Consider the following 143,444-nt stretch of genomic DNA (forward strand, 5'->3'; position numbering starts at 1 on the left):
GAGTCGAACGTTTTGGCTGCAAACCCGGAAGTGAGTGTTCCGGTTTGCAAACCTTCTTTGGAACCCAAACGTCCGGCGGGGCTTCTGATTGGCTGCAGGAGCTTCCTGCAGCCAATCGGAAGCCGCGCCTTGGTTCCCGAATGTTTTGGAAGTCGAACGGACTTCCGGAACGGATTCCGTTCGACTTCCGAGGTACTGTTGTATGTGGGGGTTGTGTTCAATGTTAGTCCTACTCAAAAGTATCTTACTTCGATACCACTGAAATTAAGAAACATGGATAGCTTTCGGTCCATTCATTTCAATGAGTCTACTCTGAGCAGGAGCTAGCTGGCGACAAAGCAGGGTGCCCTGGGGGGAAATGAATGCAAGCTTCCCTGTCCAGGTTTTGCCGAAACTTCATCTGCCACCATGGGACTGGCGGGAATTGGGATTCTTGCAAGCCGGTTTTGGTTTCCAAAGCAGGCTTCTCAGTTGCAAACATTTTGGCAGGAGGACAATCACCGGTTTGGAACGACAACCATTTCCTGGGTGTCAGGCCAGGGTCAAAAGTTGGGTCTCCACAAAAGAAGCCGGCGAGCTGCGTCTATTATCCATCGGACAAGATCCAATGGTTGCGCCACTGGCTCTCGGGGCTGTATCGAACATTAGCCCTCCTCAGAGGAAACACACTGGAATTTATGGACGTGACTATCTCGAGTCCATTCATTTCAATGGGCTTACTCTGAGCAATACATATGCAAGCCGAACCCCCAAGTTCCAAGGTTATTGAAAAAAGTACTGAGGATTAGCCATTCAAAGAAAACTATCCAGACAAGGTGAGCCCTACTGGGAATGGCCAGCTGCTCTCTGTAAGCAGCAAACTGGCTTCTCATCGCTCTTTGCATCTTCGGTTCAGAACCGCTTTAAACTCCCAGAGCTTAAAAAAATAACGACAGAAGGAAAAAATATATATATATACTTAATCAACATTGGGGTTATTATTACACGCTTCCAAGGTGGGTTGTGTTTTTTAAAAAATATATATATACAAGAACAGAAGGGGGGGGAAAACAGTCGCGTTGTTCTAATTATATATTTATTTTTAAGCCCCCTCCCCACAAAAAAGTGCATTTTATATATGTTATATATATTTTTATATATTTATATCTATCTATCTATATATCTATATATATAGATATTTTTTTCTGTACTCATTTTCCGACTCCCCAACCCCCACCCCCTTCTAGCAAACCCCCTTTATCAAACATACAATCTCTGGAATGTCTTTTTTTTCTGTGCTTAGCTTTGCCTCGTTCGACAACAGTAAATTAGTCATTTAAGGGTTCGTGGCGGTGTTTTTAAAATATGGATTTTATATATATATATAGAGAGAGAGAGAGAGTGCTCTGGCGAGATCGTTCTCTGTATAGCTAACGGCGACGGCAACAACAGCAGGAAGAAATTATTAAGCAAGGTGGGGGCCCAACACACCTGACGTTAAGCTCTGCTTTTACCTTTTGCATATCACAAGAGATGGAGAACCTTGCAGCCCTTCTTGGAGGATGTTGGACGACACAGCTCCCCATCTCTTCCCTGAACATTTGCTGTAGCTGCTGGGTCCCCCAGACACCTGAAAAATTGGGTGTCTAGAAGAACAAACAAAAAACTTAGGAACCCGCTCCCAGAATGATGTTTGAACTGTCCCTTCGTTGGGTCACTCTTAAGTCATTCCACAAGCGGAACAGCTTCCGCTTCTGCAATTCAAGGTCCCCCTCTCTCTCCTTCCCGCCACCCGGTATACCCCCAAATTTGTTGTGGGGGTTCCTCCAGTTATCTGGTGGTGGGATTTTGGGGGGGCACCCAGGGGGAGGAGAGAGAGAGGGGAAGTTCTGCGTAGCGAGCGGAAGCCGTTCCCACTTGCGGAATGACTTCAGTTGCCGTCGTTTCTGAGAAGCTTTTCTCTCCAAAGGATGAGAAAGGGGAGCTTTCAAGGGGGTACAGAACTAAATGCAAACAAGCTAGCAAAATGCTCTCTTGCAAAGAACATATTTTTTTAAAAAGAACAGCATCTCTCCCCCCACCCCCCCTGAAAAAAACACCCAGCGTCAACAAGAACATTCCGGGGCGCTCTTCTTAACTTAAAAATTTATAGACATTAAATGTTGAAAATATAAATAAGATATATAGATTTCATTTTTAAATAGCAGAGTCGGGCTGCCTGACCTGGAGAGAAGGAGGGAAAGCAGCACGATTATAGGGTAGCACTTAGAATTTGCGGGGGCGCCAAGAGGCTTTTGATATATAGCCTCGCATCACCGACGCGGAAGAATCGCGACGGGCCTTTCCTGACGACTTCGACCGAAGCCACGGGAGAAGAAGAAGAAGAGATGAATTAAGGCCAAATCAATTTTTGGAAGCATGGAAGATTCTCCAACCCACCTCCCCAAACTTAGCCACTGACGGCGAGGGGAAAAAACCCCACCCTCCATTTCCTCAGTAAACCTAAGCAGCTATTCCATACAGCTCTTTATGAAATGTCTCGGGTGGAAAGCAAAAACTGGTCTAAAGTGAATAAAGAAGTAAGCCCCCCCCCCTTTAAAGCAGAGGATAATCCCTTTCCGTACATCACCTCTCACACACACCCCAATTAAAAAAACCACACATATCTGAAGTCCCTGCCCTTTTCTTTTTTTTGCAAACAGTCTCCAACATATCCTCTTTTTTTAAAGTGCAACAGAACAATATTCCCCCATTGGATCCAACGGGCTAGTGCAAAAGAAGGAAAATCCTTAAGACATTTTTCAAGACGCTGTATCCTTCTTTTCTGCTTAAGGCTTCTTATTTTTTTTTGTGGGTTTGAGCTGAGGCGAGCGGGGAGCGGGGTGGGCACAGCTTAGCCAAACCAATGTCCTCTCCTAAAATTCAGGCAGATCCGTCTCTGCCGCAATTTGAGAACCCGATTTCCTTCCACACGGGAGAAAATCAGCAAGCGAAGAGGCAAAATGTCAACTGGGCCCAGGTCCTTCTCTCCATCTATCTCCTCCACCTGGACCAGGAAGTTCTCAAAAGGTCTCGCCAACTGAGGGTCTCCTTTTTGGAGACGAGGAACACTTAAGAACCAACGGGGTTTGCTAGATGGTGGACCTAACTCATGGGCAACTCAAGCGTTGGCGAGGAAGAGTTCGTGGTCAAGAGTGTAACACCCAGGGAACAACAACCTCCAACTTCACGATGGTAGGTTCCCACCAACTCCTGACTCTGGGGTGCAATAAATTTTAGTAGGCCAACCTGGTTGCAGAGGTTCCTCTCCGGGTGTGTCCTTGTACGAAGAACCTCACAGCCTGAGCCAAAGAGGGCATGAATTTATTTCGGAAATTAGATCAGAACGCCCTAGAGATCTGCCCCTTCTGATCTTAGCTGGGGGGTTGCAATCTTGACAACGCAGCTGCGCCTTCCCCACGTCCACAAACTCACCCCTTTACATTCACGCAAATGACATGGTTTTGCCAGGAACAGCCAATGCCAGCTCACCAGTGGAAGAATTGTCAAGGAAGCAGCTTATACAGCAGGGCGGGAAGGTGCAAACAGGAAGATTGACGGCTGTCACAGGATCAATGGCAACAGGAGGGTCTGTGTGTCCCCTTCCAGGTCAGCAGGAAAACTGTGGCCCCCAAGCCCTGCACACATTGCACCCCGCAGAGAGTTGCAAAAAGCTCTCGCTTCTCAGACTGAAACCCCTTCGGTCATTATCAGGCCAAATAGACTTTCAATAGAACTATTCCCCCCCCCCTTATTATTATTATTTGCAATGGAATCCAATCATTTACAGAGATGTCTCTGCATGCAGACTCCCACACAGACATTTTGCAAGCAACTCGACTTTTCCTAAAACTCCAATGGCTGGAAGTCAAAAGCACAGCAATGGAGATGGGGGAAAACAGATCGGAAGGTGCCGACGTAGAAGACACACACATACCCTGAAAAAATACAGCTTCAACCACTTGAAATTAACATTTGATAAATTAAGTTGTTGGGTTTTTTTGGGATCGTGAAATTCAAGAAAGAAAAAACACGAAAACAGGCCAGCCAAGTAGGGAAACATTGTCTGTTATGTGTATTATCGTTATTATTATTTTTGTCGCTGATGTCATTTTAGAAGCATTTTTTCCTTCTTTTTTTTCCTGAAATACGGTAATATAACCAATAGTTTCTTTGGCAACACTTTACCACAACCTGGATCTTATTTTTAAAAAATAAAATAATAATAATAAAAAATAATAATATTTTCTTTCTTTTAAAAAAAAATCGAACACCTTATATACAGTATGTGATTCGAGGAATAGGAACCTTGCATGCGAAGAGATGTCCTTTTTGTGTGTGTGTGTGTTTGTGATCACTTGTACAAAGAAGGAATAAGAAGGTTAAGGCAAAATGTATTCAGAGGTTCAGGCCTCCCTACACGGAGAAGGTACATAATTTTCTCTCTCGTTTTTTTCTTCTCTCTCTCTTTTTATTTTTAGTGCAAACGCTTTAAAGGCTTGTGTTAAAGTGTTGCCAGCACTCCTGCTCGAAGCTTAGACCCCACACCAAGCAACGAACATCGGACCCCCGTTCCGCGCCCCTTACCCTTTCGAGGGCCGCGCGGCGCGGAAGTTCATCTAACAAACAAGGTGCGGTATCTCTGCTCAGGAAAACGAAAAATAAAAATAAAATAAATGGGATCAGGACACAGGTATATACGCGGCGGAACCAGCCGGCGGGTTCCGCCACGACGGCCACGCTCTTTCCAAAGCGTCCTGGGAACTGTAGTTTGGGCGAGGGCGCCGGGAACTCTCCCTCGAGAGATACCCCAACCCTCCCCCTTCTTAGCCCTTCCCCTAACGCAGAACTACGTACAGTTCGCAGGACTCCTTGGGAAAGAGGGGGTGGCGGCCGCTGGTCAAGCATCAAGGACGTGGCCTTAGGTGGTGGTGGCCCCCTCCTGGCCAAAGTTCTGCAGAGACCGAAAAGGAAGAGGGGAGGGTACTCCTGAGATGGAGGAGGTGAGAGGGATACGAAGAGGGTCATGCACAGGAAGGATTTGCACAGGGATGCTGGCCAAGCAAAAATAAAATATTGTGGCGTCTCCTCTGGCCCAAGCTTGCAATAGCGGCTTGTGCAAAGGCTAACTTGGGGGGAGCGCACAGCAAAGGGGTCCCCGGTTCTGCATGGAGACTCAGCCTCAAATGATCACGGGGACTGGACACAGATTTTGGAATTCCACCTGGTCTTCTGCCATTTTCTGGGCAGGACAGGGTCCCGTTGGGATTAAAAAACAAGGCAGTGGGAGGGGGGGGGAGAGAGAGGGATTTGGCTGCTATTTCTTAGGTGTCCCAAAATAATAAAAAAAAATTAAACCCCAAAGAACAAAACCCACCCTGTTCCTACGGTTTGAAAACACCCTGACTTTGAAGAGAGAGAGAGAAAAAAATTAAGAAACTGACTGATGGAGCTCTGGAATATTGGATATTGATTGGTTGTTAAGTGGCTTGGTTGAAGTGGGGGGAGAGATTTTGGACGGGGAGGGGGAGATAGATGGGTGGGGGGGGGAAATACACACAAAACATAAACAGTCATGGAAACAAGGAGGTGTAAAACAAACTGGTAGAGATACCACAACTTTTGATTACAATAAAGAATCTCATGTATCTATCTATTTACAAAGTCCACGCTAATTTTTGCATATGCAATCGTTTTTTAAGTCAGTGCTAAGCCGAGGTTCTCTATGGAAGAGAAATATTTTTTGGGGGGTGTCGGTGATGGGGGCCACAACCATCCAAGCGCCAGGACCTCCTCCAATTTGCTTCGAATGGGCCGGATCCATAAAAACGATGGAAAGATCCCAAACCGGCGTTTGTCCACCAAATTTGCCGATTTATTTTAAAGCCATTCGATTTGCAGGGTTTTGTTTTTTGTTTTAAAATAGAAACAGACCCTTGGAAAGTTTTTTCCGCTCCCCATTTGCAAGAGTTGTTATGGAAGGCAAATCTGCTCCCAATTCAGTTTTTTATTTTTTGGAGACTTTGCAAAAATAAAATAAAAATCCAGTCCCAAACTATGAAACCAAGATGGAAGCTGTTCTGCACAGATTGCCTTCCGATAACCAGCTTTTGGGTATCTTTCGCCACTGTTTCCCAACCAGACTTTTCCTGCCGGCTCCTAAATTGGCTTTTTCACCCCTGGACTGGGGAAGTGGAGATCTGTTCTCTGGGTCCTGAAAACCAGGCTCACCTCCACACATATTCCATGGAAAAATGGACTTTTCCTCCCCATTCTGCATTAACCTCAATTCGCTTGGGTCTTGCTCAGCTTTGAAGCGTTAAACTCAGGTCTGAACCCTGTTTTCCCAAGGAGGGATGAGCGACGCTGACCCAAAGCACTTGGGGGGCGAGAGTTGAGGAACGGCAAATGAAACCGGACATCAAATTTGGAATCCAAACCGCCCTTAAAAGCTCGTTGTTTTAAAAATAATAAAAATTATTATTTATACTCTGCCCATCTGGCTGGGTTTCCCCAGCCACTCTAGGCGGCTCCCAATCGAGTGTTAAAAAGAATACAGAATATTTTCAATTTGGAGGGTTTTTTGGGGGGGTGTTTGTGCAAGAGATGGGGGCGAAGCATTTGGAAGGAAAGCCGGCACAAATACGAGCCAAGCTGCAATTTCCCCCATCGAATGGAGCCCTCAAAACCCAATTGAAAACAGATTTTGGGGCAGGAGGTCGGTGGGAACCAAGGTCTCGAAATCTCCTTTCTCGAGGACGGTGGTCCTGGGAATGATGGTTGTGGCCGGATGAGGGGAAAACCAATTAGAAAACGGACAGGCCAGCACTGGCAATAAGACATAAAAAGGAAAAAAAATAAAAATAAAAGAGGGCTGGGGTGGAGAAACCATACACAAAATAACCCAATGATTCCTGCCTAAAAATTCAAGCTTCCATTTTTGTATTTTGTGTTTTTTCCCGAAGTGCAAATCACTTCCGAGGGCTACTTTATTCCTCTAAATTTTGCTGTGTCACAGAATCTAATTAACTCCAGTCCTCCCGATTTTATTTTATTTTTCTACGTTTCGCTTTGCTCCTGGTCTCAATCCACGAACCAAAACGGTGGATTTCATTTTAACTCTCTTTCTCTCTCTCTCTTTCTTTCTCTCAAATATATAGATAAGATAGATAGATATATACATTTGTTTTGTTTTTTTTTCTCTTACAAAAATAAATTCAATTTTAGGAATTATTTTAATAAAAACAACAAACAACAATAAATTTCTTTCTGTAGAAGATGGTTTCGACGTGTAAACATATTCGTTTCTTTCTTTTATATATATATATATATAGATATATATATTTCTTTTAAATTAAGATAAAGTGATTTCAAAGTACCCGTTCCATTTCAAAGTGCTAAGACTTCTTAAGTTTCTAATCTTTTTTTTTTCTGTGTGTGGGGTTTTTTTATTGCTTTTTTTTTCTATATTAAATAAAACATCCGCGTCTTCCCACCCAACCCATTTTATTTTTCTTTGTTCCTCCCCCTCACACTTTCCGGTCACAAACAAACACACACACACTCCCCTGTTCGGTTACATTCGGCAAAACGGTTCACCTTTTCTCTCATATTTAAATTAAACGAAAAATCTTTAAAAGTGCTTGCAAAAAAAAAAAAGACGACTTAAATCTCTCTTTCTCTCTTTTAGAATCTTTTTTTTTTTTTTTTTTTAAACTGTGCATTTAGAAAATTCTGAAATGGATAAAAAGGTGTCCTTGGTTTCTTAGCTGAAGAGGGTCCTAACGCTTTTTCTGATAAACCTGATAGAACAGCCACTGCGTTATCAAAAATGCTATTTTCTTCTACATCAGATGGTTGGTCTGGGAAACAGGATTCGGTGGGTCACCACAGAAAGCAGCTTGGACCACAAACCTTGCCTTGGTCCAAACCAATGCCCCCTTTTTCATTTTTTTTTTTTTTAAATGAGGCTCCGTAAAATCTCAGTAACTCAGGGGGCGTAAACTGGAAGATGGGACCCGACTTGAATAACCCACAATTTCATTTCAGTGCGTTGGCTGGTCCTGGCTTGGTTTTTTGTGCTAGGCATATATATTTCTATAGTACCAAAAGGCGTAGGAGGACTGGGGAGTGAAAGGTGGGAGGCGGCCCAGGGAACTGCACCCCACTGGACACAGAGGCCGCCCGGGTCTATAGCATCGCCGCCAACTCAGTTTCATGGCTGCTCCTTGCAAATCCCAGCCCCCAATGCCTATTTTGCCCTTCTGCCAGCAAGCCCCCCCATGAGAACTCTTAGCGAGAGCCCCGTGGGGTGGGAAGGGAGGGCTCCCCTCAACCTGAGGTGCTCAAGGAGGTCGAAAATGCAACCCCTGAAGAGGCTAAAGGCATCGCAAGCTCCCGCAACCCTTTAAAAAAAAGTCCTGTTCTTTTTATCCAGGAAGCTTTTAAGTCAAGGTGCAATAGCTCCAGGTTTTCTGCACTCAAAACAGAGCATTTCCCACGACCACCTGGCCGAAATCCTTGCGCTACTGGAACTCAGGTTTCCCATAAAGGGTGATTTATGATCAAGGCTGAACCTGATCAGCACAAAGGGGAGGGGGCATTTTTAGAAAGTCGGACCATGCGAGGCAACTTCCTGCCTGCAAAGCGTAAGGTCTAGTTACAATATGCCCTTAAATTTGCAATATGCAATGCGGAAGAGGCACAGTGCTGTGTTTAAGGACTGCAGCAGCGAATTGCTGAACCCCAAAGGGTTGTTTCCAGCCAAATTCTACTCACGAGTAGAAATTAATGAGCCCGAGTTAAGACATGACCCTCAATTTAGATGGGTTCAGCCCTGAGTAGAGGAAGCGTAACGCTTCTCTGTGCGGCAACTTACTTTATCCGTGAACAAAATTTGGTTTTATTCCGCAGGGCACACAAGACGCCGCCGGAGCAATGCTAAGTAGCAAACATTTAATCGACAAAAGTTGTTCACAGGTGGATAAGACCCTCCGGCACAGTCCGGCCAATTGACGACTCAAATGCTGGGGGGGAGATCTTTAACGGAAGCCAAATCGAACGTGGACCAGATGAACAATTCGAAATCTGCGAGCCGATAAGGGCTGGGGATAGCCTCAAACCAGCAGATATTGGAGAAATTCCCTTCCGCTGGTTTGAGAACTGCGGTTTGCAAGCTAAGCGCCGGGACCGCACGATTCTATGCTGCCGGCAAGATAATTTCGACACCTACCAACGTAGGTGAATTTTAGACTTGACGCCCTTGGGGGGGGGGCTGCCGGCGCAGCCTCCTGACCCCACCCCTTTTACGACCAGGGGGTTGCCGTCTGCGGCCGCCCAGCAGGAACGGCGAACGGATTATTTTAAAATCCGTGAGCCTTTTTGAAAAATAAAATTCGAATCGGCCTACATTTGCAGCACAGGAAATCCACCTCCGTCGATTTGCAACGAGAGATTTACGTGACTCCTCAAGATCTTGTGATGGAAAAATCAGGAGCGTGACCCCCCCCCAAAAAGTCTTCTAAGACTCATGCAGGGAGAGTCTAAACGGTTTAGAGATTTGGATTTAGAAGAGCGCCAGGAACCCAGAGGTCTTCCTCCAGAATTTGCCACCCTACTAGAAAACAAAACCCTTGGGAAAACTTAAAACCTCCATGGACATTATCTGAAATGAGCACCTTCAGGATGCGGGTGGGAAGGGTGGGGGGAGGGGAGGGGAAGAAGAAGGAAGTTCCCCCCCCCCCAAAATTCATTGATTCCTCAAGCCACCAACACAATTAATCTCCCTGCTTTTTGTTCCTTTGGAACATTACGCTTGCTAAAATAGATAAAATCTCCAATATAATATATATTTATATATACACATATATATATGTATAAGTTTTAAAACCTTTAACAAACTAAAAACTCTGGAAGCTTCGTCTCGTATTTAATAGACCCCCTCTCTTTCCCCCTTCAACCTGGTTTCCAAAACTTTCCTCTAAACACCTCTTTTCCCCCACCCCCAAGGGCAGGAAAAAAACAAAAAAAACCTTAAAAATTAATCTGCGGCTAACGAGAGGGGTACAACAAACTGCCTATTATTATGGGGAAGATCACAAACAAGATATATATATATATATATATTATAGACTTATAAGGCTATTCTTTTCCTCGCCCCCCCCCCCAAAAAAAGAGCGAGGAAACCCATATTTTAAAAGAGGAACTGGAGGAAAAGTTATAACTAGATTTTGTGACACCTTTTGTTTTTTTTTTCTCGTTACGGGTTGTTTGTTTTTTTGGTTGGTTTTTTTTTTGTTTTTAGGAGAGTTGTTCCGTTTCGCCCTCGGACTTCACCCCCCCTACATTCAACCCCCCCGACGCCGCTTTGGCGCTGGAACTTCCGTCAAAGTGCTGTTCTAAGCCGTCCTGCGGCGCAGTCGCATCCTGCGTTTCGTGGGCCTCCTCGCCGCCCGCCAGGCTCCCGTCGTCGGGGTTGGAAGCCGGGGCGGGGGGCGCGGAAGCATCTCTCACGCGGGGCTTGCGGCCCCTTCGCGAAGGGATGCCGTTGCAGCCATCTTTCTTAAGGTGCCGGTGCAAGTGATCGGAGCGGACGAAAGTCTTGAAGCAGCTCTCGCACTGGTAGGGGCGCAGGCCCGTGTGGACGCGCATGTGGTTCTTCAGGTCGTAGTTGTGGGCAAACGCCGCCCCACACTGCTGGCAAAGGTAGGGCTTCTCGCCGGTGTGTTTCCTCATGTGAACCTTCAGCTTGTCCTGCCTGCGTCGGAAAGAGGAGGAAGGAAAAGTTACGGAGGGAAGATTTAAGACAGAAGTACTGTTGTTCTCTTATGGGACGCGGGTGGCACTGTGGGTTAAACCACTGAGCCTAGGGCTTGCCGATTAGAAGGTCGGCGGTTTGAATCCCCGCGACGGGGTGAGCTCCCGTTGCTTGGTCCCTGCTCCTGCCAACCTAGCAGTTCGAAAGCACGCCAAAGTGCAAGTAGATAAATAGGTACCACTCCGGTGGGAAGGTAAATGGCGTTTCCGTGCGCTGCTCTAGTTTGCCAGAAGCGGCTTAGTCCTGCTGGCCACATGACCCGGAAGCTGTACGCCGGCTCCCTCGGCCAATAAAGCGAGATGAGCGCCGCAACCCCAGAGTCGGCCACGACTGGAGCTAATGGTCAGGGGTCCCTTTACCTTACTGTGGTGGACTCCCTCGTCCTGAGTGGGGCAACTGTGGGCCTGAAGGACCAGGTGCGCAGCCTGGGGGTCATTTTGGATTAATAATAATAATAATAATAATAATAATAATAATAATAATAATTTATTGTTTGTACCCCACCCATCTTACTGGGTTTCCTCAGCCACTCTGGGAGGCTTCCAACAAAGATTAAAAATACATTAAAATGTCAACACGTTCAAAACTTCCCTGAACAGGGCTGCCTTCAGATGTCTTCTGAATGTCAGGTAGTTGTTCTTCTCTTTGACATCTGGTGGGAGGGCGTTCCACAGGGTGGGGGCCACCACCAAGAAGGCCCTCTACCTGGTTCTCTGTAACTTGGCTTCTCGCAGTGAGGGAACCGCCAGAAGGCCCTTGGTGCTGGACCTCGGAGACTCATAGCTGTCCATGGAAGTGCAGGTCAATTCTGTATCCAGGGCAGCTGTCTACCAGCTCCATCTGGTACGCAGGATGAGACCCTCTCTGCCCGCAGACTGTCTCGCCAGAGTGGTGCATGCTCTGGTTATCTCCCACTTGGACTACTGCAATGCGCTCTACGTGGGGCTACCTTTGAAGGTGACCCGGAAACTGCAACTAATCCAGAATGCGGCAGCTAGACTGGTGACAGAGTGGCCGCCAAGACCATATAACACCGGTTCTGAGAGATCTGCATTGGCTCCCAGTACGTTTCCGAGCACAATTCAAAGTGTTGGTGCTGACCTTGAAATCCCTAAACAGCCTTGGCCCAGTATATCTGAAGGAGCGTCTCCATCCCCATCGTTCAGTCCGGACACTGAGGTCCAGCTCCAAGGGCCTTCTGGCAGTTCCCTCCCTGCGAGAAGTGAGGTTACGGGGAACCAGGCAGAGGACCTTCTCGGTGGTGGCTCCCTCCCATCAGATGTCAAGGAAATAGACATCTATCTGACTTTTAGAAGACATCTAAAGGCAGCCCTGTTTAGGGAAGTTTTTAAAGTTTGATGTTTTATTGTGCTTTCAATATTCCGTTGAGAGCCGCCCAGAGTGGCTGGGGAAACCCAGCCAGATGGGCAACATTAAGATAAATTCAACAGTGTAAGTTTTGATGGATGTAATAATGGAATACTGAATGTTTTCGCTTATGCAAAATACGCAGGGATTTATGATACGCAAAATGAACCATGGAAAGAGAAGAAGGGAAGTCACTGACATTTTAAGGTTGTTTAAATTAATATTCTAAATGTGTAAAACAGAAAATCTTATAAATATTATGGGGGGGGGAAGGAAATGAGGTACATTTTGTGACTGGCGCGGTTCCCAACTGAAACCACATGGGGACCTCTGGGTGCTAGGCTGGCGCCTTATACCAAGACCAGGAGGGTCCGCTCTGGACGGCAACAGCTCTCTGTGCTTCCAGACGGGACTTTCCATTCCCAGTCCGAACCTGAGATGCCACTGCGTGCAAAATAAGGTGCTCTACTATGTCCAAGTGGCAATGGTGTTTTTTTTGGTTGTGTGTGTTTCGTGTGTGTGTGTTTTGTGACAGCAGTCACAAAATTAAAAGACACCTGCTTCTTGGGAGAAAAGCAACGACAAACCTAGACAGCATCTTAAAAAGCAGAGACATCACCTTGCCAACAAAGGTCCGTATAGTAAAAGCTATGGTTTTCCCAGTAGTGATGTATGGAAGTGAGAGCTGGACAATAAGGAAGGCTGACTGCAGAAGAATGGATGCTTTTGAATTCTGGTGCTGGAGGAGACTCTTGAGAGTCCCATGGACTGCAAGAAGATCAAACCTCTCCATTCTGAAGGAAATCAGCCCTGAGTGCTCACTGGAAGGACAGATCCTGAAGCTGAGGCTCCAATACTTTGGCCACCTCATGAGAAGAGAAGACTCCCTGGAAAAGACCCTGATATTGGGAAAGATGGAGGGCACAAGGAGAAGGGGATGACAGAGGACGAGATGGTGGGACAGTGTTCTCGAAGCTATCAACATGAGTTTGACCAAACTGCGGGAGGCAGTGGAAGACAGGAGTGCCTGGCGTGCTCTGGTCCAGGGGGTGACCAAGAGGCAGCCATGACTAAGCGACTAAACAAAAAGTGTGTTTTTGTGCATCTCACAGCTTCGAAGGTTGTTAGGGGCATCTATCTGCATGTCATGGGATTCAGGGTGGGAAGGAGAGCGTGGGCAATAACATCCTCCGTGCTTCTCCCCGGTGTTATTTTCATGCCATCTTCCCCCGAGTGCAGCAGGCCGCCCCCCCCCCCGCTTCACCCATCAATCTTCCTAATGCACCACAGTTTATGAACTAGGCTGCAACAGAGCTGCTTTTAATGCATAAGGGACTCTCCCTTCCAGAGGGAAGGGGAGGCGGAAAATAAGAGCAGAGGACATTACGGGGGGTGCAGGGTGGGGAGAAACAAGAAAGGGCATTCAGCATCAGGAGGGGCTGATTTAGACTCTGAGGCTTGCTTCCTCCACCCCAAAGACGGTATTGCACCCCCTCCAAAACTGGAACAGCCAGTGCCGGATTTACGTATAAGCTAAACAAGGGCCCCACTCTCTTGGGGGCCCCCAAAAAATTTTAAGGGAAAAAAACCTGGATGTACATTTCCAAAATATAATATAAAAACCCCCAAATAAAATAAAACCTACATACAGCGACGGTGTTGTGTAGGCTCCTATTTTGTTATGTGCAAATGGCTTTAGATACCTATTAGGTCCGTAAATGACCACATAGGCATATATTCAACACAAAAAACAGCAACAATTTGTTGTTGGCAAAGGACAGCTGGACATATAAAGGGCCCCCATTACCTCCAGTAGCTTAGGGCCTCGTCAAACCTAAATCCAGCCGTGTGCACAGACCCAGGATCAGGGCCACCTCTTTTCATAGCTGTCAACTTACAGATTTGAAAATAAGGGACAACAGCCTCGAAAATAAGGGATCAGCAGCCAAAATAAGGGAACAACAATTACTTTGATAAAATACATATTTTGTTGCGTGCAAATGGCTTTAGATACCTAATAGGTCCTATAAATTACCATATAGCATATATTCAACACACAAAAAAGCAACAATTTGTTGTTGACAAAGCATAGCTGGATATATAAAGGGCCCCATTACCTTCAGCAGCTTATTTAAGGGACATCATCAATAAGGGACAGCAGCGGGACGTGGCCCTGGGATAAGGGACTGTCCCGCCAAATAAGGGACGCTTGACAGCTATGCCTCTTTTTTTCAAGGTTAAATCAGCCACAACAGTGTTAGAAGCTGTGGTTGCCACAATAGGATGTCTAGGTACCCATTTCCCCCCTATGAAATTTGTTGTTATTATGATTCCTCATTTCATTTCTATATTGCTTTATTTTTTAAAGAAAACAATCTCAAAGTGGTCGACAACGCATTGAAATATCAAATCTTAAAGGTAAAGGGACCCCTGACCATTAGGTCCAGTCGTGACCGACTCTGGGGTTGCGGTGCTCATCTCGCTTTATAGGCCGAGGGAGTCAGCGTTTATCCGCAGGCAGCTTCCGGGTCATGTGGCCTGCAGGACTAAGTCGCTTCTGGCAAACCAGAGCAGCGCACGGAAACGCCGTTTCCCTTCCCGCCGAAGCGGTACCTATTTATCTACTTGCACTCTGACGTGCTTTTGAACTGCTAGGTTGGCAGGAGCAGGGACTGAGCAACGGGAGCTCACCCCGTCGTGGGGATTCGAACCGCCGACCTTCTGATCGGCAACAGTGCCACCCGCGTCCCCTATCAAATCTTAACAATCCAGAATAAAATAAATGCCAGCTTCAAGGAAAATATTTCAGATCCTCCTCGAAGGGACATTTGGCTTTCCCCTTATTTATTTACCAGATTAATTTATAGGGCTACCCTATCACGGATACGAGATGAGTGGAAGTGTTTTGAAGAGTACCTTAGAGGGTATAATAGTCAATTTAACCTACAAGTAAGAATGAACATATGGGCAGCAGATAGTGTTAAAGGAAGGAAGATTTGAGACGAAAATGGGTGGAATAAAAGATTATGCAGCCGGCGAAAGACAACCTAGAATGCCATGCAGAGATGGACTGTGAAGTCCAAAGATAAGAGACAGTGACCAATATTGTATGATGCATACCGTCTTTTTTGCTCTATAAGACTCACTTTTTCCCTCCTAAAAAGTAAGGGGGAATGTGTGTGTGTCTTATGGAGCGAATGCAGGCTGTGCAGCTATCACAGAAGCCAGAACAGCAAGAGGGATTGCTGCTTTCACTGCGCACCGATCCCTCTTGCTGTTCTGGCCACATCTGTGCTTAAAATTTCGTACGGCTGACCTGCAGAAAACTTGGCAAGTTCATTTTTTTAAAAGTCCCAACACGTTCAAAGAGAAGCGAACTAATTCAGTTCGCAGTTCAGTTCCAAATGATCTCTGGCAATTCCACCCCACCTGCAGCGTTTAGATCAGGGGTCAGCAAACCTTTTCAGCAGGGGGCCGGTCCACCGTCCTTCAGACCTTGTGGGGGGCGGGGCGGACTATATTTTGAAAAAAAAAAAATTGAACAAATTCCTATGCCCCACAAATAAACCAGAGATGCATTTTAAATAAAAGTGAGGTAGGAGAACTGGGGGGTGGGGGTGGAATCACACATGACAAGCTTTGCGCCGCTTTGGTTTCAGCTAGTACGTGGTTAGAAGACTCTGAATAGCCCGGGACACAAATTTTCACGGCCCTCTAGCAGCTATGGTGGCTCACTGACCAGAGGTTGTGTATTTTGTGTTAACTCTGGAAGTGTATACAGTTGAACCTTGGTTTTGGAACGCCTTGGTACTTGTACGTTTTGCCTCCCGAACGCCGAAAACCCAGAAGTAAATGCTCTGGTTTTTGAACGTTTTTCGGAACCCAAACATCTGACGCGGCTTGAGTGCAAGAAGCTCTTGCAACCAATCGGAAGCCGCACCTCGGTTGTCAAATGTTTCGGCAGTTGAACGGTCTTCCGGAACAGATTACGTTTGACAACCGAGGTTAGACCGTACTTGATTCTTACCCAACTGAGCCTCCTAGAGCAGAATATGCATATAAAGACATTGACATCTAGCTGGGAGGCAGGAAAAGCGGTCGAAACGCAGCACCACTCACCTCAAGAAACATAATTCAGGCCTATCTGAAATTCACTTCCAAGCATTTCGTGTGGCGTCTCCCCTTCGGAACTCCCTACCGATTTTTTGAGAGCAAGCCTTCACTCTCCTGCTTAGACAAGCCTAACCAGATGCTTAGAAAAGTTGTGGTGGTTGCAAACTATTTTAGTACAGCGGTACCTCGGTTTTCGAACGTTGACGAATGTTTTGGAACTCCGACTCCGTAAACCCGGAAGTAAACGCTTCCGTTTTCGAACGCGCCTCGGAAGTCAAAATGGCTTCCGCTGAGCGTATGTGTTATTTTCCTCCATTAAATCTGCAGGCCGCATTTTGCGCCTCCGTTTCCGAAACTCGAACGGTCTTCCGGAACAGGTTACGTTCGGAAACCGAGGTACCACTGTATTTGAACCTTCGCATGTCTCAAAGCACAGCTGCAAAACACCCCCCCTCGATCTTACTGTTTCATCTTTTGCAAATCGCCTTGTATAAGCAGTGTATAAATTTACGAAAATTTAGAATGAACGATAAATAATATTCTCACAGTAGTAAGGACTGGGATCTTCGGGAGGGGGGGAACCCTGCAGACCCGCCCCCAGCCCCCTCCCCGTGCTCACCTCGTAAACCGAACTTTGCAAATGTTACATTCATACGGCTTCTCTCCCGTGTGGGTCCGGATGTGGCGAGGGAGTTTGCCCGCCCCTTGGATCACCTTCTCGCAGATGGGGCACTTCTGGAATGCTTTCGCCCGGATCTTCTTCTCCGACTTGTGGGACCAGGACGGGTACTCGCCCCCCTCTTGGGAAGTGCTAAAGTATTTCAAGTAATAATCCATGACTCCGTCGTCGTCTTTGCGGTCGTCCTCGGCCAGCTGCTGCCGCTCCACGGAATTGATCATCCGCTGCAGGAGGGTGCTGGCGGCCAGGCCGTCCACTTCCCGGGGGTCCGCCTCCTCGCCCTCCCCGGGGACGAAGGCGGGGGAGCCCCCCGCCTCCTGCTGGTCCAGTTGAGCCGCCGCCTCGTCCTCCCCGGGCACCGTGGCCAGGCCGTGCCCGCCGTACTGTCCGTTCTGCGAGGCGGGGAACAAGGGTCCCTGGGCGGCGGCGGCCGCTTTCGCCTCCTCGGCATCCAGCCACATCTTGCCGTCGGGGTCGCCGTCGTTCGCCTTTGGTCTGTCGCTGAGGGCGGCCTGAGTGTAGAAGTCCAGGCCGTTGCAGTCCGGCTCCTCCTTGACCTCCGAGCCCCGGAAGCCGAGCCGCTGAAGGTCCCTCAAGTCCGGGTTGGTCCACGGGTACGTGCCCTGCTGCCCATTGATGGGGTTGCTCTGAAAAAACTCCAGGTATTCTTTCGCTCTGAGATGGTTCCTTTGATCAATTTGATCTACTGTGTCCATCTGGTCGTGCTTGGCCAGAATCTTCCTGTCCAGCAGATCCGTGCAAACGTCCCTGACCGCCTGGATCTCTAGCAGCGTGGCGGCGTTGAGGATCTCGCCCACGTTCGAAGTGCTGACGGTGAGGGTGGCCGTGTAGGCAAACTCCAGCAGGGACGAGAGGGCCTCGGCGCTCACAAAGTCTATCTCGTACACGTTCTGCTGGTCGACCACCAGCCCTGAGGTGAAGAGCTTTTTGAAGTACTGGCTGCAGGCCGCCAGGACCGAGCGGTGCGTGGGGAACTCCTGCCCGTCCACCAGGATCACCACGTCGCACAGCAGGCCGTGGTTCCTCTGCTCGTTCAGGCTGCTCAAGATGTCGCTGCTGTGGTCGGGGAAGGGGATTCCGATGGGGCCGTCCACACCGCCCTCCATGCTGACACCAGGGGGCTGTGGAGAGGAAAGAGAAACCGTCAAGCAGTGCTGGAAACCGTCAAGCGGTGCTAGAAACTGTCAAGCAGTGCTAGAAACCGTCAAACGGTGCTGGAAACCGTCAAACGGTGCTGGAAACCGTCAAGCGGTGTTGGAAACCGTCAAGCGGTGCTAGAAACCGTCAAACGGTGTTAGAAACTGTCAAACAGTGCTAGAACCTGCCCCCCCCCCGCAGGTGGCTTCTGGGAAATGATATAAAAAGCCAGAGAAAATGTTTAAGATAACTTTTGTTTAAAAAAAAAACAGAGGCCTTTTTGTTAGGTATTATAGGTGAGGAACTACCAAAATAAATTTGGGAATTTCATCAGTAAGAGTGTGGCAAATCAAACTATGTGAACATATAGACTTCGCAAGGTCTACGGAAGTCTCAAGGGGACAATCAGACCAAAAATTAATAAAAGAATGGGACTGTGTTAAAGAGTATATGGGGGGGGGGACATTGTTCTGGAATAAATATATTGATATGTGACGAATGAAGTTTGCAGGCTTAAGGAAAAGAAAAAATAGGAAAGGTATAAAATTGGAAGTAATAAATGTACATATACATGTAACACAACGAAAAAAAAATGGAAAATTTGAAGTCGCTAAAGGATGGAAGAAAGTCAAAAGTTTAAAAGGAGCAAGGAGATAGGATAATAATATATCAAAGATGGAATAACAAATAAAGTGAATAACGCAACAATAACAAAAATAATAGTAGGTAAAGAACGGGTGTAAGGAAGTAGTGGGCTGGGGGGAAGGCGAAGGGATTAATTGAAATTGTTAAAGACTGGTATAGTATTTAAGAGATTTAAATTTTCATAAAGCTTCTATCAGGAAAGCAGAAAGCAGCAAGAAATATCAAGTAAAGTTATCAGAGAGGAGATCAGTGTAAATGAAAACACGAGACTTATGGCTTTGTTATGTATGATTTTATTTTGGAGTTGTCTACTTATTTTGGAGTTGTTCGTTGCAAAGAATGTATATTATGTGAATTTAAAAAAATGTATGTATGTATGTTTGGCTATGTTCTGTAAGAGTTGCTGTTTCTCTTCTTTTCTCTGTTTTCGTTTTTTGATTACTGTTTTATTTTATTTGTATCTTACGTTGTAACTTGGCATGGGAGAAAAAAGAAAGAAAGAAAGAGAAAATAAAAGACTGTTGATGTATGCAAGGATGCAAGGATGCTCTTAGCCCAGAGACGGAAAGAAGAAAAAGTATCGACCAGAGAAAAATGACAGACCAAGCTGATGGAATACGCAGAAATGGCGAGGCTGGCGGGAAAGTTCAGAAACAAGGAAGACCAAGTATTCTTAAAAGACTAGAATAACTTTTTAATATATCTGAAAGACCACTGTAGACAGCTGAAGTCATTGGCAGGAATACAATAACGCTTGTAAAGTAACACGGACTTTGGCTACTATGGTTATATAATTAGATGGACTGAGGTAAAAGATGCAGGAAAAATAAAAATAAAAACATTTCAGTAATGGAACCCGCGGAGGGAGGGAAGGAGGTCTGAAGGTTCGAAAGCACCTCCTTTTATTTCTTTATTTAGGAATGGTCATGCTTATTGTGTACAACTTTATGTAAAACCGATAAAAATTGATTAAAAAGGAAGAAAAAAGAACACACACACACCCCGGTGCATTTTTAGCTACCGGCGAAGGGTTCAATTGGCGGCAGACATCTCAAATGTGGGTCTCTGGCTGCTGTTGGACATAGAGTGGTACCCTCTGGGTGTGAACGGGATCTGTTCCGGAGCCCCATTCTGTCAGGGAACTGCCATCGGAGAGTCAGGTGGTGGAAGGGCTCCAGGAGGCTAGGAGACCCTCGGATGCTGAGGAAGGAACCAGCAGGGGGAGAGGGAGAGTTCCTGCAGAAACTCAGTCGGAGGGATGGCTCCAAGATACTTCCAGTGAGCACAGCGGAGAGGTCTCAGGACCTCCGTTGGGGACGCCTACTCCGCGCAGGAAACTGCCACGTAGAGAATCCAGAAGGAGAGTTTCCGTTAAGGAACTCTTAAAGGTAAAGGTAAAGGTACCCCTGCCCGTACGGGCCAGTCTTGACAGACTCTGGGGTTGTGCGCCCATCTCACTTAAGAGGCCAGGGGCCAGCGCTGTCCGGAGACACTTCTGGGTCACGTGGCCAGCGTGACAAAGCTGCATCTGGCGAGCCAGAGCCGCACACCGAAACACCGTTTACCTTCCCGCCAGTAAGCGGCCCCTATTTATCTACTTGCACCCGGAGGTGCTTTTGAACTGCTAGGTTGGCAGGCGCTGGGACCGAGCAGCGGGAGCGCACCCCGCCGCAGGGATTCGAACCGCCGACCTTTCGATCGGCAAGTCCTAGGCGCTGAGGCTTTAACCCACAGCGCCACCTGCATCCCTGCAAGGAACTCTTATGTTGGCGTAAATTCCGGAAGCGCCCACTGACGGATTCTGCCAGCGATTGAGGTAGCCATGCACCCATGGCTCCGTGGTCTGGGAGAGTCTTAGAAACTGATTGCAGGAGTTGAGAACTCAACCATTTACACACAAGCAGCCCCCTTAACCCATAACACATTCGCATCGTCATTTTGAGCGTCTGCGCATGTGGCGAAACCCAGAAGTTACGCACTCCGTTACTTCCAGGTCACCGCGGAGCGCCACCCGAAAATGCTCAACCCGAAGCTACTTCGACCCAAGGTATGACTGCATTGCGAAATACACACATGCACAACCTCCCGTTGTCGTTTCAAACGTACAGTCATAGCTCATGTTACGTTCTTTCAGGTTACGTCCAGCGGCGACCCGGAAGTACCGGAAAGGGTTACTTCCGGGTTTCGCCGCTCGCGCAGAGGCGCAAAATGACGTCACGTTCATGCGCAGAAGCGGCGAATCACAACCCGTGCGTGCGCAGACGGGCCGCTGCGGGTTGCGCTCTTTTCATGTTGCAAACGGGCCTCCGGAACGGTTCCCGTTTGCAACCAGAGGTACCACTGTAGTTGAAATGGCAACCTGGTAAGAAACTGCATACATCTAGGGGGGCCAGCAGTCAAAAAAAAAAGGAGTAACAGCTCACAAAAAGCCCCCCAAAGTCGCTAGTCCTCAGACACATTGAATCTAGCTTCCTGTCCCAAGCCCCCACCCCTTATCTGACAGTGAATTTTGGCTTACAAGAGCCAACTTTTAAGCACATTATTCCTTCCAAAGCTTGGAATGTTGCTTCTTTGGAAAATATCTAGGGTGTCCTATAATGATAACCAGATTGGGAGACCTGGGAGAACAGGGTTCGAAGACCCGCTCAGCTCAGTGGGTGGGTACAAATGAAATGAAATATTATGATAATAATAATAACAACTACTAAAGCGACAAGTTGGAAACAAAACACACTTTTGCAAAAGTTTCCTACCTTGTATGTGGTTCCAGACCCCCGGGCTCTGCTAGCCCTCAGCAGTCCCACCGAAAAGCAAAAGTTAATTTCAGTGGGTCTACTTAGAGTTGGGGACATGGGTGGCGCTGTGGGTTAAACCACTGAGCCCTAGAACTTGCTGATCAGAAGGTCGGCGGTTCGAATCCCCGCAATGACGGAGTGAGCTCCCGTTGCTCGGTCCCTGCTCCTACCCACCTAGCAGTTCGAAAGCACGTCAAAGTGCAAGTAGATAAATAGGTACCGCTCTGGCGGGAAGGTAAATGGCATTTCCGTGCGCTGCTCTGGTTCACCAGAAGCAGCTTAGTCATGCAGGCCACATGACCTGGAAGCTGCACGCCGGCTCCCTCGGCCAATAAAGCGAGATGAGCGCTGCAACCCCAGAGTCGGCCACGACTGGACCTAATGGTCAGGGGTCCCTTTACCTTTACTTACGAGTTTTTTGTAGGGGAGAAGAGGGAAGTCTGTGGAGGTGCTATTTGAGAGAACGATCAGTTGAGGAATAAGCTACAGGGCAGTACCAAATTAAGAGAAATGAACTATATCTTTCCTGGTGCTTTATTTATAACCAGACCTAATACTGCTCTGTACGTTAACAAAAAAACCCCACAAAAATGGTGCATCTGGAAGACAACACATTTGGTATATTTGGTGTAACTAATATGCAATTACAGTGGTACCTCGGGTCTTCGGGTAACGTAATTTTGAGTTACGAACGCGGCAAACCCGGAAGTGTATACCTCCAGAAACGCTTTGCGCATGCGCAGAAACACTCTATCAGCCGCGTGTGCGCGCAGAAGCGGCGCCTCTGGATACAGACTTTTCGGAGTAAGTACGGACCCCCGAGACGAATTAAGTTCTGTGCATGCACAATTTAGCACTTCTGCGCATGCACGACCTCCGAAACCCAGAAGTAACCCATTCTGGTAATTCTGGGTTTTGGCGGTCCGTAACCCAGGTGGCGCTGTGGGTTAAACCACAGAGCCTAGGACTTGCCGATCAGAAGGTTGGCGGTTCGAATCCCTGCGACGCGGTGAGCTCCCGTTGCTCGGTCCCTGCTCCTGCCAACCTAGCAGTTCGAAAGCACGTCAAAGTGCAAGTAAATAAATAGGTACCACTCCGGCGGGAAAGTAAACAGCGTTTCCGTGCGCTGCTCTGGTTCGCCAGAAGCGGCTTAGTCCTGCTGGCCACATGACCCGGAAGCTGTACCAATAAAGCGAGATGAGCGCTGCAACCCCAGAATCGGCCATGACTGGATCTAATGGTCAGGGGTCCCTTTACCTTTAACCCCAAAAACACAAACTGAAGTGTCTGTAGACCCACTTTGGAGCACCCACGATTCAGAAGGGAAGATACCCACTTCTGGAAGAGCTCAGTGGGGTAGAGCATGAGATTCTGAAAGGCCGAGGTCGTGGGTTCGAGTCCCGTGTTGGGCCAAGGGATTCCTGCACGGCGGAGGGTTGGGCGAGATCACCCCCTTACTCCACAATTCTATGATCTGCGCTGACACGCATCTCATTGTACAAGAGTCATCCGGGTGCTTGTTTGCACATCGCCCTCCCATGCCATAGTCATGATGACCAAGCAAGGCTGAGACAGGAAAGACTGGCTCCCCACCCACCATGCGCCAACACGAAACAGAAGGAAATTCTGGTTTGCCCAACCACGCAGGGTTTCCGCGGTGCAACGAGAGAGGGTGCCAGCAACACCCACCCAAAACAGGCACGTTCCTGGCTCCAGAGAAACCAGGGTGGATAAAAACCAATGATTAAAAAACACACACCAAAAAACGGAATTTTTATTTACTTAAATTGGATTTAAAAAATATATATATTAAATTGGATTTTTAAAATGCTTTTGGAGGAAAAATCTTTCCGAAGATTTTCTCTTTAAGTTACATTCTAGTCTGAAGGCTATTCATTAGGAAATAAGGATTTAAGTTTTTCATGTGTGCTAAAATCAGCCTAAGTTTTTTTTTTAAAAATTGTTTAACCACATCAGTTAACAAACATGGACACATATGCTATAATGTTATTGTTTCAGCCAAACGAATTGTTTAGATTGTTACGATTATTTTTCTCCTTCCAATTAAGTACAGCAGAAAAGTTGTCCAAATATAAACAGTCAACTTATTAAACCTCGCAACAATTTCACAATTGCCTGTCTGTGTATTTCGAATAGTATAACCAAATCAGTCATTTTTGATATAACTGTAAAAAAAAATGACTCTGAAAATTTATTATTCCAAAAATGAAACGGGTTGTAAATATTAAGATTATACCAGCAAGAACGACTCTTTCTGTACAAAATAATAAATATTTAAATCAAGTGTTACTGACTAGTCATTTAAATCGATTTGATTTAAACCAAACCCCACCCTGAGAGAAACCCCCCATTCCACACCCCGCCGGACCTCCTTTTGAGCAACCCAGCAAACGTTGCATGATTCTGGTCCTCAAGTTCCTATTCTGCGAGCACTAAGAAAAGCTGGATGCTGGATAGAGAGATTGCGCCAAGTTAGCACGTCGACACAAATTCCCTTTATTCTGTGCATTCAGGTATTTGGCAAAAGAACGGTTCTAATAGTCATGGGGGAAAGCCAGTAAGGCGCCACTGACGCCCAGGCTTCTGTGATATCAGCAGGCTTGTCCTCTTGGCACTGAGGACTAGCGCCTTGGTTTCAATTTAATAAAAACCAAGATTCTCAGGGAGCAGGATCCCGTGTCCCAGGGGTCGGCAACCTAAGGCCCATGGGCCACAAGGATCATTTAACCGGCCCATGGACCCCCGCTTGGTTCCTATGCGGTGCACTAAACCGACGCAGAGCACAGCAGAGCAGGGGCCGCCCTCCACGACGCTGGCTGGCTTCCCATTGGCTGCCGGAAGCTCTGCATGCCTCCTCCGCGCCGGAAATAGAGTTTGCGCATGTGTGCGCACGCGCACTCCAGCCCACCGCGGTGTCTGCAGGACCATAAACCGGCCCAAGCCACAAAAACTTTGCCAACATCTGCGGTCCAGTAACTAAGTTTTGTGCTGCTGGTGCAACTGTGGCGTTCGAATAGCTGCCTACCAAACTCCTCACGCCGCTAATCCTCAATCATGTTCCTGTTTTGTTGTTTTCGTTTCAACTGTTTACTCGCTTTTACCGCCTTGCGTTTCATCCTGTGAAGCACCCTGAGATCTTGTGATAAGGGTGGTAAAGTAAAAGGTAAAGGTACCCCTGCCCGTACGGGCCAGTCTTGACAGACTCTGGGGTTGTGCGCCCATCTCACTTAAGAGGCCAGGGGCCAGCGCTGTCCGGAGACACTTCCGGGTCACGTGGCCAGCGTGACAAAGCTGCATCTGGCGAGCCAGCGCAGCACACGGAAACGCCGTTTACCTTCCCACCAGTAAGCGGTCCCTATTTATCTACTTGCACCCGGAGGTGCTTTCGAACTGCTAGTTTGGCAGGCGCTGGGACCGAGCAGCGGGAGCGCACCCCGCCGCGGGGATTCGAACCGCCGACCTTTCGATCGGCAAGCCCTAGGCGCTGAGGCTTTTACCCACAGCGCCACCCGCGTCCCTCCGCCACCCGCGTCCCTCGCGGGTGGTACATAAATCTAAACTACAACAACTACTCGTGCAAAAACATGCTGATTCCCGGACCGTCTGTGGGCCGGATTGAGAAGGTGATTGGGCCGGATCCGGCCCCCGGGACATAGTTTGCCTACCCATGTTTTAGAGCCTTAAGGTCCTAATATTCTCATCCCATCTCCCCAATCCAGGGTCTTTGTGTGGACACCCAATGGCAGAGATTTTTGGTGGATGCAGCAATTCCCTTTTGTGCCTGAAGAGAGCTCTGTAGGCTGGGCACAAGCAGCTCCAGCGAGCCCGAGGTTCCGCGTTCAAATCCTGACATGCCTCCTCTTGTGACAATGCGAAGGCTCGCGTTGCAATTAAATTCATTAACGCTGAATTGCATTATTTGCTCTCTATTTTTTTAAAAAGGGAAACTAAACTATGCAAATCAAAACAACAACAATACTTCTTGCCCTCTCGAGAGCTTGGGAGTGGCTCAAATGCTTCGCCACCGCGTCCCTGACTATAATCCCTACAAACAACCGGGCGAGGTAGGCTAGGCTGAGAAACTGGTAGATGGGAAAAGAATCGTGGAATCAAGAGTTAAAGGACATGATCCGCAATGGGGGGAAAGCAAGGAAGATGCAAAGGTAGGCTAGCAAAGTGGTGTGGCCTGAGAAGAGAGCCGTGAGGGCCAGAGGGGGTCATTTCACCCCTTGGCCTAAATGCATAGATCAGGGCTAGGCAACCTTGGGACGCGGGTGGCGCTGTGGGTTAAACCACAGAGCCTGGGACTTGCCGATCAGAAGGTCAACAGTTCGAATCCCCGTGATGGGGTGAGCTCCCGCTGCTCGCTCCCTGCTCCTGCCAACCTAGCAGTTCGAAAGCACCTCAAAGTGCAAGTAGATGAGTAGGTACCACTCCAGCAGGAAGGTAAACGGCGTTTCCATGTGCTGCTCTCGTTCGCCAGAAGCGGCTTAGTCCTGCTGGCCACGTGACCTGGAAGCTGTACGCCAGCTCCCTTGGCCAGTAAAGCGAGATGAGCGCCACAACCCCAGAGTCGGCCACGACTGGACCTAATGGTCAGGGGTCCCTTTACCTTTACCTTTGGCAAACTAAGGCCCGGGGCCCGGATGCGGCCCAATCGCCTTCTAAATTCGGCCCACAGAGGGTCCAGGAATCAGCGTGTTTTTACATGAATAGAATGAGCCCTTTTATTTAAAATGCATTTCTGGGTTATTTGTAGAGCCTGCCTGGTGTTTTTACATGAGTAGAATGTGTGTTTTTATTTAAAATGCATCTCTGGGTTATTTGTGGGACACAGAAATTTGTTCATTTTCCCCTTCAAAATATAGTCCACCCCACCACATGGTCTGAGGGACGGTGGACCGGCCCACGGCTGAAAAAGGTTGCTGACCCCTGGCACAGATCAACGGTAGGAAGGCCAACCAAATCAGATGCGATTATTGTATCACATGGGCTTGGACTAGGTACAAAAAAGATAAAGGACCCTGGACGGTTGAGTCCAGTCAAAGGCGACTCTGGGGTTGCAGCGCTCATCTCGCTTTCAGGCTGAGGGAGCCGGAGTACAGCTTCCGGGTCATGTGGCCAGCAGGACTAAGCCGCTTCTGGTGCAATGGGACACCGTGACGGAAGCCAGAGCGCACAGAAACGCCGTTTACCTTCCTGCCGCAGCGGTACCTATTTATCTACTTGCACTGGTGTGCTTTCGAAGTGCTAGGTTGGCAGGAGCTGGGACAGAGCAAAGGGAGCTCACCCCACCGTGGGGATTCGAACCACCAACCATTCGGTCGGCAAGCCCAAGAAGCTCAATGGTTTACCTATAGAGGCCCGTCTTACCTATAGAGGCTAACAGCGCAGGGCGCCAAGTTCTCGAGAGTCCAGGGAAGACTGAACAAGTGCGCTGAGTAAGCAAGGGTGTGTGTCCTACTCCCACCGAGTGTCAGCTCGATTTTTCCCCCTTTTAGCTTGCAGGCGCCAAATTCTGCAGGGCGCCCGGAAGCTAAAAGGGAAAAAACCGAGCTGACGCTAGGCGGGAACGGTGACACGCCCTTGCGTGCTAGGGACAGGCCTGCTCACCATGCTGCTTGCCATGGCCACCACGCCACGAAGCGGCCAGCTGAGCTGGTTGGCGCCATGTTCAGCCTCCGCCTCTTCACCGCCGGAGGAGCTGCCCTCCAGCCGCTGCCTGCTTCCTCCAGCCGGCGTACAGCTTGCGGGTCATGTGGCCAGCATGACTAAGCCGCTTCTGGTGAACCAGAGCAGCACACGGAAACACCGTTTACCTTCCCGCCGGAGCGGTACCTATTTATCTACTTGCACTTTGACGTGCTTTCGAACTGCTACGTTGGCAGGAGCAGGGACCGAGCAACGGGAGCTCACCCTGTTGCAGGGATTCGAACCGCCGACCTTCTGATCGGCAAGCCCTAGGCTGTGTGGTTTAACCCACAGCGCCACCCGCATCCCTCTGTGGACCTTACTTAGGCTCATAGCAAGCACAGAGTCCATCCAAGACATGCCGGCAAAGCAGGAGATGCAGAACCGAAGGGAAGCAACGAAGATTTCCCAATGTTTGCCACCATCCCCAGAGAGATTCTAGCTGACTCTACGATTCTAGGATGAAATTATCAGTAAGAAAAGTTAAACGACAATGGACGAACAGTGGATTAAATCTTGCGGAAAGCTTTCTGAACACCTGGGCAGGCTTGTCTTCAAACAAAAACGCTTTTCGTCGGCACCAAAATGAGCACAGCAAAGGCTGCCTGCCTGAGATTCAGAGTGAGGCCAGAAAGAGCCATGTCAAAATCAAGCCGGTTGTCTGTCTCAAGGCCTGCAATCCCAAATTTTGCAGCACACAGCTGCGGAGGCTGCCCAAGTCTACCTGACCTGCACTCTGAAAAGTCTTGCGTTCTCCCCCCTCACCTATTCTTACAGCTCACCACCTGCTCGCCCCACCAAGAGATACTGCAGTCCATTTACAAACGCTGCAATCATCGCAAAGACAGGCCTGAGAAGGCTCTTCGTCTCCTTGGGGTCCATTCCCTGCAGGCTTTGTGGAGACCTCTGCAAGCTTGGCGGCCCCGAGAGAGGGAGGAAAACGGGAAGAACTAGAAGGCAAGAGAAGCAGCGCCGAATGGATGGTTTCCCCGCACCATGATGAAGCTACCCGGAATTACACAGGCCCACGTCAAAATCCTGTCCCAGTATTTGGAGCCAGGTGCTCTGAAAGGGGGTTGCCCAGGTTTGGAAACAGCAGCAAATACCAACAGTAGAAGAACGGCGGCAGAAGGTAATGGAATATGCAGAAACAGCTAGATTAACGGGGGAAATTTGACAACGGGGCGATGAAACATTTCAAAAAGAATGGGGAAAATTTATGTCATACGTAGGAAGGATAAGGTGAAATCGTGAAGCCAGTAGAATTGAAACAAACCTCATAATGTGAAATACAAAGAAAATTTATGGATAAAGAAAATAATAAAAAGTAAAATGTACAATGTGATTAATGTAACCAATGGTAAGTAAAGGTAAAGGGACCCCTGACCATTAGGTCCAGTCCTGGCCAACTCTGGGGTTGCGGTGCTCATCTCGCTTTATTGGCCGAGGGAGCCGGCGTACAGCTTGCGGGTCATGTGGACAGCATGACTAAGCCGTTTCTGGCGAACCAGAGCAGCACATGGAAACGCCATTTACCTTCCCACCGGAGTGCTACCTAGTTATCTACTTGCACTCTGACGTGCTTTCGAACTGCTAGGTTGGCAGGAGCAGGGACCGAGCAACAGGAGCTCACCCCATCGCGGGGATTCGAACCGCCGACCTTCTGATTGGCAAGTCCTAAGCTCTGTGGTTTAACCCACATCGCCACCCGCGTCCCTTCCTTAATAGTAAGAGAATGATACTGAAGATGAACTTAGAAAGGCTTCACAAAGTTCTGGCCCCCCGCCCCCAAATGAACTTGGTTTCATGTTCATTTCACTCAGCCGTTCTGGGAACTGCTTTCAGAGATCTGGAGGAGAAGAGGAGACCGAGAGGATATAGGATAGCCGTCTTCCAATGGAGTTTGTTTTCTCCTGCTCCAGAGGGTGGGACTCGAACCCAGGGCTTTCGGACTGTGTTAGGCACTGCTTCGTCGGAGGTGTTTAAGCAGAGGCTGGATGGCCACCTGTCGTGGGTTCTTTAGTTGAGCTTTCCTGCACTGCAGGGGGTTAGACTAGATAACTCTCAGGGTCCCTTCCAAGTCTACAATTCTGCGGTTCTAGTTCGGCAAGCATCGTTCGACCCAACTGGGTCGTTCGAAGCCCTGGGTGTAAACATGCACAGGATTAAGACCTTGGAGCAGGAACAGGGGTTTGTTTGTTTGTTTTTGCTCAGCCGAAATCCTTGGTTTTCCACCCAAAGTAAGGGGTCCCTTTACCTTTTACTGTTAAGAAAGATATTGACAATGCCTTTTTCCTGGGCATGGTCGGCCAATTGGTGCCAAAGAAGGACAGAACTTTCTTTATGTTTGCAACAACAGCAGCAAGAAAACTCTTCGCGAAACATTGGAAGACACAAGATTTACCCACCCGGGAAGAATGGCAGATGAAGTTGATGGACTATATGGAACTGGCGGAAATGACTGGCAGAATCCGAGACCAGGGAGAAGAGTCAGTGGAAGAAGATTGGAAAAAATTTAAAGATTATTTACAGAAATATTGTAAAATTAATGAGTTTTAGAAAAATGGTGGAATGAAGTTATATGGCTTTGGCAGAGATGTTATAAGGAACTAGTTACAGATAGATTGTTAATGTATTAAAGGGAAAAAAACAAGGTTAGAATATGTTAAGATTAATTACAGGACAGAAAACAGAGGAAGATGGAAAGGAATGGCTGAAACAGTTAATTGAAGCGGAATACAAAAAGGGAGGCGTGAGGAAGTCGATGAAACAAGTGAATGAAAGATAAGATTGAAAATATTGGATGTGTTTTTAATTGTTCTTGTTTTGATTTGTTAATTTAATGTTTTATGTAGTGTTTCTGTTTTTGTATTTTATTATATTGTTTTGTCTAATTTTCTTTCTTTCTTTTTGTAATCTTTAAACTCTTAATAAATATTATTTTTTTAAAAAAAATAAGAAGACAAAGAGTGTCTATTTGACACTGGATGTCCAGTCCCTCTCAATACTGCTGATATCTGTACAATCATACTTCGGGTTACTGACGCTTGGGTTGCGCGATTTCGGGTTGCGCACCGCGCCGTACCTGGAAGTACCAGAACGGGTAATTTCTGGGTTTTGGTGCTTGCGCATAAATGCTAAATCACGCTTTGCACATGCACAGAAGCACGACCCGCGCGTGCGCAGACGCGGCGCTGCAGATTGCGAATGTGCCTCCTGCACGGAACACATTCGCAACCCGAGCGTCCACTGTGTTGGTTTGAACTGTGTTTATTGCGTTCTGTACATTGCCTTCAAATGTGTGTGGAAATCAATTAACAAATAAATAAATACAGTGGTACCTCGGGTTACAGACGCTTCAGGTTACAGACTCCGCTAACCCAGAAATAGTACCTCGGGTTAAGAACTTTGCTTCAGAATGAGAACAGAAATCGCATGGCAGCAGCAGGAGGCCCCATTTAGCTAAAGTGGTACCTCAGGTTAAAAACAGTTTCGGGTTAAGAAAGGACCTCCAGAATGAATTACTGTATTTTTCGCCCCATAGGACGCACTGGCCCATAAAGGTAAAGGTAAAGGTACCCCTGCCCGTACGGGCCAGTCTTGACAGACTCTGGGGTTGTGTGCCCATCTCACTTAAGAGGCCAGGGGCCAGCGCTGTCCGGAGACACTTCCGGGTCACGTGGCCAGCGTGACATCGCTGCTCTGGCGAGCCAGAGCCAGAGCCGCACACGGAAACGCCGTTTACCTTCCCGCTGGTAAGCGGTCCCTATTTATCTACTTGCACCCGGAGGTGCTTTCGAACTGCTAGGTTGGCAGGCGCTGGGACCGAGCAGCGGGAGCGCACCCCGCCGCAGGGATTCGAACCGCCGACCTTTCGATCGGCAAGTCCTAGGCGCTGAGGCTTTAACCCACAGCGCCACCTGCGTCCCATGCACTGGCCCATAGGACGCACCAAGTTTTTTGGGGGGGAAATAAAGAAAAAAAAAATATTTCCCCCCCAGGCGCTTGTGGGGCCGGCAGCGGGGAGAAGCGCTCTTCTCCCCACCGCCCGCCTGCAGACCAGGTCCGGGGACAGCAGGAGGACGCGCTGCGCCTCCCAGCTGTCCCTGGAGCTTGCGGGGCTGGCGGCGGGGAGAAGCACGCGTCTCCCCGCCGTCAGCCTCCAAACCACATCGGGGGACAGCGGGATGGCGGTGTTCCGCCTCCCCGCTGTCCCCCAACCTTGTGGGGCTGGCGCTGCGGCTCTCCTGAAGCCTGGTGAGCGAGAGGGGTCAGTGCGCACCGACCCCTCTCGCTCTCCAGGCTTCAGCGAAAGCCTGCATTCGCCCCATAGGACGCACACGCATTTCCCCTTCATTTTTGGAGGGGAAAAAGTGCGTCCTATAGGGCGAAAAATACGGTAAGTTCTTAACCCAAGGTACCACCGATGGCCTCTGCCTCTATTTCCCTTTTAACGCCATCCAGACTGGTGCTGTTCACTACCTTTTGTGGCCGTGTGAAAACGTCTCTCTCTTTCTCTGTCTCTTGCGCATTGCGAGACTCTAAGCCGGCTTCCCTTTTAAAAGAGCAGGTGGACCTGACAGCTAAAAGGGAGGGAAGGAGACACCTGCCGGCTTCAGCTTCCAAATTTTTACCTTTCCACATCTGTTTGCAAATTGGTTTTTTTTGCTCTTTTTTTTTTTTAAAGACCCCGTGAAAGAAACCAGAGGCCTTTCTTCTTGGAATAACAGGTTTTGGAATTGCCCGAGAAAGATGTTAAATTATTTTTGTACGCCACAACTGCTGCTCAAATTTTATTAGCTAAGAATTGGAAAACACAAGAAATACCAACAGTGGAAGACTGGCAGGTGAAGGTGATGGATTTTTTGGAGCTGTCCGACCTGACCGGAAGAGTCCGTGACCAAAAGGAGGAGGAGTACCAGGAAGAATGGACGAAATTTAAAGATTATTTAGTTAAATATGTTAAATTAATCTACTTGGAAAAGCTTGCAAATACCAGATAGGCCTAGGATTTAGATATGTAATGAGATGAATTAACATGTTTAATGCTGAATTGGAAAGAAAGAAAGATGTTAAGTGTTTAAGTTAACTTTATAAGAATTTAGGTTTTGGAAAACCGTTAAAATGATATAGACTGAAATTCAACCAGGGGGATACGAGGAAGTCACTTAACAAGGTTACTAAGTTTGGTTTAAATACGGTTGAGATTTATGTCTGTTTGTGTATTTGTTTGTTCGTCTTAAAAAAAAAATTCTATAAAAATTAATAAAACTTTTTGAAAAATAAAAGACCTTGTGAAAATCCACCCACATTTCTGCGCAAATTTCTCCTGTACACACACATCGCCACTATGCATTTCTGCAACGTCCCCTGATAAAATGTGCTTGTGGTTTGCGCTAATGTGAACATTACTCTGCGCCCAGAGCGTCGCCTCTCCCCCCCCCCCCCAGTTCGAGAATTGCACCTTGCAAAATTCCGGTGAATTTCGGAGGGCGGTTGCATTTCGGCTTGCGAATTGCTCCAGAAAGGTTTGCCTAGAATCATAGAATCATAGAGTTGGAAGAGACCACAAGGGCCATCGAGTCCAACCCCCTGCCAAGCAGGAAACACCATCAGAGCACTCCTGACATATGGTTGTCAAGCCTCTGCTTCAAGACCTCCAAAGAAGGAGACTCCACCACACTCCTTGGCAGCAAATTCCACTGTCAAACAGCTCTTACTGTCAGGAAGTTCTTCCTAATGTTTAGGTGGAATCTTCTTTCTTGTAGTTTGGAGCCATTGCTCCGTGTCCGCTTCTCTGGAGCAGCAGAAAACAACCTTTCTCCCTCCTCTATGTGACATCCTTTTATATATTTGAACATGGCTATCATATCCCCCCTTAACCTCCTCTTCTCCAGGCTAAACATGCCCAGCTCCCTTAGCCGTTCCTCATAAGGCATCGTTTCCAGGCCTTTGACCATTTTGGTTGCCCTCCTCTGGACACGTTCCAGTTTGTCAGTGTCCTTCTTTTGAAACGCAAGCCGAATCCGGTTTCTCCCCCATTCCCAGCTATACGTGGCAAAAGATCCCAAAGAGTCAAGGGGCCTAGCTGACAAGCAGGCGTCGCAGTCCGCCCCCCCCCCCCATTTCCCGGCAGAGACCACGTGCCTCATTCTTCCACACCCAGCGCAGAAATGCAGTGGGATGGCTAGAACGCTAATCCGTTGAAATTGGAAGAAATCCCAAAAACCACCTTCTATATAGACGCACGGCTTTCTAAGGTGTAGGGAACAGTTTGCAGGATTCAGTAGACCACAGGCGTATTGGCAAGGTGGATGTGGAGGAAAAATTTGCGGAGAAACAAGAGCTTGTCTACTCTTGTTACCGGAATGACAATGTGCAAGAAAAAAACCGATCCTTATGTATTACAGTCATACCTCGTGTTACGTTTGCTTCATGTTATGTTTTGTTCAGGCTGCGTCCCGCGGCGACCTGGAAGTACTGGAAAGGGTTACTTCCGGGTTTCGCAGCTCGCGCATGCGCACAAGTGCTAAATTGTGCTTTGCGCATGCGCACAAGCGCCAAAACACGCCGCGCACCTGCGCAGATACGGCACTTCAGCTTGTGGGCTTTTCGTGTCGCGAACGGGGCCCCGGAACGGATCCTGTTCGCAACCAGAGGTACCATTGTATTAGGGATCTATAGGATAGGAAAATGCCCCCTTCAGATTTGTTCACCTAGCTCAGGACTGTCACGACTGAAATCCCGGTGAGTCAATGCCAGTTAGATGGGTGTCTCCTAGCCCTAGATGGAGGTAACCCTAATCCTAAAAGGTAAAGGTAAAGGTACCCCTGCCCGTACGGGCCAGTCTTGACAGACTCTGGGGTTGTGCGCCCAACTCACTTAAGAGGCCAGGGGCCAGCGCTGTCCGGAGACACTTCCGGGTCACGTGGCCAGCGTGACATCGCTGCTCTGGCCAGAGCCAGAGCCAGAGCCAGAGCCGCACACGGAAACGCCGTTTACCTTCCCGCTGGTAAGCGGTCCCTATTTATCTACTTGCACCCGGAGGTGCTTTCGAACTGCTAGGTTGGCAGGCGCTGGGACCGAGCAGCGGGAGCGCACCCCGCCGCAGGGATTCGAACCGCCGACCTTTCGATCGGCAAGCCCTAGGCTCTGTGGTTTAACCCACAGCGCCACCTGCGTCCCTAGCTAGGAACAAAAACTTTCATTTCTGATATTACACACACACACACGCTTGTGCGTGCATATTTTACGTGACACATGTAAAGATATATCTTTAAATACATATATATTATTAATTCTAATTAACTGAAAGTAGGGGAAAGGAATAAGGCTTCCATTTGCGCAACTTGTTCCCCTGTTTAGACACTCCCAACCCATAAAGAAGGCTGATCGCCGAAGAATGGATGCTTTTGAATTCTGGTGCCAGAGGAGACTCTGGAGAGTCCCATGGACTGCAGGAAGATCAAACCGCTCCATTCTGAAGGAAATCAGCCCTGAGTGCTCACTGGAAGGACAGATCCTGAAGCTGAGGCTGCAAGACTTTGGCCACCTCATGAGAAGAGAAGACTCCCTGGAAAAGACCCTGATGTTGGGAAAGCATGGCAACAGCAAAAATGGCACAAAATCCCACAGGCCTTTGCAAGTGCAATCCCATGAGCCTTTGCACAGAGTTTTGGAGAGCTGGAGTCTGCGCAAAGTCTGGAGGGAGCAGCTGTGGTGGCGTTTGGTGGGCGTTGGGTTCTCTAAAGGGGTTTACATTAGTTTTTAGAGGGTGTTTGCAAGCTTTTTCAAAGGTGTTTCTGGTATAAGTAATTTCACTTACACGCGTGGTGCCTGTAATAATATTAATAATAATAATAATAATTTATTTATATCCCCCCATCTGGTTGGGTTTCCCCAGCCACTCTGGGCGGCTTCCAACAAAACACTAAAATACAATAACCTATTAAACATTAAAAGCTTCCCTGAACAGGGCTGCCTTCGGGTGTCTTCTAAAAGTTATTTTTCTCTTTGACATCTGGTGGGAGGGCGTTCCACAGGGCGGGCGCCACCACCGAGAAGGCCCTCTGCCTGGTTCCCTGTAACTTGGCTTCTCGTAGCGAGGGAACCGCCAGAAGGCCCTTGGAGCTGGACCTCAGTGTCCGGGCAGAACGATAGAGGTTAAGGCTATAGAATATGACAAATTCTTCCAATTATCTCAAGTGTCGTTTCACACACGGAAGATGGGAGGGGAACAGATTTCAGCTAAACGCCAGGAGAAACTTGCCACGGCTGTTCAGGCTGCCTCAAGGAGGTGCTGGTCTCCTTTTTTGCTGGAGGTACTTAAGCCACCTGCCATGGATGCTGTAGACCATGCGCCCAGCCGGGGGCCATATTGGAGGACAACAGAGATCCCTGTCCAGCCACATGGTCCCAAGAGCTCCAGAACGGGAGCCAAGTGGGCTCTCTGCCCAAACGCTCGCCAAGCCCAGACCGGCTGGGCTCTACCTAGCCGAGCAAATGCAGGTGTTCCCCGAACCGGTGGGGCAAGTCCTCAGTGCAGAAGGCAGCATTGGAGGAGCATCAGCCAACGCAGAAGGCAGGCAGGGCAGAGCCCCGAAGGAAATCCGGCAGAGCAAGCTCTTCCAGTTACAGAGGGCAATCGGAACGAGGCGGCACGTCCCCCGAGCCAGAAACGCAAGCAGCCTTTCTCGGCCGACGTTTCAGAAGTAGGGCAAGTCGCAATGGGATGTTGCAACGGGAGGCTGACTTAGAACTGGTTGCTCCACCCAAGGGATTCCTTGCCAGGTCTCTCCTCTGTGACACCAGGAGACTGCACTCAAAGCCCATCAGGAACACAACTTCCAGGTACCCAAGCTTGGGCTTCCTTCCTGAACTCAGGTCCCCCTGTCCCAACTTGATTTGGTGCCCAGTCCTGGGCGTGGAATGAACAAAGTTCACTGGTAAAGGTAAAGGGACCCCTGACCATTAGGCCCAGTCGTGGCCGACTCTGGGGTTGCGGCGCTTATCTCGCTTTATTGGCCAAGGGAGCCGGCATACAGCTTCTGGGTCATGTGGGCAGCAGGACTAAGCTGCTTCTGGCGAACCAGAGCAGCGCACGGAAACGCCGTTTACCTTCCCACCGGAGCGGTACCTATTTATCTACTTGCACTTTGACGTGCTTTCGAACTGCTAGGTTGGCAGGAGCAGGGACCGAGCAACGGGAGCTCACCCCGTCATTGCGGGGATTCGAACCGCCGACCTTCTGATCGGCAAGCCCTAGGCTCTGTGGTTTAACCCACAGCGCCACCTTGTTCAAAGTTCACTGAGCTAGACACGACTGTGCCTGATTTCTCCATCTGGAAATCCTTGTATCTGGACCAGGGGTCAGCAAACTTTTTCAGCAGGGGGCCAGTTCACTGTCCCTCAGACCTTGTGGGGGGCCAGACTATATTTTGGGAAGGGAAAAAAAGGAACGAATTTCTGTGCCCCACAAATACCCCAGAGATGCATTTTAAATAAAAAGGACATCTGAACCCTGAACCCAGGACCTTCTGCATGCAAAGCAGAGATGCTCTACCTCTGTGCTATGGCCCTTGCCTTCAACTCACTTTTTTACTTCCTCTACCCCATTCCCATTTCATCATGTGAAAGGCTGGACTGGATGAATCCCAAGCTGGAATTAAGATTGCCAGAAGAAATATCAACAACCTCAGATATGCAGATGACACAACTTGGATGGCAGAAAGTGAGGAGGAATTAAAGAACCTTTTAATGAGGGTGAAAGAGAAGAGTGCAAAACATGGTCTGAAGCTCAGCATCAAAAAAACGAAGATCATGGCCACTGGTCCCATCACCTCCTGGCAAATAGAAGGGGAAGAAATGGAGGCAGTGACAGATTTTACTTTCTTGGGCTCCATGATCACTGCAGATGAGGACAGCAGCCACGAAATTAAAAGACTCCTGCTTCTTGGGAGAAAAGCAATGACAAACCTGGACAGCATCTTAAAAAGCAGAGACATCACCTTGCCAACAAAGGTCCGTATAGTAAAAGCTCTGGTTTTCCCAGTAGTGATGTATGGAAGTGAGAGCTGGACCATAAAGAAGGCTGATTGCCGAAGAATGGATGCTTTTGAATTCTGGTGCTGGAGGAGACTCTTGAGAGTCCCATGGACTGCAAGAAGATCAAACCTCTCCATTTTGAAGGAGATCAGCCCTGAGTGCTCACAGGAAGGACAGATCCTGAAGCTGAGGCTCCAAGACTTTGGCCACCTCAGGAGAAGAGAAGACTCCCTGGAAAAGACCCTGATGTTGGGAAAGATGGAGGGCACAAGGAGAAGGGGACGACGGAGGACGAGATGGTGGGACAGTGTTCTTGAAGCTACCAGCATGAGTTTGACCAAACTTTGGGAGGCAGTGGAAGACAGGAGGGCCTGGCGTGCTCTGGTCCAGGGGGTCACAAAGAGTCGGACACGACTAAACAACAAAACAACAAACGCAATCTTAAGTTCGTGTTATTCAATATCCCTGGTACAACTTATATGTCCTTTTGCACACAGGTATAAATCACTTGAGCCATTGTAAACGACCTGCACAATATTGTCGAGTGAAGGCAAAAGGTAAAGTAGAAGGACCTCTGAACGGTTGAGTCCCGTCAAAGGCGACTACGGGGTTGCGGCGCTCATCTCGCTTTCAGGCCGAGGGAGCCGGAAGACAGGAGTGCCTGGCGTGCTCTGGTCCAGGGGGTCACGAAGAGTCGGACACGACTAAACAACAACAAAGTCATTTCTTGGGACTGTGGCCGCTGTCGCCTGCTGACAGCTTCAAGAAGCCACAGGTGACAGCTGAGTGCAGGATGGGGACCAAAGGTGGATAAAAGACCCCAAAAGGAGCACTACCCAGAGGTACTACCCCCTCCCTTAACACCCCATAGTAGTAATTATATAAACCAGGTATGTGCAAAGTCTGTTTGGGGGCCTAATCCGGTCTTATCCAGCCCTTGTGGCAGTCTATTTATTGGGGTCAAATTCTAAAAAAAGCTCAACAACTTCAATCCAAACAAACTTTGATTCACTTCATTAAATCTGGCCCTCTGTGAAAAAATCTTGGGCACCCCTGATATAGATGTAAATATCTAACACACTACGGAACTCCCCGCTTATTGACATCAAGAAGGCTCCTTCGTTGTATCCTTCTTGTTGCCTGCTAAAAGCATACTTGTTTAGACAGGCCTCCCCAAATATTCAGAAAGCTGATGCAAGTTTCAACCTGCTTTGAAGTCCATTGTTACATTAACTTTTAAATTACTGTTAGTTTTCCCCGTATCGGCAACTTTGTTGTTATATTATCCCTTTTCGTAAACTGCTTTGAGGGTTGTCGGTCGGTTTTTTGTTGCGGCGGTTGCTTACAATCAAGTGGTACATACATTTTAAGGAACAAATAAATGAGATATATGCACACTCAAAGCGCAGGTGGCGACTCTTGCAAAATAGTTGCTGGCTCAGAGCCTACGCAAGTCAAAATCTGGCCCAACTGCAGAACCGCCATTGCTCCATTGGTGATGAATCATTTGCACCGACAGTCTTGCAGCCAAGACTTATTCAGTGCAGGCCCAGTGAAATCCAGAGACTCCATTATGTTCAATGGGTCGACTGAGGGTGGCCAATGTACAGATAATAAATGTAAATTTAATGTTTCTATTTAATTTTTCTTTCCTTTTTATTTTTTATTTATCAAAACATTTATATGAAAATAATTTCATAATATAACAAATGTAATTTAGTGTTGAATGAGTCTTGCAATGGACAGGTAATATACATAAATTTAATGTTTCTATTTAATTTTTCTTTCCTTTTTATTTGTCAAAAAGTTTCTATGAAACTAATATAATAATATGACACTGTGTAAAATATAACAAGTGTAATTTAGTGTTGAATGAGTCTTGCAATGGACAGGTAATATACGTAAATTTAATGTTTCTATTTAAATTTTCTTTCCTTTTTATTTTTTATTTGTCAAAACGTTTCAATGAAAATAATATAATAATATGACACTGAGTAAAATATAACAAGTGTAATTTAGTGTGTGTGTTTTTTGAACATTCAGAAGTCTACTTTAGGTCTTTTAAAAAATATCTTGTATTCTTTTTTTTAAAAAAAAAGGTTCTATGGGACAAGATATAAATTGTAATATGGTATTGTTGTCAGGGACATGGGTGGCATTGTGGGTTAAACCATAGAGCCTAGGACTTGCCGATCAGAAGGTTGGAGGTTCGAATCCCCGCGACGGGGTGAGCTCCCGTTGCTCTGTCCCTGCTCCTGCCAACCTAGCAGTTCAAAAGCACACCCAAAAAGTGCAAGTAGATAAATAGGAACCGCTCCGGCGGGAAGGTAAACGGCGTTTCTGTGCGCTGCTCTGGTTCGCCAAAAGCGGTTTAGTCCTGCTGGCCACATGACCCAGAAGCTGTACGCCGGCTCCCTCGGCCAATAAAGCGAGATGAGCGCCCCAACCCCAGAGTCGGCCATGACTGGACCTAATGGTCAGGGGTCCCTTTACCTTTACCTTATGTTGTTGTATAATTTTGTGAAATACAGTGGTACCTCTGGTTGTGAGTGGGACCTGTTCCAGAGGCCTGTTCGCAATATGAAAGGAACTTAACCCGCAGCGGTGTGTCTGGTTGCAATTCGCCGCTTCTGCGCATGACGTCATTTTGCACGTCTGCGCATGCACAAGCGGCGAAACCCGAAAGTAACTCTTTCCGGTACTTCCAAGTTGCCGTGGGACACAACCTGAAAAAACGTAACATGAAGCAAACGTAACATGAGGTATGACTGTATGTTTTTTTTATATATATATAAATTTATTATTATTATTATTAGGGACGTGGGTGGCGCTTTGGGTTAAACCACAGAGCCTAGGGCTTGCCGATCGGAAGGTCGGCGGTTTGAATCCCCGCAATGACGGGGTGAGCTCCCGTTGCTCGGTCCCTGCTCCTGCCCACCTAGCAGTTTGAAAGCACGTCAAAGTGCAAGTAGATAAATAGGTACCACTCCGGCGGGAAGGTAAACGGTGTTTCCGTGCGCTGCTCTGGTTTGCCAGAAGCGGCTTAGTCCTGCTGCCCACATGACCCAGAAGCTGTACGCTGGCTCCCTCGGCCAATAAAGCGAGATGAGCGCCGCAACCCCAGAGTCGGCCACGACTGGACCTAATGGGCAGGGGTCCCTTTACCTTTATTATTATTATTATTATTATTATTATTATTATTATTATTATTAGTGGTGCAGATGCGAACTTAATCCTGCAGGAAACCGCCAGGGGTCCGCATACAGGGATCAGGGTGCGAGACAGGACACAGCGGGTGACAGTTCTGCAGCTCAAGGCATCTCCCCGCTGCCAGCGTTGCTTTGTACAAATATCTGCATGGTACTTTTACACCAAGGGATTAACAGAAGCTCTACAGATAGCAGAGACAAAATGTGCATCTATCTGGCCTGGTCCGGAAGCTGCCGCAGGAAGCAGCGGACAGACAGCCAACAGCAGGAAAACCCCTCGGCTAAAACATCTTCACTGGTACTGCTATTTATTATTTACTTTTCCATAATATTCTTTATTGGTTTTCATTTACACATATTGTGTTACATTTACACCTGCTCCCCAGAGCTGACTTCCCTCCTTCCCTCTTTCTGGCCTCTGATATCACATCTAACTTTTTCGCATGGTCTTCATCCGTTTTGTATATTATTGTTCTTCTTTCGTATTTGTCCAAAGAGTGTCTATAGTCAAATAAATCCTCCTGTACGTACAATTCTCATTATGTGTCTATATTCATTTACAACTACCATTGAGCACATTGTACATTTTACTTTTTGTTATTTTCTTTATCCAGAAATTTCCTTTGTATTTCACATTGTGAGGTTTATTTCAGTTCTACTGGTTTCACGATTTCACCTTATCCTTCCTACGTATGACATACATTTTCCCCATTCTTTTTGAAATGTTTCATCGCCCTGTTGTCGAATTTCCCGCGTTAATCTAGCTATTTCTGCATATAGTGGTACCTCGAAGGACGAAATTAATTCATTCTGCGAGTTTTTTCGTCTTGCGAATTTTTCGTCTTGTGAAGCACGGATTTTGGAAAAGCTTCAAAAATCACCAAAGTCTTCAAAAACCTCAAAAAAGGCTACCACACCGAGTGCTATGAGTTGCTCCTCGAAGTCAAGTCGCAACTGCACCCCCTGAATGCACGGTTTTAAGAAAAAGGAAACAAACTTGCAAGACAAAGGAAACAAACTTGCAAGACGTTTTCGTCTTGCGAAGCAAGCCCATAGGGAAATTCGTCTTGTGAAGCAACTCAAAAAACGAAAAACTCTTTCGTCTTGCGAGTTTTTCGTCTTACGAGGCATTCGTCTTGCGAGGTACCACTGTATTCCATTACCTTCTGTTGCCATTCTTCTGCTGTTGGTACTTGCCATTTTTATTATTATTATATCATAGAATCATAGAGCTGGAAGGGAACCCTGAGGGTCATCCAGACAATGCAGGAACCTCAGCTACAAAGCGCCCGTACTTTTATTCATATCCTGCCTTTATCCCCCGACAGGGACTCAGCGGGGATTACAGACCAAATAAGAGCAGCTAAAAACCAAAGTAAAAATCCACAACAACAACAACAACAACAACAACAATTAAACATTAAAAGAATTAAAACTCTCCCCACACACATCTCACTATTGTTTTAAAATGTTTTAATTTGGGGTCTTCTGAACAGAAAAAGCATTTTGGCTCCTGAAATTCATTCCGATCACGTAGATAAAAACAGACCAAGATAGAATTCTACTGGATGTGTTGCTAGCGTGAGAAGGCAGTCCAGATCATGGGTAGGGAAACTTAGGCCCGGGGGCCAGATCCGGCCCAATCGCCTTCTAAACCTGGCCTGAGGATCAGCGTGTTTTTTGTGGGGGCTTTTTGTGTGTGCTTTTATTTAAAATGCATCTCTGGGTGATTTGCGGAGCATAGGAATTCGTTTGTCCCCCTCCCCCCAAGAAATATAGTCCGGCCCCCCACAAGGTCTAAGGGACAGTGGACCAGCCCCCTGCTGAAAAAGTTTGCTGGTCCCTGGTCCAGATACAAGGATTTCCAGATGAAGACATCAGGCACAGTCATGACACCCAGGCATCTTCACTTAGTTGCAAGTGGCCGATAAAGGTAAAGGTAAAGGGACCCCTGACCATTTGGTCCAGTCGTGACCGACTCTGGGGTTGCGGCGCTCATCTCGCTTTATTGGCCGAGGGAGCCGGCGTACAGCTTCCGGGTCATGTGGCCAGCATGACTAAGCCGCCTCTGGCGAACCAGAGCAGCGCACAGAAACGCCGTTTACCTTCCCGCCGGAGTGGTACCTATTTATCTACTTGCACTTTGACGTGCTTTCGAACTGCTAGGTTGGCAGGAGCTGGGACCGAGCAACGGGAGCTCACCCCATGGCGGGGATTTGAACCGCTGACCTTCTGATCGGCAAGTCCTAGGCTCTGTGGTTTATCCCACAGCCAGGTGCAAAATGCTCTTTGCGCCTGGCTAATTTCAAACACTGCCCCAAACTTGCAACAGGGAGCTGGGGAGTGCTTGACCCTGAACAGATTTAGGGAACACCAAGAAGTGGTGGGAGGTTGCGCTTATGGAACGACGCTGTTTAGTGCTGCCTTGGATACACCCATAACGGCCAGAGCTCTGACCGCAAATGTATAAATAGTCCCATGAAGAAAGAACCAGCACTCTGCTTGTGCTCAGAGAAATTCCTTGAGCTGTAACATGGCGCAAGACTAAGCAAGCCCTGACGTAAAGGTCGCAGGACTGATTCATAGCTCATCTTATCATCATCAATTTTATTTATACCCCGCCTTCCCTGGCCAGAGCCGGGCTCAGAGCAGCTAATAATAAAATCAAAGTAAAAACATAATAGCGGAAGAAGAAAATAAAAAGCAATTTAAAATACAGGTTAAAATGCAATTTAAAATGCAGCCTCATTTTAAAAGTAGCCCATAGATCAAAACCATAAGGGGAGGGAAGCAGAAGGGTCAGACTGAGTCCAAACCAAAGCACAGGCGGCACAGCTCTGTCTCGCAGGCCCTATGGAAAGATGCCAAGTCCTGCAGGGCCCTGGTCTCTTGTGACAGAGTTCCACCAAGTCGGGGCCAGTACTGAAAAGGCCCTGGCCCTAGTTGAGAGCAATCTAACCACCTTGAGACCTGGAACCTCCAAAATATTGTCATTCGTGGACCTTAAGGTCCTCCGCGGGGCATATCATCACCATCAACTTTACTGCACTAGCCAAAGGCCACAGCATCATTCACAAAGGGAACAAAGAGAAAAGCAACAATAACCACAAAAACCACAAAAACATCAGGCGCTGCAGATACAGTGAGCCACGATCACTTCTCCTAAAAATTATTTGTGCGTATGATAGAATAGCAAGGGGTTCTCAGGTAGAATGTGCTGACTTAAATGTCCGAATCACCTTTGCAATTGACCACAATTTTATCTAGTTCTTTTCGTGTGATCTTCTTAGCTGCCAATGCATATAAAGGTAAAGGGACCCCTGACCGTTAGGTCCAGTCGTGGCCGACTCTGGGGTTGCGGTGCTCATCTCGCTTTATTGGCCGAGGGAGCCGGCGTACAGCTTCCGGGTCATGTGGGCAGCAGGACTAAGCTGCTTCTGGCGAACCAGAACATCGCATGGAAACGCCGTTTACCTTCCCGCCGGAGTGGTACCTATTTATGTACTTGCACTTTGACGTGCTTTCAAACTGCTAGGTGGGCAGGAGCAGGGACCGAGCAACGGGAGCTCACCCCGTCATTGCGGGGATTCAAACCGCCGACCTGATCGGCAAGCCCTAGGCTCTGTGGTTTAACCGAAAGCGCCACCTGCGTCCCTAATAATAATTATATATATATATATATATATATATATATATTAAACATACAGTCATACCTCATGTTACGTTTGCTTCATGTTACGTTTTTTCAGGTTGTGTCCCATGGCAACTTGGAAGTACCGGAAAGAGTTACTTTCGGGTTTCGCCGCTTGCGCATGCGCAGACGTGCAAAATGACGTCATGCGCAGAAGCGGCGAATTGCAACCAGACACACCGCTGCGGGTTAAGTTCCTTTCATATTGCGAACGGGCCTCTGGAACAGGTCCTGCTCACAACCAGAGGTACCACTGTATTTCACAAAATTATACAACAACATAAGGTAAAGGTAAAGGGACCCCTGACCATTAGGTCCAGTCGTGACCGACTCTGGGGTTGCGGCGCTCATCTAGCTTTATTGGCCGAGGGAGCCAGCGTACAGCTTCCGGGTCACGTGGCCAGCAGGACTAAGCCACTTCTGGCGAACCAGAGCAGCACACGGAAACGCCGTTTACCTTCCCGGAGCGGGACCTATTTATCTACTTGCACTGGTGTACTTTCGAGCTGCTAGGTGGGCAGGAGCAGGGACCGAGCAACGGGAGCACACCCTGTTGCAGGGATTCGAACCGTTGACCTTCTGATCGGCAAGTCCTGGACTCTGTGGTTTAACCCACAGCACCAGCCACGTCCCCTAGAGACTACCTTACACTGCGTTTAAAACCAAAATTGCATTGGGTAGAAACTGTTTCTCAGGCAGCTAATCCTGGTCTTTATAATCCTGTACAGTGGTGCCTCGCAAGACGAAATTAATCCGTTCCGTGAGGCTCTTCGTATAGTGGTTTTTTCGTCTTGCGAAGCAAGCCCATTGACAGCTTAGCGGATTAGCGCTATTAGCGGTTTAGTGGCTTTTAGCGATCAGCTGATAAGCGGCTTAGCGGCTTAGGAAAAGGGGGGGGAAGGGGAAAAAACCCGCAGGAACTCGCAAGACATTTCCGTCTTGCGAAGCAAGCCCATAGGGAAATTCGTTTTGCGAAGCGCCTCCAAAACGGAAAACCCTTTCGTCTAGCGGGTTTTCCGTCTTGCGAGGCGTTCGTCTTGCGGGGCATCACTGTACCTTCTTCCAGAAGGCAGAAGCTGAAAGAGATCATTTCCGGGGGGCACACTATCCTGCGCTATCTCTGCAGCTTTCTTATGACACCTGGAAGCATAGATTTGATCCAAGGTGGGAAGAGTGCGTCCAATTATTCTCTCCGCAGTCTTTACAACCCTGGACAGAATTGTTTTTTCCCCTGACCATGCAGCTCCCAAACCACACAGACCATATATTTACTGAGTTTTAGCACACATGAAAAACTTAAAACTAATCCTCATCGCCTGATGAATAGCCTTTGGACTATAATGTAACTTTAATAGAAAACCATCTTTAGGAAGAGTTTTCCTCCAAAAGCATTTTGTTTTAAAAACCCAATTTAAATAGTAATTAAAAAATCAGATTTAATTATTTTTTTTAAAAGGAAGGGAGGGGTTAAAGTTTGCCGATGGAAAGAGAGGATTTTGCAATGATTCCCGGCGTCTGTCTTGCGCGTGTGTGGATGTGCAGAAGGGATTTCTTAGCTTCCCTGCGAAGTGTAAAATATGCAACCGAGGAGGAAGTGAGGACGCAAGAAATTCCTAGGAGCTCTGCCCTATTATTAGGAGCCTGTCTCCCCTCCTCCCCGTCTTCCTGCAAGACGAGATCCCGGGAAGTACAGCTGTCGAAAGGACGGAGGGGAGAGGGAATACGCAGCCTCCTGCTTGTTGAGGCAGGAGGTGACAGCCAGGGGGTGGAAGGGGAAAAGGGGGAGAATTATCTGTCCCTGCAAGCCCAAAGTGAGCGCCCACATCTTCGGGGTGGAACCGAACAAGCCTCTCCCTTGCAACCCTCTGGATTCCAAAGCGTCTCTGACCATTGGGCCTGCTGACCTGCCCTGGAGGGCAACAGGTTTTCCCCCCAGACAGGATGTAAGAAGATGCACCCCCTGACTCTTCCAAAGTGTGACAAGAATAGGTTTTCCAACTCTGCAATTCTACGAAATGCAATAAATACATAATAATCAATAATCTCGCCTCTTTTAGGCCCCATTTAGGGCAAATCTCTTGTCACCCGAAGTGACAATTCAGATGCTTTCTGGGGGAAACCACAACAATAATAATTCTACTGAGAATCCGCGACCAGAAAGAAGAGGAACACCAAGAAGAGTGGAAGAAATTTAAAGACTATTTGAATAAGTATTGTAATATTAAAGATATGTAACCACTTGAAAGAAACAGTTAGGCCTCGGATTAAAATGGAATTGAATTTATAAATAAGAAAATGTACGATAAGGAAAGCTATGTAATACGATTAGGACTGTGATATGGTCTTTTGAAACTCTGACACTGAAAACTGCTACATATAATTACTAAGAAATTCAGATGGAAGAGATTCGAGGAAGTCAAATACTATGTTTATGAAGATGGATGGTACTTAATTTTAATTAATTAAGTGGTAATATGTTGTATGTATCTTTTTTCTCTTTTTCTCCTATTTTTTGTTTGTTTTTATTATTGTTCATTTTTTCTTTTTTTACTGTGTTTATCTACTGAAAATAATAAATATTATTGGGGGGGGGGGAATAATTCTATTATTTATACCCTGCCCATATGGCCAGGTTTGCCCCAGCCACAAGTCTTCTGCCTTATACCAAGTCGCCAGCACTCTATCCTTTTGCAATGCCTCCAATTAATTCCTTGCACGCTCTCGTCCGACGATCCCAGGGGTTTCGAATCCGATTCAGTTTCTCAGACACGGCACTTAGCAAATACCCACCCGAAGGTGCAGGGATTACTTCAACTTCCAAGAAAATGCAAGAGTGATCTATTTCCGCTGGGCCTGCTCGCTTTCGCAAAAACATCGCGAAAGAAACATTTTGCGCTTTGGATCTCAAGCGGCAAGAAATCAAGTCTTCTGACAGACAACAGCAAGAAGCCCAGGAGATCCCTTTTCGACGGGCTATACGATGCAGGTTTTTATTATGTGTGAGGCATTCCGAGCACCTGGTAGCAAACCGTTGTTAAGAACAGAATTAATATACAGTGGTGCCCCGCAAGACGAACGCCTCGCAAGACGGAAAACCCGCTAGACAAAAGGGTTTTCCATTTTGGAGGCGCTTCGCAAAACGAATTTCCCTATGGGCTTCCTTCGCAAGACGAAAGCCCATAGGGAAATCTCCGGGACAGCGGGGAAGCGCAGCGCGTCTTCCCCACTGTCCTCGGACCTCCTCCGAAGGCTGGCGGTGGGGCGGAGAGACCTGCTCCGGCCACCAGCCTTAGGATGGCTGCTCCGAAGGCTGGCGGTGGGGCGGAGAGACCTGCTCCGGCCACCAGCCTTAGGATGGCTGCTCCGAAGGCTGGCGGTGGGGCGGAGAGACCTTCTCCCCGCGCCAGCCTTCGGATGGCTGCTCCGAAGGCTGGCGGTGGGGCAGAGAGACCTGCTCCGGCCACCAGCCTTAGGATGGCTGCTCCGAAGGCTGGCGGTGGGGCGGAGAGACCTTCTCCCCGCGCCAGCCTTCGGATGGCTGTCCTGAAGACTTGCGGTGGGAGGAGGGTTTTCCTTCCCACCGCCAACTTTCAGAATGCTGTTCTGAATGTTGGCATGGGGAGGAAAAACCCTCCTCCCACCGCAAGCCCTGGGAACAGAGGAGAAGCGCTGCGCGCCTTCCCCTCTGTTCCCGTACCTGTCCTGAAGGCTTGCGGTGGGGAGAAAAGCCCTTCTCCGCACCGCCAGCCTGGCAAGCGGTCGCCATAGGAACGCATTAATTGATTTTGAATGCATTCCTATGGGAAACCGTGCTTCGCAAGACGAAAAACTCGCAAGAAGAAAAAACTTGCGGAACGAATTAATTTCGTCTTGCGAGGCACCACTGTACGTACAGTGGTGCCTCGCAAGACGAAAATAATCCGTTCCGCGAGTCTCTTCGTCTAGTGGTTTTTTCATCTTGCGAAGCAAGCCCATTGACGGCTTAGCGGATTAGCGCTATTAGCGGTTTAGCGGCTTTTAGCGGTTTAGAAAAGGGGGGGGGAAGGGGAAAAAAACCGCAGGAACTCGCAAGACATTTTTGTCTTGCGAAGCAAGCCCATAGGAAATTTGTTTTGCGAAGCACCTCCAAAACGGAAAACTCTTTCGTCTAGTGAGTTTTCCGTCTTGCGAGGCATTCGTCTTGCGGGGCACCACTGTACAGAAGATAACAAGCAACAGCTGGCTTCGCTTTTTTTGCCTGCTCCGACATCGCAATGGGGCAGTTCCAAGTTTAGGGGGCCGATTCAGGGACAGACGGAAGCCAGGGACATCCTTCTGAATGCATGCCCAAACACAAGAACTGCATTGCAAGACTGCGCCGTAGGAATCGCCCGGTTCCCAACAGAAGGAGGACTGGAACTCAAGACCCAAACCCTTTCTACCCAAACCCTTAATGCTAATAATAATAACAACAATAACAACAATATTTATTATTTATACCCTGCCCATCTGGCTGGGTTTCCCCAGCCACTCTGGGCGGCTTCCAAAAAGATTAAAAATATATCAAAATGTCACACATTAAAAACTTCCCTAAACAGGGCTGCCTTCAGATATTTTCTAAATGTCAGGTAGTTGTTTATCTCTCTGACATCTGATGGGGGGGTGTTCCACAGGGCGGGTGCCACCACCGAGAAGGCCCTCTGCCTGGTTCCCTGTAGCTTTGCTTCTCGCAGTGAGGGAACCACCAGAAGGCCCTCGGAGCTGGATCTCAGTGTCCGGGCTGAACGGTGGGGGTGGAGATGCTCCTTCAGGTATACTGGACTGAGGCCATTTAGGGCTTTCAAGGTCAACACCAATACTTTGAATTGTGCTTGAAACGTACTGGGAGCCAATGTAGGTCTTTCAGGACTGGTGTTATGTGGTCCCGCTGGCCGCTCCAAGTCCCCAGTCTAGCTGCCGCATTCAGGATTAGTTGTAGTTTCCAGGTCACCTTCAAAGGTAGCCCCATGTAGAGCGCATTGCAGTAGTCCAAGCGCAGATCAGTACGTGAGCAGAATACAGTGGTGCCTCGCAAGACGAAATTAATCCGTTCCGTGAAGCTCTTCATATAGCGGTTTTTTCATCTTGCGAAGCAAGCCCATTGACAGCTTAGCGGATTAGCGCTATTCGCGGTTTAGCGGCTTTTAGCGATCAGCTGTTAAGCGGCTTATCAGCGGATCAGCTGATAAGTGGCTTAGCGGCTTAGGAAAAGGGAGGAAAAAGGGGGAAAAACCCGCAGGAACTCGCAAGACATTTTCATCTTGCGAAGCAAGCCCATAGGGAAATTCGTTTTGCGAAGCGCCTCCAAAACGGAAAACCCTTTCGTCTAGCGGGTTTTACGTCTTGCGAGGCGTTCGTCTTGCGGGGCACCACTGTAGTGTTCAAAAGCAAAACTGGTGCTCAGGCACTGATGGAAATTCATGATATATAAGCTAATCGCCAAAGAGCATCATAAACCTAGGCTGTGGCCGTCACAAAGGACTGTATAAGCACTTTTTCTTTCCCTGCCTGGTGATATTATCATTACTATTACTATTATTATTATCAGTCGTACCTCCGTTTATGTAACCCTCTGCTTACGTAAACTTCGGGATGCACGCACGGCAAACCTGGAAGTATTTTACCAGGTTTCATGCCACGCGCATGCGCAGAAGCGGTCCTTAGGTTGCAGAAACCTCGGGATCCAAATGGATCCTACCTGCAACCGGTGGTACCACTGTATTATTATTATTATTATTATTATTATTATTATTATTATTATTATTATTACTACTAAAGTGGTACCTCGGTTCTCAAACGTAATCCGTTCCAAAGACCGTCCGACTTCCGAAACGTTCGAAAACCGAGGTGCAAAGGGCTGGTTGCAAGTTCAGTTGGAAAAATTGAAAAAAGAAAAAAACAGCGGAAGCCATTTGACTTCCGAGGCGCATTCGAAAATGGAAGCAATTACTTCCGAGTTTTCGGCGTTCGAAAAACAAAATGTTCAGCTTCTGAGATGCTTGAAAACAGAGCTACCACTGTATTTGTTGTTGTTGTTGTTCATTTTTTTTATGCCACTTTATATTATGAAGAAAAAGAATCTCAAAGCGGTTTGCGACACGCGGAAACATCCGACGAAATGATCCGGAACTTGTTTTGTTCTTAAGTGTTTCATTTGATGTTTTCACGTGTTGTGAAGGCTTTTGAGATATTTTCTTTATACAGTGGCACCTCGTGTTACATACGTTTCAGGTTACAGACTCCACTAACCCAGAAATATTACCTCGGGTTAAGAACTTTGCTTCAGGATGAGAACAGAAATTGTGCTCTGGCGGCGCGGCGGCAGCAGGAGGCCCCATTAGCTAAAGTGGTGCTTCAGGTTAAGAACAGTTTCAGGTTAAGTATGGACCTCTGGAACGAATTAAGTACTTAACCTGAGGTACCACTGTATTTAGAAAGAAATGAAATGTACCGTATTTTTCGCTCTATAACACGCACCCAACCATAACACGCATGTAGTTTTTAGAGGAGGAAAATCCGTAGGCATGCCACCCGTAGGCATTCCCTCCATAACACGCGCAGACATTTCCCCTTACTTTTTAGGAGGAAAAAAGTGAGTGTTATGGTGCAAAAAATACGGTAATTTCCTTCCTCCTCGGGGGGGGGGGGGGAAACAGCGCTATTGTGCCGACCCTAAGCTCCAGTCGGTTTAAGGTGCCACATGGCGATTAGCTGCCCCTAACCCTGGTCGTAATACTAATTTAAGAAGGGGAGGGGAAGGCTGAAGAACGGCCGGCCCCACATTCAAACACTTGCAGGAGATACAGGGAAACTGAAAGCTCGAAAGCAGGTTAAACTACTACAAGGAACATCTGTGGGAAACCCAAGGAAATGACCTGGAAGCACTGCCAACATTGCATAAAACTCAGAAAACACGGCTGCCCCGGAAGAATGCTTTCCTGTTCGTACGGAGAAAGAGAAAGTAAAGTATACAGAGATACCTAGGTGAGATTTAGGCACAGATACTGAAATCCATAATGCCAAAAGGGCTAAAACGACCGGGAGAATCAGAAATCAGGAAAACCAAAATTTTAACAAGGAATGGGGGTAAATAATTATCTTAAAGACCATTGCAAACAGCTAAAATCGTTAGCAGGATTGGACAAAATGGGAGATGTTAAAGATCAGGATCATCATAAAAGATGCAGGAGGAAATGATTTAATAATAGGACCCAGAAAGAGGAGGGGAATCCAGGAGATTCTTTGGAATCTTGTCTTTTATGTTGTACGTCGGATATGCGATTGAAAAATATGAAAAATCGAGTAAGTAATTTATTTGTTTGTTTTCTTAAAGATACTGAAATCCATCACCATTTTAATTTATTTCCCACCCTTCAAGGTCCCAGGGTGGGTTAAAACTGTTTAAAACGGGCAACATTAAAAACGATTTCTAAAAACTTCCGATTACCACGAAAAAAAACGGCATTTGAATAAGAACAACAACTTCTAATACAAAGCAAGCTAAGGTTAAAACCATTGCAATTATTTATTTTTATCTGTACTCCGCCCATCTGACTGCGTTGCCACTTTGGGCAGGATTCAGATCTCCAATCTTTCTGCATTACAAATCTTCAAGGCTCTTTTCTATTTTGAAAGAGAGAGATTTCTTTCCCCAGGTCATGGGGTTGCATCCAGCAGCACAACCTCTCGTACCGTTTTGAAGGTCCAAACGATGGACCGAAAGTGGGCTTTTCAAAATGGCGGGAGGATCCCTTTGCTGGGATTGAGCCGAGCGGCAGGCAAGCATTTTCCCCTGGTGTGAAAGGGGAGAGGGGAAAAGTTGCGTCTCACCTGGGCGTGAGCACATTGCCGATTACGCTGGAGCAGCGACAGATAATGACAGGGGAGGCAAATTTGCGTATCATGGTAATCCCATGTTCCTGCCTGGTGGCTCCTTGCAAATGAGCAGCCTGCTCTTCCACACAGCCCAACTGCTCCTTGCTTTCGTCCTCCCCTGACCTGAGCCGAACAGACATGCGCTTCCTGTTGCATCTGAACGAGGCAGCAACTAACCACAACAAGCCCACGGTGACTGAAGCTTTGGTTTATCAAGACGGGTCTGCAAAGGCGGGAGTCAGGAGTCGATCGGCAACAACTCACAAGGCGCCAGCGCAGTTAACTCTCCATTCAAAGAAACCAAAAGAGCTCAGGCCTAATGCGCACAGCAAGTCTTCCCAGTAGGTCTTACCCCCACAATGGGGCAGTTGCGAGGACCGAAGGTCCCCAGCGTCCCACTGCTAAGTCTCGGCCTTCCCAAGCACCCTGAGACATCTCCGCCTTGTCTGTCCCTGCTCTAATAATAATAATAATTTATTTATACCCTGCCCACCTGGCTGGGCTTCCCCAGCCACTCTGGGTGGCTTTCAAAAAACAAACAAACATTAAAATACTGTAATACATCAAACATTAAAAGCTTCCCTAAACAGGGCTGCCTTAAGATGTCTTCTGAAAGTCTGGTAGTTGTTGTTCTCTTTGACATCTGGTGGGAGGGCGTTCCACTGGGAGGGCGCCACCACCGAGAAGGCCCTCTGCCTGGTTCCCTGTAACTTGGCCTCTTGCAGTGAGGAAACCGCCAGAAGGCCCTCGGCGCTGGACCTCAGTGTCCGGGCAGAACGATGGGGGTGGAGACGCTCCTTTGGGGATACTCGACCGAGGCCGTTTAGGGCTTTAAAGGTCAGCACCAACACTTTGAATTGTGCTCAGAAACGTCCTGAGAGCCAGTGTAGGTCTTTCAGGACCGGTGTTATATGGTCTCGGCGGCCGCTCCCAGTCATCAGTCTGGCTGCCGCATTCTGGATTAGTTGTAGTTTCCGGGTCACCTTCAAAGGTAGCCCCACGTAGAGCGCATTGCAGTAGTCCAAGCGGGAGATAACCAGAGCATGCACCACTCTGGCGAGGCAGTCCACGGGGAGGAAGGGTCTCATCCTGCGTACCAGGTGGAGCTGGTAAACAGCTGCCCTGGACACAGATTTGACCTGTGCCTCCATGGACAGCTGTAAGTCCAAAATGACTCTGCCCTCTTCATGGTTCTGTGGGCTCTGGGAGAACAGGGAGAGGGGATTTGGTCGCAGCAGGATGGGGAGACACCCTGGCTTCTTTGGCAGCCTGCCTCCCCTCTGTCTCTTGGCCCACCCCTGCTTCTGCCTCCGATTCTGGACTGCTCTCTGCCACAGACTCTTCCTGCTCACCAAAGCCTGTTACCTCTTCAGTTTCCAACACCTCCTCTTCCCAGGCGTCTCCCTCTGACCACTCATCGTTGTGCCGCCAACTACTCCCCAGGCTCTGAGCTGACTTCCCCTGGGGGTTCCCTAGCTGGTGCCTCCCACCACTCCTCCCGAGTTCAACCCGTCCGCGACAAAATCTATGGTGTGCAACTGCATATGGAACGCTGCCTTTAAGAGGGGTTACCGGGCTCTCGTTGGGCCAGGATAGCCTTGCTGCTCTTTTGGAAGCCTTAGCAATAGTGCCGGCAGAGTTGTGTTGCCGCGCGCTTGCGCCAATTCCACTCCTCCCCCTGGTGTGAATGGGACAAGCAAACCTTCCCATGGCGTCTGAAGCAGGCACCATGCTTTGTTTGCTCCCTAAGAAGCCAAGATCGACAAGAATGAGAGAACTCTAAGAACAGCCTGCTAGAACAGAGCTACCCTCCTTTTCCACCAATCTGTCTAATCCCCCGTAAGCCCACCCAAGTCGACGGCCTTCTAAAACATAGAACACAGAATTACAGAGCTGGAAGGGGTTCCATGGGTCATCTAGTCCAACCCCCTCAATGCAGGGATAATGTGTGGGGACTGAATCTGTGCCATTGGTGTCATCAGCACCGTGCTCAGAGCTACAGCTTCCTTCGTAGCTTAACTGCAGGCTGTATGAAGTCCCAATTTCTCCAACCTTCAGCTTCCTTGGATGACCAAGTTTTTTTAGAATCAAGAGAGGGGGAGGGGAAAGGGCTTTATCCGGTCTTTTCTGTGCCATGCACCATTTTACATACCTCTTATACAGTGGTGCCTCGCAAGACGAAATTAATTCGTTCCGCGAGTCTCTTCGTCTTGCTTTTTTTTCGTCTTGCGAAGCACCCCTATTAGCGGCTTAGCGGCTTAGCGCTATTAGCGGCTTAGCGGCTATTAGTGGCTTAGCGGCTAAGTGGCTATTAGCAGCTTAGAAAAAGGGGGGGGAGGGAAAAAACTCGCAAGACGTTGTCGTCTTGCGAAGCAAGCCCATAGGGAAATTCGTCTTGCGAAGTTTCTTTCGTCTAGCGAGTTTTTCGTCTTGCGAGGCATTCGTAGTGCCCCCTTTCCCTTACACGTTTTTCTCAAATTGGAAATTCCCAAGTGCTGCATCCTTTCCTGGTAGGGGAGTCGCTGCACCCCCTTGATCAGGTTGGGTGCCCCTTTTCTGAACCTTTTCCCAGCTCCACACTATGGATGCCAACAGATGTATCATGGCACATGTCAGGTCATGGAATCATAGAACTCTGGAGCTGGAAGGAAAGCTTCAACGGTCATCTATTCCAGCCCCCTTGCAATGCGGGAATCTCAGCTAAAGCACCCTTGACCGATGGCCACCCAACCTCTCCTTGAAAACCTCCAAGGAAGCAGAGTCCTCCATCTTCCCAAGGAGACCGCTCTTCCTGATGTTTCGTCAGAAACTCCTTCTTGATGTAACTTGAAGCCATTGGTTCGGGTCCTACCCCCCTGGAGCAAGCAGAAGCATGCTTGTTCCAGCTTCCATGTGGGCAGCACTTCAGGTATCTGAACACAGCTGTCACGTCCTCTTCTCCAGGCGAAACACCCCCAGCTCCTTCAACCGTTCCTCATAAGGCTCAGCTTCCAGACCCTTGAGATCATATTGATCTCCCTCCTATGAGAGCCAGTGTGGGGTAGTGGTTAAGAGCGGTGGACTCGTAATCTGGTGAACCGGGTTCGCGTCTCCGCTCCTCCACCTGCAGCTGCTGGGTGAGCTTGGGCCAGTCACACTTCTCTGAAGTCTCTCAGCCCCACTCACCTCACAGAGTGTTTGTTGTGGGGGAGGAAGGGAAAGGAGAATATTAGCCGCTTTGAGACTCCTTCGGGTAGTGATAAAGCGGGATATCAAATCCAAACAACTCCTCCTCCTCCTCTTCTTCTTTGCATACCTTCCAGCTTGTCAATACCCTTCTTGGTACTGGGGCCCAGAACCAGAAGCTACCGTTAATAATTTTTAAAGGATGAATAGATTTAACAACTACAGTGGTACCTCGGTTTAAGAAAGCCCTGTTCACAAACTATTTGGCTTATGAACTCCACTAAACCCGAAATACTGTCCTGGTTTGCGAACTTTACCTTCGTCTAAGAACGGAATCCGAACGGTGGAAGGGCACCAGCGGCGGGAGGCCTCGTTAGGGAAAGCGCGCCTCGGTTTATGAATGGTTTTGGTTTAAGAACGAACTTCTGGAATGGATTAAGTTCGTAAACCGAGGTACCACTGTACAATCTAAAACGACCCTCCAGCTGAAAGGTCCTATGACCCTTTTAAAAATTGTTTTGAATTTGTAACGTCTTTGCTGTTTTAATTCATCAACTCTCCTGCAGCACACCTTCCTTCCATCCATCCATCCATCCATCCATCCATCCATCCATCCCTCTTTCTTTCTTTCTTTCTTTCTTTCTCATGGGTATGATAACAGAGAAACCAGAAGACCTGCACCACTTCCTTAAATCAGTTACAGACGAATCTCCTTATCAGGTCACAGACTATCACGACTTCTTGGAAGTTCATCTGAAATGTAAAGAAACTGAAGGTACATTCTTTCATCTTTGGTGGACGTGCCCAAGGATTAAGGCTTTCTGGGAGATGATTTATAATGAAATGAAAAAGGTATTTAAATATACCTTCTTGAAGAAACCAGAGGCCTTTCTCCTGGGCATGGTCGGCCAATTGGTGCCAAAGAAAGATAGGACTTTTTTTATGTATGCTACAGCAGCAGCAAGAATACTTATCGCAAAGCACTGGAAGACACAAGATCTACCCACCTTGGAAGAATGGCAGATGCAAGTAATGGACTAGATGGAAATGGCAGAAATGACCGGTAGAATGCGAGATCAAGGAGAAGAGCGGGTGGAAGAAGATTGGAAGAAGTTTAAAATCTACTTACAAAAACACTGTAAAATTTTTGAATGTTGATGACATTGAAATGAAATGAAGGGGTTCTAATAAATAAGGTAAATAAGAGTATGAAAGAAGGGATAGATATCGGATGAAAATGTGAATAGTACAACATGTGAAGGAATTTTGAATGGATAAAACTAATAAGAATGAATTTCCTAAATCAATTTTAAAGTGGAATACAAGAAAGGAAGGCGGGTGGAAGTCAGGAAAATAAGTTTATGAAGGATAAGAATTTGAAAAGAGGTCTCTTTTTTCTTTTTTATGTTAATTTTTAAAGCTTTTTATGTCTGTTATAATTTCTCTTTTTTTTGCTGTGTTTTAATTGTTTGTATTTGTTGTTTCATTGTTTGTATTTGTTGGTGTTTTGATGTCTGTTGTATTTTTGATATGTATCGTTTTTCTCTTGTATTGTTTCCTTTTGTAAAACCTAATAAAATATTATTATTATTATTTTAAAAAAAGGAAGTTCATCTGAAAAGTGGCAGCGTCCAAGTACAACCTGCGTCTTGCAGAGGGGCGGCAATTCTCAACCCACTCAGTAAGTTTCTGAGGAAACGGACACCACGAGGCCAAGGTCTGGTTTCCTTTAAGGACTCAAATTGCTTTCCAGACCCAGATCAAGCGAGCGAACCTGCATCCTCCTCGCCCAGCAAAATCCACTCGGAGTTAAGTGCAGCCCTCGGCCGAAAAGAGCAAAAACAAAACACCACATCCCACCATCTTAAGATCATTTGGGTGGTGCCTCTCCACTCCCACTTTTCCCAGAACAGGCTTGAGCAGCAGCCAAAACAATTATTAAAACGGGAATCCTCCGCTCCATAGGGGCTTTGGTTTTTATTTTTTTAAGCCAATTCCACGCAGAAACTGATCAAAATTGATGGTAAGCTCTCAAGATCAGCGTTGGCTCTTCTCTTGCAGTTCTTCCCCACTTTAACTGTGTATAGATGATGCTTCGGGACGTGGGTGGCGCTGTGGGTTAAACCACAGAGCCCAGGACTTGCTGATCAGGTCGGCGGTTCGAATCCCCGCAATGGGGTGAGCTCCCGTTGCTCGGTCCCTTCTCCTGCCAACCTAGCAGTTCGAAAGCACGTCAAGTGCAAGTAGATAAATAGGTACCGCTCCGGCGGGAAGGTAAACGGCGTTTCCGTGCGCTGCTCTGGTTCGCCAGAAGCGGTTTAGGCATGCTGGCCACATGACCCGGAAGCTGTACGCCGGCTCCTTCGGCCAATAAAGCGAGAGGAGCGCCACAACCCCAGAGTCTGCCACAACTGGACCTAATGGTCAGGGGTCCCTTTACCTTTTTATAGATGATGCTTCAGGAAAAATACATCAAGGAGGCAGCAACCTGTCACCCTCTTGCAATGAACTGTTTTGCTTTTATATCGTGCTGAGGAATCCTTTGCTTTAATCTCAACGACCCTGAGATTGAGTCTCACGAGGTTCTTCTTTGGCGATCCCTCGTAGCCGAGTAAGATTGTCTTCCATAAACACGATTTTAACAGTGAGTTCATAAGTGACTGTGGAGGCCAATTCTGGATCCACACGTCCTTCCACAGTGGGGACTTTAGTTACCGGGCGGGAGTTGATCACGGTGAGGGTTTGGCAAGCATGCCTTCCTCTTGGCACATTTCTCCCTTGCGTCCTGAGTTCGAGTGTCTTCGAAGCCCATGACACCTTTGGCAAAGGCTGTTCTCCAACTGGAGCGCTCTCAGGCCAGTGTTTCCCAGTTGTCGGTGTTTATACTACATTTTTCAAGATTTGCCTTGAGACAGTCTTTAAACCTCTTTCGTTTACCACCAGCATTACGCTTCCCATTTTAAGGTTCGGAATAAAGCCCGGTCCCAACCCCGGAAAGCTTGCCCTAGCCTAAAAGTTTCACGGAAATTTCACAAGCATCGTTTCTCGGCTTTCTCGGTTCTGCTAGAAAGCTCTTCAAAAACCCCACGACCAACTAATGCTGAAGACAGATCTGTGCAAGTAAAAGTAATACTTTTAATCTCCGAGTATCATACAAGCAACTTTCAATTTACAGCAGGGTTACGTCAAAACACAATGCAGTGGTACCTTGGTTTTTGAACAGAATGTGTTCCGGGAATCCGTTCAAAAACCAAAGTGCGGCTTCCGGCTTCTGAAAATTGTTCGAAAACTGGAGCATTCACTTCTGGGGTTCAGGAGCCAAGGCGCTCAGCTTCCAAGGTATGACTGTAGGTTCAAAGGCGAGCAGGAATGCCAAAGACTTTTTCCTGGATGCCATAGAATTTTAGAGTTTCTGCAATGCAGGAATCTCAGCTGCAGCACCCATGACGCCCATCTCCTTTTCATTTTTTAAACATTTTCCACCCACCCCCTAATCGCGTAAAGCTGAATGTGCACAAGTTAAATGTGCCTAATTTGCAAGCTACCTGAGATCCTTTTCGGGGGGGGGGGGGACAAACAAACGCTTCCTTTTGCCACCAGCTTGTATATTTGGGTGAATGCTGACTCCTTCGGCCGGACAACTGCGTTTGTGGAGAAGACCCAAGCCAAAAGTTGTTCCGTCTCCCAACGGATCTGCAGCACAACATTCTGCAAATATCATCACACCTATTTACTCGAGTTGTCCGTCTCAGGCATATCAAGGTTTTGCACGCTTCAGAATTTCTGCACAAAGCAAGAGAGGTCGTTTGAGAAAAGGAAAGGCGCTGGTGGTTACGGCGAAGTTAGGGAAAACCACCATCACACTATCAGCAAGTGTGTTTCTTTACAACGCTAGTTTCTCGGGACTTTAGATTTCATGGTGGAGAAGCAGGTTCTACATGCTTTCCCCAGACACAAAACAAATCACACTTTCCTAATATATGTACCAGCTTTAGAGAGAGCTATTTAGGCAAAGCCAAGTGAACGTTATGGTTTGAAACCAGTTAATAGGGTAACCAGGGACGCAGGTGGCGCTGTGGGTTAAAGCCTCAGCGCCTAGGACTTGCCGATCGAAAGGTCGGCGGTTCGAATCCCTGCGGCGGGGTGCGCTCCCGCTGCTCGGTCCCAGCGCCTGCCAACCTAGCAGTTCGAAAGCACCTCCGGGTGCAAGTAGATAAATAGGGACCGCTTACCAGCGGGAAGGTAAACGGCGTTTCCGTGTGCGGCTCTGGCTCTGGCCAGAGCAGCGATGTCACGCTGGCCACGTGACCCGGAAGTGTCTCCGGACAGCGCTGGCCCCTGGCCTCTTAAGTGAGATGGGCGCACAACCCCAGAGTCTGTCAAGACTGGCCCGTACGGGCAGGGGTACCTTTACCTTTTAATAGGGTAACACCCCTCAGGTTCACTGTCTCCACTAGAGGTTCCATAACTTGATCTACATGCTCCCTATGCAGGTGGTCCAAGAAAGGCAGGGTGGTGTAGTAGTTAGCGCAACCCGCCACTCAACAAGAGAAAAGTTGCGGAAGAGTCAAGGCCACCTCTGGATAGTTCAGTTAGTTAGAGCGTAGGGCTGAGGACGCCAAGGTTGCAGGTTCAATCCCTGTATGAGACAGCTGCAGATTCCTGCATTGCAAGGGGTTGGGTCTAGATCAGTGTTTCCCAGCCTTGTGCCTCCAGCTGTTTTTGGACTACAATTCCCATCATCCCTTGCCACTGGTCTTGCTAGTCAGGGATGATGGGAGTTGTAGTTCAAAAAACAGCTGGAGGCACAAGGTTGGGAAACACTGGTCTAGATGATTGCCGGGGTCCCTTCCAACTCTATGATTTTCTATTTGGCCCTGCATGTGATTTGTGGGGAAATCAAGGCTGATTGAAGCAGGGTCTGATTTGTTGCACAGCCCTAAGAGGACTTTGACTTACGGCCCACAATTTTGCAGAATACGAAATCGCTTGCCCATTGCAAGGACCCTTCTCACCAAATGTTTAATTTGCAAGGAGACAAAAACAGAGAAGCCGGTTTCTTACACATATTCTGGACTTGAATTAAGGTGACAAACTGCAGAGGGCTATAAATGAAATCTTTAGTAGAAATAGAAACACCAAAGTATGTTTTACTGGGATATATCCGAACACAGGAAGCTACCGTATTTTTTGCTCGCTTTTTCCCTCCTAAAAAGTAAGGGGAAATGTGTGTGCGTCTTAAGGAACGAATGCAGGCTGCGCAGCTATCCCAGAAGCCAGAACAGCAAGAGGGATTGCTGCTTTCACTGCACAGTGATCCCTCTTGCTGTTCTGGCTTCTGAGATTCAGAATTTTTTTTTTCTTGTTTTCCTCCTCCAAAAACTAGGTGCGTCTTGTGGTCTGGTGCGTCTTATAGAGCAAAAAATACAGTATATTATACAGACACAGGCCACTGGTCTATCTAAGCTCATTTACAGTGAGTGGCAGAGACTTTCCAAGGTTTGAAGCAAGGCGCCCAGCTCTTCCACCAGCTACTGAACGAGGAACGAGCGATGATCACTGCTGCCAGACTAGTCATAGCAAGAAACTGGATAAACCAGACGACACCTTGCAGCGATATACAAACATATGGGATACAGCACTGTTGACAAAACTCACACATTATAAGATATACCGAAGGCCACGCACCAAACAAATTCATTTAAAAACCGAGCTTGTTAAAGTCACGGGAATGTAAAATTCCAAACACCCGTTTCCACTCCTATAATTTAACACCTAAAAAGTTATGCGAACACTTCTTTAAACCACAAGACAGAGAAACCAGTAGGAGAACACTTCAATCTCCCAGGACATTCTATACAAGATCTCAAAGTAGCTGTTCTATTACAAAGGAATTTCAGAAATAGACTGGAAAGAGAAGCTGCTGAATTGCAACTTATTACCAAACTTAAAACCATGGAGAAACCTGGTCTGAACAAAGACATTGGATTCTTATCTCATTATACATGACAAAGCCAATTTTCACCTTCTCACCCCTTGCTTTTTCCTGTAAGACCTATTGCAGTCGTTAAGAGTCGTCAACAGGCTCATCACAGCTATCTGCCAATCACCCATTCCCACCACCCTTCTGAGTAATACCCCTCCCCACCTTCTCACTATATAGAAGGGTCTGGTGACTTCTGTTTCAGTGTATCTGAAGAAGTGTGCATGCACACGAAAGCTCATACCAAGAACTGACTTAGTTGGTCTTTAAGGTGCTACTGGAAGGAATTTTTTTATTTTGTTTTGACTTCTTTAAAGGATAATTCATTTTATTTTTTTGCTGGGCGTAGTAGCATGCTTCTGAATACCAGTTGGTGAAAACGGCAGGAGGGGAGCGGACGGCTGTTGCGCCCAGTTCCTGCTTGCGCCTTTCGCACTGTGAGAGCAGGACGCCTGGATGAAATGGGCCAATGGTTTCGTCTTCCAAGCTGCTCTTACGTTCTTTCGCCCTGCCGGGCGGAAAAAAGTTCGCTAAGTGGTCCAGCGAGAGGTCCCAACAATGTTCAAGCGGTCCACACACCCAAAAAAGTTTTAGTTACAGGTAGGTAGCCGTGTTGGTCTGCCGTAGTCAAAACAAGATAAAAAAAAAATTCCTTCCAGTAGCACGTTAGAGACCAACTAAGTTTGTTCTTGGGATGAGCTTTCGTGTGCATGCACACTTCTTCAGGTACACTGAAGATACCTCTTCAGATACACTGTGGATCCGAAGAAGTGTGCATGCACACGAAAGCTCATCCCAAGAACAAACTTATTTGGTCTCCAAGGTGCTACTGGAAGGAATTTTTTAAAAAAATTTGTTTCGACAAAGTTTGAGAAGCACTGTGGCCTCCTCTTAGGGCTTCAGACAAGGGTCTTTTCCAGCCCAACTTGGGAGACAGCAGGGACTGTTTCTGCATGCAAGGCATTTATCTGTTCCACCTAAGAACCAACCCCCGCCCCCTTGCAAGTTTTCCACAGGAGTTGTTCGCCTACTGCGGAGCAGCACTCAGAGAGGGAAAAAGCAGTGGTGACCTTCAGAGCCATCACCTGACCTTCGTGGGGGAAAACGCCGTGTACAGACAGGCCAGGAGCAAAAAAAGACAAAACACCAAAAACCCACAGGACACAAAACGCACACAGAAGCAGTGGAATCCTCAAGTTTGCTTGCTCCGGAAAGTAGGCGAGGAGAAGGGGATCCGGGGGCCCTGGCCATCCAGATTTCCAAGCGCTGCTGCATTAAGCCGAACGGAAAGGGGGGGGTGTCCATTTGAGAACCCTGCATTTCCTCCAGCATGCTATCGAGGGGGGCACAGCAGCAACCACTGTGTGATCAGCCCTAGGGGTTAAGTACAGGCAGTGGAGAGACATGGGCATGGGGGGGGGGAGAGAGATGGAAGGGTGGGGATTGGGGGAGAGTAATAACAATCATAGTCTTTGAGCAAGCCTCCTCCACTCTTGGCCTGGATGCCAGAAGGGGGGAAAAAAAATCAGGGAGGGGAGACTGGAGCCAGGACAAATTTGCATACACCCCACCCTCCTTCCCTGCCACAGCCGCTGTTTTGTTAAATCTACCAAGTGGGCAACTTCATACCTACTTTCTCAATCTGCCAGTTCTTCAGGGCTTAAGTGGGAAGAAGAAGAAGAAAACAGGACCCCGCCCAACTCCCCCCCCCACCCTCTCCGAGCACTGGAAGGCATGCAAGACCAAGCACATCTCATCCTCTCACCTGCCCCTTCCCAAATTAGCTTCCACCTCCCAGGATTCCCATTTTCCTACGCTCAGGTTCCCTGCAGACCCACCTTGCTCTCTGTGTGCCCCATTCCCCGCCCTCTGCGTCTTTAAACATCTCCCAACAGCATGGAGGTTAAGGCATGGGGATAAGCTGAATCGGTAGAACGTAAGAATCTTAATCTCAGGGTTCCAGCCCCACGGGTTCCAGCCCCATTGCAGGGGGTTGGGCTGGATGACCCCACGGGGTCTCTTCCAACTCTATGATTCTGTCATTCATCTTTGTTCTGCTCTGTCGAAAATCCCATGTGGACTGATCATTACCGTCACCATAATCATTGATTAAATTTACTGGGTCGCTTGTGACCCAAAGGTATCCAAGCAACTTACAGCAATATGTATTTTATACAGTGGTACCTCGGGTTACATATGCTTCAGGTTACAGACTACGCTAACCCAGAAATATTACCTCGGGTTAAGAACTTTGCTTCAGGATGAGAACATAAATCATGTTCTGGCGGCGCGGCAGCAGCGGGAGGCCTCATTAGCTAAAGTGGTGCTTCAGGTTAAGAACTGTTCCAGGTTAAGAACGGACCTCCAGAACGAATTAGGTACGTAACCAGAGGTACCACTGTACTGATTTGGATTAAAGGTGACGGCCAGTTAGGGTGCGGACACTCTTCAAGGGCAACCCACATGGTTCAAGGAGACCAGCCTGTTGACCGTGTAGGACTCAGTAGGGAAGAGGATGGAGACAATGCTTGAATTCTGGCTCCCTGTCTTCCGCGCCAACAGATGCCGCTGGGATGGTCCCAGAAACACACCTGTTTTAATTCACATTTATCAATTTATATCCCACCTTTTCTGCAAGGAGCTCAAGGTAGAATATTCACTTTGCCGCCTCTCCGGAAGTTGGGCCGAGAGATATCGCTACTGACCCACGGCCACCAAGTGGGCCTTTGAACCCAGAGCCCAGTTGAACGCTCTAATCGCTGCATCATGCCATAACAAGGGTATATGCATCGCCGAAGAATTGATGTTTTTGAATTCTGGTGCTGGAGGAGACTCTTGAGAGTCCCATGGACTGCAAGAAGATCAAACCTCTCCATTCGGAAGGAAATCAGCCCTGAGTGCTCACTGGAAGGACAGATCCTGAAGCTGAGGCTCCAAGACTTTGGCCACCTCATGAGAAGACTCCCTGGAAAAGACCCTGATGTTGGGAAAGATGGAGGGTGCAAGGAGAAGGGGACGACGGAGGACAAGATGGTTGGGCAGTGTTCTCGAAGCTACCAGCATGAGTTTGACCAAACTGCGGGAGGCAGTGGAAGACAGGAGTGCCTGGCGTGCTCTGGTCCAGGGGGTCACAAAGAGTCGGACACAACTAAACAACAAAATTGGACACTTGCGACCAAGTGAAAATGCCTAAAATCTGCTCCACCTGGCGGGGATCGCTGGCTCTTGACTGTTTTCGCACACTAATGCCATATCCTCTAGGAATAGGCCGATATATATGCGGACTGTCTCTGAATCAAGCGACTTTTCTTCTTTTAAGTTCTCAGAAGTTCTTCACCAGGCTCAAGGCTGTCATCTGAACTAGCCAGACATTTTAACTTGAGAATCAAGCACAGTCCATCCATCAACTGAAAAAATAAAGACTTCACAGCCATCTTTCCCAAATATGGCAAACTAGACGACTGCATGGGACGCAGGTGGCGCTGTGGGTTAAAGCCTCAGCGCCTAGGGCTTGCCGATCGAAAGGTCGGCGGTTCGAATCCCTGCGGCGGGGTGCGCTCCCGCTGCTCGGTCCCAGCGCCTGTCAACCTAGCAGTTCGAAAGCACCCTCGGGTGCAAGTAGATAAATAGGGACCGCTTACCAGCGGGAAGGTAAACGGCGTTTCCGTGTGCGGCTCTGGCTCTGGCTCTGGCCAGAGCAGCGATGTCACGCTGGCCACGTGACCCGGAAGTGTCTCCGGACAGCGCTGGCCCCTGGCCTCTTGAGTGAGATGGGCGCACAACCCCAGAGTCTGTCAAGACTGGCCCGTACGGGCAGGGGTACCTTTACCTTTACCTAGACGACTGCAACCTTGGTTTAAGGAGCCATTTGGCACCTAGCTTCTACGTCCGAGTCTTCTAACCCTGAGTCTTCTAACCCTGAGTCACTGCCCTCCGCTCAAGCCCTGCAAGCTGCCATCAAAACTGCCACGTGGGAAGATTTCCAAGCTTCCGCCAAACAGTCAAACAGCCCCTTACACCTACTCAAAAGGCCAGAGGCCCTCCACATTCCCAGCTAGCAGGAATTTGGGACTTGTGTAGGTGTTGCATCTGACGCTGCAAAAGGGAGCCAGGGAGAATCTAGGCCGGCTTTGGAAATAAAAGTGACCAGGGATATACTTTCTAACGCCGTTAGAAAGAACTAGCTACTTTTCCAGTTTACGGATCTCCCCTGCTAACAGAAGACTCTTTCTCCATCGCAAAGGAACGGTGCGTGGCTGTTTGCAAGTCCCCCCCAAAACCCAGGCTTGCGGTCTGCGTCTTCCGTCTCATCAGCCAACATAGGCTAAGCCTTTGGGGCTACTGCAGTCCGCTACGCCAGCCAGCCCCACGGTTTCCTCAGCAAGCGAGGGTGAGGAACTTGTTGGGAGCTCATCAAAGCCAGGGGTGATGGCACATTTTAGATGACACGTTGTCCACTTCTACCTTAATGCACGTTTCTCGAAGAAAGAGAGACCAAAAACGCCCAGTGCACATTTCTAAAATAAAAACCAAAAGCCAAGTCCACGGCTAGGGAAGTCTTCCCAAACATCAGGTCCAGGCTGCTTCTTACAGCCTGATCAACCTGCTCCCTTGGACCCCTTATAACCACAGACTGAATCCCTGGGAGAAACAGATGCATGTCGGAAGGCCTGGAGAGGCGCTTTCCATCAGCGCAGACAAAGCAGAGCAGGGTGAACTCAGTGCAAGGCTCTTTTTCATGCATCTCTTTCGAAGACAGGCCCCTATGGAGAATGGTTTAGGGCAGGGATCTCACTTTTGTTTCTAGGGAAGATTTCTAGGTAAGAGAGCCTTTGAAGCCCTGGAGAGTGACAACAGACACATTACCAAAGGTCTACAACTGTGCATAATGCAATCTCCTGCGTTCTTTTCTGCACCTCTCAAGTACCATTTCCCATCTCATAATGATAAACATTGCTCTGGAGGCATTAAAATCCCTCCCCTCTTCTCATTCATCCTTACGAACGACCCTTTTAGGCCAGCCAGCAATATTCACCTCAAGTGAATATCGTGAAGAGAGCCGAGAGCCAATGGGTGACCTTGGAGTCAGTCACCATCTCTTAGCCTGACCTACCTCACAGGGTCATTGTGATGATGAGATGGGGAGGACGACGACCATGTCCACCACCTTGAAACCCTCTGAAGATAAAGGCGGTATATAAATGTAATAGTAGTAATAATAACAATAATAATAATAATAATAATAATAATAATAATAATAATAAAGCAGGTGTGAGTTGAACAACGCCGAAGAATTGATGCTTTTGAATTCTGGTGCTGGAGGAGACTCTTGAGAGTCCCATGGACTGCAAGAAGATCAAACCTCTCCATTCTGAAGGAAATCAGCCCTGAGTGCTCACTGGAAGGACAGATCCTGAAGCTGAGGCTCCAAGACTTTGGCCACCTCATGAAAAGAGAAGACTCCCTGGAAAAGACCCTGATGTTGGGAAAGATGGAGGGAACAAGGAGAAGGGGACGACAGAGGACGAGATGGTTGGACAGTGTTCTCGAAGCTAACAGCATGAGTTTGACCCAACTGCGGGAGGCAGTGGAAGACAGGAGTGCCTGGCGTGCTCTGGTCCAGGGGGTCACGAAGAGGCGGACACGACTAAACAACAACAACAACGAGTTAAACAAGGGTTTTTCACATCCACCCTTCTATAAAGCACCTTTTAAGCAATCAAAGGTTTCTGTACACGTCCTTTCAGCTACCTTGACAACAGCCAGTGGCCACACTGGGATCTCTTTGTAGCTTCTGCCCTCCAAGTTCAAACTCAGGACATTGGTGATTCCTCCAAATATTCATCGAGAGATCTGTAGCCTGCCTCGGTAGGCTAATTTTTAAAAGGAAATTTTAAAAGGCCAATACAATACTAACATCCCAATGCAAGCAAACATGCTGTTTCCTCACCTGCTGCCCAAAGAAATCCCTTTCTTTCAGGGATTCACATGGCAGCCTTACTATTACTTCCCAGCCTAATCAATGAAATTGGGCCTCGTGTTCCCCTGCGCTACAGAAGAGCGCCAAACACCCTCAAGCAGAAACCTGCTATTTAGCTTTGACAGACCCATGCTGTGTGGAGCACTCTTCCAACAGAGATGCGGCACGCACCCCCGCTTTTGACTGAAGACCTTTCTCATTGACAACTGCGCAGCCGTTTCCAAATTTTCTCAGGTAGCATCTTACTTGTAACATCTGCATGTGCAGCTTTCAATGTGTCTTTTAATGCTTTTATACGACCGTAAAAACAGCCCCACTTATGGGAGAACGGCATATCGGATCATAGAATCATAGAGTTGGAAGAGACCACCAGGGCCATCGAGTCCAACCCCCTGCCAAGCAGGAAACACCATCAGAGCACTCCTGACATATGGTTGTCAAGCCTCTGCTTAAAGACCTCCAAAGAAGGAGACTCCACCACACTCCTTGGCAGCAAATTCCACTGTCAAACAGCTCTTACTGTCAGGAAGTTCTTCCTAATGTCTAGGTGGAATCTTCTTTCTTGTAGTTTGGAGCCATTGCTCCGTGTCCGCTTCTCTGGAGCAGCAGAAAACAACCTTTCTCCCTCCTCTATGTGACATCCTTTTATATATTTGAACATGGCTATCATATCACCCCTTGGGACGCAGGTGGCGCTGTGGGTTAAAGCCTCAGCGCCTAGGGCTTGCTGATCGAAAGGTTGGCGGTTCGAATCCCTGCGGCGGGGTGCGCTCCCGCTGCTCGGTCCCAGCGCCTGCCAACCTAGCAGTTCGAAAGCACCTCCGGGTGCAAGTAGATAAATAGGGACCGCTTACCAGCGGGAAGGTAAACGGCGTTTCCGTGTGCGGCTCTGGCTCGCCAGAGCAGCGATGTCACGCTGGCCACGTGACCCAGAAGTGTCTCCGGACAGCGCTGGCCCCTGGCCTCTTAAGTGAGATGGGCGCACAACCCCAGAGTCTGTCAAGACTGGCCCGTACGGGCAGGGGTACCTTTACCTTTATCATATCACCCCTTAACCTCTTCTCCAGGCTAAACATGCCCAGCTCCCTTAGCCGTTCCTCATAAGGCATCGTTTCATTAAACCGCACAGTTGGAAGGGACCCCGGGAGGCATCTAGTTCAACCCCCTGCAAAGGCAGGAATCTTTTGCCCCATGCGGTTGCCCCTGAGATTAAGAGTCTCTTGCTCTACCAACTGAGCCAAATAATAATAATGAACCTATTTAATTGATAAAGCCTCCCCCATCAGTAGTTTTGTTGTGGTTGTTCTGGAAACCTTTACAGACAAATCCCACCATTTAAAATACTGCATTGGAACAATTTAAACTCCTATAACACAGGACCGCCCCCCCCGCCCCCCCATGCACTTAAGCAAGTCCATAGGCCAAAAGTAGAAATTCGAACTCGAGGCTGCATTGGCTCGCAAGTTCCATAGGAGCCAAAGCTTCCTGAGGCTGTTGTTGTGTATATGCATATATAGGAGATAGATAGACAGACAGATAAATAGATATAGATAGATAGATAGAATGGTAGATAGATAGATAGATAGATAGAATGGTAGATAGATAGATAGATAGATAGATAGAATGGTAGGTAGGTAGGTAGGTAGATAGATAGATAGATAGATAGACAGATAGACAGATAGATAGATAGATAGGATGGTAGATAGATAGATAGATAGATAGATAGATAGATAGATAGATAGATAGAATGGTAGATAGATAGATAGAATGGTAGATAGATAGATAGATAGATAGATAGAATGGTAGATAGATAGATAGATAGATAGACAGACAGATAGATAGGATGGTAGATAGATAGATAGAATGGTAGACAGACAGACAGACAGATAGGATGGTAGATAGGTAGGTAGGTAGGTAGGTAGGTAGGTAGGTGGTTTGGGCAGGTGGTCTGCATGACTTTCTTTAATTTTAAGTTATGATGTGTCTTATTTTGAACAGGTTGTGAGTCACCTGAAGGCCTTTGAGCAGCAAGCGACTAGCAAGTCTAAATAAAATAAAAAAAATAAAATAAAAAATAAAATATTAACAAATATGCTACAACTATTTGGAACTATTTTCATGCTCCCACCCCCAGTTTTTGAACCTTAAAATCATTCAAAACCCTGAAACCCATCACCACATTCACCCCTCTAAGTATCAGAAGCTCCCCCCAAAACATTTGCCCCCAGTTCCCATACACCCCCGCTTTAAACAGCAGCCCCCTCCTCAAATTCCCCCTCAGAAGAGTGAGGAGGGGACCAGCGCCTCAGCTGCCCCCTCTGTACCCTTCCCAGCCCCCATTGGGGAAGCTGGGAAGGCAGGCGAGCCCCGCCCGGGGCCTTGTACTAGGCCTCAAATCCCCGGCCTTTCCTGGTCGCCGCGCCCGCGGACCCCACCTCTCCCCCCCGGGGGCAGGGCTGGCTCGAGCCCTTAGCCGCTTTCCCTTCCCTTCCCTTCCCCCTCCTTCCCTCCCTCCCTCGGTCCGCCATTGGCCGCGGCGGAGGCTGGTGGGGAGAGGAAGCGGCAGGCGGGCCGGCCATTGGCCGCCGCGGCCGCCCGTCAGCCAGCCTCACGCGGAAGGCCGAGGCAAGGCCCCGGCGCTGAGCACCTCGGGAGACGTAGTCCCCGCCTCCATTGCACCTGCAGGCCGGAGCGCGGGGGAAAGACTACAATTCCCAGGGAGCCGAGGCCCTTGCCCTCCCTGGGGCTTGCAAAAGCCCCCTCCCTTAAAAAAACACACACACATATATATCCTGCCTTAGGAGTACAACGTATGCAACGCAGCACAGAATAGGGTCTTTGGCAGGAAGGAGGAGGAGGAGGAGGAAAGGAGGGGGAAAGTTATTTCCAGCTTCCCCTTTGCACTTAATTGCAACCTCCCCCCCCCCATCAAGAAACCAGCCCCTGCAGTTTCCCCAATGCAAAGGGGCCAGCCAGCTCCATTAATCTATATCACACAGAAAATGCAAATATTTCCAGATTGCAACGTGCCCTATACAGCTTGCATCTCGTGCAATTCCACTTGCGCCCCCCCAATGCAAAACAAACACAGCCCCCCCCCCCACCAGCACTTCAGGCTCTCCTTTCACCTTCAAGGCTGCTTTCCCTCCCTCCCCCCCCACGCACTTCAAACACCCCCCCTCTCCTCCCACCCCCCTGAACATCTCTCCCCTCCCAGAAAAAAAGCACCCCCACCCCCAAACAAAACACCCCCACCCCCCAAAAAACCCTCCCCTCCCCCAGCAACCTCCTCTCACTTAAAGGCAAAGTTGTTGACCCCCCCCCCCTTTCCAAGATCCCAGGGGTGAAAGTTGCAAAGGCAAGAGGAAGCAGGAAAAAGAATGACAGCGGGGGAGATCTCTCTTTTTAAGGGGATCAGATCCCTTGACCAGCCCCCCCAAAATAAGGGAAGGATCCAGAGGTCTTACCTTGTTGGTCCTGAAGGTGTGGGGGGGGCCAGGAAGAGGAGGAGGAAAGGGGGGGGGCGCCTGGAGTTTATTCCTGAGCAGCTTCTACCCGTCCGGCCTGCCTGCCTCTCCTCCTTTTTTCTCTCTTTTCCTCTCCCTCTCTCTCTCTCCTCTCTGCTGTTCCTGCCCCTACTGTAACAGTAGATGCAAAACCCCGTATGATGCCGTGAACTCCCTTCCTGGTTTGCTCTCAGGGTAGGAAAAAAAAAAAGAGAGAGAGAGAGAGAGAGAGAGAGAGAAGCTGAAAAGGGACAGGGGTCCCTCCCTTTTCTTAAAGGTGCAGCAACTGCGCTGGGGGGGGGGGGGGCGGGGGACTTGCTTTCTCTTTAGCAAGCTTTCCCCTTTTTGCAAACTGACATGAGGCTTTTTTGCAAACTGGCTGGGCGAGTCTCGGTTGCTTTTTGCAAGGGAGACTTGATTATTATTATTCTTATTTTTTGCAAAGGAGGAGGAGGAAGGAGAAGGGAGATTGCAACTGGCAAAGGCACAGGGGGGGGTGGGAGGGAGGAGAAAAAAAAAAAGAAAGAGAGAGGGAGCATTCAAGGCAACCCCCCCCCAGCCTTGCTTGCTTGCTTGCTTGCTCGCTTGCCAAAGAGAAAGCAAGTCCCCTTTTTGCAAACTGACATGAGGCTTGCTGCCTTTTTGCAAGGGAGACTTTATTATTATTATTATTATTATTATTATTATTATTATTATTATTATTATTTGCAAAGGAGGAGGAAGGAGAAGGGAGCTTGCAACTGGCAAAGGCACAGGGGGGGGGTTTGGAGGAAGGAGGAAAAAAAAGAGAGAGGGAGAGCATTCAAGGCAACCCCCCCCCAGCCTTGCTTGCTTGCTTGCTCGCTTGCCAAAGAGAAAGCAAGTCCCCTTTTTGCAAACTGACATGAGGCTTTTTTGCAAACCGGCTGGGCGAGTCTTGGGTTGCTTTTTGCAAGGGAGACTTGATTATTATTATTCTTATTTTTTGCAAAGGAGGAGGAGGAAGGAGAAGGGAGATTGCAACTGGCAAAGGTACAGGGGGGTGGGAGGGAGGAGAAAAAAAAAGAAAGAGAGAGGGAGCATTCAAGGCAACCCCCCCCCCCAAGCCTTGCTTGCTTGCTTGCTCGCTTGCTGCCACGTCTCACCCTTGGCTTGCTTTTGCATCTTGCCAAGCGCACGCTCCGGCTGCAAGCGGGCAATGGCCGTGTGGTTTTCCCTCTGTTTTTATTTTGATTTCTTGCAGTCTGCAATTGCTGCCTTCTCCGACCCCACCCAGGCGACGGAGCGACCCTTCTCCTCCCAGCTAAGCCCATGTTATCTAACCCAACACGCGGCGGGGGAAGCGTTTGCAAAGCGGGGAGGTGCAAAGGGGACCCTGCAATGAAATGCAAAGCAAAGCAGCCAGCCTGGAGAAGACAGGTGCGTTTCCTTATTTAAAAAGGGAGGGAAAAAATAAAATCTTTTTGGAAAGAGTTGGTGGGGAGAGTCGGGGACTTTTTATTTTATTTTTATTTTATTGCTTTGCAAATGATGTTGATGATAATGATGCAAGCTTTAGGACCGCACAGCACGCTGGAGATGCAAGCTGGAATCCCTAGTCAGCTGCAAGATGAAATGCAAAGCAAAGCAGCCAGCCTGGAGAAGACAGGTGCATTTCCTTATTTAAAAAGGGAGGGAAAAAATAAAATCTTTTTGGAAAGAGTTGGTGGGGAGAGTCGGGGACTTTTTATTTTATTTTTATTTTATTGCTTTGCAAATGATGTTGATGATAATGATGCAAGCTTTAGGACCGCACAGCACGCTGCGAGGAAAGCGTTTGCAAGCTGGGGAGGTGCAAAGGGGACCCTGCAATGAAATGCAAAGCAAAGCAAAGCAGCCAGCCTGGAGAAGACAGGTGCGTTTCCTTATTTAAAAAGGGAGGGGAAAAAATAAAATCTTTTTGGAAAGAGTTGGTGGGGAGAGTCAGGACTTTTTATTTTATTTTTATTTTATTGCTTTGCAAATGATGTTGATGATAATGATGCAAGCTTTAGGACCGCACAGCACGCCGGAGATGCAAGCTGGAATCTCTAGTAAGCTGCGAGGAAAGCATTTGCAAGCCGGGGAGGTGCAAAGGGGACCCTGCAATGAAATGCAAAGCAAAGCAGCCAGTCTGGAGAAGACAGGTACGTTTCCTTATTTAAAAAGGGAGGGGGAAAATAAAATCTTTTTGGAAAGAGTTGGTTGGGGAGAGTCGGGACTTTTTAATTTTTTGCTTTGCGAATGATGTTGATGATAATGATGCAAGCTTTAGGACCTCACTGCACTCCGGGTCCTCGGCAGAGGGATTCCCTCCTGTTTGACTAGTGTCCAATTTGATTTCTTTTAATTTTTTTTAAATTAACATATAAAACACATACAGTGGTACCTCAGGTTAAGTACTTAATTCGTTCCGGAGGTCCGTACTTAACCTGAAACTGTTCTTAGCCTGAAGCACCACTTTAGCTAATGGGGCCTCATGCTGCCGCTGCGCCTCCAGAGCACGATTTCTGTTCTCTCTTTTTTTTTTTTTATAAATGTTTATTAAAATTTTTTGAATACAAATGCAAAAATAATCAACAATATAGCATATATCATGACATATTTTCAAAACCACTTTGGACTCCCTCACATCTCCCGCTCCCACTTACATCTTCTTAAATTTTAACCAGCAAATAATCATTTTATTTATATTTCTAGGTCCCATTCTTTTAAACATAATCTAATCGTTCTCCAAATGGTTTATATTTTCCTCGATCTACTTATCATCCTAATTCCATCTAATTTAGTGGTGGTCAATTATTTATGATCTAGCATCCTTCTTAATATTCAACCAAATTACAATGCTTTTTAAAATAAATCTTAAATTTCTTCCAGTCTTCTTCAACCTTCTCTTCTCCCAGGTACGATTTCTGTTCTCATCCTGAAGCAAAGTTCTTAACCTGAAGCACTATTTCTGGCTTAGTGGAGTCTGTAACCTGAAGCGTAAGTAACCCGAGGTACCACTGTACATATACATTTACACAATACACGTACACAACACACTACCTTATTTTCATAACATAAAACATACCTACATCACAATATATAATACCTACCCATTCTATACATATCAACACACCTATCCCACACGAACACCCACCAACTTGACTTCCAGCCGTTCTTGTTACGCTATTTTATTTTTCCAACTAGCTTCATTATTTCTTTAATCTCTTCTTCTGTCTTGACTTTACTCTCCTTTCACTCTAATCATTTTCTGGATTCACTCAATATCTATCAGAAATTCTACTTTTCCCACATAAATCTTGATGTATTCCTTAAAGATAGACCACTCCTTATTCACTTTTTGTACCTCCCTGTTAGTTCGGCAATATGGAAGTATTCCATCGTTTTATTTTTTAAATTTTTATTTTTATTTTTTTTTGTATTCCATCATTTTAGATAACCAGTCTGTTTTAGCTGGGACGCTGCTGCTTTTCCAATTTTTGGCAATCAATAACCTTGCCGCCGTAGTTGCATACATAAATATTGGTCTGACCGTTCTAGTGTGCAATTTGATTTCATCAACAAGACGCCCATTGCTGAGCTCAGCCTTGGGTTCATGCTGCTGGTGGGCCAAGGAGCCAGGGACATTTTGCTTTATTTATGATGGTAGGTGCAAGCTTTAGCGCGGGTGGCACTGTGGGTTAAACCACAGAGCCTAGGACTTGCCGATCAGAAGGTTGGTGGTTCGAATCCCCGCAATGACGGGGTGAGCTCCCGTTGCTTGGTCCCTGCTCCTGCCAACCTAGCAGTTCAAAAGCACACTGGTGCAAGTAGATAAATAGGTACCACTCTGGCGGGAAGGTAAACGGCATTTCCGTGCGCTGCTCTGGTTCTCCAGAAGCGGCTTAGTCCTGCTGGCCCCATGACCCGGAAGCTGTACGCCGGCTCCCTCGGCCAATAAAGCGAGATGAGCGGCGCAACCCCAGAGTCGGTCACGACTGGACCTAATGGTCAGGGGTCCCTTTACCTTTACCTATGATGGTAGTGGTGCAAGCTTTAGGACCTCACAGCACGCCGGAGATGCAAGCTTAAATCCCTAGTCAGCTGTGGGATTCCCTCCTCCTGCTCCAGTGCTTTTTAATGTCATCTTGGGCAACATCGGCCACTGGGCTGGGTATTAAGTTTAGACTAATCAGTCTAGGTTGTGTGTTTTTTATAATAATAATAATAATAATAATAATAATAATAATAATAATAATAATGTTTTGTGTTATCTATATCATCCAAAGGCCTGTGTTGGTAGGCAGCCAGCATAAATACTGTTACTGCTAAATAAATGGTTATAACAAAATAAACTATTATTATTACTGTTGCCGGAGGGTGACCAATGCATTTTTCCCAACAGTTTTTTTTTAGTTTCGTGTTAAGTGCATTTTCATGTTCGGCGTATTTTTTGGTATTGAACTATAATAAATTAATGATCGGTGAATAACAAAGGAACCGTTCATATGATTTATTTATTGCATTTGTGTAGTGAGATGTTTTAAGGCTGAGCTATGATAGTATGAATAAAATATAGTAAAACAGCAATAAATAGGGAAGTTTTTTTAATGTTTGATGTTTATGATTATTATTATTATTATTTATATGTTGGAAGCCACCCAGAGTGTCTGGGGCAACAAGATATGTGCGGTACAAATAATAATAATAATAATAATAATAATAATAATAATAATAATAAATGATTATATTATTATTTAAAAGCTCATAAAAACAGAGCAGATAAAATCTCATTAAGAAAAAAAACAGTTTAGACCTACTGCAACTTGAGCCTGCAATCCTATATCAGCAATCCTATATCCAATCCTTAGGAATATGCTCTAATGATCGGGATTTCCTTCTGAATAGGATTGTGCTGTTAACAAACATTGGGCTTTCCAGACACAGATTCCTGTAACCCTTTGCAGCCACGAGGTGGGTCTGTATTTTCCTACGAAACACCTTCTGCATACATGTCTCATATGGCGTACAGAATTAAACCAAAAGAACTTAAAAACGCTTAACACCACCACCACTGCACAAACATACAAATTAACATTGGATAAGTTTAAAAGCAGTATAAAATAGACACCAGTGGATGGCAGAGAGCCATTTATACAGCTGGGAAACCCTGTCAGGAAGAAAAATACAGTGGTACCTTGGTAGTTGAACAGCTTGGCTCCCAAACAAATCGGCTCCTGAATGCTGCAAACCCAGAGGTGAGTGTTCCGGTTTGCGAACGCTTTTTGGAAGCCGAACGTCTGACTCAGTTTCTGATTGGCAGCAGGAACCTCCTGCAGCCAATTGAAAGCCGTGTCTTGGTTTTCGAACCGTCTCAGGAGTTGAACGGACTCCCGGAATGGATTAAATTAGAGTACCAAGGTACCACTAAAAGGGACCCCTGACCGTTAGGTCCAGTCGCGGACGACTCTGGGGTTGCAGCGCTCATCTCGCTTTACTGGCCGAGGGAGCCGGCGTACAGCTTCCGGGTCATGTGGCCAGCAGGACTAAGCCGCTTCTGGCGAACCAGAGCAGCGCACAAAAATGCTGTTTACCTTCCCGCTGGAGCGGTACCTATTTATCTACTTGCACTTTGACATGCTTTTGAACTGCTAGGTTGGCAGGAGCAGGGACCGAGCAACGGGAGCTCACCCCATCGCGGGGATTCGAACCGCTGACCTTCTAATCGGCAAGTTCTAGGCTCTGTGGCTTAACCCACAGCGCCACCCGCGTCCCACTGTAATATTCTTCTATTCCGAACTTAAGAATGGAAAGCGTAATGCTGGTGGTCAACAAAAGAGGTTTGAAGTCTGTCTCAAGGCAAATCTAAAAAATGTAGCATAAACACTAACAACTGGGAAACACTGGCCTGCGAGCGCTCCAGTTGGAGAACAGCCTTTACCAATGGTGTCGTGGGCTTTAAAGACACTCCAACTCAGGACAAAAGGGAGAAACGTGCCAAGAGGAAGGCACACTTGGCAAATTCACACCGGGATCAACTCCCACCCGGAAACCAATGTCCCCACTGTGGAAGGATGTGTGGATCCAGAATTGGCCTCCACAGTCACTTACGGAATCACTGTTAAAACCGTGTTTAAGTACCTAAATACCTAAATATTTAGGTATTTAGGTATACCTTTACTAAGAAACCAGAGGCCTTCCTTCTGGGTATTGTCGGCCAGAAGGTGTCAAAGAAGGACCGAACATTTTTTATGTATGCAACAACGGCAGCAAGGATACTCATCGCTAAGAATTGGAAAACTCAAGATCTACCCACACTGGAAGAGTGGCAGATGCAGCTGATGGACTATATGCAACTGGCCGAGATGACTGGCAGGATCCGAGACCTGGGAGAAGAGAGGGTTGAGGAGGACTGGGGGAAATTTAAGACTTATTTGCAGAAATACTGTAATTTGGTTGAATGCTAAGAAGGATGCTAGATCATAAATAATTGCCTACCATTGAATTAGATTTGATTTTGATGATAAGTGAGAAATAAGGAAAATATAAATTTATTTTGGAGAATTGTTAGATTTTATCTAAATGAGCGGTGACAAATATTGCAAACAAGTGGGTAATTTGCTTGGAAAAAACCTTTTGCATCGATGTAAGTGGGAGCGGGAGATGTGAGGGAGTCCAAAGAAGAGACAAAATTATGTTATGATATAAGTAATTTTTATTTATGCACTTGTATTCAAAAATCTTAATAAATATGAAATTAAAAAAATAAATAAATAAAACCGTGTTTAAGGAACACAATCTTACTCGGCTACGAGGCATCGCCAAAGATGTCAACAGAGCACGAGACTCTCAATCTCAGAGTCGTGGTTTCAAGCCCCACATTAGGCAAAAGATTCCTGCATTGCAAGGGGTTGGGCTAGATGACCGCCATGGTCCCTTCCAACTCCATGAATCTGTGGGATGTGATACATAAGTAGCAGTCAAGGACAACATTCCTTGTTTTCCTAGAGTGGCCATGCAGGGGGATGTTTGGTCCAGCCAGTCTAGAACTTCCTGTTTCCTCCTGGCTGGGACATACAGTGGTGCCTCGCAAGACGAAAAGAATCCGTTCCGCGATTCTCTTCGTCTAGCGGTTTTTTCATTTTGCGAAGCAAGCCCATTGACGGCTTAGCGGATTAGCGCTATTAGCGGATCAGCTGATAAGCGGCTTAGCGGCTTAGAAAAGGGGGGGGGAGGAAAAAAACCCGCAGGAACTCGCAAGACATTTTCATCTTGCGAAGCAAGCCCATAGGGAAATTCGTTTTGCGAAGCGCCTCCAAAACGGAAAACCCTTTCGTCTAGTGGGTTTTCCGTCTTGCGAGGCGTTCGTCTTGCAGGGCACCACTGTACATCCTTTTGCATGTGACTAGAGGTGGGCGTGACCTTACCTGCCCAGGTAGCAAAATGGACAGGGCACGCAGCCCCCCTTTTTAAATTTTTTCATTATTTTCAATGCAAAATTACAACAATAATTACAAACATTGAATCCAAAATAAAGCAGTACAAACAAGCAAAACACTAGAAAAAAAGAAAAACGAACAAAACAAAAACACATTTACAAATAAATCTATATCATCATTCTGATCGTTACGTACGTATACACATATTGACTTCCTTTGTTCTAAGACCTCGAAATTTTTACTCTTTCTAAATTGTTGTGTCCAATGTAATTACCTCTTATCTTTATTACTTTTGCACCATTTTTCTCTTTCTTTAACCCTGCAAAGCTTCATTCATTACATACCGATATACATAATGACAAAAGACATCCCCATTGATAAGAAAAAAATAATTCCTATATGCGATGGCTGCTGCTAGGATCTTAGTGGCGAAAAACTGGAAGGGAGATACAGACCCTACAGTGGCGGATTGGCAAATTAACTTTTGTGAATTTATCGAATTGGCCAAGATGACGGCAGCAATCAGATTACAATCTAATCAAAAACTAAGAAAAGAATGGGAATGTGTAGAGGAGTATATGGCAAAACATTGTTCCAAAATAAACTTACTGATATGCTTAGACTGATGTTTGCAAAGTTAGGATGATGATAATGATGATATTATTATTTTATTTTATTATTTTTATTTATACCTTGCCCATCTGGCTGGATTTCCCCAGCCACTCTGGGTGGCTTCCAACAAAATACTAAAATACAATAGTCCGTCAAACATTAAAAGCATCCCTGAACAGGGCTGATTTCAGATGTCTTATAAAAGTCTGGTAGTTGTTTTTCTCTTTGACATCTGACGGGAGGGTGTTCCACAGGGCGGGCGCCACCACCGAGAAGGATAAAAGTTGGAAAAGATTTTACGGGTTTTGATGTACAGTGGTGCCCCACAAGACGAACGCCTCGCAAGACGAAAAACCCGCTAGATGAAAGGGTTTTCCATTTTTCGAGGCGCTTCGCAAGACGAATTTCCCTATGGGCTTGCGATTTTTTTCGCTCCCCCCCTTTTTCTTAGCCGCTAATAGCTGCTTTGCCGCTAATAGCCACTAAGCCGCTAATAGCGCTAATCTGCTAAGCCGCTAATAGGGTTGCTTCGCAAGACGAAAAAACAGCAAGACGAAGAGACTCGCGGAACGGATTCTTTTCATCTTGCGAGACACCACTGTAAACTATATTGCTTTAACACAATATTAAAAGAATATTAAATTAATTAAATAATGCCAGGCACGGGTGGAGGGAAGTCACAGGGTTGTAAAGGGGGGGCGGGGGCGGGGATGGTACAGTGATTTATGGATATATAATTACAGAATGAAAGTAAGAAATGTTAAAAGATGTTCTTTTCTTTTTCTGAATGTAATTGTGTGAGAAACAAATAAAAATTAACAAAATGCAAAAAACAACAACAAACAACCATAGTTTGAAGGGACCCCGAGGGCCATAATAATAATAATAATAATAATAATAATAATAATAATAATAATAAATTTTTATTTATACCCCGCCCTTCCCGGTTCAAAAACCGGGCTCAGGGCGGCTAACAACAAATTTAAAACATTTTAAAACAGTTAATTATAAAAAGCAGCATAAAATACAGTATAAAAACATGAATAACAATAAAATTCAAAAATCCATTAGATAATCCCCAGGGCTAGCTGGCTGAATTGGTCCTACTTGGGCCAGCGAGGAGGCCAGGGGAGAATTAGCTGTGGGGTCTCAGAGCGGGTGATCTTCATAAAAAGGGGAGGGGGAGGGAAGAGAAGGGAAATAGAAGATCAGGCTGAATTCAAATTAAAGGCTAGGCGGAATAGCTCTGTCTTACAGGCCCGACGGAAGGAGGTTAAATCCTGCAGGGCCCTGGTCTCATGGGACAGAGCATTCCACCAGGTCGGAGCCATCACTGAAAAGGCCCTGGTCTTGGTGGAGGATAGTCTGACTTCCTTAGGGCCCGGGACCTCTAAACTATGGTTATTTATGGACATTAAGGTCCTCTGCGGGGCAGACCAGGAGAGGCGGTCCCGTAAATTGTTGTTGTTTAGTTGTTTAGTCGTGTCCACCTCTTCGTGACCCCCTGGACCAGAGCACGCCAGGCCCTCCTGTCTCCCCCTGCCTCCCCAGTTTGGTCAAACTCATGTTAGTAGCTTCAAGAACACTGTCCCACCATCTCATCCTCTGTCGTCCCCTTCTCCTTGTGCCCTCCATCTTTCCCAACATCAGGGTCTTTTCCAGGGAGTCTTCTCTTCTCACGAGGTGGCCAAAGTATTGGAGCCTCAGCTTCAGGATCTGTCCTTCCAGTGAGCACTCAGGGCTGATTTCCTTCAGAATGGAGAGGTTTTATCTTCTTGCAGTCCATGGGACTCTCAAGAGTCTCCTCCAGCACCAGAATTCAAAAGCATCCATTCTTCGGCAGTCAGCCGCCTTTATGGTCCAGCTCTCACTTCCATACATCACTACTTGGAAAACAAGAGCTTTAACTATATGGACCTTTGTCGGCAACTGAGCGACCTTTCGGCTTTGGCCCAGCTGCTTCATCAGCTCTGAATCTACTTGTACTTGTCCTCCGCTCTTCCTCAGTAGCATGTTGGACGCCTTCTGACCTGAGGGGCTCATCTTCCAGCGTCATAACTTTTATATGTCTGTTGTCTTTGTCCATGGAGTTTTCTTGGCAGGGATACTGGAGTGTGTGATGGCCTGGGAATCCGATTCAGAGGCTGAACCGGAGGAATCCCAGCCTGCACAGGAGTCCCCACCTCCAGGGCCGGCTGAACTGGGGCAGGGCCTTGATTCTGAAGCGCCTGCACCTGTGCCGGATCCTCAGGAGCAGGCACCAGGTGAATCCACTCTGGCTCCGGAGGTGGTTGAGGACTCAGTGCCTACAGGTGAGTCTCCCCCTGGGTCCAGTAACCCTTCAGCCTCTCCTGAACTGCAGAGGCTCAGGGCAGAGAGGCGAAGGGAACTGGTTTTTCCCAGGAGGAGTGCTTGCCTTAAGGCCAGGAGAAGCAGGTCTCCTGGGGGCCGGGACCACCCCTGGCCTCAGAGAAGATAAAGGCCAGTCAGCCCGGTCCCAGGTTGCGGGAGCAATGTCGATGAAGAGCTGTTTTGGCCAGCACCCAGTCCTGTTTCTCCAGAGTTCCTGTCCTTGCCCGGCTCCTCGCTTTGGACCCCGCTTCGCCCGTGGAGGACTGTCTGCCGACCCTCGACTCGGGTCCTGGAACTCGCCCCACTGTAACCTCCCCCCGGGACCAGCACAGAGTGGTTTGCCGGTTCCTGCTCCAGGTGGATCACGTTTGGTCAAAATTCTCCACTATGACCTGTCCATCAGCTTCTCTGAGTTATTCAAGCCCAGCAGCGTAGCGTGGGTTGTCAGCACCCGGGGCAAGGCAAGTAATTTGTGCCCCCTAACCCGGGGCAAGGCAAGTAATTTGCGCCCCTAACCCCTAACCTGCCGCCACTGCCAGCTTCTTGCTGCTGCCTGGGCTGGGGTATTTACGGTAAGGTAAGCCGCGGCGGCGGGTCCGTGTCAGGTGATCTGAGGCGAATTGCCGCTGGCGCTGCCGCCCAAACAACGCCACTTGCCCAGAGGGCAGAGAGGCGAGGAAAATGCAACATGGCCCAGCAGCTACAGCGGCGGGGCTGTGAGGAGGGGCTGCCTGGCGCGCCCTCCGTGGCCCTGACGCGCGGGGACCGCGGCGAGTGCTGAGAGCCGCTGCCTGCTGGACGCCTTCAGCCCGGACGCGCGCACAGCTCGTCGGTTCTGCGAGACATGAGGCTCTGCTACAGCCTGCGCCCGAGGCTCTTCGGCGACTCCGGAGGCGGCGAGCGCGCCCCCCCCCCCGATGTTGCACCCGGTGCGGTCGGCCCCCCCTGCACCCCCCACGCTACACCACTGTTCAAGCCCCTTCGCCACGGCAAGGCAGTGATCAATGAAGGGGGGTCCTGTAAATACGAGGGCCCTAAGCCACAAAGGGCTTTAAAGGTCAAGACCAGCACCTTGAACCTGAACCCTGCAGTGCAGAAATCCTGCCTACTGTGGGGCTCAAACCCACGACCGCGAGATTAAGGGTTCTCAAGATGCGCTTTGTCTGGGATTGAACAGCCCAGTTATTTGCAGAATCTTACATATTATTAACGATGACACTTGTGTACTGCCCCTTCATCGCAAGGTCTCTGCGTGGTTTCACAAGGTCAAAGCACAAATGAAATAGCGAAAATGCAAACAAGAAGACAGTGACCCACCCAAACACATTTAAAAGGCTGTAAAGGTGATGAAGGTTGGCTTTAAGGTCACACAAGGGCAAATGGTACAAGTGTTTCCCCCCCCCCACTTCCTGCAAATTTAGATAGTTGAACACCAGGACAGGAATGAGTTCTGCAGTCGACCAAGAGAAAAATGGGAACTTCTCTGGGCTAGCTAAGGGATGGGGGTGGACTCTTTTAAAAATAAATAAATTAAAATATAAATTTAAAACAATACCAAATGCACATTCGTATATAGAGATTTCTCTGAATTTCGAGACGTCCCACCATCCCTTTCCATGAGTCTTATTGTCAACAGTTTCAACTGCATATTATTTCTTAAATCTACATTTTGTATCTGTCCGTGTCAGGGACGCGGGTGGCGCTGTGGGTTAAACCACAGAGCCTAGGACTTGCCGATCAGAAGGTTGGCGGTTCGAATTCCCGCAATGACGGGGTGAAATCCCATCGCTCGGTCCCTGCTCCTGCCCACCTAGCAGTTCAAAAGCACGTCAAAGTGCAAGTAGATAAATAGGTACCGCTCCGGCGGGAAGGTAAACGGTGTTTCCGTGCGCTGCTGTGGTTCGCCAGAAGCGGCTTAGACTGAAGGTACATTCATCTTTGGTGGACGTGCCCAAGGATTAAGGCTTTCTGGGAGATGATTTATAACGAAATGAAAAAGGTACTTAAATATAGTCGGCCAATTGGTGCCAAAGAAGGATAGAACTTTCTTTATGTACGCAACAACAGCAGCAAGAATACTCATCGCGAAGTATTGGAAGACACAAGATCTACCCACCCAGGAAGAATGGCAGGTGAAGGTGATGGACTATATGGAACTGGCAGAAATGACTGGCAGAATCCGAGATCAGGGAGAAGAGTCGGTAGAAGAAGATTGGAAGAAATTTAAAATCTATTTACAGAAACACTGTAAAATTAAGGAATGCTAGAGGGAGGTTGGAATGAAGCTAAGTGGTTTTAGCAATAAGGTGGTTAAGGGGTACGTAAAAATGGATTGTTAACATGTAAAAATGTAAAGTTATAATGTATTACGATAAAGTATTAAGATAAATGCAAAAAGGGTAAGGATTTGCTGAAACAACTATTGAACTAGAATACAAAAGAGGGAGGTGTGAGGAGGTCAGGGAAATAAGTAAATGAAAGACAAGATATGGAAAGATCGAAATGTTTTTAATTGTTTTTTTACTTTTTCTGTATTTTGTATTTTTTGTTTTTCTTCTTTTTTCATTTTTGTAATTCCTTTGAAACTTTAATAAATATTATTAAAAAAAAAAAAAAAACAGAAGCGGCTTAGTCCTGCTGGCCACATGACCTGGAAGCTGTACGCCGGTTCCCTTGGCCAATAAAACAAGATGAGCACCGCAACCCCCGAGTCGGTCACGACTGGATCTAATGGTCAGGGGTCCCTTTACCTTTACTATCTGTCCGTGTTATCCAAAGTGTTTTCATCCACTTACACTGGTCTCCTAAATAAATTATAATTCCCCCCTCCATTCTTTATTGAAGTGAGGAATTTTCCATTTGTCAAAAGAAAGGTGAATATATAATCATCTGTGCTCATGGCTAGTCCAGGGGTCAGCAAAGTTTTTCAGCAGGGGGCTGGTCCACTGCCCCTCAGGCCTTGTGGGGGGACTGACTATATTTTGAATAAGGGGGAAAAAAAACACGAATGGGTGGGCTGCCCTAAAACATTGGCTCAGGATTTCAGTGTTTGATCTAGGGAAGGGTTCGAGGGAAACTGCAGAAATGGAACACTATTTTGTCTACAGAGGTCTACGCACTAAAGGAGACAATAGATTTATCTATTGAAGAATGAAAAGGACTTGACGTAATGTTTTGTTCTTGAATAACAAGCCTCTGCAGAGGAATTAGAAGCTTTTGGAATTGGAACATTTGTGCAGGAGAGCAGGGAAAAAGGAAAAAAAAAAGGAGGAGTGAGATCAACAAGAACAAAAATAATAAGAACTGGACAAAGTTGGAAGTGGGAACATTTGGGACATCCAGATTTGACAGGTTTAAAGGAATAAAGTTGGAGCTTTCACCCCTAGATATAAAAATCTGGATGGGAGAAATGGGCCTTTTTTGAGACAGACTCCTTCCAAGATTGGACATTCGAAACTAAAGATGACTGGGAAAGGACTATGGTTTAGAGAGATGTGGGAACTCCAGGAAGATATCAGACGTCGAGGAACATTGGGAACGCAACCGGGAAAGGGGGGGAGGGAAATTTGGAATCCAAAGGGCGTAAAATTATTTTTTTTATTTTTCTTATATTGTAATCTGTATTGCATATTAAAGGGGGGAACTCGCGGAAGGGAATAGGTCGATTTTAGGGGACGGGAAAATATTTTTAAAATTGAGTCAATGATAATAAGTTTAAATTTGGGATAAGAACTTGTTGAAAATTTTTTTGTTTATTTGTAAGAATTGGAATACAGGAGGGGGAGGGGAGGGGAAGTCCTGAAAAGATGTTATTGGGACAAAGATTTTATGGAAAATTTTAATAAATATCATTAAAAAAAAAAAAAAAGATCTAGGGAAGGGTTTGTACCAACACCTGACCAATGAGGAATTTGTCAGCAAATGGCTGAAAACCATGGCTAAAAAAGCCACCTCTATTGGTCTGTCTCTCCCCCCCCCAAGTGTATTACCTGGGTTATGAAGGCGCCCAAAAGATGTTAAAGCAAAGATTATGGGATAATGCACACAGTGACTTGCGATCTCGATCACACGCAGTCTGTAGTCCGCTGGCAGTAGGAGTACAATATGGGCACGTCTTTAAGTTAACATCTTACATTAAAAACCTGACAGTGCCAAACTATCAAAGGCTTTTCACCAAAGCCAGACTAAACGTCTTTCCTTCTGCAGTGCTGGATGGCAGGATGAGAGGAGTTCCCTGCCAGGACAGACTTTGCTCGTGTGCTCAAGACATCAATTCCATAAAACATATTTTGTTGCATTGTGCAAAATATGAGCAGGCCAGGGCTGAACTGATATTACCCTTGCTGGTACCTTTCCCGGGAAAATCAGAGGCTCACTATGTCAGGTTCCTATTGGAAGACCAGACAAATGCTAGAACATTAGCAGTGGCAAAGTTTTTATCAGTGGTTGCAAGAACAAATGATCCCTATATTCTGAACAAAATGCTTGTTTAACCTAGAGGTAGGCTGTATGGATTGTGTATTGCTTTGTAATGATTTGTTGGGTCTCTGGACCGTAATAAAGATTGATTGATTGATTGATTGAACGAATTCCTATGCCCCACAAATAACCCAGAGATGCATTTTAAATAAAAGCACACATTTTACTCATCTGATTCCCAGACCGTCTGCAGGCTGGATTGAGGCGGCGATTGAGCCAAATCCGGCTTCCGGGCCTTAGTTTGCCTACCCATGGGTCTAGGTCAGCAGTTCTCAACCTGTGGGTCCCCAGATGTTGTTGGACTACAACTCCCATCATCCCTGAGCTCTGGCCTTGCTAGCTAGGGGTGATGGGAGTTGTAGTTCAACATCTGGAGACCCACAGGTTGAGAAAGGCTGATGTAGGCTTACTGGACCTCATCCAGTCCATTGCCATACCTAAGCAGTGGTTCAGAACACACCATGATGAAGAGGAGAGGGACACTTGAGTCCACATCTTTGCATTACCTCCCCCTGGCAAGGGTCAGGTAGATATTGAGTACCACGGGAGGTAAAATATAGTATAATCCCTTAGCATCACTGGCAAAGGGCAGGGAAGTAATCCCTTGTGGGGCATCGTTTAAGCAGAGCTTAAGAAGCCCATCTCAAAGAGGAACTGCGGTGTTAATGAATGTTAGAAAAATGTTGGAATGAAGTTATTCGGCTTTAGCAGAAATGTTATAAGGAATTAGGTACAGATAGATTGTTAATGTATTAAAGGGGAAAAAAGGAAAAAAGGTTAGAATATGTTAAGAATTACAGGACAGAAAACAGGAAGATGGAAAGGATTTGCTGAAACAGTTAAATTGAAACAAAATAAAATTTTTTTCCTTCCAGTAGCACCTTAAAGACCAACTAAGTTAGTTCTTGGTATGAGCTTTTGTGTGCATGCACACTTCTTCGGATACTAAAGAAGTGTGCATGCACACGAAAGCTCACACCAAGAACTAACTTAGTTGGTCTTTAAGGTGCTACTGGAAGGAAATTTTTTTTATTTTGTTTTGACTATGGCAGACCAACACGGCTACCTATCTGTAGTTAAATTGAAGTGGAATACAAAAAGGGAGGTGTGAAGTCGATGAAATGTGAATGAAAGACAAGATATGGAAATTACTGGATGTGTTTTTAATTGTTTTTGTTTTGTTTTGTTAATTCAATGTTTTATGTAGTGTTTTTGTTTTTGTATTGTACTGTATTGTTTTGTTCAATTCTTTTTCTTTTTTGTAATTTTTAAACAGTTAATAAATATTATTTAAAAAAAACAAAAACAAAGAGGAACTGCGGTGATTCCAGTCAATCTTTGTCGCTAGTTTGGTTTGTGTTTGGTTCAAGTCATCCAAATGATTGGGATGTGGAAATACAAATTCGGAATGTGAAGGAGAACTACATGAAAATGATTTGCAGGTGTTATCTAACTCCGGCTTCAGATCAGGAATCCGGAATCAGATACCGTATTTTTACATGTACAGTGGTGCCCCGCAAGACGAACGCCTCGCAAGACAAAAAACCCGCTAGACGAAAGGGTTTTCCGTTTTGGAGGTGCTTCGCAAAACGAATTTCCTATGGGCTTGCTTCGCAAGACGAAAATGTCTTGCGAGTTTTTCCGACTCCCCCCCCCTTTTTCTAAGCCGCTAAGCCGCTTATCTGCTTATCCGCTAATAGCGCTAATCCGTCAATGGGCTTGCTTTGCAAGACGAAAAAACCGCTAGACGAAGAGAATCGCGGAACGGATTATTTTTGTCTTGCGAGGCACCACTGCATAAGACTAGGTTTCCCCCCTAAAAAAAAATGTCCAAAATTAGGGGACGTCTTATACACGGAGTGTCCCCCCCCCCATTTTCTTAAATCTTGAGCCCCACAAAATAGGGGGTATCTTATACATGGGGGTGTCTTATGGACAGAAAAATACGGCAAGTGCTGGAGATGCAAAGAGTTGGAGGGAATGTTCTTTCATGTGTGGTGGACTTGCAAAAGGAGCTTTCTGCAGCCAACCGGAAGCCGCACTTTGGTTTCCGAACGTTTTGGAAGTCGAACAGACGGACTTCTGGAATGGATTCCGTTCGACTTCCAAGGAACGATTGTGCTGAGCTAGTTTGACTTATTACAGGGAAGCTTCCTTATGATCCACTCTGCCTAACTGTTCCATGCTGATTTTTGTATGCTGGTGTTACGGCCTTAATGTTCGTTGCTATCCAAGGAAGTCAGACTATCCTCCACCAGGGCCAGGGCCTTCTCAGTGATGGCTCCGACCTGGTGGAATGCTCTGTCCCAGGGGCCTGCAGGATTTAACTTCTTTCCGCAGGGACCGTAAGACAGAACTATTTCGCCTGGTTTCAATTTGAACTTAGCCTGATCTTTTGTTCCCCTTCCTTCCCTCCCCCTCCCCTTTTTTGTAACGATTACTCGCTGGCCCAAGTGGGACTAATTTAGCCAGCTAGTCCTAGTGATGATCTACTGTTTATTGGATGGATTTCCCCCCTAAATTGATTTTTGATTTTATTGTTATTTACGCTTTATATCGTATTTTATTTTATTTGTAGCATCAATTAAGTGTTTTAAATTTGTTGTTAGCCACCCTGAGTCCGGTTTCCTGAACTGGGAAAGGCGGGGTATAAATAAAAAAATATTATTATTATTATTAACAACGGTGGGTTGTGCTTACCCATTTTTTGCTGTACTAATAGGCGATAAACTAAGAAAAACTTTGCAAAACAAAGCATAACTGAGGCCTTTGGAGGGCCCTTCCTTGGCCTCTCAGCTCACACACTGCGAACAAAAATCCACAGGAAACCAGGCTTCTTAATGTAAAGTGCCATTTATTTCATCTCCCCATGGTGAAAATAGTTTCTTAAAAAAAAAAAAAGCACCGTCAAAATGCTCAGCACATTCTTAATCCCCTTCCCCAAGAAACCAAAGCCGTAAAAGGAAACATAACCAAAAAAATCTTTTTTGAACCGTAAAATGCACCCCCCCACACACACCCAGCAAAAGCCTCACTGTTCAGATATATATAAGCATTATGAAAAAAAAAAAAAGTACAGTAATTAGATCACATGATCCCACTAAGTTCATTGACAACTCAAACACTGAATATTATACATTCAGATCCTCAGGAGTTACCCCATTTGATAAAACTAACATTTGCACTTGGAGTGAGGGGAGGGGGGGAATTAAATCAGCTGTCTGACAGTGTCAAAGTGGAAGAGATCTGGCTGCGGTAATGAATTTCAAATTATAGTTTGAGGAAAAAGGACTTGGGTCACAAAATCCCTCCCCCTCGCTGACCATCCCACCCAAGAAATGTCGCCTATAGATCTGCTAAGGGGGTCTCTTCCCATTTCCTTCGGTCCGCTTAAAGAGGATTGGAAATTTGCAAGTTCCCCCCAGCTGCTCTAGGGGGAGAAAACATGCGTAGTAAATCTCCACCCCACAGGATAATCCACCCATCTTCCTCCCTTGCTGCTTCATGAAGACGGAGACGACATGGTCAGTCTCGCTTAGAAAGCACACCAAATAAGAGCAACTGCGAGGTTAAAAGGGGTGGGGTGGAACGCCTCCCAAACGCTGTGTTTCTTTTCAAATCCACGATCGAATCGCTTACACTATTTAGAAGGGGAAATAAAATGCAGAGTCCGTTTTTATTTTGCTTTCGTTCCATACCCAGTATATTCCGTATCCACAATCAGCAGCAAAACATGGATCAGTGGGGAGTGGGTAAAAACACAGGGTCTCTCCCCTGGCCTGGGTTATCTTCCCAGCAGACTTCGTCGGCTTGCGGGGGTCCTGTTCGCCGCCCCTTTTAGATCATATCAGATGCTAGCAGTCCGGGGGGGGGGGGGGTTGCGGGAGAGAAGAAAAACTCAACGCAGCCACGAGACACACACGGGCTCAGTCTCTCTCTCTCAAAGTTTCGTGCAAAGATTACATCTTTGCCCTGCAAACCGGGTGAGAATCAATGGAAAGCACTGATAGTCAAATATCCTTCACAGACAAGCCACCGAGAAACAGAAGGAAGTTTGCAGACTCTTGAAAGCAAAAATGAGTATATGAGGAGAGGATTCGGTGAGAGAAGAGTGCATTATTATTATTTTTTTGAGTGGGGTAGGGGATTTCTGAGAAGGGCTTGGGAGAGATGAAAAAACACCTTGCCCCACTAAGTCCTGAATGCAAGAAACCAGCCCAGTTCACCAAAATCAAGAATTGCGCCTCCGACTTGTGGCTAAATGTTAGAACCTATCTCTGCAAAGTCCCAGGGATTTCAGGTCACAGTGCCGACAGAGGGAGAGCCTTTTGCTCTTGGCAACCCAATAACCTCTGGAAATTTTGTGAAGGCATTCCAAAATCCCACCCCCAAGGGACTCCACAAAGTTCCCCTACCCACATGGAGACGCTCTGGGAAACATGTTGGGAGACATCATGGTGCAGACTCCCGGAGGCAGGCATTCGGTCGCCGAACTGGCTGAGTTTGCCTATGCCTGGGTTACCCTTTTAAAGCAGAGAAGCCTTTCTCTCCCCCCAAAGCACTTGGCAACCATGCCAGCCAGTCGTGCCGTGCACGGATGCCAAGATACCCACCGGCTCTGCCACCTTTCGAGAGGCATGTGCCAAAACAGGCTGGGGAAAACTTATTAATCCCTTGCGTCGGGGAGCTCAAGGCAGCCGTGTCTTTTAAAAGCAGCTTCACCTTAAATGTTGTGGCTTTTTTTTGCAGGGTTCCTAGCAAGGTGAGCTAACAGGAAAGCGGTGGTACCACTGCAAGCTGCTGGCTTCCGTTGTGGCCGAGTGACTCGTCCGTCAGCCCACCCGCCGGTTGCTTCGGCCTGCACCAAGTCCTGCATCCCAAGTCGCACAAACCCAAGCAAAGACAGAACATGGCCAGCGCCTCTTCAACATCCCCCTCAGCAAGCCCCGATTTGGGGACTCCACCTGGTTCAACCACCCAGCTGTGGCTTCCTTACCTGCTAGGATTGAAGGGGTGGGGGTTGGGCACGATGGCCGGCTGGACGCCCATTCCCACACTTCCCAGAATGGCAGAGGGGCCCGGTATTCAAGGAGAACAAAACCTTATCGACCGCGAGGTGCTGGAGAACTTTGAAGCACCTGACCCTCCTTTTTCATGCTTTTTTTTTTTAAAGAAAGAAAGAAAATGGGCTGTAGGGCAAGTGTGTATTGGGTCTCGCTCATACACTCCCCTTCAGTTACCTGGAGAGCGAAAAGCCAATAATGGTAAAGGAATTAACTGGAAATGAAAGAAGGAGGGGGGGGGAGTTTGAGAGAGAGAGAGATGGAAGTTTAAAGAAGGATCTGTTAAGATTGGGGATGAGGTGCAGCCGAAGGACTGGGGGGGGGGGCAGGAGGGGAGAGAGGCAGCCTAACCACCGCCAACAGCTTTGCTTCCAAGTTCACCTGCTCCAGAGGTGAGGGCTCCTCTGAGCTAGGGAGGGCAGCAGCATCAACAAGACACTGAGAAGCATCCAATTGCAGCACAGGGCTCTTTCACCATTAAATCACACACACTCGGAAACAGAGACGTAACAACGCCAGTACCAAGGAGGCAGAAACCGACGGCATCTTTATCGGGAGAGCGATGCCTCCGCGACAAGGCCCGAGGAATAACACACACGGAGCGTGCGCTGGAGAGGACGAGGCGGCCTTTGCGTCCGCTCCGCCGTCAAGAATTAGCAGCTGTGATTCTTCTCCAATAAATACCCGCAGAGGACTACTGACCTCCACCCTCCACTTCGGCGAGTTAGTGCACATTGATTTCAGAAATAAAGCATTCTGTTAAGACTGGGAGGAGATGGCTTTAAAACCGTCACGTCTTTGGAGAAGCAGCGTGTGGACTGCTGCCCCCCCCTCCCCCCAATTCTACATGATTTATGACGACACAATTTCCACAGGTGGGGCTGCATCCAGCGAGGCCCAACCCAGAACAGACCCACCGAAACGCAGGCACACAAAATGGGCACGTCCGCAAATTTCAGCGGGTCTACGCCAAGCACGACTAGCGCCGGGTAAAACCCCTCGGTGCGCGTGTTGCATTTGCACGTAAAAATTACACACGCATACACACGTGAAGACGGTTCCACGTTCGCCTTGAAGACGTGGACGTTCCCTCTCCCACAAACACAAAGAGGGCAAGCGGAACTAAAAACTTCTCTTGTAAAGAAACTGAATGCAGAAACCGTGGGGAGGGGAAGAGGAGGAGAGAATGGGAAGGAATTGACTGCTAGCTTCTCAACCACCAAACACAAACTTCCTTAAAATCGCACGGTCCTCTTGCAGGAGCTAGGAAGGACCCAGGCCGGTGAAGCTGCCACGCTGCTCCGTTGGCCAATCGGCCCGCTTCCGCCCAGCTGCTCCACATGTCTCCACCTAACTGCAGCACCCGTCCGGCAAGCCTACCTTGCGCCTCTCAGGCCCCCCGCCCAGGAAGCAGGTGCACAGAAAGAAAGAAGGCGCAGCCTGTCCCTTTCCCCCAAAACTGGTGACACAAAACGTAAAAAGAAAAAGCAGCTCGCCGCTGCTGTACACAACCCGCCCCCTCCCCAATCCCTTGCCCAGAGTCACAAGCTCTGAAGAGATCCACACGCAGCTGTGGGGAGAGGGATGGAGCCGAACAATGAAACAGGAAGAGGGTGAAGCAAGCCCGCTTTCTGCTCTTGATGTCTGGGCAGCTTCCGAACTGCGGCGCCTTTGCTGTTCCGGAGCCAAAAATAAAGAATAAAAGGTCGCGGAGGAGACGCTGGCCGAGAGGCGGGTTCTTTTCTTCTGCTGAAGGGTGGCAGACGACAGCAGACAAGCAAGATGCACGAGAGGAGGAGGAGGAGGAGGAGTAGAGGGGAAGAAGGCGGCTTGCTTGGCGGTCACATGGCGGTGCGGGTGGGAGTGCTGGGCTGGTTCAACCGCAGCGTCTTACACAGCCAGCCGGCGAAATCCACCTCTTCCACTTCGGAGCGCTTGATAAAGGCGTGATTCTGGAAAAGGAGGGGGGAAAAGGAGGTGTAAACATCAAAACATACACTTAGAAACCTTCCCGCAAAGCTCTGCCTACAAGGCATAGTATGTTTTCAGATTTATTTTTTTATTATTATTCCCTCCAGGGTGGCAACATGAGAACAGGCCTTTTCAGTGGTGGCCCCCTGCTTGTGGAATGCCCTCCCTGCGGAGGCTTGTCCGGCACCATAATTACACAGCCGCCCGGCAAAAGAACATTTCCTTTCCGCCAGGCCTTGGGCTCCTAGCTACCTGCAGTTTCCTTGGGTAGGTGGGTGGGACGTTTCGATCACGCCTAAACAGGATCATCTTTTTAGACGTTTCTTTTGTTCCGGTTTCGGTGTTCACCTATTGTTAAGTTGCTTTGTGTTACCCCATGGTTTAAAAAGAAAGAGAAAAAAGGGGCAACCAGTGAATTTAAGTAATCCTATCGTAATGGAAGTTTATTTACTTATTTAATACGGCACTGTTTTAACATTCTGACGTTTGCCACCCTGGGCTCCTTTGGGAGGAAAGGCCAGGGTAGAGATTTCATGAACAAATAAATAACGGCCTAGGACCCTTGTACCTATGGGACCGCCTCTCCCGATATGCCCCACGGAGGATCCTAAAGTCTATAAATAGCAACAACCTAGAGGTCGTGGGCCCTAAGGAAGTCAGATTAGCCTCAACCAGAGGCAGGGCCTTTTCAACACTGGCTCCATGAGACCAGGGCCCTGCGGGATCTGATTTCTTTCCGCAGGGCCTGTAAGACAGAGTTGTTCTGCCTGGCCTTTGGCTTGGAATCAGTTTGATTCCCTCCCCCTCTTTCTTTTTTCCTTTCTCCTCCTGTGAAGAGGCTGCATCTTAATGTTTCAATGTTGTATTTTAATCTTGTTTTTTAAATTGTATTTTAATCAACTTGTTTTTTATTATTGGTTGTTAGCCGCCCTGAGCCCGGTCTTGGCTGGGGAGGGCGGGGTATAAATAAAATTTATTATTATTTAGTATTATTATAGAAATGGGCAGAAGCTTATGCATATCCAGATCTTCGCCAAATCAGCTAGCGGAGTAGGGAAGCCTCTAGCCCTCAAGGTCTTTCTGGCGGCCCTCAGCAACATCTGACACCCTGCTTCCTTGGGCAAACAAGGTCCTGGGCTTTAGGAATGAGGCATGAGGGCGCCAACAGGTCCTAGTTCTTCCCAAAGCCCTGCACCCTGCTTAGCCAACTATGGGAAGCCACTGGGGGTGGCAGTCAAATTTTGACCTTGCTCCCCACACGACAAGGCATTGTGTGAACTACAGACTCTAGTGTCAAGGTACTCTTGCAGCTCACTTGGTGTGGAAAGTTGGGCTAGACTCACGTCACTTAGAAGCGAAATGCATGGCTTGCAGTCCCAGCAAGCTTGCACAAACACAGCCACCGAAACACTCCTGCCGTGGCCTGCGGAGGGAGCCAAGCAGCCAGGGACCCGACTCCGTAAGAGAGAGGAAGAACCTGCAGCTCTCAGATGCTGTTGGGACGCCCAGCTCTTTCCAGCATGGCCGGGATGAATAGGAGCTGCTTCCCATCAATATCTGGAGGGCCACAGGTGTCAAGAGATACACAGCTTGGCCCCTGTGTTCCCCGCAGGAAATTTAAGAGAATCATAGAACAGAGGTGGAAGGGACCCCGAGGGTCATCCAGTCCAACCCCTTGCAATCATAGAATCAGAGTTGGAAGAGACCACAAGGGCCATCGAGTCCAACCCCCTGCCAAGCAGGAAACACCATCAGAGCACTCCTGACATATGGTTGTCAAGCCTCTGCTTAAAGACCTCCAAAGAAGGAGACTCCACCACACTCCTTGGCAGCAAATTCCACTGTCAAACAGCTCTTACTGTCAGGAAGTTCTTCCTAATGTTTAGGTGGAATCTTCTTTCTTGTAGTTTGGATCCATTGCTCCGTGTCCGCTTCTCTGGAGCAGCAGAAAACAACCTTTCTCCCTCCTCTATGTGACATCCTTTTATATATTTGAACATGGCTATCATATCACCCCTTAACCTCCTCTTCTCCAGGCTAAACATGCCCAGCTCCCTTAGCCGTTCCTCGTAAGGCATCGTTTCCAGGCCTTTGACCATTTTGGTTGCCCTCCTCTGGACACGTTCCAGTTTGTCAGTGTCCTTCTTGAACTGTGGTGCCCAGAACTGGACACAGTACTCCAGGTGAGGTCTGACCAGAGCAGAATACAGTGGCACTATTACTTCCCTTGATCTAGATGCTATACTCCTATTGATGCAGCCCAGAATTGCATTGGCTTTTTTAGCTGCCGCGTCACACTGTTGGCTCAATACAAGAGTCTTGGATAAAGCATCCATGACAGGTGGCCCCATGCTTAAAAACCTCCAAGGAAGGGCGAGTCCATCACCTCCTGAGGGTGTCTGTTCCCCGGGTGTGTTGAAGCAGCACCGAGCAGAATCGAGCTCTCCACTCAACAGCTTGTGAGAAGGCCTCAATCAATCCTGTTCTACGAAACAGCCTCAATAGGATTTAACCGCCCCCTCCCTCTCCATTTTTCTCAACTGGCAGGGACAGCCAATGCAGAACTGACCTCGCCCAGCGATCGATAGTAATAATAATAATAACAAACCATATTTTTCGCTCTATAGGACGCACTTTTTCCCCTCCAAAAATTAAGGGGGAATGTTTGTGCGTCCTATGGAGCAAATGCAGGCTCCTTGGCTTCAGCGATAGCAACACGAAGCCTCCGAAGCACAGAGGGAGCGCTCCCTCCGCGCTCCGGAGGCTTTGCGTTGCTTTTGCTGAAGCCTGGAGAGCGAAGGGGGTTGGTGCGCACCGCCTGAAGCCTTCGGAGCGCAGCGGGAACTCGCGCTGCGCTCCAAAGGCTTTGGGTTCCTTTTGCTGAAGCCGGGAGAGCAAGACTCTCCTGGCTTCAGCAGAGAGGGAGAGCTGCGCAGCGCCCCTTCAGCCAAGCGGGAGGAGAAATGGAAGGGGCTCCGTTTCTCCTGCTGCTTTGCTGAAGGGGCGCTGAGCAGAGAGGGGGAGAATTCCCCCCCCCCCCCCGTTCTCCCCCTCCTATGGTCTGGTGCGTCCTATAGAGCAAAAAATACGGTGTTATTTCTACCCCGCCCATCTGGCTGGGCTCCCCCAGCCACTCTGGACGGCTTCCAACAAAATATTAAAATTCAGTAATAGGTGGGCAGTTTTGGGGAAATGGCTTCTGGGGGCCGAACTGGTGAGCCAAAATAGGCCTGAGGTCTTAGAGGTCCTTCACGCTGTTCTGTAAAACTCACCGATTCGAGGATGGAGCTGGAGCAAAAGGAGGGCTGGGTGCTCTGCAGAGATGGCGTTTCTGCCCCCATAGGCCTACCCATTTCTCAAACCTCGCGTTTCTCAAAACTGGGTCTTGTTGGACTACAACTCCCACCATCCCTAGCTAGCAGGACCAGTTGCCAGGGATGGTGGGAAATGTAGTCCCAAAACAGCTGGAGATCCAAGTTTGCTCTAACCCAGGCATAGGCAAACTCGGCCATTCCAGATGTTTTTGGGATTACAACTCCCATCATCCCTGACCACTGGTCCCGTTAGCTAGGGATGATGGGAGTTGTAGTCCAAAAACATCTGCAGGGCCGAGTTTGCCTATGCCTGCTCTGACCCATGCCACGGTCTTCCCTGCAACCTGCCATCTCTCGAAATCCATCCCAGATCCGGGTTTTAACGTGGGATATGGGGAGGAATTATGTTCTGGGGCATTGAAAAAACTAACACACTTTTAGAAGACATCTGAAGGCAGCCCTGTTTAGGGAAGCTTTTAATGTTTAAGAGACTATTGTATTTTAATATTGTTGGAAGCCGCCCAGAGTGGCTGGGGAAACCCAGCCAGATGGGCAGGGTATAAATAAATCATCATCATCATCATTTATTATTATGATTATTATTAGAATTCTTAAGAGCTGTGCAGAAAGCAGGTGCCTTTGGTTTGTTTTTAAAATGCCTTATTTCCAACCGACACCTTTGCTTTCAAGGTGAAAAGTACAGTGGTGCCCCGCAAGATGAACGCCTTGCAAGACGGAAAACCCGCTAGACGAAAGGGTTTTCCATTTTGGAGGCGCTTCGCAAAACGAATTTCCCTATGGGCCTGCTTCGCAAGACGAAATGTCTTGCGAGTTTTTCCGACTTTTTTTTCCTCCCCCCCCTTTTTCTAAGCTGCTAATCTGCTTATCCGCTAAACTGATAAGCCGCTAAAAGCCGCTAAGCCGCTAATAGGGTTGCTTCGCAAGACGAAAAAACCGCTAGACGAAGAGAATTGCGGAACGGATTCTTTTCGTCTTGCGAGGCACCACTGTAGATTCCTCCGAGACATTTTGGAGACACTGGTGTGACTGGTCAGAGGTGGGAAAGAATCCCACCAGCAACAGATTGGTCCTACCGGCAATTACTGATACAGAACAGTCTCAGCAAGAAACGCCTCCTGTGCTGCTAGCATTTGCCTGGTCAATCTGTCGTCTTCGGAGCCGTCGCAAGGAGATTGGGATGCTGATTAATGGGCCTGCTGCAGCTTCCATTCACAACCCCACACCCCCTGGCTAGTGCATTTTTGCCGGTTGTTCTACAACATGCTCTTGAGCCAGTAAAGGTATCCCAAGGGGGGGGGGGGCACTTTTCCAGCTTGTTCTGTGATGCTTCCCCAATGCTACTGCATTATTGCTGCTTCCACTCAGGGAACCCCTTCCCTCAAGGACCGCCTCTTTCCATATGAACCTACCCAGACCCTGAGATCATCTTCTGAGGCCCTTCTTCGTGTGTCTCCTCCTCGAGAGGTCCGGAGGGTGGCAACACGAGAACGGGGCCTTCTCTGCACTGGCTCCCCATCTGTGGAAGGTTCTCTCCAGGTAAGTTTGCCTGGCGCCTTCATTATACACCATTAGGCACCACACAAAAACGTTCCTCTATAACCAGGCCTTTGGTTGATCTGATTTACACCTTATGCCCTTTCAAAATGAGGGGTTTTTTTTTGGGGGGGGGGGTGGCGGCTACCAGGTTGTTGTTTCTATTTTTATTAGGTATTTTCATAGAATCATAGAATCATAGAGCTGGAAGAGACCACAAGGGCCATCGAGTCCAACCCCCTGCCAAGCAGGAAACACCATCAGAGCACTCCTGACATATGGTTGTCAAGCCTCTGCTTAAAGACCTCCAAAGAAGGAGACTCCACCACACTCCTTGGCAGCAAATTCCACTGTCAAACAGCTCTTACTGTCAGGAAGATCTTCCTAATGTTTAGGTGGAATCTTCTTTCTTGTAGTTTGGAGCCATTGCTCCGTGTCCGCTTCTCTGGAGCAGCAGAAAACAACCTTTCTCCCTCCTCTATGTGACATCCTTTTATATATTTGAACATGGCTATCATATCACCCCTTAACCTCCTCTTCTCCAGGCTAAACATGCCCAGCTCCCTTAGCCGTTCCTCATAAGGCATCGTTTCCAGGCCTTTGACCATTTTGGTTGCCCTCCTCTGGACACGTTCCAGTTTGTCAGTGTCCTTCTTGAACTGTGGTGCCCAGAACTGGACACAGTACTTTTGTCGTTTTATATCTTGATTTTATTCTGTGCACTGCCCTGGGACCCCCGGGTATAGGGCGGTATATAAATTCAATCAATAAATCCAGATTGCAATCAATAAATCCAGATTGCACAAGAAGAACAGGAGCCAAAATACGTTAAGTTAAATTAATCGGAAAAGCTAGCAAGTACCAGATAGGCCTAGGATTTAAATATGTAATATGATGAGTTAATATGTTTAATGTTGAATTGGAAAGAAAGAAAGATGTTAAGTAATGAAGTTAATTTTATAAGAATATTGGTTTTGGAAAACCGTTAAAATGATATACAATGAAATTCAACCAGGGGGATACGAGGAAGTCACTTAACAATGTTATTAAGTTTGGTTTAAATATGGTTGAGATTTAGGTTTTTTTGTCTAAAAAACTTTTTGGGAAAATCAGTAATTTTTTGGGGAAAAAAAGAACAGGAGCCACAAGACATTGTAAAGATGCAATAAGGACAACTGGAAGGACCCCAACCCCCACCCTCAAAACAGCAAAGGGCTCTGTAACAGATATACCGTATTTTTTGCTCTATAGGACACACTTTTCCCCCTCCAAAAATTAAGGGGAAATGTGTGTGCATCCTATGGAGCGAATGCAGGCTCCTTGGCTTCAGCAATAGCAACGCGAAGCCTCCGAAGCGCAGAAGGAGAGCTCCCCCCGCGCTCCGGAGGCTTCGCGTTGCTTTCACTGAAGCCGCCTGAAGCCCCCAGAGCGCAGCGGGAACTCCCGCTGCGCTCCGGGGGCTTCAGGCAGCTACCCGCAAGCCTTCGGAGCACAGCGGGAGTTCCTGCCACGCTCCAAAGGCTAGCGGATAGCCGCCTGAAGCCTGGAGAGCAAGAGGGATCGGTGCACACCGATCCCTCTCGTTCTCCTGGCTTCGCTTTGCTGGAGAGGCGCTGCGCAGTTTCCCCTCTCTGCGCAGCGCCCCTTCAGCGAAGCGGGAGGAGAAATGGAAGGGGCTCCGCTTCTCCTGCCGCTTCGCTGAAGGGGCGCTGCGCAGAGAGGGGGATAATTTTTTTCCCTGTTCTGCCCCTCTAAAACAAGGTGCGTCCTATGGTCCGGTGCGTCCTATAGAGCGAAAAATACGGTGGTTGTTCAGGTGTGGGCAAATCGCAAGCATACAGGTAGGAAAAAGCTAGTGGGTATTTGCAGTACAGGCTTTTGCGTTGCTGTTTGTGGAGGGGAGGGGGTAAAGTAAACAATTAGGGGAAGTCAGGCTGATGGTACTGGCATGAAAGCTGCTCCCCCTTTTAACTGTAGCTCAGAACTGGGATCCAACGAATGCACAGAGTCACGTTGTAGCTCTGCTGGGGATCGGAACCACCTGAGCACACTGTCCACTGTGGGGCAATGTCACTGCACTGAAGCAAGAATGACCTGGCGCAGGGCTAGGGGACAATTGGGGCCCCGGCTGCTGCTGGACTCCACTTCCCATCAGCCACACCCCGAAGAACAGCTTGGGAGTGATGGGAGTTGTAGTCCAGGAAACACCGGGAGGGCCAAAGGTTCCCCAGCCCCCGCTATAGAGCCCTTCACAGACAACTGAGGAATCTGGTATGGATTAAAGAATTCAACAACCCCGGGAAACAGCTCCCGAGAATGCCAGGGCAATGCAAAGGCGAACTTGCGGCATCGTAAAGTGTGCGTCTAAATACAGTGGTGCCCCGCAAGACGAATGCCTCGCAAGACGGAAAACCCGCTAGACAAAAGGGTTTTCCGTTTTGGAGGTGCTTCGCAAGACCAATTTCCCTATGGGCTTGCTTTGCAAGACGAAAATGTCTTGCGAGTTTTTCCAACTCCCCCCCCCCTTTTTCTAAGCCGCTTATCCGCTAAGCCGCTAATAGCGCTAATCCGCTAATGGGCTTGCTTCGCAAGACGAAAAAACTGCTAGATGAAGAGACTCGCGGAACGGATTCTTTTCGTCTTGCCAGGCACCACTGTATTGCAAGGCGCGGAGCAACCTCGGTTTCCATTTCATGTGTTGAGTTTCTAGGCCAGACAGAGTTGAAGATAAAGCTTCAGAGCTTGTGGAGCGGTGCCTGGGTGAAGTCTGAGAGCAGTGTTGGGGGGGGGGATCTTAGGACTTGCAGGTGTTGCTGAACTACGACTCCCATCATCCTCAGCCTGGCCATGCCTCCTGGGGCTGATGGGAGCAACATCTGGTGGGACAAAGGTTCCCCACACCTGTTCTGGAGGCTGGGGGAATGGAGATACATCTTCCATCCATCAATGCCCAGCCATTTGCCATTCTGCCCTGAACAGAAATACCGTATTTTCGCTCTATAAGATGCACCAGACCACAAGACGCACCTAGTTTTTGGAGGAGGAAAACAAGGAAAAAAATATGCTGATTCTCAGAAGGCAGAACAGCAAGAGGGATCGCTGCGCAGCGAAAGCAGCGATCCCTCTTGCTGTTCTGGCTTCTGGGATAGCTGCGCAGCCTGCATTCGCTCCATAAGACGCACACACATTTCCCCTTACTTTTTAATAATAATAATAATAATTTATTATTATTTGTACCCCGCCCATCTGGCTGGGCCTCCCCAGCCACTCTGGGTGGCTTCCATAAAAACCAAAAATACACTAAAATATCACACGTTAAAAACTTCCCTGAACAGGGCTGCCTTAAGATGTCTTCTGAATGCCAGGTAGTTATTTATTGCTTTGACATCTGATGGGTGGGCGTTCCACAGGGCAGGCGCCACGACCGAGAAGGCCCTCTGTCTGGTTCCCTGTAGCTTTGCTTCTCGCAATGAGGGAACCGCCAGAAGGCCCTCGGTGCTGGACCTCAGCGTTCGGGCAGAACGATGGGGGTGGAGACGCTCCTTCAGGTATACTGGGCCGAGGCCGTTTAGGGCTTTAAAGGTCAACACCAGCAGGAAAGGAGGGAAAAAGTAAGTCTCATAGAGCAAAAAATGCGGTATATGAAAAGGGGTAATAATCACATGCAAAATGCTTAGCTGATTCCAATGGAAGAACTTTGCATTTGCTGGGAGGTGAACTGAGATTCTGAATTCATTTTGACGCAACATGCGTAGCAGCACTGGCCCAAAACCTTTTGGCATCTGAGGCAGGGTGATGCAGCTGCTGGTGAAGCGTTCCTTGGAGGCCGGGTCTGCTGCCCCTGCGGATCCTGCCACCCGAGGCGGTCGCACCACCTTGCCTCAGGGGTGGGCCGGCCCTTACTGTGCATATATGGAATCCTTATCGACTTACCATCAGCTTCTTCAAATCTGCCCGTTCAGCAGGGTTTTTAATTAAGCTGTGTGGGACAAGGAGGAGGAAAGAAATCAGTTTTCTTTTTTAAACAGACAAAGTTTGCCTTTGCAAGACCACACTCTTTAGGTTATCAGCACTGCCATACTTTGGGTGCGTCCAGAGCCAACAGCCTTGTACAGTTCCATTGGCTGCACTAACTCACCCCCACCCTCAAACATAGCTGTCAACTTACAGATTTGAAAATAAGGGACCAGCAGCCAAAATAAGGGACCTGCAGCCTCACCTGTTCCAGGCACTCCAGTCTTCCTGTTCTCCTGCAGTCTGGGCAAACTCATGCTGGTAGCTTCGAGAACACTGTCCAACCAACTTTGTAACCACAGGTTCAACTGAATAGAATCTGAATCACATGCACCACAAGGCCTATGGAGCCTCAACTTAAGATGGCTCCCCGGCCTGGCTTTGCACTGCGAAGTTTGCAGCAGCATGCGCAACAAAATGGCGTCCAGCATTCAAAACCCCCCTCAGCTTGCATTAACTAGCCACACACAAGGCATGCAAGCACCACCCCCCAGTCATTCTTAGACTTCTTATTGGGTGAGCAACACAGCCAAGCAACACAGATGGAGCCTCCCTCCTCGCTGGCCGGCAGGGAGGGAGAGGAGCTGCTTCCTTTGAAATTTAAGGGACATCATTTAAGGGACATCCATCAATAAGGGACAGCAGCGGGACATGGCGCTGGAATAAGGGACTGTCCCTTCAAATAAGGGACAATTGACAGCTATGCCCTCAAAATATATATAAGCACACACAAGCGGTGGCGGCAAACAGCTTGCTCCAATGAGGGGCTGCTGAAAATGCACTCAGCCAGCTCAGCCCAGCCCCCTTCCTCCTCTCGGCCACGCACAGCCGCCGCTCACCCTTTGGCCAGGGCCTCAAACCTTAGCAGACAATTGGCTGGCGATTTGCTGCACCAGGAGGACGGAGGAGGTTCTGCTGCGGTGAAGGAGAGGGCGGCAAATGTCGTGGGGGGGGGGAATGGCGCCCTTAGGTTGCCGACCTCTGATCTAGAGGACACCCCAGTCATGAAGGCTCTATCCTACACCCCCTCAAACAAGTACCTGGAAATAAGCTTCTCTGAGTTAAGAGGGCTTACTCCTGAGTTTACATGGATAGAATTGCACAGTACAAGTTAACAAGTTGTTGCGTAAAACTGTAAATGGGAGAAAATATCATTGGCAGAGACCGGTTCTCGCTCCCCGGAAAGCCTGGGGAACTGCGGCATTTGTGGCCGTGTGCATTTGGAAGAGAAGGTGTTTCCCCTCTCAACCCACTGGAGTTTGAACACCCCACACCGATGAAAGCAAATGCTTACCATTTATTTACAAACTCCTGGAACTCTTGAGTGAAAACCCCGTTTGGCAGCTTTGGAGGTGGCTGGAGATAAGAGGGGAGGAAAAGGAACACAGATGTTAAGACATGTCGGAACCCAGGAAAAGGAGGCGCCGCTGAGAAAAGCAGCCGTGGTGATGGGAGACAATGGATGGGGCGGGAATAAAAGATGGGCTCCATGGGTCAAATCATTATCAGGCGTGGGCTGGTATGCCAAATCCCCCCCCCCCCCGCACCGGCCACCTGAATATTGCAGAGCGTCTTGGAGAAACACTTAACTTATTTTGCCCATTTAGCGACTGTAATGTGCTGCGTGCTGGATGCTAAAGCTTTAAAAAATAAATAAATGTGCAATTCCAAGTTTTAACAAGATATATATAAAGGTAAAGGGACCCCTGACCATTAGGTCCAGTCGTGGCCGACTTTGGGGTTGCGGCGCTCATCTCGCTTTATTGGCCAAGGGAGCCGGCGTGCAGCTTCCGGGTCATGTGGCCAGCATGACTAAGCCGCTTCTGGTGAACCAGAGCAGCGCACGGAAACGCCGTTTACCTTCCTGCCGAAATGGTACCTATTTATCTACTTGAACTTTTTGGCATGCTTTTGAACTGTTAGGTTGGCAGGAGCAGGGACCGAGTAACGGGAGCCCATCCCATCGCGGGAACACCTTCCCACCAGATGTCAAGGAAATAAACAACTATCAGACTTTTAGAAGACATCTGAAAGCAGCCCTGTTGAGGGAAGTTTTTAATGTTTGATGTTTTATCGTGTTTTTAATATTCTGTTGGGAGCAGCCCAGAGTGGCTGGGGGAAACCCAGCCAGATGGGCGGGGTATAAATAATAAAATCATCATTATAATTATGATGATTATGATTATTATTGTTGAATGCCGGCGGTGCTGTGGTCTAAACCACTGAGCCTCTTGGGCTTGCCGATCATAAGGTTGGCAGTTCGAATCCCCGCAATGACAGGGTGAGCTCTTGTTGCTTGGCCCCAGCTCCTGCCAACCTAGCAGTTCGAAACCACGCCAGAAAGTTCAAGTAGATAAATAGGTACTGCTCCGGCTGGCCACATGACCTAGAAAAACGGTCTGCAGACAAACGCCGGCTCCGTTGGCCTGTAAAGCGAGATGAGCGCTGCAACCCCAGAGTCGTCTGAGACTGGACTTAACTGTCAGGGGTCCTTTACCTTTACCTATTATTATTATTGTTATTATTATTAAACACAAGAGTGGCCCAGGACTGATGCGAAAGCAGCAATCCCTGACTGGAGAACATGAACATCCCGAGAATCTTGACTTCTGCTTCAAAAAGGAAAAAGCGCCTGGTCTTCACAGATTGCAGAGACGAGCCAGAAAATGTAGGAGGCAGAGCACAGCTCTGCAGGGGCACCGATGCCCAGTACTGTCTGTTCTGCAGACTGTCTCCAAAGTCCATCTGCTCTTTCCCTAGTCCACAAAGTCTTACATAACACCACACGTCTCTTCGAGATCCCAAATAACTCCTGCATTTCAGCAACTTGTGCCCTTGTGAATTGTGGATTCTCCCTGGACCTGGGTCCCGCAGGCTCTCTGTCCCCATGACGCAGGGGTGAGGAACTTTTCGGGCTCCATGGGCCAGCCTTCTCAGGCCAAACTAGGCAGGTAGGCAGGGCTGAAAATGGGTTTGGCTTACCGTATTTTTCGCTCTATAAGATGCACCTTTTCCCCTCCTAAAATGTAAGGGGAAATGTGCGTCTTATGGAGCGAATGCAGGATGCGTGGCTATTCCAGAAGCCAGAACACCAAGAGGCTATCCCAGAAGCCAGATCCCTTTTGCTGTTCTGGCTTCTGGGATTCAGAATATTTTTTTTCTTGTTTTCCTCCTCCAAAAACTAAGTGCGTCTTATGGTCTGGTGCATCTTATAGAGCGAAAAACACGGTAATCTGCAGCGTTCATACCCTGGTTGTGGTGCTTCTTTGTAAATTTTAAAGGAAAAGAAAGGGGGGGAGGGTTAGGAAAGCATACAGCAGGCATGGGAAACCTGTGGCCCTTCAGGCGTTGATGCCTACGGCTCCCCTGATCCCTGGGGCATTGGCCGTGGTGGCTGGATCCGATAGAAGCTGGACTCCAATGTCCCCGTGGGGGCCACAGGGTCCCCCACCCATGCACAAACAGGTGGGAGCAAGCAATGTGATTGAGGCAGCAGTTCACGCAGCTTGCTAAAGGTACAGGCTCCCAAACACCTCAGTTTTTGCCAGCCTCTCTAGACAGGCATGTGGGTTTACTTGCTCGAGAAGCCAGGTCCTGGATTCTGTGAGGGCGGAGATCCAAAAAGAAGGATTTTCTGCCGCTGCCCCGTTCTACGGAATGGCTTTCCCTCTGCCACACGTCAAAGTGGCAACCGCCAGCTGCTTCGGGCGTATTGTGCAGACTTACCTTTTTGCACAGGCTTTCCCCTGACCTATAAGGCTGGACTCTGCTTTTGAGTCCTCAGAACTTCAGCTTTATTTACTTTTGTGTGTTTTGATACTGCTGTTCCATTGCTTTTGCACTGCACCTTTTAAAAAAATTGATATATTGCTTCTTTTAGACTGTTCGTGGCTTAAGAGAGCTTTGAAATATTAAGCTCTATGTGTCTGGGTACTGTTTTCTGTCCCCACCCCCACCCCTACCCCTTTTAAAACTATGCAGGGAAAGAACCCACTAAAACTAACAGAGCCTCTTCAAGGCACCAACCTCATTAACTATGTAGTCCAGCAATTCGAAGATAGCCATCGCAGGTCGACTGTCCATCCCGTGGCCTGCATGAACAAAAAGGAAGCAAGAGAGTGGAGTCAGAACAAGGACTGGACACTGGCTGTGTGACCAACTGGCCCCACCCAAGCTGCTAGGTTTTATTCAGAGCCGGCCCACTGACAAGAACGAACATGACTTGAGTTTACGCCCATTAATTTCAACAGGTCTGCTCAGAGAAAAACCTGGCAGAACACCACCCAACGATGGTGCGTATGTGCAATGTATGAATCATAGAATCATAGAGTTGGAAGAGACCACAAGGGCCATTGAGTCCAACCCCCTGCCAAGCAGGAAACACCATCAGAGCACTCCTGACATATGGTTGTCAAGCCTCTGCTTAAAGACCTCCAAAGAAGGAGACTCCACCACACTCCTTGGCAGCAAATTCCACTGTCAAACAGCTCTTACTGTCAGGAAGTTCTTCCTAATGTTTAGCTGGAATCTTCTTTCTTGTAGTTTGGAGCCATTGCTCCGTGTCCGCTTCTCTGGAGCAGCAGAAAACAACCTTTCTCCCTTCTCTATGTGACATCCTTTTATATTTTTGAACATGGCTATCATATCACCCCTTAACCTCCTCTTCTCCAGGCTAAACATGCCCAGCTCCCTTAGCCGTTCCTCATAGGGCATCGTTTCCAGGCCTTTGACCATTTTGGTTGCCCTCCTCTGGACATGTTCCAGTTTGTCCATGTCCTTCTTGAACTGTGGTGCCCAGAACTGGACACAGTACTCCAGGTGAGGTCTGACCAGAGCAGAATACAGTGGCACTATTACTTCCCTTGATCTAGATGCTGTACTCCTATTGATGCAGCTCAGAATTGCATTGGCTTTTTTAGCTGCCGCGTCACACTGTTGGCTCATGTCAAGTTTGTGGTCAACCAAGACTCCTAGATCCTTTTCACATGTACTATGGTTTGTTTGGACACAAACCATACAGCTTTCTCCTGGGGACAGCGCATTGGGGAAAGCTGCGCTGCTTAACAGCTCCCCGACACCAAGCACTTGTCACAATGCACACAAGGCTTTTGCTGCCTGGCTGGATGAGGGTTTAGTAAGAGAGATGATGTGTACTGGGGACTGTGGTGTAAGAAAATTGGGAGAACGCTAAATGGATACGCCACCACCGCCAGCCCTTCAGTGAATGAGGCAGGCAGCAAACCGAGAAGGTGGCTGGGGGTGGGAGAGTTGGAGGACTACTTGCCCCCCTCGCAGTGTGCATAGGAATCCAGTTTTTTAAAAAATAGTCCAGCCCTCCACAAGGTCTGAGGGACAGTGGACCAGCCCTGTGTGGAAAAAGTTTGCTGACCCCCTTTTTTAGTAGGTAAAAGCCTCAGCGCCTAGGGCTTGCCGATCGGAAGGTCGGCGGTTCGAATCCCTGCGGCGGGGTGCGCTCCCGCTGCTCGGTCCCAGCGCCTGCCAACCTAGCAGTTCGAAAGCACCTCCGGGTGCAAGTAGATAAATAGGGACCGCTTACTGGCGGGAAGGTAAACGGCGTTTCCGTGTGCTGCGCTGGCTCGCCAGATGCAGCTTTGTCACGCTGGCCACGTGACCCGGAAGTGTCTCCGGACAGCGCTGGCCCCCGGCCTCTTGAGTGAGATGGGCGCACCAACCCCAGAGTCCGTCAAGACTGGCCCGTACGGGCAGGGGTACCTTTACCTTACCTACCCATAAAGGGACGCGGGTGGCGCTGTGGGTTAAACCACAGAGCCCAGGACTTGCCGATCAGAAGGTTGGCTGTTCGAATCCCCACGATGGGGTGAGCTCCCGTTGCTCGGTCCCTGCTCCTGCCAACCTAGCAGTTCGAAAGCACGTCAAATTGCAAGTAGATCAATAGGTACCGCTCCGGCGGGAAGGTAAACGGCGTTTCCGCGCGCTGCTCTGGTTCGCCAGAGGGGGCTTAGTCATGCTGGCAACATGACCCGGAAGCTGTACGCCGGCTCCCTCGGCCAGTAAAGCAAGATGAGCACCGCAACCCCAGAGTCGGTCACAACCGGACCTAATAGTCAGGGGTCCCTTAACCTTTACCTACCCATGTGCCATCTGAAACCAAAGAGGCATATTGGTTGTCAGATATGAACCCCCCCCCAAGCTCTCCTACTCCATGACGGTGTGGAGTAAGAGGGTTGCATTGAACACTGCAGTTCTGGAACAGCGGTCTTCTGCAATTGAAATTCCCCATCCTCTCCCCTGAATGAGGGGTGTGTGTGTGTGCCACCTGGCACCCTCAATATCTTTTCTGAAGGGTGAGGGAGACCCCCCAGAGCAGATCGGAGGGCTGCGCAGGGGAAAGAAGAGAAGAAGGTGGAGTCGCACTGCAGAAGCGGAACTACAGTGGTTCCTCGGGTTAAGAACTTAATTCGTTCCGGAGGTCCGTTCTTAACCTGAAACTGTTCTTAACCTGAGGCACCACTTTAGCTAATAGGGCCTCCCGCTGCCGCCGCTGCGTGATTTCTGTTCTCATCCTGAAGCAAAGTTCTTAACCCGAGGTACTATTCTTGGGTTAGCGGAGTCTGTAACCTGAAGTGTCTGTAACCTGAAGCGTCTGTAACCCGAGGTAGCACTGTACAAGGCTTTGGCCGCAACCCAAATTGCGTTCACTCTTTTGTCTAATTAGAGGTGGCCCTAGCCTCTCTCATACACACCCTTTGGGAGGAAATCTTACAAGCGAAGCGCTGTGCAGGAGTCTTAAAATACTACCTTGACAGGGACATACAATCCACACCCCACACCCCCAAGTGCTGGCAGGGAAAAGGCCAAGAGGAAACACGAGAGAGGTCTGTCGAAAAATGTGGCATATAAATAAGCCAATTAACAATGATTATGAAGATGCGTTTGCATGGGTTTGTCTCAATTGGAAGCATACACAAACCAAGCTCTCTCCTGGCTAATCAAGCGAAGTACATTTACACTTAAAGAGCTGCCTAATTGGCAACTTCGTTAGGCCCGCAAAATTCCCTCCGGCATAGGTAACTGTGGTCGGCTTTTGAGTATTAAATCACTCTTAATCTTTTAAATCTGAATTTACTGACGCAAGCGGTACGCATTATACCTTTTTATGATTTGTGGTTGCCATAATATTTGTGTGCAACGTCCGTTTCGGGAGCAGAGCAGACTATTTTAAAAAGCCCTCAAGGCATGTTTAAATTAGACCTATTCCTTCTATTCATGGCTACTCAGAACAGATTCACTCAGTTTTAATGGACATGGCTAATTTAGGTCCATTAATTTCAAGAGATCGACTCTGAGTAGGAGTTAGCTGGATACAACCCCCTATGCTTGAGGGCAGGGAGTTCCTATTACCAGATATTAGGGGCGACTGGGGCAAGCTACCTCTACCATTAATACATTTATATTTTGGCTTTCTTTCAAGGATCTCATTCTTCCTCCACTTTTACGTAGGTTAGGATAAAAGATAGTGATGGGCCAAAAGTCACCCAGTGACCTTTATGGCTGATTGGAGGTTTATTGCCCTCCAGATGTTGCTGTACCACAACTTCCATCAGTCGTAGCAAGCATGAGCCAACAGTGTGACGCGGCAGCTAAAAAAGCCAATGCAATTCTGGGCTGCATCAATAGGAGTATAGCATCTAGATCAAGGGAAGTAATAGTGCCACTGTATTCTGCTCTGGTCAGACCTCACCTGGAGTACTGTGTCCAGTTCTGGGCACCACAGTTCAAGAAGGACACTGACAAACTGGAACGTGTCCAGAGGAGGGCAACCAAAATGGTCAAAGGCCTGGAAACGATGCCTTATGAGGAACGGCTAAGGGAGCTGGGCATGTTTAGCCTGGAGAAGAGGAGGTTAAGGGGTGATATGATAGCCATGTTCAAATATATAAAAGGATGTCACATAGAGGAGGGAGAAAGGTTGTTTTCTGCTGCTCCAGAGAAGCGGACACGGAGCAATGGCTCCAAACTACAAGAAAGAAGATTCCACCTAAACATCAGGAAGAACTTCCTGACAGTAAGAGCTGTTTGACAGTGGAATTTGCTGCCAAGGAGTGTGGTGGAGTCTCCTTCTTTGGAGGTCTTTAAGCAGAGGCTTGACAACCATATGTCAGGAGTGCTCTGATGGTGTTTCCTGCTTGGCAGGGGGTTGGACTCGATGGCCCTTGTGGTCTCTTCCAACTCTATGATTCTATGACCAGGGTGGGAATAGCAGTATAGATTGATGCAATGAATTATACATAGGGCTGCCTCTAAAGACAGTTCGGAAACTTCAGCTGGTGCAGAATTCAGCGGCCAAGTTGCTCACCGGAACAAGACAGTTTGACCATATTACATCGATCCTGGTCCGACTGCACTGGCTACCGGTTAGTTTCCGGGTCCAATTCAAAGTGCTGGTTTTGACCTATAAAACCTGAAATGGCTCAGGACCACAATACCTCAAAGACCGCCTCTTTCCAGATGAACCTACCCAGATCATCTTCCGAGGCTCTCCTTCAGGTGCCTCCTCCTCGAGAGGTTCAGAGGGTGGCAACACGAGAACGGGGCTTTCTCTGCAGTGGCTCCCCGTCTGTGGAATGCTCTCCCCAGGGAAGTTCGCCTGACGCCTTCATTATACACCTTTAGGCGCCAGGCAAAAACATTCCTTTTTAACCAGGCCCTTGGTTGATCCGATTTACATCCTAGGCCCTTTTAAAATGTGTTTTTTGAGGGAGGGAGGTGCTATTGGGTTGTTGTTGTTTTTTTATTATTAGGTATTTTGTGGTTTTATACCTTGATTTTATTCTGCGAACTGCCCTGAGACCCCTGGGTATAGGGCAGTACAGTAGTACCTCAGGTTAAGTACTTAATTCGTTCCGGAGGTCCGTTCTTAACCTGAAGCACCACTTTAGCTAATGGGGCCTCCTGCTGCCGCCACGCCGCCGGAGCACAATTTCTGTTCTCATCCTGATGCAAAGTTCTTAACCTGAAGCACTATTTCTGGGTTAGCAGGGTCTGTAACCTGAAGCGTAAGTAACCTGAAGCGTACCGTATTTTTCGTTCTATAGGACGCACATTTTCCCCTCCAAAAATTAAGGGGAAATGTGTGTGCGTCCTATAGAGCGAATGCAGGCTGCGCCGCTAAGCCCAAAGCCAGAACAGGAAGACGGAGCACTGCGGAGCGCTCTGTCTCGCTGCTCTAACTTGAGGATGGCTGCGCGCACAGCCTCTCCAGGGCAGCGGGGTGTCTTCACCCCTCCGTCCTGCAGAAGCTAGCAAGGCTGTTCCCAAGCCAGAACAGCGAGACGGAGGGCTCCGTCTCGCTGCTATAGCTTGGGGACGGCTCCGCGCACAGCCTCTCCAGGGCAGCGGGGCGCTGCGCTCCAAAGGCAGCGCTTCCCCCCACCGCCAGCCCCACAAGCTGTAGTGAATGTACCTTGAACGCACCTTGTTTTAGAGGGGGAGAACAAATTTCCCCTGTTCTCCCCCTCCTATGGTCCTGTGCGTCCTATGGTCCGGTGCGTCCAATGGAGCGAAAAATACGGTATGTAACCTGAGGTACCACTATATATAAATCCAGTAAATAATAATAATATAGCAACACTGGGGAGGGGAAGATGCTCCCCCCACCTGCTCTAACCAATACACTGAACTGCCTCAAGACCTCTTGCAAGCATTCACAGAGGTTTTCGGGAGGCCGCTGTCAGGGCTCGTTCGTCTGGTCCAAATTAACTTGGCAACGCTAACCTAGAGCAATCAGACCCAGTTTCGCTCTTGCACCCTGCACTGCCTTTGGGAAACAAGTCCCAGTGACTGAAACTTGACCGTCAACAACACCTCCCCCCACCCCCTTGTCCTCATACAATGCTTACCGCTAACAGGGCGTCCTGGAGGCCTGGGCCTTGGTGAGATGCTGTGGGATTCCCCTTCTGCCCCATCGAACACGGGGCGGCCGAATATCGCTTCCAGTTCCTTGGCATCTGGCGGAGGGATGGGATACCTTCCAATCGACAGCTCCACCAGAGAGAGGCCCATGCTCCAGATATCCGACTGGACCGAATAGTGAGTACCTTGTAAGCGCTCAGGCTGCAAGCGGTCAAAACAAGAGAGGTGGGTTAGTTCGGGCTTGAACAACAACCAACCTCGAGCCTGACTTGAAATGGTACTTTGCAGCCTGTTGCCTAGTCCGGACGAAGGAGTGGGCGACCTTGAGAAATAAAGAGAATTTTGGAATTAAGGCGGCCCCGGGCTTTCAGAATTGCAATGCCTGTAAAAAGGCAGAAGAGATCACCAGCCAAAGAAGAAACCCATCATCATAGCCAGTTACTGAAAAGACCTCCTTTCTTCTTTTTCCTTTGCAGAAGCAAATATTAAGAATGGGAACTGCACTACAGTTTGGGCTGAGACCCTATCTGCCTGCGGACTGTCTCGCCAGAGTGGTGCATGCTCTGGTTATCTCCCGCTTGGACTACTGCAATGCGCTCTACATGGGGCTACCTTTGAAGGAGACTCGGAAACTACAACTAATCCAGAATGTGGCAGCTAGACTGGTGACTGGGGGCGGCCGCCGAGACCATATAACATCGGTCTTGAAAGACCTACATTGGCTCCCAGTACGTTTCCGAGCACAATTCAAAGTGTTGGTGTTGACCTTTAAAGCCCTAAACGGCCTCGGTCCAGTATACCTGAAGGAGTGTCTCCACCCCCATCATTCTGCCTGGACGCTGAGGTCCAGCGCCGAGGGCCTTCTGGCGGTTCCCTCATTGCGAGAAGCAAAGCTACAGGGAACCAGGCAGAGGGCCTTCTCGGTAGTGGCGCCCGCCCTGTGGAACGCCCTTCCAGCAGATGTCAAAGCGATAAACAACTACCTGACATTCAGAAGACATCTTAAGGCAGCCCTGTTCAGGGAAGTTTTTAACGTGTGATATTTTACTATGGAAGCCGCCCAGAGTGGCTGGGGAGGCCCAGCCAGATGGGTGGTGTATAAATAATAAATTATTATTATTATTATTATTATTATTATTATTATTATTATTATCAGCACGTTTAATTCTACCCCCTAAGTGGCCAGCGAAGAATCTCTTACTTTGCGTCGTCCATCACTAACGTTGGAGGTACTATTTGTATTCCTCGGCAGCATGCTGTTTCTGCTTATTGCAATGTAACCATGGCAAGTGTTCTTAAACATGACTCTCTTCCCGCCAATACAGCATGCCCGCATCCTAAGCGTATTTTAACTTGCGTGATTCTAACGACACGTGGGCAAGGTGAGGGTGCACCTGCGGGATCCTGCGGGAAGTTGGATTATCCTGCGTGATCTCGCGAGAGCGCCCCCAGCAGTAACAGAGATGGCCTGCCTAGCGCAGGAAGCAAAGCCAGGAGCTTAAAACCTGCTTTTGTAATGCCAAGCAGCTCTGGGGTTGGCAAACATTCTCTCTCTCTCCTCCCCTTGTCACCTGCCTTATAGAAGATACACTGGCTAGCCATGGGGTGACTCCAATTATGGTAACACAATTTTGGGTTTACACGATTTTCGTGCATATATATTACCCTTGAAACCGAACCCCTGTGGGTCAACTGTCCATCCAATCCACACTTTGCTGTTGTTTCACCACCTCTGTTTTAGTAACCATCGTATTCATTCCGAATGAACTTACCCGCCATTTATTAGACAGCCTTGAGCTGACAAACTTTGATCATCTTCACCTACAGCATACTATAAATCTTTCTCAATTCTCAAAAAGTCCTTATGAAAATAAAATCCATATCCAGGGAATCCACAGCTCATTTGGATCAGAGAGAAAAGCTTAAAAACATAAATACTAGAGTTTGGGTTTTTTTGGGAAGGGGGCATTTTTTATTTTTTTAAAAAAACCCATTAGTTGAACTTTACAGTCATCAAACTTTCTTGGCCCATACCAAGGACTTCATACGTTAAGTATATACCGTATTTTTTGCTCTATAAGACTCACTTTTTCCCTCCTAAAAAGTAAGGGGAAATGTGTCTTATGGAGCGAATGCAGGCTGCGCAGCTATCACAGAAGCCAGAACTTCTTATGTGTGTGGTACGGAAGCTGTACTACCCAGGACAGGATGGGGTTGTGCAGAGTTGTGAAGGCAGCAGAGAGCATTGTTGGCTGCCCACTCTCCACCTTAGAGCAGATTTATGCCACAAGGTACCATAGGAAGGCACTGGACATAGTAAAAGATCCATCGCATCCTGGTCACTGTCTCTTCGAGCTCCTGTCGTCGGGACGGAGATACAGGACGATGAAGACAAGAACGAGCCGTCTCAAGAACAGCTTCTTCTCCAGAGCGATCTTGGCCCTGAATGGGAAACCTGGACTTTGAAAGTCATCTAATCTTCCTTGCTGTATTATATTGTATTGTTTTAATTAGTGTTTTTATAGTTGTTCTGATTTTGTGTGGAGTGCCCTACCTGGGTGGATGGAGCAGCCAAGTAATTTTCGTTGTCCCTGAGAGGGGGCAATGACAATAAAGATGATATATTATTATTATTATTATTATTATTATTATTATTATTATTATAACAGCAAGAGTGATTACTGCTTTCACTACGCAGCGATCCCTCTTGGTGTTCTGGCTTCTGAGATTCAGAATATTTTTTTTCTTGTTTTCCTCCTCCAAAAACTTGTGGTCTGGTGCGTCTTATAGAACGAAAAATACGGTAATTTAATAAAGTGATATCCGAGAATGAAAATGTACCCAGTATCTGCAGCATGGTATTAACAGTCGTAAGCATGGTATTAACAGCTGTAAGACAACACATCAGGCATGGGGCAGCAGTGGCCCTCCAGATGTTTTCAGACTGCGACTCCTATTATCCCTATCCACTGGGCTGGGCTGAACTAGGGCTGATGGGAGTCCAACGCCATCCGGTGGGGGCCGCCGGTTCTCCAAGCCCCCAACTGGGTGCTACTCAAACGTATCACCTTAGGAGCCACCCACTTCTGTTGCTAAAACACACACACAACCAAAGGTGGCACAACAAACATAGCAAAGGGACCTACAGACATATAGGAGCGAGTGCCCACGAAGGAATTCGCCATGGAGTCGATCAGCTGGCCGCTGACTCCAAAATCACAGAGCTTAATCTCTCCCCGGGAATTCACCAAGATGTTAGAAGGCTTCACGTCTGAAAATAGATTTTTGAGAGAAAAGACTGAAAGGAGGGGAAATGTCAGAGTGTGTGCAATTCAAGCAATGGGGGCAGCCCTTAGTGAAGGTTCTACACACCCTCAGAGCATTCAGCTTTCTGTTTTTGTTTTTAATGAAAACGAATGAATGAATGAATGCAATTTCCTAGCCTTCATGGCTATTCAACAATTTTCTTCAACCTGGTGTTCTCCATATGTTGTCAGACTACTGCTACCATCATCTCTGTCTATTGGCAAAGTTAGCTGGGGTTGATGGAAGTTGGATTCTGATAGCACCTGGAGGGCAGCAGCACATCTAGGAAGGCTATGTCTGATTGAATTTTGGAAGCACTTAAGTCCTGCAAAGCAACCAGGGCCTTTTCATAGATAAACACCCAGCAACTCAGAATGGAAAGTGGCAGGGGTGGGAGAGAGGCATTTGAGAGATGCTGCAAATCAGTATGGCCTCCTGGCAACTGTACAGTGGTGCCTCACAAGACGAAATAAATCCGTTCCGTGAGGCTCTTCGTATAGCAGTTTTTTCGTCTTGCGAAGCAAGCCCATTGACAGCTTAGCGGATTAGCGCTATTAGCGGTTTAGCGGCTTTTAGCGGATCAGCTGATAAGCGGCTTAGGGCTTAGGAAAAGGGGGGGGGGGAGGGAAAAAGCTCCGCAGGAACTCGCAAGACATTTTTGTCTTGCGAAGCAAGCCCATAGGGAAATTCGTTTTGCGAAGCGCCTCCAAAACGGAAAACCCTTTTGTCTAGCGGGTTTTCCGTCTTGCGAGGCGTTCGTCTTGCAGGGCACCACTGTACCTCAACCCAACACTCATGGTAGTACTGGCGGTGTTCGAATCACACATACGGCTGGAGCAAAACGGCTTAGCACCACCCTTCCCAAACTTGCTCCCAGGACTCAGCTGAGGCCCCATTATTCCTGATGTCCAAATGAATGTGGAATTCAGATACCCTCCTGTCTGTTAATCGTAGAGAGCAAGTGGGATGCAAACAAGGAATCCTTGGCATATTCTGGCACAACGGTGCTTGCTTGGTTGTTCCAAGCCTGACTCAAGCCAAAATGGAGCTCCAGAAAGAGAGTGGTTTGCAAAGTCAACGCCTTGAAGCACAGTAAGCGTTGAAACCAAGTCTACGTATGTCCACTGCGCTTGTGGGATCTGGGTTCCCTTGGCACAAAAGACCCTCACAGAGCTTTCCCTGTGTTCCAGCTGCTCACTCACCTCTGTGCATGATCTGGTGCTTCTCACGTAAGTATGCCAATCCTCGCAGAACCTGGTGGTGTGGCGGGGGTGGGGGAAAGGAGAAGAGAGGAGAAGGGAGAGGTCAGGGCACCACAGTGGCGTAGCGTGGGTTGTCAGCACCCGGGGCAAGGCAAGTAATTTGCGCCCCCTAACCCGGGGCAAGGCAAGTAATTTGCGCCCCAACCCCTAACCTGCCGCCGCTGCCAGCTTCTTCTTGCTGCTGCCTGGGCTGGGGTATTTACGGTAAGGTAGCCACGGCGGCGGCGGCGGGTCCATGTCAGGTGATCTGAGGCGAGTTGCCGCTGGCGCTGCTGCCCAAACGACGCCGCTTGCCCGGAGGAGGAGGAGGGCAGAGAGGCGAGGAAAATGCAACATGGCCCAGCAGCTGCAGCAGCAGCGGCGGCGGCGGCGGGGCTGTGAGGAGGGGCTGCCTGGCGCGCCCTCTGCGGCCCTGACGCGCGGGGACCGCGGCGAGCGCCGAGAGCCGCTGCCTGCCGGACGCCTTCAGCCCAGACGCGCGCACAGCTCGTCGGCTTCGCTAGACATGGGGCTCTGCTACAGCCTGCGCCCGAGGCTCTTCGGCGACTCCGGAGGCGGCGAGCGCCCCCCCCCAGATGTTGCGCCCGGTGCAGCCGGCCCCCCTGCACCCCCCACGCTACGCCACTGGGGCACCATGAGGATTTGGAAAACTGAAGGCTTCACAGGGTGGAAATCAGGCTCTTCTGGATCAAGGAAGACAAAGGCTGCCAAGTGTTGGCCAATGCAACGGATTGCAAAAGAGGAAGGGAGGCTGTACCACCGTTTCTTCCTCCATGGCCTGACTGGTTCCCTCTCACCATACTGGCTGGTCCAGAAATAACCAGATCCAATTATGTTCAGGTCCCCACACCAAAATTTCGAGTGGGGCTTGAGGGGGCAGACGTATTTGATGTTTCTGCTCCTTCCCCATTCCTCCCCTCTCATTTCATTCTGTTTGGGCCAGAACCTTTCACGGGAACTTACGTTTCTCTGAGCCCCCACAATAGATCTATGCTTGGGTCTTGCCACCTCAACAATTGCCCTGCTTTTTCATCCATCATTGCCCATTTTTTGTTCTCCTTTGACTATAACCTGCATTTGGTCACCTAATCCACTTGATTGACTGACATTCACCACTGAAATTAATGGAGCCAAATTAGTAATGTCTATCAAATGGGCCTAATCTTGAGCAGGACTGACATTTGATAAAGGCAATTACCCCCCCCCCCCCAATTTGGGGAAGTTCTCTTCCATGTTAAAGGAGGGAGCCCTCAAAACCATCACAAGTTTCACTTTTATTGTCTGATCAGTTTCAACAGTTTAAGGTAAGGAAGAGCAGCCGACAACCTCGATGAACCTTTGTTCCTGAAAAGTGGTTATTAATTATTGTTAAAATAATTCATGCAATGCCTTTCATTTAGAGAAGAAGTACGAAGGCAACTGGTTATTTTTTAGACACCCTGTAAGCAAGGGGGGGGGAGAGAATTGTTATCCTTCTCTACTTCATCAGAACTGAGCTGCTAATACAATTGTACTTTGGTTTTTGAACAGCTTAGTTCTCAAACATTTTGGCTCCCAAACAAAACAAACCTGGAAGTGACTGTTCCGGTTTGCGAACTATTTTGGGAAGCCGAACGTCTGACGTGGCTTCCGATTAGCTGCAGGAGCTTCCAGTTAAAGACTGCCAGTGATCTACCCCCTTTTTAGGGTTCAGGTCAAAGTTGAGCTTTTTTTTTTTTTAGGGAGGAGGAAAGCCCTGTTTTGGGGGGGGGGGTTTCAGTGCAAAAATGTTGAGCTTAGGGGAGCCTGTTGGAAATGCCTGCCATAGAGGGTGAAGTGTTAGTCCCCAAGAAAGTGCCCTAAAAAGGCTGCATAAAAACACTGAATTTCCAAAGGGGAGAAGGCAGAAAGGACGTCTAATGGAAGGAGAAACAAAAAACAGAGAAGATGCTGGGGGGGGGGGCATTCACATGAATCATGGAGGGTTCCTGCTAGAGATTTCTGTGGCCAGTCTACCGGGAAACCAATCCATTTCCAAGCATTCTATCGAACCAAACTGAGCCTATTTTCTTTAAACAAGCTTTTTTTTTTTTTTACGAGGAAGGCAACAGCATACTCACCGCTATGCTGACTTTCCCCAAGATATCCTCAGGAATTCTCTTGGCTTCTTTCAAAACCTGATCTAGGGAACCTCCATCCTAAACTCAGAGGAAAAGAGACCAGCTGACATAAAGTAAGATATTGGCCATAACCACAGTTCACACCCCGCGCAAGCCAGGCATTCCTGTATGGAGGCAGAGTGCTAACCCATCACTTCCCCAGACACAGGCATGGTGTACGTACTCCCCAGCCGCAGTCAAATTTTACTGCTAATTGAAACTTTTCTTCTCAAGCATTTTTATATCTCGAATCAGTAATATCATTTCCTCAGGAAGGGGGATGTTTTGACACTGTTTTTCGCGCAGTGAGAAGGGAAAGGGCATTTTCAATTGTAACTCCCCACTTGCCACCTTTGTTGGCATCTTTTCAACAACAGGTAAAGGCTGACCTTGCTTCCCAGGCGTCTGATGGACTGACCCCAGTTAGTTCTGCAATTAGCAGGCCCCTAAAACTTCCTGTGGTTGTTAAGGGGGGGTTGTTTTTGCATCTTTGTGTGTGTGTGTGTGTGTGTGTGTGTGTGTATTCCATGAATTGTTGGTGTTCTGTATCAATCTGTTTAAAGGTAAAGGGACCCCTGACTGTTAGGTCCAGTCATGACCGACTCTGGGGTTGCGGCGCTCATCTCGCTTTACTGGCCGAGGGAGACGGCGTACAGCTTCCGGGTCATGTGGCCAGCAGGACTAAGCTGCTTCTGGCAAACCAGAGCAGCGCATGGAAACGCCGTTTACCTTCCCGCAGGAGTGGTACCTATTGATCTACTTGCACTTTGACGTGCTTTCAAACTGCTAGGTTGGCAGGAGCAGGGACCGAGCAACGGGAGCTCTCCCCGTGGCGGGGATTCGAACCGCCGACCTTCTGATCGCCAAGCCCTAGGCTCTGTGGTTTAACCCACAGCGCCACCCATGTCCCTATCAATCTGTTTATTATTTAGCTAATGTTTTGCATAACATATTAATGGTATAATGTATTTATGTTTTTATATGTGTTGTGGTTTGCTTGGAGACCTTTGGGTAACAAGCAACTGATAAGTCTAAATCGGGCATAGGCAAACTCGGCCCTCCAGATGTTTTAGGACTACAACTCCCATCATTCCTACCTACAGAACCAGTGGTCAGGGATGATGGGAATTGTAGTCTCAAAACATTTGGAGGGCCGAGTTTGCCTATGCCTGGTCTAAATGCTGTTGCTGCTATTACTACTAATACCATTACTACTAATAACAGTTGCCTGTTGTGGCTCAGGCAGCATATTATTTCTGTGTCACTTAAATTTGGCAAAATGTAGAATTCACAGCATACCAGTGACCACCGAACAAGTCACCAAATGGCAGCAGCTGCCGTAAACTATGTAAAAGGAACCAAAGCAATAGGGAGATGACTCCCCCCCCCCTCGCTGCCAGATGCTGCACTAGATCTGCACTTGCCTTACGGTTGACACAACTGGCCAACATCTCTCAATGTCTACTGCAAGAACCGGCCTATTTGCAGAGATCTGCAAGCAAGGCTCTGACCTCACCTTCAGGATAGGCAAGTGGCTGGCAGGAACAAGGGTTCTGCTTTTTTCTGCCGTGGCATTTCCGAATACAGAATATCCACCCTAAGCATATTTGCCTGGCACCCAAGTTACCTCATTACAAGCCAAATGCTTCTCTCTCCCAGTACGTTTCCGAGCACAATTCAAAGTGTTGGTGCTGACCTTTAAAGCCCTAAATGGCCTCGGTCCAGTATGCCTGAAGGAGCGCCTCCACCCACATCGTTCACTAGGTCCAGCTCCGAGGGCCTTCTGGCAGTTCCCTCATTGCGAGAAGTAAGGTTACAGGGAACCAGACAGAGGGCCTTCTCGGTAGTGGCGCCCACTCTGTGGAACGCCCTCCCATCAGATGTCAAGGCAATAAACAACTATTTTACTTTTAAAAGACAACTGAAGGCAGCCCTCTTTAGGGAAGTTTTTAATGTCTGATGCTGTACTGTTTTTAATATTCAGTTGGAAGCCGCCCAGAGTGGCTGGGGAAACCCAGCCAGATGGGCGGGGTATAAATAATAAATTATTATTATTATTATTATTATTATTATTATTATTATTATTATTATTATTATTATTATATCTCTTTCTCTTAACAGAATGAAGGGACTAATTTTGACCTTTGTTTCATAGCTGCTCTTAGTTCTACCTATCATTAAAAGAAAACCACTTGTGTTTGCATATATGTGAATGAGTAAGCCATCTTGGCCATTATTTTGATTGAGAGGTGGGACGCGTATCTTAAGAAAATAAAATAAAGCACCGGCGTCCTTTGCCATCCACTAAATCAATGCCTAACAACACTGGAGACCTGTAAGCAAGCCAAGGCGATTCTCAAACATTCTATTTTATCCACCTTGCCCACAGCATACATTACTTTATACAAATCTCTGCTGTGCTATGATTCTTAAAATGAAACAAAGCTAAAAATGCACAATCTGAAAAAGAGAGAGAGAGAACGTAGCAGATGGCCCTGATCTTGCCTCACGAAAAAGTTGACAAGGTAAAGTTCGCTCTTGTCTGCAGAATGTATTGAGAGATCACAAATACAGCCCACAGAAGTGCATACCAAACCTCTGAAACAGCAATTTGAGAAGACACCACTTCTTGCAGAAACTGATCTGGTCTCTGAACAAGCTGGAACTTGAATTAGGGCCTCCCCAGCTGACCTTAAGCGTCAGGGAGGTTCATATGTGAATAGCCACTCCCACAAGGTTCCCAAGACCTTTGCAAGAAGGGGAGAGATATGGCTTGATCAAATGGCGAAAGAACCTGGTTACAGGTATAAGCAAGAGTCAACACTGGAAAACACACTGGCCCCTATTTAGCCCCCCCCAAGGTTATTGCTGGTGTCTGCGAATCAGAGACATTCTTTTCATTCTGCGCAAGGCTTGCTTCTAGAAAAATAACATGGTGCTGGCAGCTAGGATTTTAATTCCCTCCCCAGCACTAGGAACATCTTCGGGGTTATATAATTAAGAGCAGAATTTTTTTAAAAGACATGGAGTGCCAGGCACACAACAAGCAGCCAGTGCAGAAACTCAGAGGAAAACACAAGAATTGCTACACATTCAATGCAAGAACGTTATGCTGCTTCTGCATGTCCTAGATGGAAGGATTAGCTACAGTGAAAGGTTGATGCTCTGACTGGTGCTGAACAGGGTATCTGTCTTGCTTAAGAAGGTGAGAGAGAAAAACAACACTTACCATATGCTCCATACAGATGCTTATCTCCCCATCGCTGTAGAAGGCGCCATAGAAACCCACAATGTATGGAGAGTTACACTCATGAAGCACCTGGAGCTCGCGGATTATCTGGTTTCGGATGGCAGGCTTGATCTCCAGGTGAATCAGCTGTGGAGAGAAGAGGGAGGGGGTGGGGAATGAAGGAACGAAGGGGATAAGAGAAGGGGATAAGAGGCTGCGTCAAAAACTACTTCCATATTGCCACCCAAAGGCACTTTAAAGAGAAACTCCAGCCCCTTTTTTTAGACAGCTGAACAACACCAATTGCAAACCGTGGGAAGAAGAGGGGGAAACTATAAGTTGTTTCAGGAATGGTTCACCACGGGGGGGGGGGGGGGGGAGCCAACAAACTGAAGGAGGACTGATGGGGAAAAAAGTGTATTGGCTGTATTGCACCAAATGTGTCATGGCAATTTTTAGAGACAGGTAAATAAAAAATTGTCCAGTGGCACCTTAAGAGACCAACTAAGTTTGTTCTGAGTATGAGCTTTCGCGTGCATGTTATACCCAGAAAAAAGTTGGTCTCTAAGGTGCTACTGGACAATTTTTTATTTATTTTGACTGCATCAGACCAACACCGCTACCTACCTGAATTTAGATACAGGTGTGTGTGTGTGTGTGTGTGTAAAAGAAAACAGGGTGTCAGGGAACTGCCATCGGAGCCAAGGGTGGCGCTGAGGCTCCCTAATGATGATGCTGGAGAGGGAACCAGCAAAGGGAGAGAGGACGCTTCCGCTGGGGAAGGAGATAGAGGTGACACCAGGGAGAAGGGGGAGTCCGAGGGAGCTGCGGAGAGAAGGCTCCAGGACTCTTCCAGTGAAACCAGCGGGGAGAGCACAGGACCTCCTCTGGGGACGCCCACTCTGCGCAGACAGCTTTCGCGCAGAGAAGGGAGACGACGATTGGGTGTGAAAGAACTCTTATGTTGGAAGAAATTCAGGAAACGCCCACTGACGGATTCTTCCAGTGATTGAGACAGTCATGGTGTACTGACTGTGCAGCCTGGGGGGGGGGGGAGTTTTGTCCAAACTACTCAGCCTGGAGCAGTTTGCGCTTTTACGCACAAGCAATATATATACAGGTGGCGACCATTATAGGTGCATCCAATTGACATGCAAATGCTGGCACATGGGTCCTTTTGGACCCAGAAGTAGGCAGAACAGGGGCATAACGGGGCAGGAGGGGAGGCTTATATGTGCTCCACTGATGGGGGGGGGGGCTGTACAACGAACAAACAAACTGATTAAAGACACTAGAAAGATACAAATTCAAATCTTTTTCAAGCTAGCCCAGAAGCTTTAATACAGTGGTACCTTGGTTTACGAACTTAATCCGTTCCAGAAGTCCATTCTTAAACCGAAGTGTTCTTAAACCAAGGCGTGCTTTCCCATAGCAGCTGGAGACTCAGTTTACAAATGGAGCACGCTCAACGTGTTCTGCTTCCAAGGCAAAGTTCACAAACCAAAACACCTACTTCCGGGTCTGCAGCGTTCTTAATCCAAGTTGTTTATAAACAAAGCTGTTCTTAAACCAAGGTACATTAAATGAGGTGGCTAATGACAACTCAGGCTACATACCTGCTAGATTTGGCTTGCCCCCACAGAATTCTCATCATAGATTTACTGGTTATGGCCCAACTGTTTCTTGCCACCTCTGCAGATGCCCCAAAACATTTGGTCACACTGGATGAGACACCACCCTCCTCCTCCTCCTCACCTTCCGTGCCATGATTAGCCCTGAGGGTTTGTGTTGTACTTTGGTGACCACTCCACCATTACCGGCTCCCAGCTCAGAAATCCTCTCGAAATCGTCATCTTTCAGCTCTCCAACTTTGGCCTTCTGGGTGAGAAAAGCCTCCAGCCGTTTCTTCTGCTGCTCATCCAGTTCCAGTTCTTCCAGTTTCTTCTGGAGGTCAACAAGATGTGCTCTTCAAGGAAAGACGGGAGGAAACTGTTGAGTCTCCCAGGATTCCCAATCTGTCCCACTGCTTCTACCAAAGCCTAAGAAGTGAGACTATTTGCTGGCCATAGATGAATCCCCTGGGACCTGCACATAAACTACCATGGCAAATCATTCTATGTTGTCACGACCCTCAAAACTGTGGTGCCAGAGTCTAGGGGTTTTCACTATGTGAGATTGGCTTCTAACTATTCAGTGCTGACTCCTAGGAAACTGAAGCACTATCAACTTATTTGGTAGTACAGTGGTGCCCCGCAAGACGAATGCCTCACAAGACGAAAAACTCGCTAGACTAAAGAGTTTTCCATTTTTTGAGTCGTTCCGCAAGACGAATTTCCCTATGGGCTTGCGAGTTCTTGCGAGTTTTTTTTCCTTTTTCTTAAAGCTGCTAAGCCGTTAAGCCATTAATAGCCGCTAAGCCGCTAATAGCCGTGCTTCGCAAGACGAAAAAACCGCAAGACGAAGAGACTCGCGGAACGAATTAATTTCATCTTGCGAGACACCACTGTATTCCTGAAGGGGCTTATCTAGCAAGACAACATGTAAGGAAACTCAGCGATCTCTCTCCAGCTAAGTGTGCTGAGTTGCAACCCACTCTCTAACAATGGCCATGAAGGTGTAAAGGTGATCCTACGTTACACACTGTGGAAAGCTGCTTTGGAGAGAGCGCCTTTTACCCCCCCCCCTTTTCTTGCCCAACTGCTGCCAGTTGAGCCTTACTCTCCAGCACACCCTCCTTGTGTGTTTTGTGCATTATGGGTGCGTTCTGACATTCCCACAGCAGCAGCAGCTCTTCTGCACAGGTCAAATTTATTCTTCCTAAGAAGCAGCCCTCAACTCCATTGTCTAGGCTTCCTGATCAGATCTCACTTTCTACACCAACTGCCTCCCCCAGAAAATCTGATTCTCTGAAGTCAGAATGCAAAGCCTACATTTGGATCCCTGGAAACGATTCTCGCTCCAAGGCAACCCTCTTCAATGTACCCAGCCCCTCTGCCAAAGCTAACCCTTCATCACACTCATGACAACTCTCTTGACAAGCATTTCCCACATAATCTTCTCTTAGGAACCTCTAAAGCTACCTTGTACTGAGTCAGAATATTGGTCTATAAGGCTCAGTATTGTCCTGACTGGTAGCAGAAGCATAGGATTTCAGCCCGATCTGAAGCCTGAACCCAGGACCTTCTGCATGCAAAGCAGAGATGCTCTACCTCTGTGGTATGGCCCTTGCCTTCAACTCACTTTTTTACTTCCTCTACCCCATTCCCATTTCATCATTCGAAAGGCTGGACTGGATGAATCCCAAAACGGAATTAAGATTGCCAGAAGAAATATCAACAACCTCAGATATGCAGATGACACAACTTGGATGGCAAAAAGTGAGGAGGAATTAAAAAAACCTCTTAATGAGGGTAAAAGAGGAGAGTGCAAAATATGATCTGAAGCTCAACATCAAAAAAACCAAAGATCATGGCCACTGGTCCCATCACCTCCTGGCAAATAGAAGGGGAAGAAATGGAGGCAGTGAGAGATTTTACTTTCTTGGGCTCCATGATCACTGCAGATGGTGACAGCAGCCACGAAATTAAAGGACGCCTGCTTCTTGGGAGAAAAGCAATGACAAACCTGGACATCATCTTAAAAAACAGAGACATCACCTTGCCAACAAAGGTCTGTATAGTTAAAGCTATTGTTTTCCCAGTAGTGATGTATGGAAGTGAGAGAAGGGCCATAAAGAAGGCTGATCGCCGAAGAATGGGTGCTTTTGAATTATGCTGCTGGAGGAGACGCTTGAGAGTCCCGTGGACTGCAAGAAGATCATATCCATGCTGAAGGAAATCAGCCCTGAATGCTCACTGGAAGGACAGATCCTGAGGCTGAGGTTCCAGTACTTTGGGCACCTCATGAGAAGAGAAGACTCCCTGGAAAAGACCCTGATGCTGGGAGAAGTTGAGGGCACAAGGAGAAGGGGACAACAGAGAATGAGATAGTTGGACAGTGTTCTTGAAGTGTTCATGAGTTTGACCAAATTGCGGGAGGCAGTGGAAGACAGGAGTGCCTGGTGTGCTCTGGTCCATGGGGTCATGAAGAGTCGGACATGACTAAACAACAATGAAGCCATTTCTCAGGACTGTGGCCGCTGTTGCCTGCTGACAGCTTCGAGGAGCTGCAGGTGACAGCTGAGTACAGGTTGAGGACCAAAGGTGGATAAAAGACCCCAGAAGGAGCACTACCCAGAGGTACTACCCCCTCCCCTAACACCCCATATGCCCCCACAGTAGGAATTATATAGACCAGGCAGTCCAAAGTTTGTTTTGGGCGCCTAATCCGGCCCTTTGGTTATCAGTTATCAGGTTAGCTGTAAGTTATCAGGGTAGCTGTAAGTTATGAAAAGCAGGGCTTTTCCTTCATTTTCATTGTGATTAAATGCCTGCCATAGCACAATAAAACAAAAAATGCAAAAGTTTAACCAGGTAAAAACATACTACAAATGAGATCTTTTTCACTGCCCAAGACCTTTTAAGATACGCACAAAAGACAATATTACCAACAGAAAGTCCAAAGGTCCAAAGCCAGAAGTTAACATCATCCATATCTACCAACATACTCTCGATGTACTGTAAGGACGTTTTTTGATAGATGTTCAATAAAGATGTACCAGATGATATAAACGGAGCCCAGCAAGTCTTGACCCCTAAGCAGTTTAAACGGATGAGTAATGTTTACAATGCAATGTCCCATAAGGTTTGACACCATTGGTCTACAGAGAAGTCCTGAACTGTTTTCCAATGACAAGTTATAGCAGATGAAAAGCAAGGCCCTTTCTATTGCTGTGCCCTTCGACCTAAGGTCGCTCATTCCGCCAACTTACTCCCGTAAGCTTCTAAAAAAAAAGAAAAGAAACTGAAATCCTGAGAACGTACAAAGCTATCTTACACTGAGCCAGGCCACAGGTCCATCTAGCTCAGGCATAGGCAACCTCGGTCCTCTAGATGTTTTTGGGACTACAACTCCCATCATCCCTAGGTAACAGGATCAGTGGTCAGGGATGATGGGAATTGTAGCCCCAAAACATCTGGAGGGCCGAGGTTGCCTATGCCTGATCTAGCTAATACAACCCCAGGGCTGGGAACCTGTGGCCCTCCAGATCTTGCTGGGCTCCAACTTCCATCAACCTTAGTCAGCATGGCCTTAGTCAGGTATGATGGGAGCAGACCCTGTGATCACCATCTTTGTCACATGCCCCCTCCACAAAAGGGGGCTGCAGTGGCTCCCCATTTGTGGAATGCTCTTCCTAGGGAAGCTCACCTGGTACCTTCATTACGTATCTTTAGGCACTAGGCAAAAAGAGTCCTTTACTCCCAGGCCTTTGATAAATTAAATCACCTATGGCCTTTTAACTGCCCTTTGCTCCTTGGATGAAGGGCGGTATAGAAATTTAAGAAATAATAAGTAATAAATAAAATAAGGCTCTACAAGGTATTCTACATCAACTGGCAGCAGCTCTCCATGGTAATATTTCCTATTCCTACCCGGAAAAATCAGGTGTAGTACCCAGGATACTCAACATACAAAGCATGTGCTCTACCACTGAACCATGTCCTCAGAGCAAACACCACTAAATACAGAGGGACCAGTGTCAGAAACTCAATATACAGTGGTGCCTCGCAAGACGAAATTAATCCGTTCCGTGAGGCTCTTCGTATAGCGGTTTTTTCGTCTTGCGAAGCAAGCCCATTGACAGCTTAGCGGATTACAGCGCTATTAGCGGTTTAGCGGCTTTTAGCGGATCAGCTGATAAGCGGCTTATCAGCGGATCAGCTGATAAGCGGCTTAGGGCTTAGGAAAAGGGGGAAAAAAGGGGAAAAACCCCGCAGGAACTCGCAAGACATTTTCATCTTGCAAAGCAAGCCCATAGGGAAATTCGTTTTGCGAAGCGCCTCCAAAACGGAAAACCCTTTCGTCTAGTGGGTTTTCCGTCTTGCGAGGTGTTCGTCTTGCGGGGCACCACCGTGGACTCTAATCACCAAATAGCACCTTAAACCTAGGTTACGGTCGCCATAATGGAATGTCTAGTCGCTTTTTTCCCTTTTACAATCAAGTTATTTGTTGTTGTTGTTAATTTCATTTCTATACCGCTTTATAGTTTACAGAACAAATCTTAGAGTGGTTGACGACACAGTAAAACATCAAATAAAACCATCCAAAATACAGCAAGCCTCAAGGAAAAAATTTCAGAGCCTTCTCTAAGGCACAAGCTGCCAACCTGGCAACCAGAGATCTCCATGTGGTCGCAGTTGGACTCATGCCAGTCACAAAACACACCTCTAAGAAAGAATGTGTGAAATTACACTGTTAAGAAAGCCTTTCTGTTCCAAAAGGCAGAGCAGGGTGCAACTGTGTGTGTCTTATCTGGTTGCTCTCATCAATGCTATTCTTTTGGCTTCACTACTGCTGGCTGTTGACGCAGGTGGCGCTGTGGGTTAAAGCCTCAGCACCTAGGGCTTGCCGATCGAAAGGTCGGCGGTTCGAATCCCTGCGGCGGGGTGCGCTCCCGCTGCTCGGTCCCAGCGCCTGCCAACCTAGCAGTTCGAAAGCACCTCCGGGTGCAAGTAGATAAATAGGGACCGCTTACCAGCGGGAAGGTAAACGGCGTTTCCGTGTGCGGCTCTGGCTCGCCAGAGCAGCGATGTCACGCTGGCCACGTGACCCGGAAGTGTCTCCGGACAGCGCTGGCCCCTGGCCTCTTAAGTGAGATGGGCGCACAACCCCAGAGTCTGTCAAGACTGGCCCGTACGGGCAGGGGTACCTTTACCTTTACCTTTTACTGCTGGCTGTTAAAACTGTAAAATAGATACAGCATTAATGCAAAATGTCTTGGTGGACTTTTGAGAGAGTAGAAAGGCAGTTAATCCATCTTAAAATTAAAATAAACTCCCTCTGCCCCTCTGCCAAAGGAAGAATGGAGAAATTAGAAAGCAGACAGTACATTTCAAGCCAGTCTCCCAGTGGATCCTAGTCATTTGCTCTTAGGTTATCTGTTCCTGTACATTTTTCATGTCCTCTTGCAACGTAAATAAAAGACTTGCTGGTTTAAGCGTTACAGTACAGTGGTGCCCCGCAAGATGAATACCTCGCAAGACGGAAAACCCGCTAGACGAAAGGGTTTTCCGTTTTGGAGGCGCTTCGCAAAACGAATTTCCCTATGGGCTTGCTTTGCAAGTCGAAAATGTCTTGCGAGTTCCTGCGGGGTTTTTTCCCTCCCCCCCCCCCTTTTCCTAAGCCGCTTATCAGCTGATAAGCCGCTTATCAGCTGATCCGCTAAAAGCCGCTAAACCGCTAATAGCGCTAATCCGCTAAGCTGTCAATGGGCTTGCTTCGCAAGACGAAAAAACCGCTATATGAAGAGCCTCACGGAACGGATTAATTTCGTCTTGCGAGGCACCACTGTACCTTAATTCTCTGCACTCCCCACTGTGTTACCTTCTAACCCCATCCCTGCAAAGTACCCATCTATCCAGCTCTCTTTTAACACCACTCCCTCTTCAATCTGAGCCACCCTTCCCAGAGGGCTATACCGGGCCTCTCACACATCTCTCTACACCTCTACTAATGAACTCCATGACACCCTTTTAACCACAACCTTTCCTAAGAAACTACCTTACAACTAGGTCATACCATTGCTCAGTTTTTGCCCGCAGCCACTGACAGAGGCTCTCCAGAATTTCAGACAGGGGACATTCCCATCCTCACTTGGGGATCCCGGGGACTGAACCGTCCTACTTGGCGATGCAGCTCCTGCCCTCTCTTAGCCAACACTACCAATCCATTCTCTTCCCCACACTTTCTTCCTCGTGCGAATTTGCTCCTTCAAACGTTTATAATCAGAAAACTGTAGCGTTGGAAGGGACCGCCAAGGGCCTTGCAGTCCAATGCAATGCAGGAATCCTGTCGTTGGGTGGGCACAAACCACCAACCTTCTGGTTTAACAGCCAGATGCCCTGGCCCATTGTGACCTGGGAGACCCGGATCAGAGAGGATGCTTGCCTGGAATGATAAACTCTCATAAAGAAAACCTCTTCCAGCTCCCCTCCTTCCATTCACTGCCTTCCCTTCTGCCTTAGTTCTGTTAACATGCAACCCACCCCCCAAACTATTCAGGAACACATGCCATTTCAACACCAGTGGCACTAAGAATAGGTGCCCTTTAAACGCCAATCATCATTCAACCCAAACCCTGGTCTCTTCCATATATGGATTCCTCTTTAAGGCTGCGATCCTATACACACTTACTTGGGAACAAGTCCAAGTGAATATAGCACAAACGTCTCTCTCCCAGATGCCCCTCCCCGGTTCATTGCCTCAGCTGCTTTCCCCCACCCTCATGTACTTTAACACTTTTAAGACCCATCTCAACCTACAGTGGATGCTTGGGGGTTGCGAACGTGATCCGTGCGGGAGGCGGGTTCGCAACCCGCAGCGCTGCGTCTGCGCAGCTCACAATTCGGCGCTTCTGCGCATGCGCAAAGCACGATTTAGTGCTTCTGCGCCAAAACCCGGAAGTAACCCATTTCGGTACTTCCAGGTTAGGCGCAGTGCGCAACCCGAAAACCTCCCCATTTAGATATTTCCCCCTCTGTCTCTTCTAGTTACACCTGCTCATTAATCGTCTCCTCTTACATTCCACAGCCATCACCCAACACCTCTAATAACAACAATCCCATCTCAAGCCCCTCCAATCGTTGATGTCCCTTTCCAGACCCACATGGACCCCCTTCACATGTGTTAATGCCCCCATCTCCCAGCTGCTCTTCTTGCTTCATTATTCAACATCTAGCTCAGTAATAACAACACCCTAAACAGTAAACAAACAAAAAAATGCTTTGTATAATTCATCTTTTTTTTTTGTAATTTTATGTGCACTACTAAGAAGAGTTAAAGATTAAGCAGTCACTTTGCAGTAAATGAAATTGCAACCTTTCAGTCAAAGCCCCCTTCATCCGCTCTTGCCCATATCTCCTTCTCCCTTCCATAAATGGAATCCCCCTTTAAAGTCACATGCTCTTAAGAGAGACATACTTCTCCTTTCCAGCTGCCTACCTTAATAAAGTATTGTTATTGAGTTGTATCCAGTGACAGCCCTACTCAGAGTAGACCCATTGAAAATAACAGGCATGGCTACCTTAGGTTTATTCATTTCAATGGGTCTACTCTGAGTAGGACTTAGTTGCATGCAACCCACTGATGACACTAATACTACTTATCTGGCTCAAGGCTCCAATAGCTCTTCCCATATGAACTGACCTGGACCTTGTGATTGTCATCTTAGGAGGTCTGGAGCACAACAGAATGGGGACTTTTCATTGGTGGCTCCCCACTTATGGAATTCTCTCCCCAGGGATGCTTGCCTGGTGCCATCATGACACAGCTTTAGGTGCATGGCGAAAAAAACATTTCTTTTTTGCCACGCGTTTGACCTCCTTTTAGATGGTCTTTTAGATGTTTTTGTGTTGTGCTAGCTTTAATGTTTGTGTTTGTTTGCTTACATAATGTCAGTTGCTTTGAGTTACCCCAGTAAAAAAGCAACCAGTAAATTAAAAAAAAAACCCATACCTAGAGTTTGGGACCCAAAAGCCCACAAGCAATTTACAACAACACATTTAGAAACATAAACACAAACACACCAGGCCATTAGTGTTTAAAGCCCTAAACTCCTCAAATACTTGAATGATCGCCTCCTTCCCGACAGACCTATTGGGTCCTAAGACCAGCAGAGGGTGCCCCCTTGATTACTCTTCTGCCCTCAGAAGCTCAAGGTGGTGGCAACAGGCAGGAGATGGCATTTTCTGTGGAAACCCCTCCCAAGTTGTGCAACTATTGAGGGGTGTGTGGCAACTTCACTTTAGTTGTTCTTATTTTTATCTGTAAGCTGCCTTGAGTTCCCTGTCAGAGAAAAGGGTGGGGATAATAACAATTATTATTATTATTATTATTATTATTATTATTATTATTATTATTATACTCTCCCCTCTCGGTTTTAACATGATTCTCAGATACAGAAATTCAATTCAATTATTTATTAATTAATCAATCTATGTGGCAGGGGACAGCAGTGGTGGTTGTCTATTTGGTTGTAAGTCACACTGGGTTGCCCTAAGCAGCCAACAAATTCAGCAAGTAATCATAACAATATAGTTTTTGGTAAATGCTGAAGCAACATTGTGCAACATTGTGCTTTTCATCTTAGTACTGTCTTTTAGTTGCTGTAACCAGCCCCAGGACCTTAAAGGGAAGGGCGGATAATAATAATAATTATTCCCACAAGCGCCCACCCTTCCTCCCTCAGTCTAACACCCCCACACCCTTTATTCCCTTTCCTAGACCTCCTCTTCCCCACCTCTGCATCCCCACACCCTACTTTTATATGTATTTTATATGTATTTATATGCATTTCTTCCCACGATCGCAAGCCACTTTAAAAACCCCCCCACACACAACACCTTGTGTAACGTTGTGTGTTTTCGTGGAAGCGTTATGCTTTTCAGTTGCTGCAACCTGCCCTGAGAGTACGGGGTAAGCGTGGGCAATAATATTAATAATAATAATAATAATAATAATAATAATAATAATAATAATAATAATAATAATTTATTATTTATACCCCGCCCATCTGGCTGGGTTTCCCCAGCCACTCTGGGCGGCTTCCAACTGAATATTAAAAACAATACAGCATTAGACATTAAAAACTTCCCTAAAGAGGGCTGCCTTCAGTTGTCTTTTAAAAGTAAAATAGGTGTTTATTGCCTTGACATCTGCTGGGAGGGCATTCCACAGGGCAGGCACCACTACCGAGAAGGCCCTGTGCCTGGTTCCCTGTAATCTTACTTCTCGCAATGAGGGAACCGCCAGAAGGCCCTCGGCTCTGGATCTCAGTGTCCGGGCTGAACGATGGGGGTGGAGATGCTCCTTCAGGTATACAGGACTGAGGCTGTTTAGGGCTTTAAAGGTCAGCACCAACACTTTGAATTGTGCTCGGAATCGTACTGGGAGCCAATGCAGATCTCTCAGAACCCGTGTTATGTGGTCCACGGCGGCCACTCCCAGTCACCAGTCTAGCTGCCGCATTCTGGATTAATTGCAGTTTCCGGGTCACCTTCAAAGGTAGCCCCACGTAGAGTGCATTGCAGTAGTCCAAGCGGGAGATAACCAGAGCATGCACCACTCTGGCGAGACAGTCCACGGGCAGGTAGGGTCTTAGCCTGCGTACCAGGTGGAGCTGGTAGACAGCTGCCCTGGACACAGAATTAACCTTCTCCTCCATGGACAACTGTGAGTCCAAAATGACTCCCAGGCTATGCACCTGGTCCTTCAGGGGCACAGTTGCCCCATTCAGGACCAGGGAATCCCCCACACTATACATTATTTCTATGCCTTCATCCTAGACCACGGGGTGCTTTGCAATATATACATATAACACATACCCTAGCAAATCACAAAAACAATTACACCCCCCCCCAAAAAAACCCCCAACAACTTTAAACAGATGATTTGATGAGCCAAAGGTTGTGGGAGAATCCTAGAATTGTAGAGTTGGAAGAGTCACCCAGCCCAACCCCCCGCAATATCGGAATGAAGAGGAATGTTTTTGGCTGGCACCTAAATATATGCAAAGAGCCTCTCTGGGAAGAGCATCCCACAAGTTATTATGATTATTATTACTAATAATAAGTCAGTCTAATCCCCCCTCCCCCACGCCCCTGCCTTAATAATAATAATTCAGTATAACACCCCTCCCCCGCCTTAATAATAATAATTCAGTATAACACCCCTCCCCTGCCTTAATAATAATAATAATAATAATAATAATAATAATTCAGTATAACACCCCTCCCCCGGCTTAATAATAGCAATAATAATTCAGTATAACACCCCTTCCCCCGGCTTAATAATAGCAATAATAATTCAGTATAACACCCCTTCCCCCGGCTTAATAATAGCAATAATAAATCCGTTTAACACCCCTTCCCCCGGCTTAATAATAGCAATAATAATTCAGTATAACACCCCTTCCCCCGGCTTAATAATAGCAATAATAATTCAGTATAACACCCCCTCCCCCTGCCTTAATAATAACTCAGTCTTACACCCCCTCCCCCCCACACCGTGCCTTAATAATAATAATTCAGTATAACACCCCCTCCCAATGCCTTAGTAATAATAATTCAGTATAACACCCCCTCCCAATGCCTTAATAATAATTCAGTATAACACCCCTCCCCCTGCCTTAATAATAATAATAATAATTCAGTATAGCACCCCCTCCCCCCGCCTTAATAATAATTCAGTCTAACACCTCCTCCCCCCCACACCGTGCCTTAATAATAATAATTCAGTATAACACCCCCTCCCCCTGCCTTAATAATAATAATAATAATTCAGTATAACACCCCCTCCCCCTGCCTTAATAATAATTCAGTCTAACACCTCCTCCCCCCCACACCGTGCCTTAATAATAATAATTCAGTATAACACCCCCTCCCCCTGCCTTAATAATAATAATAATAATAATTCAGTATAACACCCCCTCCCCCTGCCTTAATAATAATAATAATAATAATAATTCAGTATAACACCCCCTCCCCCTGCCTTAATAATAATAATAATAATAATTCAGTATAACACCCCCTCCCCCTGCCTTAATAATAATAATAATAATAATTCAGTATAACACCCCTCCCAATGCCTTAATAATAATAATAATAATAATTCAGTCTAACACCTCCTCCCCCTGCCTTAATAATAATTCAGTATAACACCCCCTCCCAATGCCTTAATAATAATAATAATAATTCAGTATAACACCCCCTCCCAATGCCTTAATAATAATAATAATAATTCAGTATAACACCCCCTCCCAATGCCTTAATAATAATAATAATAATAATAATTCAGTATAACACCCCTCCCAATGCCTTAATAATAATAATAATAATAATTCAGTCTAACACCCCCTCCCCCTGCCTTAATAATAATTCAGTATAACACCCCTCCCCCTGCCTTAATAATAATAATAATAATTCAGTATAACACCCCTCCCAATGCCTTAATAATAATAATAATAATAATTCAGTATAACACCCCTCCCAATGCCTTAATAATAATAATAATAATAATTCAGTCTAACACCCCCTCCCCCTGCCTTAATAATAATTCAGTATAACACCCCCTCCCAATGCCTTAATAATAATAATAATAATTCAGTATAACACCCCCTCCCAATGCCTTAATAATAATAATAATAATTCAGTATAACACCCCCTCCCAATGCCTTAATAATAATAATAATAATAATTCAGTCTAACACCCCCTCCCCCTGCCTTAATAATAATTCAGTCTAACCCCCCTCCCTCCCTCCCCCCCCTGCCTTCCCTTTCCTCCCCTCGGCCCCTTCCGCCTCCCAGCCCCACTTCCACAGGCCTCCTCCCGCTCCCCCCCCGCTCTCACTCGGAGCCGTCGCCCTCCCCGCCCGTGGGGCTGGGCCCTTCGGCGATGGTCGGGGTGATGTTGAGGGCCGGCGGCACCAGCTTCCTCTTGGCCGGCATGGCGTCGGCGGAGGCGGCCTTCTTCCTCAGCGAGGGCCTCGCCTCAGTCGCGGCGTCGCCGTCGTCATCCCCCGGCTGGGCGAGCTACGCGAGGCCGAGGCTGCGCGTGAGGCCTACCTGCGCTCCCAAGCCCGGCCCTTGAGGGGAACGCCGAGCGGGGGTGGGAGGGGGAGGAGGAGGGGCGTGGCCAAAGAGAGAGGAGGAGGAGGAGGAGGTGGACGGCCGCCCCACCCCAAACACCACACGCCCACGCCCCATTGGGCGAGCTCTGCCAGCGCTCTCCTCCGATTGGGCGGCGCCCAGCACCCCCGGGCCCCATTGGTCGGTTCGGTTGGGCAGGACGGTGCCGGCCAACGGGATTGGCTGCTGCGTTTGAGGTCGCAACGCCTACCCTTTTCCTTTTTTCTTTCCCCCGCCCACAGCCTGCTTTGATTGGTTAGACAGTTTATACCCGAAGTCCTAGAACGCGCCCGTGCGCGCCGCGGAGTGGTACATGGGACGTACGGCAGGGTCTCGGGGGAAAGGAAATCTCGCGAGAGCCGACCGGAGAAAGATTGGTTTCGAGACGGGAAAGAGCGGCGCATGCGCGTGGGGGGGGGTTGGAGTGGTGGATGGGCGGGAAAGAAAAATGGGCGGGAAAATTATTGGTCGTAGGGGTGACTGAGAGAAAGAGAATTATCTTATCTCGGTAATGGCAAGGAAGCAGCCAAAGTCCAAGCACCCAAAGCACTTATCAAAGGCCCTACGATGAATAAATAAGAGCACCTCTGAGGCTGTGCAGAGTGCATTTCCCCCTCACCAATGAATTTCACTGAGGTAACTTTAAGAGGCTGCGTCTTCCCCCAAAGGATTGTGGGAACTGTAGTTTGCCCCACACAGAATGACAGTTCCCAAGCAGCCTAGGCAGACTACAGTTCCCAGGATTCCTTGGGGCAGGCCTTGTTTTTTTTTAAAGTATGGAGGCAAATTTCAATAGGCTTGCTTCCATTATAACTAAGGTCATAAATATATTTTAAGCTCATGGCATCCCTCTTCCCCCAAAATCTCCTGGCAAATGTGGTGTTATGTACTGAGTTGAATAGGATCCAAACTGAAGCAGTCTGATTGGTCCTAGAACAATAGGATTCAGAATGCAGCAGTCTGATTGGTCTTAGAACAATAGGATTCAGAATGCAGCAGTCTGATTGGTCTTAGAACAATAGGATCCAAAAGGCAGCAGTCTGATTGGTCCTAGAACAATAGGATTCAGAATGCAGCAGTCTGATTGGTCTTAGAACAATAGGATCCAAAAGGCAGCAGTCTGATTGGTCCTAGAACAATAGGATCCAAATTGCAGCAGTCTGATTGGTCCTAGAACAATAGAATCCAAACTGCAGCAGTCTGATTGGTCCTAGAACAATAGGCTCCAAATTGCAGCAGTCTGATTGGTCCTAGAACAATAGGATTCAGAATGCAGCAGTCTGATTGGTCTTAGAACAATAGGATCCAAAAGGCAGCAGTCTGATTGGTCCTAGAACAATAGGATCCAAATTGCAGCAGTCTGATTGGTCCTAGAACAATAGGCTTCAGAATGCAGCAGTCTGATTGGTCTTAGAACAATGCAGCAGTATGATTGGTTGGCAGGAACCACCCAATCATGCTCCAGATATAAGTGAATCCACAACCTGATTGGCTTACAGTAGAATTCCAGAATTCGCCAATAATGTGCAGCCCATTGTGTAAATAATGTATATAAAGCAGATACTTTGAGGGGACTTTCATTCATTCCTCCTCACCACTATGAGCTGAATAAAGAGCATGAAATCACTTTCATGTATATATTTCATGTATTTTATCCATCACAGAGCTACAATTCCCAGCACCCTGAGCAAACTACATTTCCCAAGGTTTTCTCCTTGGGGAGAAGTTATGTGCAAATGTAAATGGTCTATTGCTCTGTTTGTGGAGCACAGCAAAACGTGCGGTTTTTGCTGCCCAAAGCTGGAAATCTTTTGCCAAAGTTTGGAGCAAATTGGGTGATGTTGGGATTCTGGGGTGACCCTATGATACCCCTGGGTTTGAGGGTTTATAGTTCCATTTGCGGGGCGTTGCAAAACGTGGAGCTTTTCCTGCAAAAAGCTGCAAAACTTTTGCCAAACTTCGGCGCCGGTTTCGAGTGAAACGGGCAACGTTGGGTTTTGGGGTGTTAGCTGTGAATCCCAGTTTGATGCATCAATGACTCCTTTTGTGGGGTGCTGCAAAATGTGGGGCTTTTGCTGCAAAAAGCTGCAAAACGTTTGCCAACCTTTGGCACCGGTTTCGAGTGAAACGGGCAACGTTGGGTTTTGGGGTGTTAGCTGTGATCCCCAGCTTGATGCATCAATTACTCCTTTTGTGGGGCGCTGCAAAATGTGGGGCTTTTGCTGCAAAAAGCTGCAAAACCTTTGTCAAAGTTTGGCACCAATTTCAAGTGAATCAGGCAATGTTGGTTTTTGGGGTGTTAGCTACAAACCCCAGTTTGATGCATCAATGACTCCTTTTGTGGGGCACTGCAAAATGGGGTCTTTTGCTGCAAAAAGCTGCAAAACTTTTGTCAAAGTTTGGCGCTGATTTAGAGTGAATCAGGCAACATTGGGTTTTGGGGTGTTAGCTGTGATCCCCAGCTTGATGCATCAATTACTCCTTTTGTGGGGCGCTGCAAAATGTGGGGCTTTTGCTGCAAAAAGCTGCAAAACTTTGGGAAGAGTATTCAGTTATCTTCCACTGTACTTGGGGGCAGCAGGCTAGCAATAGAGGGCACAGGTGTAATAAACGAAAATCTGCCCTTATTCCCTTATGGGGGACACAAGAGCCCTTATAGAGTCCTTTGTCGGTTCTCCATCGGTCGGAGAAAATAACAGAGGCCAACCAGAGAATATTGAGAAGCAAAGCAGCTGTTGTTGTTTAGTCGTTTAGTCGTGTCCGACTCTTCGTGACCCCATGGACCAGAGCACGCCAGGCCCTCCTGTCTTCCACTGCCTCCCGCAGTTTGGTCAAACTCATATTCATAGCTTCAAGAACAGTGTCCCACCATCTCGTCCTCCTTCGTCCCCTTCTCCTTGTGCCCTCCATCTTTCCCAACATCAGGGTCTTTTCCAGGGAGTCTTCTCTTCTCATGAGGTGGCCAAAGTATTGGAGCCTCAGCTTCACGATCTGTCCTTCCAGTGAGCACTCAGGGCTGATTTCCTTAAGAATGGATCGGTTTGATCTTCTTGCAGTCCATGGGACCCTCAAGAGTCTCCTCCAGCACCATAATTCAAAGGAATCAATTCTTTGGCGATCTGCCTTCTTTATGGTCCAGCTCTCGCTTCCATACATCACTACTGGGAAAACCATAGCTTTTACTATACGGACCTTTGTTGGCAAGGTGATGTCTCTACTTTTTAAGATGCTGTCTAGGTTTGTCATTGCTTTCCTCCCAAGAAGCAGGCGAAAGCAGCTAGTAAGCCTTATTGAACTGTTGCAACAGGGTGCCCCCTTCACCCAGGTGTGCCCGCCCTTATATAGACATTTTAAACTGCCCGCCCTGGAGTCCAAGACCACCCCCAGAAACATCATACATACATCATAGAAAGGGGTGGTCTCCGACAGAAATCTGAGTGCTGTTTACCAGAAATCTGTTGTTTACCTCCTGTCTGGCAGGTTACCTGATAATGGTCACTTGACTGGATACCCTGGGGAGCCTGGCCAGTCTTTTGTAGTGATAAATACCGTATTTTTCGCTCCATAAGACACACTTTTTTCCTCCTAGAAAGTTAGGGGAAATGTCTGTGCGTCTTATGAAGTGAATGTGTGGTCCCTGGAGTCCAATTACCCAGGGCTGAAAAGCAGATTGTGCTTTTTTTTTTTTTAGAAAGAGGGAATGGGGTGTTGAAACAAAGCCGCTTAGCAGCTGATCAGCAAGAAATCAGGAGGGGAGATAAGGGACTAATCATAGAATCATAGAATCATAGAGTTGGAAGAGACCACAAGGGCCATCGAGTCCAACCCCCTGCCAAGCAGGAAACACCATCAGAGCACTCCTGACATATGGTTGTCAAGCCTCTGCTTAAAGACCTCCAAAGAAGGAGACTCCACCACACTCCTTGGCAGCAAATCCCACTGTCAAACAGCTCTTACTGTCAGGAAGTTCTTCCTAATGTTTAGGTGGAATCTTCTTTCTTGTAGTTTGGAACCATTGCTCCGTGTCCGCTTCTCTGGAGCAGCAGAAAACAACCTTTCTCCCTCCTCTATGTGACATCCTTTTATATATTTGAACATGGCTATCATATCACCCCTTAACCTCCTCTTCTCCAGGCTAAACATGCCCAGCTCCCTTAGACGTTCCTCACAAGGCATCGTTTCCAGGCCTTTGACCATTTTGGTTGCCCTCCTCTGGACACGTTCCAGTTTGTCAGTGTCCTTCTTGAACTGTGGTGCCCAGAACTGGACACAGTACTCCAGGTGAGGTCTGACCAGAGCAGAATACAGTGGCACTATTACTTCCCTTGATCTAGATGCTATACTCCTATTGATGCAGCCCAGAATTGCATTGGCTTTTTTAGCTGCCGCGTCACACTGTTGGCTCATGTCAAGTTTGTGGTCAACCAAGACTCCTAGATCCTTTTCACATGTACTGCTCTCAAGCCAGGTGTCACCCATCTTGTATTTGTGCCTCTCCTTTTTTTTGCCCAAGTGCAATACTTTACATTTCTCCCTGTTAAAATTCATCTTGTTTGTTTTGGCCCAGTTCTCTAATCTGTCAAGGTCGTTTTGAAGTGTGATCCTGTCCTCTGGGGTGTTAGCCACCCCTCCCAGTTTGGTGTCATCTGCAAATTTGATCAGGATGCCCTTGAGTCTATCATCCAAGTCGCTGATAAAGATGTTGAATAAGACCGGGCCCAAGACAGAACCCTGTGGTACCCCACTAGTCACTCTTCTCCAGGATGAAGAGGAACCATTGATGAGCACCCTTTGGGTTCGGTCAGTCAGCCAGTTACAAATCCACTGAGTGGTAGCATAGTCAAGTCCACATTTTACCAGCTTCTTTACAAGAATATCATGGGGCACCTTGTCAAATGCCTTGCTGAAATCAAGGTAGGCTACATCCACTGCGTTCCCTTCATCGACCAGGCTTGTAATTCTGTCAAAAAAACGAGATCAGGTTAGTCTGACATGACTTATTTTTCAGAAATCCATGCTGACTCTAGCAATAAAGGACGCTGCCACAGCATGAACCACAAAAATCATACATCCACTGTTTCGTTCAGAATATTTTTTTTCTCGTTTCCCTCCTCTAAAAACTAGGTGCGTCTTATGGTCAGGTGCGTCTTATAGGGCGAAAAATACGGTACTTAGTCACAGACTCACCCTATTCATACACAGACATACCCTTAAGACAGGATATGTGAATGAAAAGACAAAGGGGAGGCTTTTCCATTTTTCTTGACCTTGCAGAGAAATCATTTGGTCAGTTGGGGAGTCAAAATGGTTTCCGGGCTGTTTCCCTGTGCTGCTTCAGACATGTGGTTTATATATTTATGTACGTGTTTGCTTGGTATATTTCTGAACATTTATTATATATATAAAATACCTTATTTGTTTTTATTTCACAGGAAAAGCCACATGTCAATCTGTTCCCTCCCCGCACCTCAGCATCTGCCGCCTGAGGCGGCTGCTTCCCTCTGCCTCATCATAGGGCCGGCTCTGGCCTCCATTCAACAGTCCTAAATTACCAACAAGGCATTCTGAGGGAAATTGCAGTGTATTTGACATAGGAAGCATCATGCTCGCTGCATTCTGTTCTTTCCTCTTGTTTTTTTACCTCCTCACCCATCTGCCAAGGCGTGTGCATGGCTCCCAGTCCCCATAACAGCCAAAAACTTCTCAGCCACCTAAAAATAGGAAGAACAGAATGAACATTTCACACTTGTCCCCTGCAAAAGGCAATACTGGGTTTGCTAACAGATTGGCTAGCTGGTGAGCATGCACAAATGTGCTCTCGGTATAAGAGAGAGACATGTTGTTGTTCTTTAGTCGTTTAGTTGTGTCCGCCTCTTTGTGACCCCCTGGACCAGAGCACGCCAGGCCCTCCTGTCTTCCACTGCCTCCCGCAGTTTGGTCAAACTCATGCTGGTAGCTTCGAGAACACTGTCCAACCATCTCGTCCTCTGTCGTCCCCTTCTCCTTGTGCCCTCCATCTTTCCCAACATCAGGGTCTTTTACAGGGAGTCTTCTCTTCTCATGAGGTGGCCAAAGTCTTGGAGCCTCAGCTTCAGGATCTGTCCTTCCAGTGAGCACTCAGGGCTGATTTCCTTCAGAATGGAGAGGTTTGATCTTCTTGCAGTCCATGGGACTCTCAAGAGTCTCCTCCAGCACCAGAATTCAAAGGCATCCATTCTTCGGCGATCAGCCTTCTTGATGGTCCAGCTCTCACTTCCATACATCACTACTGGGAAAACCATAGCTTTAACTATACGGACCTTTGTTGGCAAGGTGATGTCTCTGCTTTTTAAGATGCTGTCCAGGTTTGCCATCGCCTTTCTCCCAAGGAGCAGGCGTCTTTTAATTTCGTGGCTGCTGTCACCATCTGCAGTGATCATGGAGCCCAAGAAAGTAAAATCTCTCACTGCCTCCATTTCTCCCCCTTCTATTTGCCCATTCTGGTGCTGGAGGAGACTCTTGAGAGTCCCATGGATTGCAAGAAGATCAAACCTCCCCATTCTGAAGGAAATCAGCCCTGAGTGCTCACTGGAAGGACAGATCCTGAAGCTGAAGCTCCAAGATTTTGGCCACCTCTTGAGAAGAGAAGACTCCCTGGAAAAGACCCTGATGTTGGGAAAGATGGAGGGCACAAGGAGAAGGGGACGACAGAGGATGAGATGGTGGGACAGCGTTCTCGAAGCTACCAGCATGAGTTTGACCAAACTGCGGGAGGCAGTGGAAGACAGGAGTGCCTGGCGTGCTCTGGTCCAGGGGGTCACAAAGAGTCGGACACGACTAAACAACTAAACAACAACAACATTGGAAAGACTATTCAAGGCAGCAGAGATATGAGATGATCAGAGCCCTCCCCCCGAACTTGAAGCATGGGAAGTCCCAACAAAAAAATTATAATTTAGGCAGAACATTTGGACTATTTGATATGTAATTGTATACAGTGGTACCTCGGGTTACATACGCTTCAGGTTACATACGCTTCAGGTTGCAGACTCTGCTAACACAGAAATAGTTCTTCAGGTTGAGAACTTTGCTTCAGGATGAGAACAGAAATCGTTCTCCGGTGGCGCGGCAGCAGCGGGAGGCCCCATTAGCTACAGTGGTGCTTCAGGTTAAGAACAGTTTCAGGTTAAGAACGGACCTCCAGAACGAATGAAGTACTTAACCCGAGGTACCACTGTAATTTGGAACATTCAATGTGATTTGATTGGATTGTTAAAATGGGAAACTTAATAAAAATGATTTAAAAACAAAACAAAACTGGACGCTGGACTAGATGGGCCATTGAGCTAATCCAGGAGGGCTATTTTTACGTTCTTAACCGCAGGCACATTTTTTTAGTCAGCGCCTGTAGTCAACGAGACATAGGTCTTTTAAATGTTTGTTATCGCCGTGCTGTTAATATTTAAGCAATGTCAGCTTAACATGCGTAAAAACCCTTCAGGCTCGGATTGCCCTTTTTCAGATCATCAAGTTCCACAGGTGTTTCCCACCCATCTCACCTGCGGCCATGATCCAAGGTCAAGTCTCCCTGTAATCTCGATTCCTCTTGGAGAACGTCTGCGTAAAGCAGCTCGTGATCAGGGTGTGATGGGCAGGAGCAAGGGTGCAAGGGGCATCTGGTGTTGTCAGCGCCTGGTTATGCAACTATAATAAAAATAAAACCCACAGATTCCAGGAAGGAGACAGGCTTCTGTTTTTTTATCACTGGATTGGGCTTTTCCAATGAGCGCACAACACCAGAGGAGGTGTAAATAGCACTGGATGGAGCCACTGAGCCTCTGAAGGGTTGCGGTGATGGTAAAAATAGTCTGTCAATATGGATTTTGTGGCAAGAGGGTAAAACACGGATGGTTAAACACTTCTTTTCTTTTTTTAAATAGACACCTGATGGGACACAGCAAGGACAGTCTCTTTTCTATCTGTCTCTTTTATCAGGTCTGTCTTTGAGCCCACAAGTTTTCATTTCTCTCTCTCTCTCTCAAATTTTTATTAGGTTTTCGGTTTTACAATTTAAAGTACTAATTTTTACATCCTTAAAATATCAGTGACTTCTTCTCTTTCCAAGGTTCATTTTACATATCATAAGTGCCTTCATGTTTTACAGAAACTACAGTGGTACCTCAGGTTAAGTACTTACTTCGTTCCGGAGGTCCGTTTTTAACCTGAAACTGTTCTTAACCTGAAGCACCACTTTAGCTAATGGGGCATCCTGCTGCTGCCGCGCTGCCAGAGCCCGATTT

At 47.6% G+C, this 143,444-nt stretch overlaps 2 protein-coding genes and 1 long non-coding RNA gene across 3 annotated transcripts; 1 reads left to right on the plus strand and 2 right to left on the minus strand.

The window, feature by feature from the left end:
* Window positions 1-4,467: 4,467 nt before the first annotated feature.
* ZBTB7A (zinc finger and BTB domain containing 7A) lies at window positions 4,468-70,892 on the minus strand. Its single transcript, XM_079960714.1, has 3 exons — window positions 70,737-70,892; window positions 16,935-18,136; window positions 4,468-10,774 (listed from the first exon to the last, which is right to left on the minus strand). The coding sequence occupies exons 2-3, from the start codon at window positions 18,119-18,121 to the stop codon at window positions 10,318-10,320; spliced, it is 1,644 nt and encodes a 547-aa protein (XP_079816840.1). The 5' UTR covers window positions 18,122-18,136; window positions 70,737-70,892; the 3' UTR covers window positions 4,468-10,317.
* A 5-nt stretch (window positions 70,893-70,897) lies between these two features.
* LOC307207311 lies at window positions 70,898-72,230 on the plus strand. The gene is made up of 2 exons (XR_013834633.1): window positions 70,898-70,970; window positions 71,998-72,230. It is a non-coding gene; the product is annotated as an uncharacterized lncRNA (long non-coding RNA).
* Window positions 72,231-88,473: 16,243 nt separating this feature from the next.
* On the minus strand, window positions 88,474-135,145 carry MAP2K2 (mitogen-activated protein kinase kinase 2). The gene is made up of 11 exons (XM_079960819.1): window positions 134,888-135,145; window positions 123,140-123,350; window positions 121,385-121,531; window positions 118,117-118,194; window positions 115,958-116,009; window positions 114,596-114,720; window positions 111,437-111,650; window positions 105,582-105,646; window positions 102,850-102,911; window positions 101,475-101,520; window positions 88,474-92,654 (listed from the first exon to the last, which is right to left on the minus strand). Exons 1-11 carry the CDS (start codon window positions 134,983-134,985, stop codon window positions 92,544-92,546), a joined length of 1,209 nt encoding a protein of 402 aa, XP_079816945.1. The 5' UTR covers window positions 134,986-135,145; the 3' UTR covers window positions 88,474-92,543.
* Between the last annotated feature and the right edge of the window lie 8,299 nt (window positions 135,146-143,444).

Source organism: Podarcis cretensis, assembly GCF_951804945.1.
Source record: "Podarcis cretensis genome assembly, chromosome: 18".
Lineage (NCBI taxonomy): Eukaryota > Metazoa > Chordata > Lepidosauria > Squamata > Lacertidae > Podarcis > Podarcis cretensis.

Excerpts from the sequence above, each read along its gene's own strand:
- MAP2K2 (XM_079960819.1), bottom strand. The coding sequence starts at position 134,985 with ATGCCGGCCAAGAGGAAGCTGGTGCCGCCGGCCCTCAACATCACCCCG. Across the intron at positions 121,532-123,139 it reads GGCTAATCATGGCACGGAAG|CTGATTCACCTGGAGATCAA; the intron begins GTGAGGAGGAGG and ends TTCTCTCCACAG. Across the intron at positions 102,912-105,581 it reads TGGACTACATAGTTAATGAG|CCACCTCCAAAGCTGCCAAA; the intron begins GTTGGTGCCTTG and ends TCTTATCTCCAG.
- ZBTB7A (XM_079960714.1), bottom strand. The coding sequence starts at position 18,121 with ATGGAGGGCGGTGTGGACGGCCCCATCGGAATCCCCTTCCCCGACCAC. Across the intron at positions 10,775-16,934 it reads TGCAAAGTTCGGTTTACGAG|GCAGGACAAGCTGAAGGTTC; the intron begins GTGAGCACGGGG and ends TTTCCGACGCAG.